The sequence below is a fragment of the Anolis carolinensis genome, chromosome 2 (assembly GCF_035594765.1).
Source record: "Anolis carolinensis isolate JA03-04 chromosome 2, rAnoCar3.1.pri, whole genome shotgun sequence".
Classification (NCBI taxonomy): Eukaryota; Metazoa; Chordata; class Lepidosauria; order Squamata; family Dactyloidae; genus Anolis; species Anolis carolinensis.
The window spans coordinates 77379011-77523189 of record NC_085842.1 but is presented as its reverse complement, the minus strand read 5'-3'; the positions used below and the strand labels follow the sequence as shown (position 1 = coordinate 77523189).

General features: G+C 39.6%; 1 protein-coding gene across 1 annotated transcript; it reads left to right on the top strand.

The window, feature by feature from the left end:
• Positions 1-66608: 66608 nt before the first annotated feature.
• prkcd (protein kinase C delta) lies at positions 66609-140680 on the top strand. The gene is made up of 18 exons (XM_003217655.4): positions 66609-66750; positions 100789-100925; positions 102717-102916; positions 104524-104584; positions 119992-120142; positions 122127-122158; positions 122703-122788; positions 123803-123932; positions 124316-124416; positions 125522-125618; positions 126517-126635; positions 128307-128480; positions 130691-130782; positions 131790-131852; positions 132833-132971; positions 136073-136261; positions 137844-137972; positions 139915-140680. Exons 2-18 carry the CDS (start codon positions 100811-100813, stop codon positions 140071-140073), a joined length of 2037 nt encoding a protein of 678 aa, XP_003217703.1. The 5' UTR covers positions 66609-66750; positions 100789-100810; the 3' UTR covers positions 140074-140680.
• Positions 140681-144179: the final 3499 nt, after the last annotated feature.

Sequence of the window (144179 nt, the reverse complement as noted above, 5' to 3'; positions counted from 1 at the left end):
TGTTCAGTGCTGGAGATGCTCTATTGGGATCTCACTGGGCTTCCACTGAACATCATAATCATATTTGTATTATTACTGACAACTAAGATTTCATGTTGGCTAAAATTCCCAAATTTTTACTTAGCTGTTTCCCACCTGCTACCATGAATTAAAGACTTGGATTTTATGGTGTTAAAGAGATGATTTTAAAAATTGTAAGCATGTTTAAGTTTCTCAATAATACTATTTATATAACAGTTGAAAAGGAGCCTGAAGTCCCCCAAGTTTAAGATTATTTTATTTGGTGATTGACGATCCAATCCAGTCCTGAAATCTAGATTCATATCTAGAGTTTCATATCTGTACCATTATCTAAGCTTTTTTTCTATTGTTAACGCATGATCCAGCTGTCAAGCAACTCTTAAACAGCTCATACAACTACTATTCTGGTGTTTCTATATACATTGAGCACACCGTATCTGAAATTATTGGAATTAGAAGTATAATGATAATGATATTTCTTGGAGACGGGAGCCAAGTCTAAACACAGAATTTATTTATGTTCCATATATAGCTTATAAACATAGCCCCAAAGTAATTTTTACACAATATTTTAAATAATTTTGTGCATAAAACAAAATGTGTGTGCACTGAACTATTAAAAAGCAAAGATGTCACTATCTCAACAACCCATCTGGACTGTTTTGGATTTTGAAGGATTACAGATTTTTGGAATTCTGGATAAGGGATACGCAACCTGTTCTCAAGTTCTACATAGAGAAGAACAAAGCACTGGATCTAAAGTGCTTGTCTTTAATCGTCTCATGATTAAATTAGGTCTCAGTGTGAACACGGGTTAGTCTTGTGTGTTACTCCGGAACATCTCTATGAGTGGCAAATATGGATTACCAAGACCTCTGATCCTATGACAAATCAAATAATGGATAGAGAAAATCTCTTTTTCTTTCAAGGATATACAATGGAACTTTATAATACAAGTTTATCCAGTCTTATTTCATGAGTGCTTCATGTGAACTATACACACTCAATGAACATTTTAGTGCTCAAGGAAAGAGATGCCTGGTATTGTTGTAATCATTGAACTACTGCACCAAACTCCCATGCAAGAAAAATGGGACTCAAGTTTTACAACCAAGATGTTTACCAGTTATGGCTTGAGAACTGCTAGATATCCAAGCTGGGTTCAGAAAAAGAAGCGCCATATGTGCTCACACTGCAAATGTATATTAGTTAATGAAATGCATCAAAAAATTCAGAAGAAAATCATTCTGTGCTTTATCAATTATAACAAAACATCTAATTGTGTACAGCAGTGGTTCCCAACCTGTGGGCCAACCTAAAATAAGATCTGCGAGACACATGCAGGGAAAATTGGCACCAGGGCCTGTACCTGGGGTTATTTGGGGTGCTGATTCAGAAAATTGCATTGGATAGACCACATCAGCACTAGTTTCTGATACAGATCATATGTCATCCAGTAGTTGTCATCTGCTCACCCACAGAAAACCATATTTAATAATCAAAAACTAATTTGTAACCTTTTTGGTACTAATGTTGAAGAGTGGTCCCTGGTCAAATAGTCCCTGGTCAAAAAAAAAAAGGTTGGGAATCACTGGTGTAGAGCATGGGAAATTCTTATTCACTGTAAAATAAATGGGGATGCCACTATGTCTGATTGTGACCTCATGTGTGATTCTCTTGGCAAAAGCTACTCTCAGGACACAATACTGAGAAAAAGGATAGTTTCCAGTTGGCAAGGGGGATCAGGCCTCACTTTTTTATCAACCTATCTGCTTAATTCATACACATAACATATACAGATTGGACTCAGAGGCATAAAAAACTTAAGACATACTTACTTGCAGAAAATAGAAAAGAGTAGGAACAACTACTGATGTAAATTAAGAAAGTGCAAAATCAGGATTACAGCTGAATAATAAGAAAACAATAATAATGAGATAACTGTAGTTGATAAAGACATAGCTATTAAACATTTTCTGTATCTTAGCTGAGTCAATTGAAATGGAATGGAGGCTTTTATCGAGAAATAAAAAGAAGACTGGGCCTTGGAAAGGCAGCTCTGAAGGAACTAGACAAAATCCTAAAGGGTAAGCATAAAGAATTAAATATCAGGTATCAGAATCAAAGCCATATTATTGTTCATATTATTTCTTTATATAGTTGTAAAAGTTAGATAGTGAAGAAAGATGATGGGAAGAGAATCAACTCATTTGAAATATAGTTCTGGAGAAGTGTTTTGAGGATACTATGGACTGTCAGAAAAAACAACTACAGTAGAGTCTCACTTATCCAACATAAACAGGCTGGCAGAATGCTGGATAAGCGAATACATTGGATAACAAGGAGAGATTAAGGAGAAGCCTATTAAACATCAAATTAGGTTATTATTTTACAAATTAAGCACCAAAACATCATGTTATACAACAAATTTGACAGAAAAAGTAGTTCAATACGCAGTAATGCTATGTTGTAATTCCTGTATTTACGAATTTAGCACCAAAATATCACGATATATGGAAAACATTGACTACAAAAATGCGTTGGATAATCCAGAACATTGGATAAGTGAGTGTTGAATAAGTGACTCTACTGTATATGCAAATCAGTCTGCATTTCCCCTAGAAGCCAAATGACTGGACCAATGCTATCATGAAATGAAATGACACAATAAAAATGCTTGATAAAGCAGAAGAAGCAGGAGAAGTGGAATGCCAGAGTATAGGTCAAGGAAACCACAAGCCTTAGTTTGCCAGACCTGAATGAGCAGGGCTCTTGTAATTTTGATTTCTGGTAATGAAGGGAAAACAAATTACTATAACTTTTTATTGGTCATATAACCATATATTTCATTCTGATCATTTGATATGAGGGTGTTAGAAGCATAATCTGAAAATAACCCTTATTTTTCAATCTCTGCAATTTGAATAAAATGTACTTTTGAGAAAATTATTTTTAGCAGTAAAATAAGCCATATGCATTTCCCCTTTTCTGGCAAATTCCCCTAGTTCTCAACAGGAATTGCATCCTCTTTGGCATTTAACATACAGGCTACTTCCCACATGGAACAGTTCATTTGAGCCACGCGATGCTTATCTAACCGAAGAAAGACTCAGTACTGACTTATCTTCTTTATTTGGTCATGTTTTGCCAAAGGAAGTATTCATTGTGCAAGGGCATCATGAGTGCTGCTGATGAAATGCGCTGAGAATAACTGCTTGAGACAGAAAGCAAAATGTTTTGATACTCACCACCTCTATGGCTGTGAAAGACTGTGCCATAGTTAAAAGTAAGTCACAGAACCTAATCAATTGTTTGTTTAACTAAATCCAAGGAGACAGAAGTGGCCCTGTTTCAGCTCTCACTGTGTATTTTTCTAAGGAAATAGACATTCTACATCAAGACAAGGAAAAAATAGGTGAAGTTGTAAGAAAAGCTGAAATACTCCTGTCCTTGCATGATATCATCAGCATTTTCCTGCTTCTTGGCAGGGGGTTGAACTGGATGGCCCACAAAGTTGCTTCCAATTCTATGATTCTATGAAAATAGCGTGGAAGATTGTTTATGGGAACATGCATCAAAAACAGCACTATAATGCTATTGGAGATTAGAATAAAATTGATTGTTACAATACCAGCATGTTTGCAAGACAATAGGTTGATATGATAAAGCCCTGGTTAATTTTGAAATGTTTGTTAATTTAAACTGTATTTTATTTCTATTGCTTCCACCCCAAGAAAAGGGAAAATAATTCCTCCCCTGACGCAAAGGAGTACAATCACCCAGTCTTTGTATAGTTTTCTATCCAGGTCTCATAGCTAAATAATGGGGGAAGTTGCTCAAAGAAGCAAAGAAACCCTGGTAATGGAAAATGTATTAAAGATCTGAAATCTAGGAAATTACTAGAACAAAACTAAAGTCCATGCCTCAGAATTATCATGAGTTTAAATACATTCTCAGCACAATGCCCTGATTAGAATGTTTTCTAATTAAATATGTTCCCATTAACTGACTGGACTAATGTGCCATTGTGTTCATTGCTTTGTACTGTGAATGGATAAAGGCCTTTCTGTGTTTGTAATCCAATAATGCACTTGGATTTACTGCGTACAAAAGCAAAAGATGAATGGATTACAGAAGTGAAAAGCAGAATTATGTGGCACTTGCTACAATTTGCCTCACTGATAACCTTCTTTTAGTAGACAGTTCACAAAAGGAATTTTATTTTCATATATTAGGTATGCCAAGTCGGGTTTTAAAACATTCAGATATATTTTCTGAGTACCTTGATAATGTGTTAAAATAAAATGTGACTTTTAAATAGGTTTATAATGAGCCCATTAAAAAAAAACAACCTTCAACCAGTGATATTGCTGGGAATGACAATTATGATAGCATTTTCCTGAATGATGTTTTGCATTTGTATTTTTCAGAAAACAGCAGTTTGAAAACTTAACATAGTTTTGTGGTCTTAGGAAGCTGTTTTACAGTGACTCGGGTCATTGTTCTGTTTAGCCCAATTCTATTGATTTCAGCAGAGATTTCAGATAGGAATATTTCCCACCCTTTCCTGGAGATGTCAGTGGCTGAACATAATTTGGGCTAAAAGTCCAGTACAGCAGTTAGTGGCTGAATAAACCAACTTCTCATCATCTGATCCATATCAGAAAAAAATGTCTTTTAAGTAGGCAACCCGTGGTTTAAGAAGACTCGATCACTTGATACATACTGGATACATGCTCACCCTTTCGCACCTGGATCTCTCATTTCCATATCTAATAAAATAATGTACTTTTGACTTATCACATGACAGAAAGATGACTCCTCCCTATCTGTGGAATGTTCCACCCAGTGCTCTAAAAAAACCCTAAGACACTAAGAACATTTTTTTTGTTTGGGTTGCGGTGAGTTTTTTGGACTGTATGGCCACATTCCAGAAGCATTCTCTCCTGGAGGGAATGCTTCTGGAACATGGCCATACAGCCCAGAAAACTCACAGCAACCCAGTGATTCCAGCAATTAAAGCCTTTGACAAAATATGTTTTTGTCTGTTGGGCTGTAAATCATTCCATGCCTGCCTCTTTTTGGCTGTGTCTGCAAGATCAGTTAGTAGGTCCTTCTCATGGTATTTGACACCATTGTGCTCAAAACACTGACTCTCATTTATTTTCTCTCTCTCTCTCTCTCTCTCTCTCTTGCACATGCACATGCAGAGGAGAAAGCAATTCAAGGCAGACTGTACCACAACCTCAAGGAAGGAGGCTTAACCCCCTTTTACTTGACATGGAAGAGCGTCAGCCTGGATTCTGCCCAGATTTAACAAGGAGGCTGGACGTCCTTCATTTCTGCTACAAAAAGCTACTGGTTGGAATTTCAATTGTATTTAAAACTATTTCCACCCATTTTCATATATGAAATGTCAAGTCACCATCATTATTCCTTCCTTATGGCCTTAAGGTTGCTACAAGTCAGAAACAACTTGAAGGCACACAACAGCAATAAATCTATATTGCTAAGCCATCTAAGGGCAGAACCTCATAGATATGATACAGGCTTTTGTAGATGATAATCAATGAATTTGCATCCACAATAGCTTGTGCACATGTTAGTTTTTAACGTGCCACACAGTCCTTTACCATCATTAAATCAGCATCTCTGGAAATGATTTGTTACAAAGATAACTTCTTCTGCACTTAGATCAATATAGCACAGAAAATAAAGTAAACCCTGCCTACCCCAGCAATTAGGCTTCCCATGTGTGATTGTTTGGCGAACATGGTGCCTTCCTTTGCTGAAGCAATGAAGTCGGCCATGAGCACACTCCTCTGTAATCATCCTTCTGACTGACGGAGGATGTGGAGGATGTAATTGCACATCTGAGGCTTTTTGATGGGTGGATGTATTTTAGTTACCTACCTCTTTTATTCTGAAAAGTCAGCTTCCACCTAGCTTGGCTTTAAAAATAAACAAGGCATTTAGAACCAGGATCTTCTTTTGGCTGCGGGTGTAATTGCAAGAACCTGTACAACATTCCATGCTGGTTGCCTGTGTTATGTGTGTTGTGATGCCTTAAGGGGTACATTATTTGTTCCATGCCATGTTGCATGGAAGTATAATAGTAAGGCCAGGAGATATGGAAGAAAAATTGTCACTTGGGGCCAGCATAGTACTTTGATACCTAAGCATATAACAAGAAACCAGCAGTACAATCCCAATAAGTCAACATGAAAAAATAGCTCTTCAGCCCAGGAAATGTATTTAGAATGCAATCAGTGTAGCAACAGGTACAATAGATAGGCAAGCTACATATCACCAGCACATCTCTACAGTTAAAGATAGCAAAAGATAGCTTTTGTTGGAAACCTGACCCACTTTCTCTGGATTATGGCCAGGCTTTCATTTTATGTTGTCTTTTTCTGTTGCTCCTCCTCTGCCATCACACATTTTTCCTGTCTCACTACCATTCTGGCCTACCAGAGTCTTCAGAAGACTGTGGCACATGATGTAATCTTGAGGTGGTGCAGAATGGGGAAAGTGGAAAAGGAAACCAGAATGACCTGGTAACTCATGAGGTGGTGGAAGCTGAGAGAATTTTGATCTCAGGAATCCCCATGGCTCATACTAAGACATTGTGACTAAGCACAGGAAACAGATGCTCTGCTCTGCATTCAGTCTTTCCCATAGATGTAGACCCCCAGTTGTCTTAGTTCTGAGCTTCGCCATCTCCCAAGACTTTTGTTCATTTTCCTGAAAATAACGCCTCCATTTTGTGTACTTCTAAGTGTGTGTCCTCTATGTATGAAGGCTCTCTGTCACATTCCTACAAATTGTGGTTGTAACAGGGGTGGGAATTGAGAGAAGTCTTTCCTGATGATCTCAGGATCTGGACTGGTTCATATAGGAAGAGATAGTCTGGATCTGAGATATATTCATTTTTCCATTGTATTTAACTCATACCATTGTATTTAACTCATACCTGACTGTGAAAGAGGCGGACTCACCTGTAGCACTACTTTGGCTATTCCCAGCTCCCTGGTTTCAGGAGGAGGAGAGATCCAGCTGATGTGCTAAATTAAACATAATCTCTCATGGAACCCTTATTTAACTAAATAAGGAACCCTTGAGTCCCAGGAAACTTTAGTTGAGAAATTTTGATCTTGGGTTAGTATGAATAAGGTCAGCACAGTATTTTGGCCTTGTTAATACTTCCTTGATGTTTTCCAGTTTCAGAATGTGGATTAACTGCACTGGTCTGGATTAGAGGGCATTGTAACTGATATAATCCAGTTCAATGCAATTAATCCACACTATGAAACTGGATTAGAGGGCAGTGTAGATCCAGCCTAAATTTTCCTTGACTAAGAAAACCCTATGAAATTCATGGCTTCCCATGAAGCAGCATGAATCACATACTTTACTAAACTTCTCAGTACAGTACTTCCCTATTCTAATACCACAATTGGTTATACCAACATGTGTACAATACTTCAAGATTATACCATATTGGGAAGCCCTACAATATTGGGGGGGGGGGGGAGAGAATTATGTTGTGCAGTTATTCTCCTCTCCCCCCCCCCCGGCCCCAATATTGTAGGACTTCCCAATATGGCTCCATTTTCTAGGTATTTGATCAAGTGCAGGATGTGCCTGGCATATTTCAGATGCCCTCAAGCACCTGGTGAAGAACACTTGAGGACATGTTCCCTGATCAGGACTAATGCAGTTTTTATTTATTTTCTATTTTCCAGAGTGATTTAATTCTTCACTGCTTTCTGCAGATTCATTCATATCCTACATTTCAACAAGAAGAAATATAGATTACTACACTTGGGCAGGAAAAAAAAGCACAGATACAGGCTGAGTAACTCCTGGTTTGACAACAAGACAGATAAAGAGATCTTGGAGTTTTAGTAGACATCAAACTGAGCATATACCAACAATGTGATGCAGCACCTAAAAAGCCAATAGGGTTTGAGGCTGCATCAAAAGAAATGTAGTATCTAGATCAGGAGGAGGGGGGCTAGGCAGATGCTCAGTGGGAGAGGGCCAGGAAAGGGCAAGGTAGGGGTAATCATCAGGTTGTTCTCCCAGCATAAGGACGGGGCTGCTCACCCCACCCTTATGCTGGGAGAAAGGCAAGACTGCCCTGATCCGCCTCCCCGCAATCCTCGGGCTATCTTCTTTGCAGGAGAAGGGCAAGACAGGTGGTAGCTGAGAGTGCTCCCTCTCTCATCTTTTTGGCATAAGGATGCAGGGGGGCACCATGTCCTTATGCTAAGTGGACAAGGAAAATAAGGAGGGCCTTAGTTTACCCATGCCTGATCTAGATTAAGGGAAGTGATGGTGCCCCTCTATTCTGCTTTGGTCAGACCTCACCTGGAATACTATGTCCAAATCTGGGCACCACATTTCAAGAGAGATATTGTTGTGGCTCAGCCTGTTCTTCAGCGTTTGAATCAGATTTCGGGCCCATCCAAGACTTTGACCGAAGCCCTGTAAATGTGCAGGTGCTTGAAGTAGTTGTTACAGAGGATCCTGTAATTGGGGAATATTCCAATGGTCAGTCAAGGCTGATTCAGCCAGATGGGGTTGTCAGCTCAGAAGAGTGTGTTGATTTTGATTGAAGAGGGATGTTTACAAGAGAGAGGAGCAGAAGGAAGGGTTTGAGAAGAAGTCAGCATTTGGCTCTCAGACGCACTAATGAGGAACTTTCACATGAGAAGACTAGTTCTCATTGCGCTGTAGCCTTGAAATCTCTTTAAAGGTGCCTTTTCCCTGTGCGGTGTCAACTTTGCTATCCTTGTGAGAGGAATCTTTGTTTCCGTGCTCCTGATCTGTGACTTCCCTGCCGAGACTTTGCCTTGTGGATTCTGAGTATCTCTTGCCTTGTTTTACCTTGTCTTCAGTGGAACCTTGTTGCTTCCTGACCCTGTGGATTACAGTTCTTGGACTACCTGGGTTTTGGGTTCTTGTTCCTTGTGACTCCTGGCTGTTCCTGTTTGGACGGTGATTTCTTTGTGAACTATTCCTGGAACTTTGTGGGGCTAGCATAGCTCCAGTTGTGGATTACAATATTGAGAGACTTTATTGGACTATCATTTAAGACAGTTGAGTACTCTGCTCTGTGGATCTTCCACTTCATTGACTTTGAACTTTATTTGCTTGCACTTATATATATATTCTTCAATAAACTGCTTGATTGCTTGTAATCCGGGCTCCAGTGTGGTTTTCAAGGTGCTCAGGCAGTCTTGAGGTGCAACAGATATTGAGAAACTAGAAGGTGTCCAAAGGAGAGCGACTAAAATGATCAAAGGTCTGGAGACCATGCCCCATGAGGAGTGTCTTAAAGAGCTGGGTATGTTTAGCCTACAGAAGAGAAGTTTGAGAGGAGACATGATTGCCATATGTAAATATGTGAAAGGATGCCATAAGGAAGAGAGAGCAGACTTGTTTTCCGCTGCCCTGGAGACTAAGACTCGGAGCAAAGGGCTCAAATTACAGGAAAGGAGATTCCATTTGAACATTAGGAAGAACTTCCTGAGTTGTTCAGCAGTAGAACTCTCTGCCTCAGAGTGTGGTGGAAGCTCCTTCCTTGGAGGCTTTTAAAGAGAGGCTGGACGGCCATCTGTCAGGGGTGCTTTGATTGTGCTTCTCCTGCATGGCAGGGGTTTGGACTGGATGGCCTGTGTGATTCTATAATTCTTCCACTTCAAAAGACTTCTGGCAGGGAATCTGTTATTAACCACCCTCTTTCATTAAATAGTGATGGTCAACATCACAACAAAGACTGCCATGGCATCCAGACTAGAAAATCTATTAGATAAGTAACTGTTCTATATACATTTTGCACTAGAGATTTTGAAAAGAACTGGACAATATGAAAGTGGCTGATGAAGCCAATTGTTGTTGTTTTTTTGTTTGTTTTTTGTTTTTGCAGGATCAGCCTACAGCCCACAAAAGCTTTTTTATTTTCTAATATACTTTGGTCCAAAGGGCAAGGATATCTGCAGAAGGATTACAAGAATAAACAGGAAAAACCCTGTTTGTATTATCTGAGTTGTCTTGCAGGCCAGAAAAGAAATGCTTCAAAAGAGAGAATTGCTTTCTGTGTAAGAAACCATGACCCTTCTGAAACAATTGATGAGTGAGATAACCCAGATATGGTTATTAGTAAAGGATTAGGGGTTTGCAGAGAATTATAATCAGCAAGGATTGTATTCATATGGAATCTTATTCAAAAATAAATTATGGGTGGTGGATTAACTTTATCTAAAAATATCAAGGCAATTGCACCTCATGAATTATCCAAAGAGTCTATTAAAATGCTTCTTTAATGTTTTATTTCAGAGCTGTCCAATAATAAAGGAGGGTTGAACAATAGACATTTAAGCATGTGAACCAAGAATGATTAACCATAACAACAAAACAAGACTATAGAATGTTAAAATCACGAAACAAAAAGGAAACACTTAAAGAGCCCTAAAAAAGAGATAAATTTACAGATTTTGTATGTTGAACCTGATATTGAGGGTGCATATCCATTTCATAACATGAAATAAACAGTGCCTATATGTTCCTCCACTTTTTGTGACAACAAATATAACATAAGTGAATAGGTTCAAAATGTGTGTGTGTTTTTGCTCTTCCTCCTAGCTGCCAGAAAGGCTTAAGGGGAAGCTTAATAGAAAGATCAGAGAAAATGAAGGATGCCAGCCATCCAGGCTTCAGCACAATCCTTATCAAAGTCCAACAATCTGACATTTCTTTCCAAAGAAAATCCACCAATCATAGTGGCTATGAGGAGTTGTGGAAGTATAAAATGTGGAGGGTAAGAGCTGCTCTTGTCCTAGGTTGAGTTTTCACTGTTTGGAGACATAACACATGCAAGTTTTCTTCTGTGGTTTCCCTCTATAGATTACAAAGTTCCTAATCATCTTTGCAATTTGTTTAAGCATCTTGACTCCACTTCATACTGCAGTTCCTCCTACCAGTCCATTTTTGGGGTTTTATTTTGTTTGGGTCTGTGTCAAGAGTTTTCTTTTCGCACTCCCATAAAACATAAAATGTCATTAGATTGTATGTTGCTGCCAGAGGTGTGTTTTTATTGCTTTATTATGTGCAATGCCATTCTCATTGATGATGTTTTATATACATTATATCCCAGGGAGATCAGTACCAAGACATTGCATGGATCCATTAAACCACAGATAATAGTGACCCCTAGCTAAATATAAAACTTCTAGCCCAAAGGTACCATAAATTCATGATGGAGGGCCTAGAAAATACCTAGAGAGATCATATTTTGTCAAATGTAGATAAACAAAACTGCGGGTAGTAGTCCTGAAGATACAGGAGTGACGCTGTATATCTTCCTGTATCAGCTTCTTTGTAGACCCCAGATCATGTGTGTGTGTGTGTGTGTGTGTGTGTGACCCCCTGGTAGAATAATGATCTGGACACAGATCGAGAAGCTGAAGAACTAGTAATGCCAACACAAGAGGCAGTGGATTCCAACACCAGTGGAGAACTAGAAACCATGAAGTCTAACAAGCTAGAGTCCCTCTAGCTAGAAGTCATAGCACACTCTCACATCTGGGTCATCCAAATCAAGGAGCAAAAGTGCCCCAGCCCATTCTTTCCCAAGGACTCCATGGTCTGAGAACCAATATACCAAAGTCAGTGATATCTCTGGCGTGATCTCTTGAAGAGACAAATGAGTAATACACCTAGGTCAGTGACCTGTCTCTTTAAGGCTTTCCACTTTGTAGATAAGAGTGGATCGGCAGTGGGAAGTGCCTTCTAGACTCTTATGACAAAAGGCTTCAGTTTGCTTTCAGAACCTGTAGAAACAAATTGCTCATGGAGAACTCTCCCAGACACTGCAACATATGACTTGTTTTGGTATCTGAAGCCCAATTGGCTCATTGGTCAGATTAGAAAACAACAATACATAAACTGGGAACCATTTCCTCCTGCTAAGGAGCCTCCAATGGCGCAAGTATAGACATTTTATAATTACATGTAAACATGTTTATATTTTACTTTATATTTTCATATTAAAGTGCATTTTTATTTTAGATTAATGCTATATACATTTAAAATAAAAATATTTTAATATTTTTAATATATGAAAAATAGTGTATTCAAATTAGTAATGTGAATGTTCCACAGTTTTGCATGGACTCACAACAAACTATCAATATGTTTAACAGGGAAAATGGTGAGGCAAAAATGTCACTCCATATTCACAAATACTGCATCCACAGATTCAACTCTTTACAGGTTGATTTTTTTTTTAACTCCAGAAAGCAAACCTTGATCTTGCCATTTTATATAAGGAGCACTATTTTACTATGGCGCTGTATATACTCATAATGCAACGTGAGGATCCATGGATTTTGTTATCCACAGGTGGTCCTGAATCAACCCCCGGTTGATACCAAGGACTCACTGTATACAATGTGTGTGCCTGAGTATTCATCCACACCATAGCTGGAAATGTATCCCTTTGGGTATGGGCTCATACTGTATATAATCAGTGTAAATAGCACTGCATAGAATAAAAGAGAGAGAGACAGAAAAACAAATATATCTATATGAACAAGGAGCACTTCTACAAAGTTTCTTCTGAGTCCCAGAAGTTAATATTCTTAGAATCAGTTCACTTTTGTTTGTGAAGAAGAAGAGGAGGAGGAGGAGGAGGAAGCAGCAGCAGTAGCAGCAGCAGCAGCAGCAGCATAAATGTTTTGTGAATTCATTTATAAAGTTCCGTTGTTAATCACTTTATGAAATTCACACACAAGAGAGTCTAGGCCAAGAAGGGCAATTTCTCAAAAAAGAAGTAGAAAGCATGAATGAGAACATGGTTTGTGTTTGGGTTTTGTGCTTTTTTAAAAGGGTCTTACTTCAAAGGGGATCAGAAAGACTTTATTCAAGATAACTGGTTTAAGTCCGGCTACTCTGTCCTTGGACTGTTGGATGCAGTTCTTTCTTTTCTTCAAACTACCCCACTCCCACCCACCCCGCCGCCCGCATCCCCAACTGCAGCAGCTGGATAGAAAATGAGCCAAGTTAATTTCTGCAATCAATAGGTAGTCATGTTGCCAAGCCTAAAGTGTGGAAACCATTAGTCATTCCCATTTTCCTAGAAGATTATGAATCTGTCAGAGAACATTGGGAAAGGTCATTTTATCTTTACTTGAAGAATATTCTGAAAAACTATAATTAATGTAAAACTTGATATTTTACAACAAACTGAATAATGGTCATTCATAATGCACATTGCACAAACCATGAAATCACTTGTTTTTGTCTTCAATCCATGCTGAGCTGATGTACTGCATGAATTGTATGACCACTCCAATACGTAATATGATTTTTGCTTTATATTTGTTTATGTTTGATTATGATTTGTCTCACACACTTTTAAATACAATTAGGAGGAGAATGTGACTAATAAATACCTAGAATGGATGAACTAGCAATGGCCTGTAGCTTGCATGAACATTATTTTGTTCCAGGTTTTAGTTGAAACTTTAATGTAGATCTCCATTGTTTTGTAACCAAAACAGCTTCAGCACTTTGGACAGTAGTTCCAATGTTCAGCACCGTGGAAAACCACCACTGAGCCATTGGCCCACTGACATGGAAGTCACCAGCCACACCTGAAAAGAGCCTTGCAATCCTTTACAAACGTTTGCAAATCGGTTGCATTCAGTTCAATGGAACTTATGTCTGTAGGATTTCACTCTTATCCATGCTGCGCTAACATCCCATTAGGATTACTGTACATGGTGTGTCTGTTAAAATGGTCCAAAAGCCTCCACTAGTTCTGAATGTCTCTACCAGGATTTCATAAACTGTTCAGATAATATATCACACCAATTTTGAAACAAATTTCTCATCTTCCTATTGCCTTCCAGTTCTACTTTAAAGTGCCAGTCCCAAAATGGCATTTTGTATTGGTGCTTCTAGCTCTGAGATACTGTTTGCATGAAGCATACCTTGGAATAAATGTGCCTATCCTTTGCAAAAAACATTTTTAAAAAATATAAGTAAACATTTAGAAATGTTTTAGAATTTTCTGTATTTTAAACCAACTTGTTTGTTTCTATATTTCTTATTGTTTTACTTTTTAGAGACCACCTAGAAATCTTGAATCATATCAACATTTCAAAGAAATAGAAAAGCAAATAAATGTTCAGTATATTGTACATGAAGTGAAGTAAATTAGCCATCCATCTGAGTAAAAAAGAAAACAAACTGTCTTACTGGTATCTGGGGGTTAGGCGGGTTGTGTATGTGGAGAAAGCATTCCTTGCAATCCACAACAGACTCACAGTCTCAGCACCACTGACTTAGCATATCTGTCAAGTGGTGGGAATTCATTGATCCCTGCAAGCTGGGTGTCAGGCTGATGGAGGGAAGAAAGACAGCTCTTTTCCAAAAAAGGCCTTCAGGGTTGTTGGTCCTGAGAGGAAGAAGGAATATTTGGGTGGCTGCCAGCTGCCCTTCCTCTCAGATGCTCTCCTGCTCCTTTGGTGAACTGCTGGACAGAATTCCATTCTGGGAGTTATTTTTGTAACTTTAGTTATTCACATGGCTTTTGTTGTTTAATGCTAAATTCATCTGCATACCAGTAATATTGTGATGTCATATGTTTACCCTTTGGAGTCCCCATCCAACTCCTTCCAAGGTGACTTATAAACTCATAATTCACTATAGTGGGGTCTTGATGTTTTACAATATTTTGGTAACCTCGGACTTCACTGTAATAAGATCCTGATTGTGTCCTTGATTTCTTTTTAAAAAAATGTTAGAAAAATGTCTATATTCACTGGCTCTTGTAGTTCTCAATTTAGTGAGTCAGCTATATTTATATCTTGTCCTTCCTACAGTGAGCTCACATAGGGCTTTTCTCCCCTCATATTTTATTTCCAAAACAAGCAGAATAATATAGGACAGGTAACTGAAGGGAGGGGAGGAGAGGCCTGCAAGCAAAGAGAAAGAAAATTGGTACACTGAATAATGAATGTAGTTTGACATCACTTTAATAGCCACAGTTTAATGCTATGGAATCATGGAAGCTGTAATTTTACATGATTTTTGGTCTTCTCTACCAAAGTGTGCTGCTTCATCTTCAAACTACAGATCCCTAGATTCCACAGCATTTAGCCATTGCATTTAAATTGTATTAATTATATAGTGTACCCAATGACAGTTCCACAATCACCCAGTGAACATCCATCACAATGATTGTTAGGACCCAGATGCCCCAATTCCCAATCTAACATTATTGACTACAATACATACTGGTTCAGTGAAGGCAAAGATTCTATCTCAAGTGAAAGCTTTCTTCTAGTGAAAGGAAAATTCATATACAAACTGAGAATCTTAAAGAAAAGCAAGGAGCACATCAGATCATTTGAATCTCAACAATTGATACACTGAATCTGAGTCCTAGTTTTATTTGTGTGTATCCAGGTGCAAAGTTTTATGTGAGAGATAAGCAAGCACAAGCTTTTCTTGCAAACTAACATACACATTTATGGATTGTGAACGGACCATGAGTGTTCAATTTTGTTATAAAAACAACAAAATCCACAGAACAGTTTGTTCCTTTTTTGGCACATGTTTGGGTGGGAAACAGTCTGTGCCTCTCTCAAGTAAAATTAAACACTATTCAACAAGCTTTTGATGCTTGCCATCTTGTTTTTCATGCTAATACTCTGCATTACTTCTCCAGATTTACTCTTCCTACAATGGCAATTTGTTTGGAGCATGTTGGAGAATTTTGCAGTTGAGCAAGCTGAGAAATGATGAAGTTCCAGCCTGCATCCTGGTTAAAACCATATGCGGCAGCCCCGTTGACCTGAATGTATTCTAGCATGTATGAGCTCTGAGCTGCAGCTTAAAATCTGCTTCTTCTAATTCCAGAGGAAAAGTCCAAAAATAGCTTTTGAATAAAGAAAGCACATTATCTCAATGTATCTGCAAATTACTGCAGTTGTCCTTCCGAATAAGGCATTTTCTCTGCCCCAGTCTTGATGTCTGCCTTTTGTAAGTATTTCATCTCCGAAGGGACATTTTATTTTGAGAAAACCTGCGTAGTTATTTTTTGTTTCAAAACACTGGCCAATGTGTGTATTTTTACTGCTTTGCATAAAATGTCCTTCCATAGGCTATCATTTAAAATGAATGTTTAAAATACATACTTAGATATTCAAAACCTTTGACAGGTTGGAATTTGATTTTTTTTTCTGAATCGTGTTGCCCCATGCCATGATTAGGTCTTCACATCCTATTTTGGGCTTCCCATAAGCCTCTGCTTGATGGCACAAACAGAATGTTAGACTGGATTCAAAATTAAACAGACTCAGTGTTGAATTCAATGCAGTTCAAAACAAACAAAAATGGCTTGATGTTAGGACAGAAACAAAGTTCTGATGGTTTGATGTTAGGACAGAAACAAGTTATGCAGAAACAAAGTTCTATCATTATGTTTGCTATTTACTGGGAAAGAGACCTGGCTAGATATGGAACAATTAGTATTCTATTAGCTGTAAATTGTACAAATGAGTGTACAAATGAGTTGTGCTGCACCCTACCTTTACTCCAATTCCTCTGACAGGCTGCAGGGACATTTTGTTCCAAATGTCCTGTACGTGTTGTGATACTTCTTACAGGATTTGTGGAAAAATAGGATTATCAAGGTAATGTGAAGTAAATCTAATTGAATTGTCATGTGTTTTCAGCCAATTACTTTCAATGTTAATATGTGGGTTTTTGGGGGTCTTGGGCACTGCAAAGTAGTGAGTGCAGGCTGAAGTTCTCCACTCCTCCCATAACCACTTCCTTGTGCGCCTTCAGGTTATTCCAAAAGCTAATGAAGATATTTTCCCCCCGGTGATAAATTCTGATTTGCCTTCCTTCATTTCTTCCATAGTCAGATAATATCACTAAACCATGTTTGTTTTGAGCAGACTTCACCCGGAGATTTTGTGTGGTTGCTGTTGTTACTGTTGTTGTGTGCCTTCGAGTCATTTCCAACTTATGGCAACCCTAAGACTAGCCTAAAAACTAGACAGGTTTTGTGCTCTAGGCAGCAATCTTGCCTTCAGGATGCCATAAGGTTGTCATCCAGTATGATAAAAAGTATTGGGGGGAAATAGCCTTCTGCAGTATTTCTCCTGAAATGTGAGGTGCGATGTCACATACTTGGACATACACTAATCAGATTTTTCTCTCTCCATGTTGATTTCAACAAAGACTGCATACACATATTTTGCATCTACAGAACTCCTACTGAATCACTAGAACAGAGGTGGGATGTTGTTGAACCATAAACTCCCAGCATTCTTCCATTGGCTGTGTTGGTTCAAGCTGCTAGAATTTGCAGGCTTGGAGGGCTGCATGAACCCTACCCCTGAACTATAAGGAAGACTAAGGAAGTCTAAGCTTAAGAGTTCATGTTACAAAAAGCAATTTGAACAACAAGGATCCTTTGTTATTGCCAGTATTGCATTATTAATTTAAAGCAGCCAGGCTTCTTTGAAAGATAAAGGTACTCTCCAGGATGAGTGCCAGGTCTTGCTGACGTGAGAAATGCTCCACAGCTTTCGAATAGGTTCTTGATTTCTTCAGTTGTACCCTTTTGTTGGGCAGAACATTCTTCCTGAGTGAATCAGATCATCTGAGTCTTTTAGGCTTTCACTGGCAATCAATTATTTATAAATTGCTCAATTACATTGTCTTTGTTGACTGTGCTAAGACTGTTTGAGATAGATTTTTGACTGTGTCCTTGTTCCTACATGAATTATCCCCAGAGTTTTCCTTTCAGTTATCCTGGCTTGCTTCATATTAAGCTGTCATTGTCGTTCTGCCTATTCATTATAGCCATAGAGAAACTTGAGCATTAGAACCTCTACTCTGTGTCTCGATAAATGCTAGCCACTCCAATGGCCTGCCTATTTTCTCCCATTACTAGTGTTGTGATTTTCAATGACAGTCACCTGACAGTAGCCATCCAATGAAGCCACAGGAGAGAGAGTTGACCATAGCATCATTTAGCTAAATGCTTACTCCACTGGGTTTTTTGGCCCCCTTTTATCTACCACATCAGAAAATTAGTGTTAAAATCCTATAGACTTTGCATATAAACAAAACAATATTTCATTAATAAAATGTTTCAAAATATACTTCATCACAAACTCACACAAAGCAAAAAGAGAGTAAAGGCAGCACTTCAATGTACATGGAAACACATCCACATAAATACTTGCTGTTATTCTTGAGTATGTTCCTCACACACACTATTATATTTTCCTACTAAAGATTATAAACTACAGTTAAAGTGGCAAGTTTCCAAAAGGAAATAATTGGTGGTTGAGGGAAATATTGGTGGTATATTTCTGACAATTTCCAGCTCTTATTCATTGATAAAAGTGTGAAACTAAAATGCAGGCTAGAGGGGGAAAATACTAGGCTTCCATAGGCATAAATGCAATGAGAAATATATTTAGCATGCTCTCTCTCACTCACTCACTCACTCTCACACACAAGAAATGATAGTGAATTAGGTTGACAAATCATTGGGTGTGAATTGCCCCCACATCTGTTAATTTCTTCAGCATGGACCTGCAAATCATATGAGACTTGGCCATTTCAAAACCCTTCAAATGTCATAGTTCAATTGTACTTCGACATAGCAGTTTTTTAGCCTTAGACCTTTTTAGGTGGAAGGATCAACATAAGCATGACTGACAACTTAAGCTGACCTTCCCCACCAGTTTAATTCAAAGTGGGAGAAGAGAGACAAGATAGAGATAGCACTGTGCCCATTTGGGGCAGAGTCTGGAAAGTTGTTATCTTATTCTGGTATAGTACCAGGATTCTCCAAGGCTTATTTTGGTGTCAGTCACACATGTGTATTGCTAAAGCAAAGTGATGCACACAGCAGAGAAGCATGCCAGTCCTTTAGCTGTTCAGACCTAGCATCCTCACAGCCAATAATAGAACTGAGCTAGCCCCAATAAATCCTACCCTCATTATCCCTGATCGGTGATCAAATTCCCAATTGCTAGAATATATGGGGTGTTTTAAGGAGTGCACATTCTTAAGGCAAGGTCCATGACACATGGATTCCCAATCATTATATAGAGCAGAAGCAAAGATAGAAAATCAGGCATAATCCATCTCCACCCACTAGCAGGTTAGCAACAGAGAACATTTCACTCACCCAGTTTGTTCCCAGTCTTCATATCTTTTCACCTCATCAAAAACTATGAAGCGTATGCAAAAGTGTTCAACAAAATCACGAACACATGTTGAATCTATCACTCTTTCATGTTAACATTTGGCCATAATGTGAACAAGAACCCCAAAACTCACCTGCTTGGCAGCATGTGCCTAACTCATTACGACTATACATGTATTAGAATTTCTCTGGTGCAGGGGAATAGGAATTATTGTTCAATAAGGAACCTTTTGGAGCCCATCCAAGGTATTGAGAAGACAATAAGGGATCTTGGTACTTTACTTTCTTCTGTCATATGGTCTGGACATTTTAGGAATAGGCTGGGAGAGGGGGCAATATTCAGCAACTGAAGAGAGAAGGGTCTTCATCATGATTGTCATGGTTGCACTTATTAACCACCTGCTTAATGACTGAAGCAGTCTTTAGCCAATATCATTATAAAGATTCATTAAGCAGAAAGGAACAAAATATGGAAGATCAATTTTACCCAACATCACACTTCCTGCTAAGTTCAAGTCAGACCCTTCTTAGAAAATGTTCTGCAGGACATGTCCAGACATATTTCAGAACTTCAAGGTCTCATATTGCAATTGTACAGTCCATGAATGCTTGACAACTTTTTAAAAGCTTATGAGCTAGTGACCATCACAACATTAGGTTTTGAATTTCCCATGAGTCACATTTCCTTCATATGGTGGAGAGAATGGAGGAAAAAACTATCTCCATTCAATGTATTGTCAAATGCTTTTACGGCCAGAATGACTGGGGTATTGTGTGATTTCTGGGCTGTATGGCCAGATGCAGGTGAAACATCAGGAGAAAATGCTGCTAGAACACAGCCATACAGCCCGTAAACCGCACAACACCCCATTATCTCAATTCACTTTCCCATACTACAGGTCATTTTAGAAATCACTGTGATATATCTGGTGGTGACTGTTTGCTTCAGAGCAGTGGGATGGTGACTTTACTCTGGATTTTGGCTGGAACTTAAAAAGAACTATCCAAGGCTCTGAAATAGGAGCTATCAGCTCTACCTGCATCTAGTCATCTCTACAGTAGTTCTAAACTGTAGTCCTAAAACAGGGGTAGTGAAGGGACCATAAGCCAGAAAATAGTAAATTTTTGCCTATGTGGCTTTGCCTTTGCATATGCCCTTCCCTTCCTGTGAGCTGGTGCCTTTCTCCAGAAAGTTCCAAGACCAAAAGTTAGCTTGAAATCAACAAGTGAGGTCACAGGTATCACTTATGCCAAGTGGGTGTGGAAGGTGAAGAAGACCCTCAGCCATTGGTCAATTTTGGAGAAGCCAAAGGTATATATTCTTTGTTTGCTGCGACATGCGGGGCGGTGGCCATTTCCATGATACAGCCCTTTGGGCTATGTACGGCTGTTTGTCTTATCATAGCTGTGATAACAATAAAAGGCTTGCTTTATTGCTATCTTGGAATTCTCTCCTTTACTTCCCCTCTGAATGCGCTGGACGAACAAGGTCAGTCTCATACAGTAGAACTGTGCAGAGCCCAGTTTTCATTTCCATGAACTCCCTGTAATAGTGATGTTGCATTACTTTCAGTAGTCATTTTGGCTAATTTTCAGCTTGTTTCTCCCTCCATTTTCAGGGATTAAGCAGAGTTGAGGGTGTTTGTTATAATGGGATACTTTAAATACCCCAATCTGCAGGCAGTTTGTGGTCCATATCCATTTTTCAGGCCAAAAAAAATCATTCTGAAGTCAGTCTAATTTTTAAAAATAGGGGTTTAGAAGGCATTGGAAGTTCTTTCAAGACTCCCGGGGTTGCAAAAGTGGAGTTTGAATTCAATGGTTACCCTTTTCCAACCCTGTTTAGACCATGGGAGTTTTTCTCATAATGAATATGTTCATCTCAAAGGTCTGTTGTTTTCCTTACAGCAGACTGCCATGAAGAGATCAATCTTGAGGTGCTTCTTTATTATTTCTAGCAGCGATTTCCTATTTTCTATATGAATACCATAGCACACGTTGCTTCTTGAGATGGCAAGGAAAACAAACTGGTTTGTGTATTTCAGACTCAAATTCAAAAGACTTCAAGACGGGAACATGTGATGTCAGTGCTATACCTGTGCCTTGGTTTCCACATTCTCTCTAGGAACACAGTTGCTGTTGTGTTTGGCTAAAACATTTATCATTCAGCTGGGCCAGAAAAACACACGAAAACGCAAAGTATGTGTGCTTTGGCTGTCAATCCAACAAAATATGTCATAATAATTTATTCATACACAATTTAGCATGAAGCCTGTTGTTTGTGATGAACTCATTTGAGGACAAAGTTGAACCAACGTGCAAATTAAAATTCAAGAGGAAATAAACTTCAGACAGGTGTTCATAGCATGAAATCTGTGGATTCCAAATTTTTTGTCCTACGCCTACAGGCAGCAAGGCAGCATGTTTATTGTAGGGGAAATAGCAACAGTAAGTCATTTAATTCCTGGTTGTCCATGAAGGCCATGGAAGGTGAAAAGGGCAAAGTATGTCCAGAAGTTGTTGCCAGTAGTTCAGGCAGCCAAAGCCAAAAGGGATAAAACAAGAAGTTTTTAAATATGGCTGGTTTTGAGATCAAGAATCCCAATACATAAGCACTAGGAGAAGGAGGTTTTTTGAGCAATAGAGACTCCAAACAGCTGCTGGGAGATTTATAGGAAGTGGAATATGGATGCCAGATGCTAGATTAGTCAGTTTTTCCTATTTGACAGACATTTAGTCCCACAAAAATTCTCCTTCACTCCCCTTCACTTCAAAGGACAGAGGGAACTTTTAAGTGTCTATCAAATCCTGCTGAGGAGGGAGCCACTCAGCTTCTTTAGCTAACAACTTCAGGGAGGTAGCCATCATCTGGAATTAGTACCACCTCCCACTCCCATCTTTTAATGTCAGATTCCAAAGATTGACTTTTTTAAGCTTAATGAGCTACTTATGGTACAATCCTACAAAGGTCTAGTCATATAAATTGATCTACGCTTAAGTTTGCTCCACAGAAATGTCATGAATAATGTCAGCTCTCCCAGATTCTTCTCCTTGTACATTTACCTTGAAATTCCATGATTTCATCAAGTTTAGAGGAATTTTCTGATGTTTCAATTTATTCCAAACATTTTGAGACATTTTCCAGTTCATTTATATGGCAAAAATAAATGCCTTTTGTAATCAGACTATTGCTGTTTTTAACACCAACAAGTCAACTTCAACTTATAGTGATCCTATGGAGAGATCTCCAAGTCACTCTATTACCAGCACCCTTGCTCAGGTCCTACAGACAGAGGCTTTCTTGAATGAGTCTGTTCATCTATGTGGTATTCCCCTAATCCAACTGCTTTCTGCCTTTCCAAGCCTTACTGGCTTTTCTATAAGTATTTTCTGATGATATGCCCAAAGTATGACAGTTTCTGTTAGTCTCTTGGCTTCCAGGGAGAGTTCAGACTTGATTTGCTCTAAGGCTTATTCATTTGTCTTTTTGCAATACATTTCATTTTTCCATATTCTAGCAGTAGCCTCTTTTCCCACATACATCAAGACAATGCTCATCCTTTCTTGAACACAGATCAGACATCTGGCATTTGCCAATCCATATATGGTAAAATTCTTTATTGCAGAATTTTGAACTTTACATTGCTGGCATGGGAAATTAATGCAATGGTCTCTGGTGTCTCCTTTTTTGAGTATTGGAATGGATATTGAGTCTTTCCAATCTGTGGACTATTCTTTTGTTTTCCAGATTTGTTGAGTAGATTCTTTCTCTTTAATTTGAAACAGCAATATTGGTATGCCATGTGTACCTGGTGATTTACAGTTTTTACTTCACTTCCTAAAATTGCGTGTTCGTCTTTCAGTGGTTCTTCCTTGAATGAATCTATTATCCTTTCATTTCACCAAGTGGCTTTCAACTGTTTCATCTTCTGGCACTATCTCTCTTGTTTCATTTCATCTCTTCATAGGGTTTTCATGATAAAAAACATTCCAAAGGGCTGTACTGTGCCTTCATCTGCACAATGCCAATAAGTATTAACTGTGGTGCTACCTCCACCTGTACCACACACACTGCCCAGTAGCTGTTTGTCACATTTAATCTGGCCGCTCAGCAAAAGTCTATCTGACATGGGAAACCCTAACAGCAGCACTGTTGTCACCAGCATAGTCCCTTGCCTCATAAGAACATGCAATCCCACCGCCATGGAAAGGTGGGGTCAAACCTTGCTATGTGTTATGTGCACATTTGTCTCTGTTATTATTTTTCATTTGGGAATAGAACGAGCTGAAGCTCTATTCTTTTGGGTAAAGAGACTTTTGAGTTATATGGGACTAGACTGAGTTAGCTATTATTTCTGTCAATAATATAAACATTGCTGGCAATCAGGTAGCTAGAACATAATTTGTAAGAGGTGGCTTATTTTTTACTTAACTTTGAGTTAAAAGTCTTTGACGTTTCTGATGCTTTATTAATGATAGCCTTACTATTTCTAAACCATTTGCCAACACCTTTATTCTAAAATAAATTCATAGGAAATAATGTGAGAAGAGTTTATCGCTGCTGAAAAAAAAGTTACTTTAACCTCCCACCAGTGTTGTTTCCATAGGGATATCCCATGCTTTCAATGCTGTCTCATGCTAGACCTAATATTGCCACATCATGTTGTCATCTTGTGGGCGTCAAAGTGACAAAGTGGAGGAAAATGTTTCTTGTACTAAAGGATCACACTTTGTAGCTTGCTGATTCTATTTAAGTTGCTAAAAATAACCATTTAGTTACCTTTTAGAAATAGAAAAGTAAGACATTAAAATTATAATTTAAGAATAACTGGATACCTTTTAGGCCATGGAATTAGAGCTGAACACATAAAAATGAACTTTCCAAGCCCTGGACAAGCTACAGCAATCTGTGCAATCTCACACTTCCCCTCCTTCCCTTTCATTTTCTGGCAGAGCCCCAAAGTTTGCTCTCCATTTCCAAGTTAGCCAAAGCTTCACGTGGCATCCAGATGCTTGGTCTAAACCCAATTTAGAACAGACAGTGAAAATCCCCACTAGTAGTTTTGTGCTGGGTCAATCCTTGTGCCAGTGATATCAGTGACTATCTCACTTCACTTGCAAAATCATTTTTAAAATTTGTAAATTAATCAGGATTCTTTGATGTTCCCATAAAGTCAATCTAACAGAGAGCCATTCTACACAGCCATATAACCCAGAATATCAAAGCAGAAAATCCCACAATATCTGCTTTGAACTGGGTTATTGAGTCCACACTGCCATATATTCCAGTTCAAAGCAGATGTGTGATTTTATTAGCTGTGTGGAAGGGGCCTGAGTGTAGTTATAAGTGGAAGTCCAAGCCATCATTTTCTCGCAGTGCCATTACATTAATTCCCTACTGTTATATGACTCCAGCTGGAAGGCCAACCATGCCCCATAGCAGGGAGAGGCAAGTAGCTCCAGAGCATACCTTGTGTTGGGCTGCATCTACAAGAACTAATGCAGGTTGACAACACTTTTGCTGCCATGGCTTGTAGTTTGCTGAGGCACTAATAGTCTTTGGTGGAGAAGGCTGAAGGCCTTTTAAAACTACAACTCCCATGATTCTGTAGCATTGAGCCATGGCCGTTAAAGTCACCTCAAACTGCATTAATTCTGCAATGTAGCTTTACCCTCAGCGGCCCGGCAAATCTTTGCTTGTCCTGGTAAAGTGCCAGTTCTTGCAAGGGTATGTGTGTGCCATCCAGCACCAGTATAACATAAACTCTGAAGCAAAAGTACCATAAGGAATCCTTCATGTAACAAATCCAGAAGTTGGCCAACCTGATTTGTCTGGTGAAGGGTCAGTGTTTTCCACTGTATCTATGAGGAACATGGTAACTTTTGGGGGGAAAGAAGGCACATTAGCACATACACTTCTGTTCTTTACCCCCTTGCTACTTGTTTCATTCCCTTCGGCACCTAGGACCTCTCATTGTTACCTCACACTACCTCAGATGTGGGGCTCAAGCATCATGATATATGTACTCATTCGCTCTTGCACTATGTTTACACTTTCACTGCCATGGCAAAATGCCATGAACTCCTAGAATTTGGGGTTTAGAAAGGGGAACATAGATTTCTCAGCCAGGAAGCTCTTTTAGTACATCCCCAAATGTCAAACTAAAGGATACAGTCATGACAAAGTGGGATCATAGTACTATAGTATATGAAAGTGTCAGTGTTGAAGCTATCTGTATCTGAGCAATAATAGGATAATGCTCTGGCTCCTAGAGTATCATTCTACTACTGCTCACTTATGGAAGACTTCAACAAATCATTACTGTATGTATTCTCCTTAAAAATAATATTCCATTCTTGTTTTGTTGTTAATTAGTTGCTAGGGTTTTCAATCTATATACTCCCTGAACCCAGGGAGACTGGCTCTTGGTATACAGGGCAACTCTAACTGCCCACTGTAAAGATCTGAAAGACCTGTTATCAAAGCCCTTTGTAAAGTTAAGGCGAGGAACATGATTTACATCTTCTGGATCCTGTTATATTATATCCTACAGCTGTATTTTCACTCCCATAACTGTATAAATATGTTTTATAATTGAGACCTTAATATCGCCTAGTATTGCCTCCGAATAAGTGGGGCTGTTTCCACCAAAGCTTATGCCAGAATAAAAAACAGCTTATCTTCAAGGTGCTATTATGGTTTCTCTTCTACTCCCTTCTTCCTTTTTATGCTAGTACTAGTAGCAAGATATCTTTGGTAGCTGGAGTGGAAAGAAAGTAAAGGAAGAAAGGCAGCTTATGCAAAAGAGTCATCAAAACATTACTTTTTGGAACAGATAAAGAGATAGGAGAGATTTGCAGAAGTGAGGGGAAATGAGCCCTTAAAATTGATCTGAACTAAGCTTTTTGTATAATATGATAATAAAATTCTAAAGCAAGTTAATCTAATCATGTGTGCTTACCACATTAATGAAAATGTAGCAGAAGCAATTAGGAACACAATAGAAAGAATACACAGAAATGCAGAGCAGATTCTTCCAATGCCTTTTCTCTAAAGTTTGCAAAATTTCCAAGCATACTTGGACAATGTCCCCATTTCTAATGACCTACTTTCTGCACCAACCATGCACAGTAAAGAGTAAGCATGTGATTTGGGCATGCAATGGCAGCCGACAAAGTGAGATTTTCTCTTCCTTAAAAATGCTGAAGAATCAAGTAATATTTCTAGATTTAGGTAACAGCCTGGAAGCCAAAGTACAAAACCTATACAACAGATTTAGTCAAGGCTATGTAAAACTCTTAACCAAATTATTCTCTGTGCAAAGAACTCTGCTGTGGTGGCAATTCTGAATCTCACATACAATCATTGTGTTATGTGATTGTAGCTCTGCTAAAACCTTGTGTTTGGGGCTCAGAGTGCTAAGCTGCCAAAGGATCAGATAAAACACAGATGGGTTGAAGGCAAAATCAGAGATATTTATTCTCAATGGCCAAAGAGGATGTCAGTGGAGTATGACTCCAAAGATCGACAAACTCCAATGCAAACATACAGAAATATTTATAAGACCTTCTGTTGCCCTGAAGGTCGATTGGTCCAGATCTTAGCAGGCTAGGATCTGCAGGCTGGTTGTCTGGGATGCGCTATCTGTTGTTGCTGCCCATTGGTTTCTGGGTTTGGAGGGAAATATAATAAACTGTCATGAGTATATTTGAAAGCTAGGGTATGTTTATTGATGCACCCAGGAGGAGATTGCAAGCAGAAAGGAATGCGCGATGGCAAGAGATAATGAGCTGGAATGGGTTCTGATGTCTCTGTTTTGGTCAATAAAATGGGTGCCATCCAGGTTGTTCAGGATGCTGGCATAGACAATGGAGACCTCACGGAAGGGGGTCTGGCACAACACTAGAAGTGAAAATATTCCCAGAATAAAATCAGAAAATATTATGACAGCCTTTTTGGCTCTTCCGAGAGACCCATTATATGGTTGCTGTAACTTTTTTAGGATATTATAAAGTGATTGTGCTAAATGTGTGACTGTCCTGAGGTCTGGGGTGTGGGGAAAGGTTAGACAACATTTCAGGGAGAAATTCATTTGAGGTTTTATGTTTAGGTTTTATGTTATTACATAATTTTGTTTGATTATGTTTTATTTTATTTAATGATGTTAGGTTCTAATGTTGTTTTCATATGTGGGGTAATTCTGGATTATTTTGTCGGTACATGTTTGTTTTAGTAAGGCCTTTTTGTATGTTCAAATCTGCCCTGAGTCCCCCTGGCGAGGTAGGGTGGAATATAGATAAAGTTTTATTTATTTATTATTAAGTTATCTTAGAATTAAGGGAGAGGTCAACATGTTCTCACTGTCTGTCCCAATGGAGCCACAGATCCTGGGATTCATATTTTTGGGGTCTAGTTTTCAATAACAATTGAATGATCAAATGCTCCCTCTGTTAAAAAGCATTTTTATAACTACCACCAAACAAACTCAACATACAGTTGTGAGCCTGAGATCAAGAAATGAATATGAATATGCCACCAGAGAATCTATAGCCCTCCATTCTCTTATGTGCATGCATTCTAGGAATATATATCACATGAAAACGGTTGAAATACACTATCAAACTGCAGAAATACTGAAAATGTACAGAGGATTTCAAAATCATACACCTATGTGTGGCCACAAGATAAAAAGTTCTGCTGGCAGGTTGTGTGTATGTTGCCAAACATTTCTCTAATGGCTGTTGTAAAATCAAGGATTAACCCATGCCATGTAGGAATACATAAACAAAGCACTACTGATAGATGGTCATCCAGTCTCTTTTTAGAAACCTCCACATTCCAAAATATTCTACTGTCAAAAAATCCTCACAATCAGGGAGTTTTTCCTACTGACATTTTGTCAAGGTATAGTTTTTGTTGTTGTCAGTCAATATAGTCTGGAGAGATCGCCATGTAGGCAAGGGTCTGTCCCTTGTTTGGTCACATGAATGCTGGGAGGCAAAGAATCATCAAATCCAAGCAGTAAAATGTAAACTCCATTAACAGCCTAAAAAGCAACTGCCTTTGATATCCAAGCTATTTCAAATTGAGATGAGGCTACTTGCCTTTTTCTTAGGCAGAGATCATTCAACTTCTAAGAAAAAAGCCTCTGTACAGTTGCATTTGGAAACAATTTTAAGTATTCTAATAGATAAAACCTGCCAAATACAATTCCAATAAAAAGGCTTTACTTTTGGGGGTACAAATGTCAAAGGGCGGTTTACACAGCCATGTAAATTAAGTCAGGAGTTGATTAAAGAGACCCAGTTCCCTCCAGAGTGTCTACACAGCCACCCTTGGAACCAGTTGGAGACTGGGATGGTGGCCACAAGGATCTGCTGATTCTGAATCAATCTGAAAGCAATAGTGTTTTTTCCTTACCTCATCCAGCAGGCTGTGCTGATGGGCAACTGCCTGTCCAATAAGGATCAGTACTAGAGCAAAACAGGGCACAGCAACCAAGGGAAAGAGGGCATTCCCATAGGAACACTGTGGTATCCTCCCCAGTGGGGAGGTGTTTGTTTGCCTTCTGGTAAATTGTGTTTCTGGTTTCCTCCCCAAATGCTTCAGGACTAGCCCTGTTTACACAAGCACTTCATATTTTGTTTCAGGTTCCAGCTCTGCATTGGCTATACAGTAATAAGCTGCAACTGATTTTATGAGTTATTCTGGCGTTTCTTGTTTTTTAAAGACAGTGTTTATGGCCAGATACATGTTACATCATGCATTGGAGGGTTATGTTTTGTAGACACCCTCTCCTTGAGACAACTTCAAACCGTATTTTATTGCCTGTGTAGAACCACCTAAAGCCTCAACCCCTTGGCTCCTCTTCCTTTAGGATTTTCCTATTGCAGCTAAAATGCACTATCATCAAGTTCAGGTAACGCCGCTCCATGCAGCCATGCCGGCCACATGACCTTGGAGGTGGCTATGGACAATGCCGGCTCTTCAGCTTAGAAATGGAGATGAGCACAACCCCCAGAGTCGGACACGACTAGACTTCGTCAGCGGAAAACCTTCACCTTCACCTTACCAAGTTCAGGAGACATATCTAGGGGTAGCTGTGTTAGTTATAAAACAGTAACATCCCACCCTATAGTAAGTATGCTTTGTTTCATGGGAAAGAGAAGCTGTACGGTTATTAATTCTTGGTTTGTTGTTGATAATGGTCATCATCATACAACTGTCAGCCAGCCTGCCCTACAGACGCACAGAAACCTTGCAGCCAGATCTAAAATTAAACTTAGAGCTTTTGGAGAGAACTAAACAAAAACTGAACACCGGACACAAAAGTCAGCAAAATATCCAAACAGATGTGATCTGGATTGTGACAGATATGTGAGAAAGTTTTAGGTTTACATTAAATAGAATGGAGTTCTTGCTGTTTACACCAATTCTTAATTTCTTCAGCAGCTGTTTGAATTCATCTACGATATATAATCACATATAAGTTGACATCATATATGTTGAAGGCAAAAATGGGGAAGTACTATTTCTCCACCCTGACATTCAAAAAGGCCAGAAGCTGTGTCACAATGGAGAGGGTAGAGGAGGTTGTTGCTTCTTTTAGATTCTCCAAGGATGGACTACGTTCTTACTTATTCACTACGCTACTCAGAGAAGGGGATGGTTCCTTTTTTGATAAGAAGTAAGGTACACCAGTCACATTGACCTATAGATAGGTCAACTCAGGGGGTTTGGGATTGAATTTTTGTTTACAATTTCTATATATTAAGTGGCATATACAGAGAGGAAGTAGAAAGTGCTGAAAAAATCCAGCAAAGTGTCTAAGTGGTAAACTTGAGAGAAAAACATACAACAGGTTATTTGTTTGGTAAAGCAACATAGGGTGATTGCAGAAAAAATAAACTCTATTTCTCAGTTGATCAAGGTAATCTCTGAGTAAGGAAGTTTTATTAGTTTTCTGGTGTTTGATTAAATTTCTTTTTGGTTCGCATATATCTTAAATGCATAAAAAGCCAAAATACTAGCTTGTTTTGAAGTTAAACACAGCATGCTTCAGAAATGTATAGAAACGAACACTTTTTTCATATGCCCGACTGAAGTAATTCTCTAGTTAACCTTCTTTCTTGCTCTCTTTCCCTCTCTCTTCAGGTAATACCATTATTACTGAAATAGAGCCTTCTGTATTTATAGCTCCACTGAAAGTTTCCTAAACTTTACTCATCGTTGCATGACTGTGGACACACCCTCTTCTCAAAGCTAAAAATAACTCCCTGTAGTTTGCTGAATCCAGAATTACTTAATGACGCAGAGCAACTGATATTGCGGAGTGAAAGAAAAGCCATTCTGAGTTTCTTCTGCTTCTATTTATTTAATCATTAGCCATTGTCTCAGTATTTCTGTGAATGGCTGTTTGTAGTTTTTTGCTTAACTGGTTTGCTTGAATTTAGCTGAATTTTGACTAATTCATCACTTCTGATTTTGCACTGAATCACCCTGGAGGACTGCACAAAATAATAGATAGACGTTTTGGTGTGATCTTTCTCATAGTGTCACCTAGTGTGGTTCATACCACTCACACCCCTACAAATGTTACAAATGACAATTAAGGTGGTTTCAAACCACTGTAAACGCATAGTGCTATCAACTTCCATTGGTAATCATGCCATATTTTCTCACCATTTCTTTTTTCTTACCAAACAGAATGTATGAGCCTTTAAGGAAGGAAGGAAGGAAGGAAGGAAGGAAGGAAGGAAGGAAGGAAGGAAGGAAGGAAGGAAGGAAGGAAGGAAGGACACAATATCTTTATTTATTTATTATTTTATTTACTATATTTTTACTCTGCTCTATCTCACCTCGAAAGGGACTCAGAGTGGCTTCCAAACTGGCAATCATTCAATGCCATACAAACATAAACATACGAATATAATAGACTCATACATTAAAATCATCAGAAATTTAAAATCATAGCAGGTCAATACATTAAAAACAACTATTAAAAACCACAAAAGATCCAAAGTCATAATCCAGGAGCCATTTCCATCATGTTGCAATTACTTCAGATCTGCCTATTGCACTGACTACTCTCTCAAGGCTTGGTCTCACAGTTTTTAGCTTCTTTCTAAAGGTCAGAAGGGAAGGAGCTGATCTGATTTCACTAGAAATGGAGTTTCCCTGGGAAGGGAGTTCTACATCTTCTTATTGATCGTGCTAAGAGACTGCAGTTTGCAAATACATTGAGAGAGAAAAGCATTTCTAGAAATGTTGTTGTTGTTGTTATTGCCAGTTTCTTGGATAAAAGGGCAAAAAGCAGGAAACCACAAGGTGTGTCTGTTCCAAGGCTGTGGCAGGACAGAATTGGCACAAATATCTTTTGCATATAGAGAAGAACAATCTTAGGGTCAAGTTGCCAGCAGCAGCTCGCAGAGATAACAGGAGAGCGGACTCAATATTAATCTTCATCAATAGCCCTTAGTTTTTTGTAATGATGACCACCATCTCTGTATTTCAGCCACAGAAATTGGAGACAACACAAAAATAGTAATGTACAGTAACTGCAAATCTGCCTGTATGTTGAGGAGGCCACATTTATCTTAAAATAAGAGTTGTGTTCTATTTGCAGCACGCTTCCTGATGTTGCTGAAAATCTGGGTAAGGTTTCAGCTGAGAAACATTTGGGCAGATCCCAGTTTTAGCACTTAAATTATAAGCTATAAGTGGTTTCTTTGACACAGTTCCAATAAACAAGTGGAAGGCTGAATTTATGCACAAAGGACACTTGTCCACTTACCAAGTTCCAGGGATAAATCAGGATGCGTATTGAGGCCATGGCAGAAGTTGTAGGAAATATGTCCTTAAATCTACACATACTTTGATTTGCAGCAAGTGTATAGACAAACCAATTTGGCTCCATGGTTCAGTACTCCTGTTTCCTTTTGGTATTATTCCACATCATCTAAAAATGAAATTGAAGGGGAAAAGCTGTATCTGAGTTCAGAGAGGCTTCTAGTACAGTGAAGTCCTAGAAAGCCTTCTTTTCCCTTTCACAACCAAACTATGAGCAAAAATGAAAGGTTATACAAGAGGCACATAAAGCTTTCTGGACTAGTCTCAGCACCTATCTATCATCTATCTATCTGTCATTTATCTCTGTTTATCTACCATATGTCTGATATCTAACTATTTGAAATCCCAACTTTCTCCCTGCAAGGGATTCAATCAGGTATGGCCATAAACTTTAACATGCTCATATCTCTATGCTTAGGGCTGTTTTCATTTATTTATTTTATTTACTATATTTCTACCCCGCTCTTCTCACCTCGAAGGAGACTCAGAGCGGCTTACAGATATGACAAAATTCAATGCTGCATTACAATATAAATAAACAAATAGACATATAGAGTAATAAGAACAGGTAAAAGCATATAAATACAATTAAAACAATTAAAAAGAGATTACAAACATAGATCCTAGACCAATAGTTGTCATTAGTGCTGCAATCCATATTGCACTATTCCCCAAATGGCTGGTGCCATAGCCAGGTCTTCAACTTTTTCCTGAATATGAGGAGGGACGGGGCCAGTCTAATGTCATTCCATAGCCAAGGGGCCACCACTGAGAAGGCCCGGTCTTTCATCCCCACCAATTGTGCCTGCGAGGGGGGGTGGGATTGAGAGCAGGGCCTCTCTGGCAGGGCCTCATAATGCTCTAACCGGTTCATAGGGAGAGATACATTTGGACAGGTAAGTTGGGCCAGAACTGTTTAGGGCTTTATAGGCCAAAGCCAGCACTTTGAATTGTGCTCAGTAGCAGACTGGCAGCCATTGGAGCTGATGTAACAGGGTTTTGTTCCAAACTGTTCTAAACTGATCTAAAGCATTACTCCTTATACTTTTTCCACTCGCAACCCCTTTTCATCCGAGAAATTTTTATGTGGCCGGGGATATATAAGTACATGCAACAGGTATACCAATCAAACGTTTACTGATAATAAATCATAAAGATCACATACCTGCATGCAATCTATACCCCCCCCCCAAAAAAAGGGAATGACAACAATCTTTCCCTTCCTGCAAAGGTTGCAAGCAGAGGCGGTTCAACCACCAGGCCAACTAGGCAGTTGCCTGTGGCGCCATCTTGTTGGGGGCGCCATCAAGGCAACTCCTGTCTCCTGCGGCCTGCCTCCGCAAGATATTGAACTGCTTTTTCTGTTGATTTGTTGTAAAACATGATGTTTTAGTGCTTAATTTGTAAAATCTTAATGTAATTTGATGCTTAATAGGCTTTTCCTTAATCCCTCTTTATTATCAAACGTTTTCGCTTATCCAACGCTTTTAATTTTCAGTGATTGGTTGGGGGGGGGCAAAATTCTGTTCGCCTACACTTGAAAAATACCTAGGGCCAGCTCTGGTTGCAGGCAAATTCTTCCTAAACTTTTAATGGCAGATAACTGACTTTTTATTTCAGTTATTGTTTATGAAACCAACTGTGATGACCCATGGGCCTTGTAGTCCTGCTCAGGACATTGTAATTCCTGATGAAGATGAAAACTTGGGGTTTTTACCTTCCCAGTCTGAACTGGATTCCTCTCAGCCAGATCTTTCCCAGGCAGATCTGGGAACCTTGCACCTGCAAGAAAGTTGTCTCCCAGAAGTATGTCAAACAAGCCCAGAGCCTACTTCTCCCGTGTTCTTGCGCCGGGAGTTTTGTAAACAACAGAGAAGTTTGGATTCAGCTTCGCGCAGGAGTGCGAGGATTGCAGCTAAGAATGTAGCCAATTAAGACTGCTTCTCGTGAGAATCTTTAAGGAGTTTAACATCTGGTCTCAGAGTTTAGCTTTCGTTTCTGATTCCCAGAGAACTGCTTCGGTGGGAAAGTTAGACTCTATATAGGTGTTTTACCGGCGTAGTAACTTCGCGGAGTCAATTCGTCAGCCTACGGAGCGAGTTGTGTCTGGACAGCGCGCTCCGATTCAAGCCTCGCTCCTGCTCAAGCCTTGCCTTGCTATTCAGCCTTCGCCTTGCTTCCCAGCCTTTGTTTATCTACGGACTTTGCCTTGTTTCCCAGGACCAATCCTTGCCTTGTTCCACGGATTTCACCAAGTTATTCCACGGACCTTGTTCTTGTTCCTAGTTACCTTGTTCCACGTTTTAAGCCTTGTTTCAAGTATCAAGTTATTTCCTAGCCTTGCTCAAGTTTATGGACTAAAGGACATTGTCATCTCCCCTCACTTTGCCTGGCAAAGTGAGTGTTTCGGTTATTGGAATACAACTTTGGAACATAATATTTCATATTGGACATTGCTTTTTTGGACTAATTTTGACCTTTCCTGAAAGGTCTGCTTCTGAACTAACTTTTACATTTATTTTTATTAATCTTATATATTTCCTTAATAAAGATATTAGATAGAATCTGGCCTCTGCGTATGGTTATTGGTGCTCTGTAGCCTGGGTCGTGACAGTTTGACTCCGCCACCCTAAGCACCAATTAACCTCGGCCAGAATGTCTACCGGAACCGTGCCCGGTGGGCAGCCACCGAGCTACACCATCAGCAAGGACGAAGTGGATCGCATCCGCGACAGACTCAACGCCCAGGATGGAGAAATAAAGGGCTTGCGGGAGCGCGGAATCCGCCTCTCGGCCATGGCGTTGCCTACCAAGTTTACTGGAGAAGCTTCTAAGGTTCATGTTTTCCGTCGCCAATGTCAAGCTTATCTAGAGGCCCGTGATGCCGAGTTTCCCCAAGAAGACATCAAAGTGGCGTGGGTTTACAGTCTTCTAGACGGGCCAGCGGCCAATTGGGCGACGGCACTGTTCGACCAAGCCTCTCCACACCTAAGATCAGCGCAACACTTCTTGGACCACCTCAAGGAGACTTGGGGAATCGAGGACAATTTGGAGGCAGCCGGTCACAAACTCCGTCGCCTTTTCCAAGGAGACAGACCTATGTCTCAGTATATAGCCGAGTTCCGAGTGCTGGCCCACAACACCGGCTGGAACGATGTAGCCCTCAGAGGACAATTCCGGGAGGGTCTCAACATTGAAATGCTGGAAGAAATCTCCAAGGTGGATCCTCCCCAGACCCTCGAGGCACTCATTGATCAATGTTTACGGGCTGAAGTCATGATTGCCAACAGGAAACAGTGGGTTCGAGGCCAGGGCAGTAGAGCCGGGGCAAAACCCCCCGCTCCCGCCAGCGTTCAGCCACGTCCAGTGTGGAGACCCCCACCGCCAACCCCATACCCCAGAGGAGGCGAGGAGGTGCCGATGCAGTTGGGCAATGTGCGTCCCAGACTAGATGCCGCCGAGAAGGCCCGTCGTCAACGCTTAAACCTCTGCTGGTACTGCGGGAACGGGGGCCACTTCGCCAGAGAGTGCCCAGCCAAAGGGAAGCCTGCCGCCCGTCTTGCGGCGGCGTCCTCCACGGAGACGAAGGCGTCTGAGCCGACTGGCACACAGCCGGCGGGGGAAGCCAACGACCGGGTGTAGAGAGGCTCGCCAACCCGGTCAAAAAATCCATTCAAGAGCCGCCAACCGGGGTCCTGTTCCTTCTCGTGGTCACATTATGGTCAGCTAAAAGGGGACCCGTCATGATCCACGCCATGATAGACTCTGGAGCTACCAACAATTTCATTGATAGAGAGTATGCCGACTCTCTGGGATTACAATATCATGATTTCAAGAATGCCCGTGTGGTGCAAGCCATAGACGGCCGCCCCCTCAAGACGGGCCCCGTAAGTCAGTGGTCGGAACCCACCAGGATGTGGATAAGGGAACATATGGAAGAGATTTCCTTCTTTGTTACCGAGGTCCCCCATTTCCCTGTGATTTTGGGAATTCCATGGCTGACTCTCCACGACCCTAACATCTCCTGGTCCAACAGAGAACTGCAGTTTGCTTCACCGTACTGCCAAAACCATTGCCTCGTAGCCAAGGTCTGCCATGCCACAGACACCGAGCCCATCATCACCTTGCCCAAGAAGTACTCCGAGTATTGGGATGTGTTCAATGAGAAAGAAGCCGAAAAATTACCCCCACATAGACCTTATGACTGTGCCATTGACTTGGTGGAGGGGGCCCCGATCCCGCGAGGGCATCTCTACTCCCTGACTGAACCAGAGCAAGAAGCTCTCAGGGAATTCATAGAGACAAACCTTCGCAAGGGATTCATCAGACCCTCTCAATCCCCAGCCGCCTCCCCAGTGATGTTTGTGAAGAAGAAGTCAGGGGAACTACGCTTGGTGGTGGACTACAGAGCATTGAACAATATCACCAAGCGGAACAGCTATCCCCTGCCCTTAATCTCGGATCTACTGGATCGGCTTCGAGGAGCCAAGGTTTACACCAAGCTGGATCTTCGGGGGGCTTACAACTTAGTTCGCATCAGGGAAGGGGACGAGTGGAAGACCGCCTTCCAGACCAAATTCGGATTATTCGAGTCCCGAGTTATGAATTTCGGTTTATGCGGAGCTCCCGCAACGTTCCAGCATTTTGTCAATGACATTTTTCAGGACTATCTAGACAGGTTCTTGATAATCTACCTGGACGATTTTTTGGTGTTTTCTAGATCACAATCAGAACATGAGAACCACGTCAAAATGGTGTTACAACGACTGCGGGAACATGGACTTTATGCCAAGCTGGAAAAATGCGCCTTTGATCTACAAGAGGTAGATTTCCTTGGTTACCGCATCTCGCCTCTAGGGCTTTCCATGGATCCAGCCAAGGTTTCAGCAGTATTGGAATGGCGGGCGCCAACTAACAAGAAAGAGGTGCAGCGTTTCTTGGGGTTCGCGAACTATTACCGCAAGTTCATTCCAGATTTTGCCCGCTGGTCCGACCCCATCACTAGCTGCATCCGTGGAAAGCAGCCTTTCCGCTGGACTGATCAAGCAGAGAAAGGGTTCCAGCAACTAAAGAAACTATTCACCTCCCAGCCAATTCTACAGCATCCAAATCCTGGAACCCCTTTTGTTGTGCAAGCGGACGCCTCTGATGTGGCAATTGGGGCTGTACTCTTACAACCGGTGGGAGATCACCTCCATCCCTGTGCCTTTTACTCTCGTCAACTAACCACACCAGAGAGGAATTACACCATTTGGGAAAAAGAACTACTGGCCATAAAGGCAGCCTTTGAAACTTGGAGACATTGGCTAGAAGGGGCCAAGTTTCCCATTGAAGTCCACACTGATCATCGTAATCTAGAACATCTAAGAACTGCCCGCAAACTAAATCAGAGGCAGCAACGTTGGGCTTTATTCTTCGAACGTTTCGACTTCCAGATTCATTATGTGACCCCAGCCCAGACCAAGCAAGCAGACGCCCTGTCACGTAAACCGGAATACGCTGCAGGACGCAAGGAGACCTTTGAATCCCAACTATTACAACCCGGGAACTTTGCCACGCTCACAGTGGGGAACACCAAATCCATTCCCATTGGTTCAACTTCCTCTACTCCAGGACCCCTCTGTGCTCAAGAAATCAGGGCTAGTCAGCAAGCAGATGCCTGGGCGCAGGACCAACTTCGCCAAGGTCTGCATTTTCCCTTTTCGCTTAATGATGGACTGCTTTGCTATAGAAATCATGTTTATATCCCACCCGGACCGGGCAGGGAAAAAACGCTTCGTCTGTGTCATGACTGCAAACCAGCAGGACACTTCGGACTATTTAAAACCATGCATCTGATCCTAAGGGATTTTTGGTGGCCCAAGATCCGCAAGGATGTGGAAAAATATGTCAACACCTGCCCAGTATGCCAGCGCTCCAAGATAAGAAGGGAGAAGCCCTCAGGGCTTTTACACCCCCTTCCTACCCCATCTCGCCCATGGGAAATAATTTCTGCGGATTTCATCACTGACCTACCACCTTCCTGTGGATTCACCACGATCTTAGTGGTGGTGGACCTTTTCACCAAGTTAGCCCATTTCATTCCCTGCGAAGGCCTCCCCACGGCCAAAGAGACTGCGGATCTATTCCTTCAACATGTTTTCAGACTACATGGATTGCCCAAGAGTTTAGTCACAGACCGTGGATCTCAATTCACCTCTCGTTTTTGGAAGGCGCTACAAAAACTATTGGGCATAGACTCTCGCTTATCTTCAGCTCATCATCCCCAAACAGATGGGCAAACGGAGCGCACCAATGCCACTTTAGAGCAGTATCTTCGCTGTTATGTAAACTACCAACAGGACAATTGGGCTTCTCTGTTACCACTGTCTGAGTTTGCCTACAACAATGGAGTTCAAGCTTCTACAAAAGAAACGCCGTTCTTTGCAAACTACGGCTTCCATCCACGTTTCTTTCCCCCTGTCATTGAAACTTCAGAAGTTCCCGCAGCAGAGGATTGGCTGCAGGAACTCACAGCGGTGCAACAACTTTTGCTCCAACAACTGGACCAAGCCAAGGAGGACTATAAACACCACGCTGACAAACACCGCCAGCCGGGCCCCGAAATCAAGGTAGGAGATCGGGTTTTTCTGTCCACTCGCTTTCTGCCCTCCCACCGCCCTTGCCGGAAGTTAGATGCCCGTTTCATTGGCCCCTATCCAGTGGTGGCGCAATTAAACCCCGTGACTTTCAAACTCCAACTTCCGCGTTCAATGCGCATTCACCCAGTGTTTCACCGTTCCCTGCTCCTTCCGGCGGATGGTGTGCGTCCTGATACAGACCAACCGGCCCCCCCTCCTGTTTTGATGAATGGGGAGGAGGAGTTCGAGGTTGAGGACATTTTGGATTCTCGCTTTCACCGCCGCCGCCTACAATATCTCATTGACTGGGTGGGTTTTGGCCCTGAGGAACGCTCTTGGGAAGACGCCTCCACAGTCCATGCTCCTGAGCTAACCCGTCGCTTTCATCAGACCTATCCCGCCAAGCCGCGACCTCGCGCCTCGGGGAGAGGGCCCCAGTTTGGGAGGGGCCTTGAGGAGGGGGATAGTGTGATGACCCATGGGCCTTGTAGTCCTGCTCAGGACATTGTAATTCCTGATGAAGATGAAAACTTGGGGTTTTTACCTTCCCAGTCTGAACTGGATTCCTCTCAGCCAGATCTTTCCCAGGCAGATCTGGGAACCTTGCACCTGCAAGAAAGTTGTCTCCCAGAAGTATGTCAAACAAGCCCAGAGCCTACTTCTCCCGTGTTCTTGCGCCGGGAGTTTTGTAAACAACAGAGAAGTTTGGATTCAGCTTCGCGCAGGAGTGCGAGGATTGCAGCTAAGAATGTAGCCAATTAAGACTGCTTCTCGTGAGAATCTTTAAGGAGTTTAACATCTGGTCTCAGAGTTTAGCTTTCGTTTCTGATTCCCAGAGAACTGCTTCGGTGGGAAAGTTAGACTCTATATAGGTGTTTTACCGGCGTAGTAACTTCGCGGAGTCAATTCGTCAGCCTACGGAGCGAGTTGTGTCTGGACAGCGCGCTCCGATTCAAGCCTCGCTCCTGCTCAAGCCTTGCCTTGCTATTCAGCCTTCGCCTTGCTTCCCAGCCTTTGTTTATCTACGGACTTTGCCTTGTTTCCCAGGACCAATCCTTGCCTTGTTCCACGGATTTCACCAAGTTATTCCACGGACCTTGTTCTTGTTCCTAGTTACCTTGTTCCACGTTTTAAGCCTTGTTTCAAGTATCAAGTTATTTCCTAGCCTTGCTCAAGTTTATGGACTAAAGGACATTGTCATCTCCCCTCACTTTGCCTGGCAAAGTGAGTGTTTCGGTTATTGGAATACAACTTTGGAACATAATATTTCATATTGGACATTGCTTTTTTGGACTAATTTTGACCTTTCCTGAAAGGTCTGCTTCTGAACTAACTTTTACATTTATTTTTATTAATCTTATATATTTCCTTAATAAAGATATTAGATAGAATCTGGCCTCTGCGTATGGTTATTGGTGCTCTGTAGCCTGGGTCGTGACACCAACATAGTTTTTTTTCCAATCAAAATTTGAAGGGGAGCATTTGCAAGGTTTGCTAAACAAAGGAGTCTGATTTTTATTTCTTATGAAGTACAGCTGAAGCATTTGGTGCATGTTGTTGCTAATAGATGCCTAAACCGGTCACTAGGTGGCAAGCTACACAATTTTTTTGTAACCCCCACATCCAGTTAGGGGATCCCAAATGGAATCATGACCCACAGTTGAAGAACCTTTGATCTTAGAAGTATGATTACTTGTCACATACCTTCTTGGGTTTTTTCAGTTGTTGTTGCCAGGAGCGAATTGAGGCAAGCTGCTTCTGGTGTGAGAGAATTGGCAGTCTTCAAAGACGTTACCCAGGAGATGCCCAAATGTGTTACCATCCTGCGGGGGGCCCAGTAGCACAGTGGGTTAAACCCTTGTGCCAGCAGGACTGATGACTTGAAGTTTGTATTGCTGACCTGAAAGTTGCCAGTTCAAATCCAAGCACGAATGAGCTCCTTCTATCAGCTCCAGCTCCATGCGGAGACATGACAGAAGCCTCCCACAAGGATGGTAAAAACATAAAAACATCTGGGCATTTCCTGGGTAATGTCCTGCAGACAGCGAATTCTTTTACACCAGAAGCAACTTGCAGTTTCTCAAGTCGCTCTTGTCGTGAAAAAAATCCTGCAGGGGCTTCTCTCATGTCCCTTCATGGGAAGCTAGGGCTGTCAGATGGGAGCTCAGTAGTTCAGATGGCACAAGGGTTTAACCCATTGAACCACCGTGGCTCTTAATCCATGCTTTGGAGAGTTGTTTAGATCTCCACTAGAATTCTTTGAAGTATGATTTTATGAGCTGCTCCTATGATTTGAAAGGGAAATTTTCTCTCTGAGTTTTCCAGAAGAAATATAATGCAAAAATGCCTTTTCACATAATATCACCGAATTAGAAAACAATTGAGGGCAGGAATAAAATGTTGCATCATTTGGACTTGCCAGAACAATAGTGCAGAATAACAGAAACATCATTTGGATTTAAAATAAACAAAAACAAGAAACTACAGGAACAAAAACAGCAATGCCCCAATATATTTGCCCCTGCTGAAGGAGACAAGGACTTATAATACAAACATTCATTAACTTTAGTGGAAAATGTATGTTTTCCTATCAATTTGGGGGTTTTTGTCACCTTCAAGTCATTTCTGATCTATAGTGACCCCAAGAGGAACCTATCATGAGGTTTTGTTGAACATTTGTTCAGATGTGGTTTGCTTTTACCTTCCTCTGAGGCTGAGAGAGTGTGACTTGCCCAAGGTCATCTAGTTGGTTTCAATGACTGAGCAGAGATTATAACTCTGGTCTCCAGAGTTATAATCCAATTTTCAAACCATTACACATATGTCTTTCTTCCCATAACTTTTAGATTTCTCTCATTCTAGAGCTCCTAATAATATACCATAAACGACACAGGAAAATAGTTGAAGGAGGAGTCAGTTTAAAACATACTGAAATCTCAATCAATTTTGGGTTTGTTGTATGTTTTCCGGGCTGTATGGCCATGTTCCGGAAGTATTCTCTCCTGACGCTTTGCCCACATCTATGGCAGACATCCTCGGAGGATACCTCACAACCTCTGAGGATGCCTCCTATAGATGTGGGCAAAACGTCAGGAGAGAATACTTCTGGAACATGGCCATACAGCCCGGAAAACATACAACAACCCTGTGATCCCGGCCATGAAAGCCTTCGACAACACACCAATCAATTTTCTTTACTTGGCTTCTTACTTGTAAAGCAATCTGAGGCCAAAATCCACAGCTGAGGCTGAGAACATTGTTCATTGCATGTTTCGAGAGACGAGTAACTGACTTTCGCACTGAACCTGTTTGTTTTCCTGTTATTCTGTGCTACTGATACCAACTGCTGACATCGCATACTCTAATCAGCAAAACTGATCAAAGCCACACATGAAATAAGAAAGCAAAACTATCAAGGACAAAGAAAATAAAAGTGAGCAAACAGAGAAACAAAAGTTAAAAGCTGAGTGAGCAGGTTTGCCTGCTGATTCATTGCCTACACAAACAAGGAAATTCTAGACAAACTGGTTTGGAATAATAAAAAAGATGGGAATTTCCTCATGTTACCAAGAACAAGGCTACCTGAAGACAGGTAAGCATAATAATCTGTGGCAAACCAGGAAAAGGAAAAAAGTATGGTACTTCTGACAACATTAACAAGTTTGTGATGGTATGTGCTCTTGTGGAATAGGGCTCATTGCTTCGGGGACATGAAGTGTTGTCCTGAGAGTAAAATGAGTAACACTGAACATGCATAAAATGACAGTCCATTAACTGAATAGGGGGGAAATCACCCCAAAATATGCACAGATACTTAGACCACAAATTGTCCATCCCTCCTCTTCAGAAGCAACTGGGATTGGGGTGTGTGGACTAAATGCCCTTCAACTCTCCCAATTTGGGACACTCCCAATTTGGAAGGGACAGCCCCAATTTGGAAAGACAGTCCCCTTTGCTGTCCTGTTGTATTTCTCCGCTTCCCACTTATCAATTACTTTATTTCACTTCATGCAAACTGAGTTCAAAGTGCAAAAGTAGCTTGCACTTTATTAACCCAGCAGGAGAGAATTGTGCAGACTCTTGCCTTTCCCGGAAGATGCAAGCAAAAAGGAACTGCTGTAGCTTCTCCTAGTTTTACTTTTTTATTAACATCTTGAACCATCTTGAACACAACCTGAGGTTACTTATTCGCACACGTCTCAATTTTTATCTGTGAAGTGTTGGAGGGTATGGGGTTAAGCTAATGAGATGTTAACTTCCCTTCCATTATACAAAATCCCAGAATACAGTAGAGTCTCACTTATCCAACATTCGCTTATCCAACATTCTGGATTATCCAACGCATTTTTGTAGTCAATGTTTTCAATATATCATGATATTTTGGTGCGAAATTAGTAAATACAGTAATTACTATGTAGCATTACTGCACATTGAACTACTTTTCTGCCAAATTTGTTGTATAACATGATGTTTTGGTGCTTAATTTGTAAAATCATAACCTAATTTGATGTTTAATAGGCTTCTCCTTAATCTCTCCTTATTATCCAACATATTCACTTATCCAACGTTCTGCCGGCCCGTTTATGTTGGATAAGTGAGACTCTACTGTACTTGTAAAGTATCTACATAAACACAAGATGGTCTGTGTACAAAGAAAATATGTCCAAATAGCATATAGTATTATTAAAGTTCCCCGTACAAAGCTTAGCTTGGTAGTACCAGACAAAATGAAAAGGAGCAACAGCTCTAACACAAAAGTTATCCAAGTCTGATATTGGTTCCAATGTATATAGGCTTCAGGGATACATAATCAATGAAAATATCTTCCAAACAAAGTAAACAGATGGTTGGTAATGTTGCTGTATACTGGAATGAAGAAAATAATGATGGAGCACCGCTCTCAAGAAAGTCTTCACAAGTAAAGTCCAAATAAAGTCCCTAGTCTATAGGGGTTCCCGGGTATTTTTGTACCCTGTTTCGGGGAGAAAATCCCCTTCTTCAGGAGTTGGTATACTCAGCAACAATGAACTTATATCTAAAACAAAACACAGAGTAACAAGTATTTTACCAGAAGTATTAACAGAAGTAAAGGTAACCCATAACTTCCCTTCCATATCAGTTTCCTAATGCAAACATACCCATATACTCCTGTATCAAACATTGTTGTCAAAATAACTGCTAACAGAAATAAATGGATACAAGTAAAACTAAGCTGTTTCTAAGGCATGAATTACAGGTAGTAATATCTTGAAAACAACTGTATATATCACAGTATATGTACAAAAAGTGTGCACCATAACATATACTCGTGTTAGGGGTGCAGGTGCCCATGAAATTGGAAAAACTGTGAAAAACAACAACAGGGGTTTTTTTTTACCTGAAAGACCGCCTCACTAGGAATTTCTTGGTTCTCTACTGCAGAGCTTCACCTTTTTTCACTCATGACCCCTTTCCACTCAATAAATGTTTACATGTATATGTATGAGTGTTTAGGTAAATAAAATAGGCATTAAAACCAAAAATTTCAGATAATAAATCAACATGAATTTCCTTTAACTCGAGAATCAGAGGCCACAGTGGCACAACTGGTTAAAGTGTTGAACTGTTGAATCTGATGACCAAAAGATTGACAGTTTGAAGCCACAAGCCGGGGTGAGCTCCCGCTGTTAGCCCTAGCTCCTGCCAACCTAGCAGTTCAAAAACCTGCAAATATTAGTAGATCAATAGGTACTGCTTCAGTGGGAAGGTAATAAAGTGCCCATGCAGATCTATGGACAACAGGCTCCTCAGCCTGGGAATGGAACAAGAGCACGTCCCCTCTGCGAGATTTGAGCACCACCTCCAGAAAGCCAGAGGTGAAAGGGGAAGCCTTTATCTTTGTTCTGTGTATTTGTAAGTCATTGTTATTCCACTGCATTAAAAGTATTGAATGTTTGCCTATCTGTGTATGTTGTAATCTACTCTGAGTCCCCTTGGGGAGATAGAACAGAATATAAATAAAATGTTTATTATTTTTTTATTTACAGCTGAAGCATTTTTTGCAGAGCTTCTGCTAACTGATTTATGTAAATAGATGGCATTCATAAACATTTTACTGTTGCCAATTTTTTGTGACCCCAACACAGAGCTAAGGCGATCCCATTTGGGGTTGGGACCCACAGTTTAAGTAGCAGTGCTCTAGTGGAACTCTATAATCAATGGCCACTGGATATTGATCATAGGGTGATGCTGGAGAATCTAATTTTCTACAGAAGTGATTTTTCTAGGAATCTTGTGGTCCTTCAGCATGATTCCATTGTCAATTTTTGGCAGCACTGGATGCCTAGAGATTCATAGAGTGACTATATTAATCAAATCTGTGAATCATCATGTCCACAAACGTTAACGTTTAAGCCTAAATAAAACTAGGTCTTCTAGTCATCAATGTGTTGTGCATAATAGTCCAGGAGATAGTGCAGAAAATCCACCTCTCCCCACTCTCAAATGTGCATTGTGCTTGCATGGTGTGTTCTCATTGATTTGTTATACAAGGTCTACACCCTGGTCTCAGGTTTGGCCTGATATGTGGACTAAGAGGACATTGGGTTTTGAATGTGTCAGTTTCCATTGACTGACACACATGGTTTGCAGATAGGTGGCAATCTGCAAGCAAAGGCAGGTCTACCAAGGTCTATGGGACTGAAATATTTCTAGGGCCTGAGTGATAGCCCATCATGCCCACTTTCCCATTCAACAGGAATGCTTTCTGTTTAGGACAGAAGTGGCTTCAGTTCATACAACTAAAGAGGCCAGGAAATCTTGGAATTTTCTTGTATTGGTGAGTTCTTAGATTGGCCTCATCAATCTGTTTCTTTACTTCATTGATTGTCTTTCAAATGTCTGATCTCCATTCTTCTGAGATTACTTAAGTTCATGTCACTGGAACTGGGTCAAATATGGTAGGGCTTGGATGGAGACAAAGAACGGTGTTGTTAAGTGTGGGTTGTAATTGTAGTTTCACCAGATGCTGCACAGGCAGAAGAATAAATAAGGAGCTGAATGTACTCAGTTTGATGATGGATTTAGGGCGAACAACACACCAATTGTTGAAGATTTACTGTTCTCCTTTCTTCTACATTATTCACTCTTGCCTAAGATTTTTTTCTTAAATGGCCATATTTTTATAACATTAACTATATGTATCAATGAAAGGGTTTGCAATGAGAATTTATAATTTAATCTGAAAATTAAATTAGTAAAAAAGAACATGCAAAATAGAAGGCTTATGCTTAGCATAAATGTAAAATATATATTTTTAAAAGTCAAATGATTAATGTCAACACTATAGATTGAAAATTAGCATATTCTCTGAGCATGGCCTTAATATTGTAATATTGGAGGGAATATAATAAAGGAAATTAGAACTATCAATACTGTAAACAATTTATATCCAGTCACTCTGCTAACACTGCAATTTTAATTGTTAAACAAAAAACTCATCATAAAGAAGAATGAGTCAAGTGGAAAAATAAATAAAAGATAGAAAATATTACTGCTATATTAAAAACCAATCTGCATGACTATTCTTGCATAATGTTTACACAGTAAGTCATTCCACTGGTTACTGTAAAATTATTTATCTAAATCATAAACATGTGAGTGCAAGGCATTCTTTCAAAGGCAGGTATTGCCAGAGGATAAGAAAGCACTGTGATCCATTTCAATTAGCCATTGCAACAGCACAGGACCTCGGAGGGAACATCCTGACCATAGAGCCAATGATGTTGACCAAAACACATGATGTTCTGATGGCAGAGACTAATCTGAGCAATGAAATGCTACGGACTCTTCTGAGGCCCTTTAATGCTAGGCAATGATAGCAGAGTAGGCTTTCTACTTTCATCGTTTTAGACCTCATCACATTAGGAAATAACCCGTTTCTATCAGTATGAATCCTGTAGGGTTTTTTTCTGACTAAATGTATACTAAATACAGATGGGATGCATACTGACCCCATCACACTCAAATACTACAATTTTTACCTTCAGAAAATGCTGTGCTTTGTCCCATCTGTGATGTCCCATAGGCCCTTGGGCCGTGAACCTGACTCCATTGTGGACAACAGTGATGAGGAGACAGGTTTAGTGCCAATTCAGCAAGACTCTGCCCTGTTCCAGATGTTCCCTATTGACAATTCTAGTTCAGTGCTCATTAAAAAGGGCCTTGAAATTGAGTCTTCTCTTCCCTGCTCTCCTCCCTTTGATAGGAGAATGTTTGTGCAAACGAACAGACAGGAGAAAGCTGGACAAAGACGAAGCGCGCGATTAGCAGCAAGGGAGTCTGCTGATTAACCTATTTTCCCCTGAGAACTCTAAGGGAGGATTGCATCTGGTCAAGATGTTGTTCTAGCTCTTTTCCCAGTGGAGACACCTGTTCCGAGGCAAGATTTGAAGTTCTTAAAAGTTCTGTGCTCTGGTTAGCCAGCACGGAGTCAACGTGTCAGTTTGGAGGATTAACTTCGCTTCCAGCCAAGTGTGGACTGCGTTTAAGTCCACTACTTTCCAGCCTTGCCGTGCCTTGCCTAGCCGTGTTTCTTGTCTTGTCTTGCTGTGAATCCAGCCTTGCCTTGCCGTGCTGTGTATCCAGCCTTGTCTTCAATTCCTTGCCTTGGACTTGCTTTGAACTCTAGAAAAAGACTTGGACATTTCCCCACTCAAACTGCTTGGAAGTTTGAGTGCGTTTCGGTTCTTGGATTACAAACTTTAAACTCTAATATAATATATCGGACAATATATTACTGGACTATATTTGACCTTTTCCGGAAGGTCTATTGATGAACTTTATCTTCTGCTCATTTTCGTTTTAATTTCTTAAATCCTTAATAAAGATATTAGATTGTTTATTGGCCTGGGTGTATTGGTTTCCAGTGCTCTCGCAGCCAGGGGCGTCACACCATCACACCAGAAAAGCCTGGTTGCTCCCAATCCATTTAGAAGACCCCCAATGTCACTCCATGACCTTTAAAAAAATCTAAATCTGTGCAGTAACGTAGCTTTGTGAGATTTGAAAACGTACTCGCGCCTGTGTAGTAAATGCACCCACCTGATCCATACCTTTTGGTACAATATACGGAGATCTATAATACAAAGTTTTGAGAAATCTAATCTTATCAGTTTTCTAAATGATAGATTATTGATTCATTAGATATGGGTCCTTGGCTGCATCTACTTACAATGATGATGCAGTTACAACTTCAGTTCTATAAGGCTGGACTCGAGATGATGCAGAGGCAACAGCAGCTTCTGACAACACTGCTTCTCCTTCTGAGGAGGCATAATGGTTAAAAGTAAAAGTCTGTTGCTTCAATACAAATACAACATAGGAAGAAATTACACAGATTTTGGTTTAAAATTACAAAAATATGTAATGAGGTAAAGTGGCAATTTCCAATTTCCTTAATCTTAGAGATCTTTCTCCTTCAACATCCCAAACAGAAGTGGCAGCTGCTTCCATCATGAACAGTTCAGAGTCATGAGACTCCGTCACCCAGACACACCCCTGGTAACAAGTTGCATTGTTGCTGACACTATGCATACTGATTTCCCAATCACATGCAAAAACTGTGCTTTAGCAATGGAAAATTTCAAATACTACGATTTGAATATTGCCTAGAAATACTCAATTTCCACAATATTTTGCAGATGGATTTTGACAGATTACTGACGGGTTGAGGTAAACTTCATGTGATGGGATCCATTGGAGTGTGTTGTCAAAGACTTTCATGGCCGGAATCACTGGGTTGTTGTACATTTTCCAGGCTGTATGGCAATGTTCCAGAAGCATCCTCTCCTGATGTTTCACCCACATCTATGGCAGGGATCCTCAGAGGTTGTGAGGTATGACCTCTGAGGATGCCTGCCATAGATGTGGGTGAAACGTTAGAAGAGAATGCTTCTGGAACATGGCCATACAGCCCGGAAAATGAACAAAAACCCTGTTTTTAATCAGTCTCAGAAACTGAGTATTTCCTAATGTGATGAGGTCCTTAGTCCAAACTGGATCTTTGCAAAGTGCTGAATTTAATGTAGAGGGTAGAATTCATTGCCCTTTTGATAGCTCTTTTAAAGATCAGACTATAAATTCAATGCAGATTTACTGATATCAGGGCCATTTTCCCTTTCACTTGCAACCTGGTGTGATGTGGCTGCTGCAAGGTGACACTTGAGGAAGATGCCTGATCAGGGCTGGCCCTAGGTAATTTTCAAGTGTAAGCAAACAGTATTTTGCCCCCCCCCCCAACCAATCACTGAAAAATAAAATGTAGAAGGTAGAGGTGAATAGAATAGATAAAAGAGTTACCTTACAAACCAGTAGTTTATTTACATCATTATGTTCATATAGCTACATTACATAGATTCAACACAAATTAACTTTTTTTTAGAATGTAAATATTTTATTAAACTTAGCAACAATTTTAAGTTTTTGTTGCTATTTTTGGTCTACAAGTCACAAAGGTTTCCTGGTCATGCTGTCTCTTCAGAAGATTTTTCAGACTTCAGATTTACTAATAACAGAGAACTCAATCCCATGCTTGTTGAGTCTGTCAATAATAATGATGCCCCTGGCTGTCTGTCATTCAGGCACCCCCTTCCCTCCCCGGCTGAGTGCTCTGAGCCCAGTGACAATGGCCAGGCCTCGGTGCTGAACCGGGATGCAGGGATGCGCCTTCACAGCCCTTCCTGGGTGCTCCAGGCCCCAGTGCCTCAATGGCGCCCCTAGCGGATTTTGCGCCACCCGCAGTTGCTTACCCGGCTTATAGCTTCAGCTGCCCCTTTGCGTGATGGAGCAGTTTCCTCTGTTATGTGTTCCCAAATCTTTGCCACCCTCAGCTTCAGCCCAGTTAGATTACTTTTATGGCAGGTTACACTGTCTAACCTCCCTTACGTAGATAAGTTTTCTACAAAACGTGGTAGAACAAAAAAAAAGAATCTCACTGAAAGTGCCAATTTTGTTTGTATTTGAAGCACAAAAATGGATGACTTCCTTTCAGTACATGGACAGTTATGATTGTATTGAAATATGCACACTAAGCATGTGTTTTGCCACAATGGTTTCACACTATATTTAGCATTTCATTATTTTCGCCTCTCTACTTTTGTTTAGAAACCCTTACTGTCCCTTAGTAATAGCACCAGCATCCATAGCAAAATTACAGCTGCATTCCCTCTAATCTCCAACTTGTTGGGAAGCACAAAAGACTGTCTGCACAGGTTTTTGCTGCAGGAAGATGTTCTAATGGCACACAAAATAGGTTCACCATCTGGTTTCACATCAAGAAAAAAACAGTTTCTATTATTTCCTTTGACTGGATTATGTAAAATATATTTCTTTGTACAAACAGCAAACTCAGCAGTGACCTGAATGCTGCTTTTGAATAAGAATCAGTCTTGTTATTCTGAAAATCCTGACTGCTTGCATTTGAAAACAAAATTAGTTCTGGCAGAGTATGCCTGCACATTAGTTAAGAGTATATCAGTTTGATACTTTTTTGACTGGCCTGGCTCCACCCTACAGAATCCTAAGATTCATACTGTACTTTGGAAAGTTATTTCCAATGCAGTTCAGACAAGAGTAGCCAAGCAGATATATTCTCTGGCATTTTAATTTGAACAGCTCTAATGAATTCTAATGAATAAGGAACCCCAGTGGCGAAGTGTGTTAAAGCACTGAGCTGCTGAACTACCAGACCGAAAGGTCCCAGGTTCAAATTCCAGGAGTGGAGTGAGCACCTGCTGTTAGCTCCAGCTTCTGCCAACCTAGCAGTTCAAAAACATGCCAATGTGAGTAGATCAATAGGAGCCGCTCCGGCAGGAAGGTAATGGCGCTCCATACAGTCATGCCGGCCACATAACCTTGGAGGTGTCTACAGACAACGCCGGCTCTTCGGCTTAGAAATGGAGATGAGCACCAACCCCCAGAGTCATATATGACTGGACTTAATGTCAGGGGAAACCTTTACCTTACTTAATGAATTCTGAAGAACTGCAAATATATTTTAGATGTTAATCTTGTGGACAGTTTCTAAAGAAAAATAGACCCAAGAAAAGAAATATAAGAAGGAAGTATGAAGGAAAGGCAGCTATTTTTTGAAGAAAATTCAAAACAGTGGCTGTCCTATGGAAACGTTTAGGATATGTTTAAAAAGTAAAGGCCTAACTGTTTAGAATATAGGGCAGCATGAAGACACTGTAGTTTGATGTGGTGCAATGATTTGAGTGATGCACTTGGTCCCTGGGAAGACAGGGTTCAAATCCTCACTTTGCTGTGGACATCCACTGGGGGACCTTGGGCAAAGCACATTTTTTCAGCCTCAGAGGAAAGTGATAGCAAACCCAGAGGCGGTTCAACCACCAGGCCAACTAGGCACTTGCCTGTGGCACCATCTTGTAGGGGGCGCCGTTGAGGACCGGCCCCATGGCTTCTCTTCTCTGCAAAAGCGCCCAGGAATGCCTTCCTGGCGAAAAGGAAGGCGTTCCTCAGCCCTTTGCAGAGAAGAGAAGTGGGTGCCGCTTCTCTCCTCTGCAAAGCACCCAGGAACGCCTTCCCGGCAAGAAGGAAGGCGTTTTCAGCGCTTTGCAGAGAAGAGAAGCGGTGTCCACTTCTCCCGCCACAGGAAAGCCTGGAAAGCCGCCCGCCCACCCGCGATCAGCTCCTCCAGTGCCAAGCACTGTGCCTCACTGTAAGTCTGCGGGGGTCACAGGTACCAGGAACGGAAGCCCCGGAAGGCCCTGATCCTCCCCTCCCTGCTGCTCATCCCCGCCCCAGTTTGGGGGGGTGCCAAAATTCGGGAGGAGGGGGCGCTAACATTCGGGGGGGGTGCCAAAATTCTTATTGCCTACTCATGAAAATTACCTAAGGACAGCTCTGAGCAAACCCTGTCTGAAAGGTGCTTCCTAAAATTTGTTATGATCATATTAGGCTTGGCATAAGTTGGAAATGACTTGAGGACACCTTGTAAGAAGTGTTGATGTGGCTGCTTGTATTTTCTCTTTCTTTCAGGAAGCCAATTTAATGCAAGATGTGTCTTTTCAACAGTTTTAATGATAAGTATCTCTGACTATGGCAGTTGTGGTTCACATTAACCTCAGTGGTTCAGCAAAAAAATTAAGGTCTGATTTGTTTACACTTTGGAAAGGAACAAGAACCATTTCTGTGTCCTTATATGAAGTTAAATATATTGTGTGAAGCACAAGTATTTGACAGCAAATCTGATTATGAAACCACTACACAAAGTGTGTGTCTTATGATAATAATATACAATATTGTCTGCAGAACCTACATTAATTTACTTTTTATTTATTTTTCCAAGGCAGACAAGATGTTTTTAATTTTAAATGCAAAGAACAAGTCATTACTTGTCTCAGGTTGTTTCAGGTCTTGTCAGGAGCTGCCTGCTTGAGATTCTTGGCCTGGATTTATCTTCATCTCTCTTCAATTGGTCTTTTTAAGGCACTTGGGAAAAATTAAGGAAGAAACTCAATTGACCTTAAGATTACTACTACTACTACTACTACTACTACTACTACTATTTCCTCTTTTATATACATAATCAACTTTTTCATCTTGCAATAATGGACAGGGCTGACCCAATAATTAGTGGGACTTGAAACAGTTGCCTCTAGCGGCCTACGATGTGTTTCAGATGTTGAAGGTGAGAACACTCTTAAACTGCTACCTTCAGGTGAAGGATGCCATCCCATTGCTTACCTGAAGAAAACATGAGCTGCGAGTCCAGCTGGTTTTTGTACATGGGAGAGCACCTAAAGCAGGAACTCATCATAGGTCATCCTTAAGTACTAAATCAGAATGCCATTAACAATGAGTGCTACAATACATACTGTAAAACTGTGTGTTAAAATCCTGCATAAAATCCTCAGTGTTGGCCTGATTGACAGTTTTTTTTCATGCAACATACCCATTTCGTTTGTGTTTTCACAAAGATACAGAATATTCTTTTATCTGACTGGAACAATAATGTTCAATTAAAATCAGAAAGCTCATAATGATACACAGTCTTACCACCTGCAAACATGATGGGAACCGCTCAATTATTAATTTCAGAGTATGCCTTGGAGGCTAGCATGGCAATATTATCCTGTCGTACCCACTAGAATCTGACATTCATCCAGGCCCAAGGCATTAATTTTGTGAAGAAGTGTAAATAGCTAGAACTAAATACAGTAGCATTAAATCCCAGGCAGATTAATCCACCAATGCCTAAGGAATTGATACTGGAAAGAAAAGGGGAAGGCACATGAATACACAAGACAAGCCAGTAGCTCTTCTACCCTTGGCTCATGATTATTTTCTGTTCTGCATCTTCTCATTGGAATATACAACGTGGAAGACTCTCCTTTGGAGGAAGACCTGGTGCTCCTCCAACCACATGCCACTTTGAGAGCAATGCAGGATCAGCACCTGCCTTCCTGTGCCTCTCATTCTGTACAAAAAGTGCCCTTGTTTTCCTCCCGGCCAATTTGTCCCCAATATTTGAACTCACTGCTATTCATACCCTTCGTAATTTAAACCTGCTGTGGACTGGAACTTTTTCCAAAACAAGTATGGACAGGACAGTTGGGATTCTGGTATGAAAGAGTTTCCAAACATTTGAGCACGAAAGCAACACAGGACATAGTCTCTGAAAAAACACACTTCTAGGTAATAGAATTTTAATGTTTTATTAGGGCATAAATGTTTTATTGCAGAGAGCTGGAAAACACAATGTGAGGAACTGAAGAGGAACATATTATAGAATTCTGGACCAGGCTTATCTTTCTATCTCTTTTGTTTCTTCAAATTTAAAAGAACTGCCCAGGATTGAAAAAGATGAAATTGTTTTTACAATCTCAATGAAAGACATCTTTCAGATCACCTATATTGTTTGTCCCATGCACACATAATTAGTTTACTTTGCTGGGTTTGTTGTAGCAGCTAGACCAAATACATATCTAATCCCTTCTGCTAGTCGATGGGAAGGAACCAGAACAAAATATATATTTACTATTAACTTTTAGGGAATGACCTCTGAATGAGAGGTACCGGTAATCCTTGAACAAATTATCCAGCTCAAGAAACTGAAAAAAGGACAGGGTACTCCCTTCCCTTAATCTTGATAGGAAACTTCACTATCTTGGTTTCTCAGCCACAGAACAGGTTTGCAAAGCAATGCTACATTGTGGGTGATTATACCAGCAGGAGTTTGAGCTGTAGAACTGATACATGCTGCTAGTATGGTCCAAAGCAATTGCCAGCACTTTAGCCTAAACAGTTACCTGTTAAAATCAAGTATGGAACCAAACAACATATTCAGAAATATCACAAAGCTGCTCTTCATGATCCACAAGAAGATTATAACCACATGTGGTCACTGCTCTTTGACCCATAATTTGTCCTATTATTGTCTGTACTATAGTACTGTTAGTGCACTGGCACTTGGAGGAAATGCATTAGGAACTGATTTTTATGAAACACTTCCTCACCTTCTTCGCATTACACTTTTTCTCCAAAGCACTTGAGGCATGAAGAGTAGTCTCATTTCTAATCTTGTAACTATCCTGTACAATGAGATTGGAAAAAAGTCAGCATCTACTACAGTGGTTCTCTACCTGTGGGTCCAAGAAAACCGAGCCAGTTTACCATCTGTTAGGATTTCTGTGAGTTGTAAGCCAAAACACCTGGGGACCCACAGGTTGAGAACTACCTATCTGTTAATACTGTTAACACTACTTTGAGCCCCTCTTACACTGAACAGATGTGCCAGTATCAACCACAAAAAAAATGCTTTAAAGACAGCTGTGGTCTTCAAAACAAACCAAAAAATGAATTTTAACAGCCACTCTAGATAACTGTTCATGTTAAGGTAAGGAACAACTTTCTGAGTGAATTGCCTCACTTTACTTTACGGCAGCACACTTAGATACTTTTCCAACTTAGTTTTGTTTCTATTTTCTTTTTTGGAGTTTCAGAAAATACAATTTAGGATGCAATCCTATATGCACTTAATTAGGACTAAATTCCATTGAGCACAATGGTATTTACTTCTGGGTTTAAGGATTGCACTGTTAATCACTTAGAACAGTGGTTCTCAACCTTTGGGTCCCCAGGCGTTTTGGCCTACAACTCCCAGAAATCTCAGCCAGTTTACCAGATGTTAGGATTTCTGGGAGCTGAAGGCCAAAACATCTGGGGACCCACAGGTTGAGAACCACTGACTTAGCACCTTATCAGACATGGTCTTCTCTGTGTCTTCACCATTTCTTTATGTTACTGAAACGGAATCCCATGGAGCCCATCACATGATGCAGGGTGACTTTCAGCAAGACTTTGGCAGTGTGCCTTTGGAGGAGTCAGGTGTTGCCCAACTCCTAAGTGGATAATAGGAAGTGGAGAAAGGATGGGAAACCATGTGGGATGGACAGCTATCCCAGAAGACAGGGAAAGGCGGTTGAGAACGAAGAAGTATGGTTCCCTCTGCTTTCCCCCTGCCCATCTGATGGGGTCCCTAGTGAAACAGCATACTTCGTTATATCTGAAGTTACATCTACACAAATAAAATTAAGTTCTTAGATGTTAACACAGGGTCCAAAAAAGACTGAATGGATTTCACCAAAATTGGAAAATATGTTTGGGATCGTGTTACTTCATATATAATATATTAGCCTGGGGAAACCCAACTTATATTTTCATTCATACACACTTCTAATCCATTTTGAGGATGAAGTGCCATGGAGCCTATCACATGCCATTCCTTATCATCTGCAGCATTTCATCCTCGAAATGAGTTTGAAGTGTTGTGAAACACGAGAGAAGAGGAGATAGGGAGAAATCATCTTCTGAGCCCCAATGCACTCAAAAATGGGAGAAAGCACTTAAAAACACATGGGATGGTTTATAGTGGCAAAGAGGTTTAATTTGTGTATTAATAAAATATTTTGATTTACCAAAAAAAAAAAAACCACATAGGATGGGATCTGTCAGATTCACCAGTTTTGTTCCAGTGACGTGGGTGGTCTTCTGGCAAGCATGGATGCTCCAATTCTTGTTCCAAATCCCTGTGTTTGAGCGTGGTTCTTTTATTTTATTTTATTTTATTTTATTTTTAATGTCACTGACAGAAATTGCACAATGGAAAGATATCATCACTGTAATATCGCTGTATTTTCTCCATCTGCAATATGCTGTACTTTCACAATAATGCTATTTTAAACTTTTTTTTTTTACCCAATGCTGTCACTTCAAAGTTCAACAAGTCATGATTTACAACCTTATATTTCTTCCCTACATTTAATCATAGACCTTAGGAGTGCTCTTTTTGCTTATGTGCTTTGAACTATTATTTGAAAATACATAATTACATGTTTTCATGTATTATAAATTTCCAAGTTTTTAAACTGGGGATGTTTTATTTATGGAGTGGGCAGGGACAGAATATTCCCATGGGATGGTTCTGAATGTGGACACAACCAGGGAAGACTGGGGAACATATTCATGTGATAGGAAGTCTTAAAATGAAACGATCATTTTGGAATAGAATGTTACCATTTGCTGTGCTAGGGAGATGATTTCCCTCCACTTCCCACAGCTCATGTGATGAGGTCCTAAGTCAGCGTTTGGAAAAGCAAAGGCTTGCTAGCTATGGGATTCTGGGAGCTTTAGAACAGAATCCCTGCCTTCATTGCTATGAAGGACTTGGCTACATTTCCTCAATCCACCCTGACATTACCTTTAAAATTCACCTTTAGTATTAATACTTGCCTATGTCTCCTCCCATGATGAGAAAAATGCAGCTACCTTACTTCCCTCCCTCCCGCCTCCATTTTCTGATTTTCTTGTTTTCACCAGTCACAATCCAAAGCCATTCTTTTCAAGCTGTGGGAGGATATGCATATTGCAGATTCCAAAATAATGCAACAGAGATTGCTTTGTCTACATTTAGGGCAACTGCAGAGACTGGAACATAATTGTCAAACGGATCCTGCCCCTCACTCAGTTACTGCTCCTATCAGTAGAAATCATTTGTATAACAGGGCAAGTCTCTGTTTTTATTTTGTAGCCCCCCCCCCAAAAAAAAAAGATTTAATATGAAGCAGAAAATTACACAGCAGCCCAAAACTAGTTTTACAGAGAATTCATTCCTTTAGCACAGAGAGGGCAAGTTGGCCCAAGTTGTGCCACCCCCCAAACACACTGCAGGGGCCGTAGAAAGTTATCGGTCATGTTTCTGAATCTCTTCGGAGTGTTTAGGCCAAGAAGAGGCCTTTCTTCAACTAGGAAGGAAATCAGAAGTTGACTTCTAGTTTTCTATGAGGTGGAAAAAGTCCTCTTCTCAGCTTGAAACAGTCCATTCCCTTCCCTGAACAAAAGAAAATTGACCCCTAGGGGTTTTTATTCAAATAATTGATTTTGCAAACAAGGGGGAAATCTACTTCTCCCCCCAAAAATTAGTGACTAAGTGAGACACTTAAAAAACCTAGCACCTAAAAAAATAATTGGGAGCAGTACTATTTGTTCATATTAGCAATAAATATATTGGAATGTGTGCTAGGGAGCTAGGGAGTTCTATTATTTATAAAGTATAAATACAGTATATAAATAAATCAGCCAAACCAAGAATTAAACTTGCTTACATATGCTGACCATTAAAATTATCTTAACAAAGCTTTAATAGCTGCAGTTCTTTGCATGGGGCCCATCAACACTGACTACTTAAGGTAAGGTGAAGCTGGCAAAAAAGAAGTGATTTTAATGTGGATCTGATTACTCATAGAGCCCTGGACCTGTGTCAATGCTGATTCACACTGCAGAGGTTGGCTTTGACCCTGTTCCAGGATCTCCAATATCCGCGGCTTCACAGTAGTACAGAAATTGGGTTTCCTTTTCACTTCCCTCCACCATATTGTGCATGTGCCACTTGTGGAACACGCAGCCATTGATTGTTTTTGCCACGCAGTGTTGTTAATACGTAAGTGTACTGATGCACATTAGGTGGCTGTATTTCAGAGTATCCCCAGTTTTACTTATCAATTTAAAGAATTTAATTTGTGTTGCTATGTGCATTCATGATGTGTGATGTTTAAACGCATTTTAAACTGCCTCCAATCCACATTAAGTGGTCAATGTAGATATGCTCATGGAAAAATAGGCAACATCCAAGAGATCTATTTGGCTATCTCACTCAATAACACTCTTATTGCACCCGACACAAAGCTGTGAATAATCTGTCAAAATTGCAAGCTATTCCACTTTGGCAAGGACAGTCCTTATTAATCTTCTTTCATTCCAATTTTTCATCTACTTTTAAAATGTCCCAGTTTCACTCTCTCTTCCTACTTTCCATGCCTTAGTTACCTCTAGACTGGTCCATGCCTTAGTTACCTCTAGACTGGATTATTGCAATGCGCTCTACGTGAGGCTGCCTTTGAAGACGGCCCGGAAATTACAATTAGTACAACGTTCAGCAGCCAGGCTTCTAACCGATCCGAATTACAGGGCACATTCTACGCCTCTGTTCAAGGAGCTCCACTGGCTGCCGTTTACTTTCCGGGCCCAATTCAAGGTGCAGGTTATCACCTACAAAGCCCTAAACCGTTTGGGACCCACCTACCTTAGAGACCGCATCTCCCCCTATGAACCTGCTCGTTCTCTTCGCTCGTCGGGTGAGGCCCTCCTCTCGCTTCCACCACCTTCGCAGTCGCAGTTGGTGGGGACGAGAGAGAGGGCCTTCTCTGTCGTGGCCCCCCAACTTTGGAACTCGCTCCCCAGGGAGATCAGGCAGACCCCTACCCTCCTCTCCTTCCGGAAGAGCCTAAAAACCTGGCTCTTCAAAAAGGCCTTTGACGATTAATTATTAGGTTGAACTATCTGCCCATCCAACTACAGGTTTTTCTGCCACTACTATTTTGCACTTTACTGAGAAACTACCTCTCCCATTTTGATATATTTTGCACTTTGGCCCAGATCCTTGTTTTACTCTCCTGATTTTAATATTTATGCTATATGTTGATTACTATGATGGTTTTATTGATATTGATGTTTTACTGTTGGAATAATTGTTTTATCATTTTATTGTTGTATGTTTTCGGGCTTGGTCCCCATGTAAGCCGCTCTGAGTCCTCATTGGGGAGATGGGGCGGGGTATAAAAATAAAGTTATTATTATTATTATTATTATTATTATTATTATTATTATTATTATTTCCCCCCTTGTCTTCAGCTTATGTCATTTACTGCAAATGGATTTAAAGAACAGAATTAGATCATGATGATGATGATGATGATGATGATGATTTTAAACAGAGGCTGGATGGCCATCTGTCAGGGGTGCTTTGAATGCGATTTTCCTGTTTCTTGGCAGGGGGGTTGGACTGGATGGTCCACAAGGTCTCTTCCAACTCTAGGATTCTATGAGTCTAATAATAATAAACTTTATTTATATCCCGCTCCCTCTCCAAAAGGACTTGGTGTGGCTTAGAACACATAAATATAAAACCAAGCAAAAATAAAAACATAATACATAATGACAAAATCAAAAAACAACATGAACTAAACTAACAATATCATAATAAAATACACAGATTAAATTTAGCAGGATTTAAAACATATTGTGCACCCAGGCAAGACCAGTTCAAGCCAGTTGATGTTTGTACAATTATAAAAAGTCATCATCATAATAAATTATAGTTAGTCATTTCCGAACATCTGCTTCCATGTTCATGTTTCAATTCCTTCCTGAAGGTATCTAGAGAGGGGACCTGTCTGATTTCTTTGGGAAGTGCATTCCAGAGCCAGGCCACCACCACCAAGAAGGCCCTTTCCCGTGTTCCCACCAGCCACGCTTGTGAGGATGGTGGGACCATGAGAAAGGCCTCCCCGGAGGACCTTAAGGACCGAATAGGTTCATAGGGGGAGGGTCACGCAAATAGTAAAGGGCTTTATAGGCGATAACCTGTACTTTGAATTGGGCCCAGAAGCACACAGGCAGCCAGTGGAGCTGCTTTAACAAGGGACTGGTATGATCCCTGTAGTCTGCTCCTGTTAGAAATCTGGCTGCTGCTCTTTGCACTAATTGCAGTTTCTGAGGCATCTTCATAGGCAGCCCCACGTAGAGTGCCGACACCTGAACTTCAAGTGTCAGCGCTGAGTCCAGGAGGACCCCCAAACGTTGGACCTGAGTCTTCAGAGGGAGTGTAACCCTGTCAAGCACAAGTAGCCAACCTATACCCCAATCAACCCCATGACTTACCAAGAGGACCTCTGCCTTGTCAGGATTAAATTTCAGTTTGTTTGCCCACATCACAGCAGCCAGGCACTGGTTCAAGACCTGAGGGGTTTCCTTGGCTTTAGGTGGGAAAGTGTAATATAGGTGTGTGTCATCTGCATACAGATGACACTGAACTCCAAAACTCTGGATGACCTCACCTAGCGGTTTCATTTTGATATTAAATACCATAGAGGAATAGCATAGCTTATACTCAGTTAATTTGGTAAAGGAATGAAGACAAGAGAGAGTGGAGGCTTTCTGTAAACTGAAACAAAAACAAACTGTTTGTCTCTTCTTCCTCATTAATAACTTTTGCCATCTTGACCACAATATGATATTTATGGGGCACAACTTGTCCTAGTTGTCATCTTTGAAAAATTGGAGGGTATGAGATGCTTAACCCCGAACAAAGCCACAGATTTTTAACAACCCATTGGCTTTTTGATCAACAAAGGTGAGGACAAAGGTCAAGGGCCACAGTACTCTGTTCATTCGATGGATCTTTCCTTTTTTTCTCCTTCCCACAAATTCACCTTGTTCTTGCCCCCACATCATTTCTGCTATTTTGCTTGGACAGGGAATCCACTAAAAATAGAGAATTGTTTTTCAAATGGATGCAGCCTTTGGGTCCAGGCCATACAGACAGCTATTTTAACTGGTAGTAGCAAAAGAAAATTGTTATAACAAACTATTAGTAATATAAATATTTTATTTTAAATATTAAATAAAACTGGAATATTCTGTTAATATTAATTTCAAAATGATTTTAAACATTCAAAAGCTTATCTATAATGTAAATCTCAAAATCCATTACATCCCACTGAACACTCTTCTGCACAACCAATTAAAAGCCAAAAGCCTGTCGAAATGAAAAAGTCTCCTGGGGGAAAGAGAGATATTTCCTTTGTTATGGAACTGATGCAGCAAGCATATTTCCAGTGACACGCAACACATCTGCAGGGGAGAAAAGATAATTGGTTTCTTTAAAAAAAAAACAAGGGCAAGTACAGTCATAGGTCCTGCATTTAAGCTCACTAGCTCTGTGTAGCTTGGGAGGATTTAATGAAGATGAAACACTGTCATTTGAAATACTTTATAGAGAAGGAAAGCAGAAAAAGCAGAAGGCACATTGGGCCCACTGTGTTCCCCAGCCCCTCTGCTTACTCAGTTTGAGAAAGATCTACTACTTCTGGACTAGACACACATTCTTCTCTCTCACTTCTCTGTCAGGAAAGAGGAAGTGAAACTTTACATGACACAACTAGCATTTTAGTCTATTAGCACAACCCTTAGCCGCCGTTCACTTTGAATGAAGCCCAACTGTCTTAAATAGAGCCTTCCCTATTTGCACAAAAAAGACAACCTACAAGAAGTATAGCCAAGGATGCACCTACACTGCAGAATTCATGCAGGTTGAGCGATCCATGTGGCCATCAGAAGATCAATAGCACTGGTTATGGTGGGGAGAAATTCCCATTAGCCCTCTGTATCCATAGATTTGATATCCATGGATTCAACTATTCAGTGTTTGAATATACACTAGAGTTTCGCTTGTCCAACGTAAACAGGCCAGCAGAACGTTGGATAAGCAAAAATGTCGGATAATAAGGAGGGATAAAGGAAAAGCCTATTAAACATCAAATTACATTATACATTTACAAATTAAGCACCAAAACATCATGTTTTACAACAAATTGACAGAAAAAGCAGTTCAATACATGATAATGTTATATAGTAATTATTGTATTTATGAATTTAGCACCAAAATATCGCAATGTATTGAAAACATTGGATACAAAAACATTGACTACTAAAAGGCAGACTGCATTGGATAATACAGAACATTGGATAAGTGAAAGTTGGATAAGCGAGACTCTACTGTATTGCAAAATTTCCACAAAACCCAAACCTTGAATTTTGCCATGTTATATAAGGCACGCCATTTTACTATGCCATTGTCTATTTCAGCAACCACTGATTCTGATATCCTGGGACCCAACTCCACTGGATTATGAGTTTCAAATGATGATGGGCACATCTTCACTGTAAAACTGGTGCAGTTTGAATCCTCTTTAACTGCCATGACTAGTTTCTCTGGTACAGAACTGGAAAACTGTGCCATTGCATTGAGCCATGGTAGTTGTAGCTATTATTATCATTACTTACTTACTTATTTATTTATTTACTTAGGTGATCCCTCATAGCTCAAGGATGATGGTTCTCCAAGTGTAGTGGTGGTGGATGTGTAGGTGGCTGTGGAGACCTATTCTTGACCCGCATGTTCTTGCTTAGTGAAGACATTGGTTTCCAGACGGAAAGCAGTCCCAGTCAGGGTTAGCTTGATGCACCTTCCTCTTGGCACGTTTCTCCCTTAAGCCCTTCATTCATGCCTTTTCGAATTCTGCAGTACTGTTGGTAACAGCTGACCTCCGATTAGAGCACTCAAGTGCCAGGGCTTCCCAGTTCTCAGTGTCTATGCCACAGTTTTTAAGCTTGGCTTTGAGCCCATCTTTAAATCTCTTTTCCTGTCCAGCAACATTACATTTCTCACTCCTGAGTTGGGAGTATAGTAACTGCTTTGGGAGACGGTGGTCGGGCATTCGGACAACGTAGCCAGTCCAGGCGAGTTGATGGCGTAGGAGCATCGCTTCAATGCTGGTGGTCTTTGCTTCTTCCAGCACGCTGACATTTGTCCACCTGTCTTCCCAAGACATTTTCAGGATTTTTCAGAGGTAACGCTGATGGATATACCTTGCTTTATCATTCCCAAAGGGGACTCAAGGCGGCTTAACATAAAAGCATTAGCACACAATATAAAATATCCAAACATGCAAACATTAAAACAGAATTAAATATAAACAGTATTAAAAAGTCACAGTTAAAAACCATTCAAATTTATTCAATGCATATTCAAAGTTCAAAGTTAAAGCAGTGTCAAACTGTATGACTCATACAGTGCAGAAGCACCCATAATCAGTTCACCTTCATAACTACTTCAATCCCATAGCATTAATCCATGGCAGTTAAAGTGCTGTCAAACTGCATCAATTCTACAGTGTAGTAGGCACCCTATTTTGGCCAAGTGCAGAAGAAAGAAGGTACACAGAGGAAGCCGAAAGTGGAAGAAGAACAACCGAAGGAGGAAAGCAAAGTGGAAGCAACAGGAAGAGAAAGTGGGTTGCTGTGTGTTTTCCAGGCTGTAAACCCATGTTTCAGAAGTATTCTTTCCTGACGTTTTGCCCACATCTATGGCAGCCATCCTCAGAGGTTGTGAGGTCTCTTGGAAACTAGGCAAGTGGGGTTTATATATCTGTAGAATGTCCAGGGTGGGAGAAAGAACTCTTGTCTGCTTGATGCAAGTGTGAATGTTGCAATTGATCACCTTGATTAGCATTGAGAAGCCTTGTAGCTTCAAGTTCTGGCTACTTCCTGTCTTGTGGAATCTTTTGTTGTGAAGTATTAGCTGGCCCTGATTGTTTCCTGTCTGGATTTCCCCTGTTTTCAGAGTGTTGTTCTTTATTTACTGTCCTGACATTAGAGCTTTTTAACACTGGTAGCCAGATTTTGTTCATTTTCATGGGTTTCTCCTTTTTGTTGAAATTGTCCACATGCTTGTGAATTTCAGTGGCTTCTCTGTGTAGTCTGACATGGTGGTTGTTAGAATGGTTCAGCATTTCTGTGTCCGTAGATAGTTTGTAGGTTGTGTTGGATGTGGCTCTTAATGAGACATGCCGCATTACCACAAGATGTCTATGCCCCACACCACTGGAGAAATTATACTGTTTAGCCAGCATTGCACCACCTGATATCCAGCAGGAAGCAGCAGCCAGCAATAAAAGGACCAAGGCAGAGACATCCCGTTTGGGTATCGGCCAGCATGCCAATGCCTTAAATCAAGAAATGGTTTTCTAAGATCTACAGAGATGCTTGCAGGAACACCTCAGCAAGCGAGAGTTCAAAAGTAGCAGGCCAAAATCCAGAACTTTAATCAGTGGCTGACGCTGGATGAGAGACTCCCTCCTGGGCACACAGAAGACTGGGCGACTTGGAAAGTGCTGAACAGACTGTGCTCTGGCACCATGAGATGCAGAGCCAACCTTAAGAGATGGGGCTACAAAGTGGAGTCCACAGCATGCAAGTGTAGATAAGAGGAAACCGCAGACCACCTATTACAATGCAGTCTGAGTCCTGCCATGTGTACAATGGAGAACCTTCTTATGGCAACACCAGGGGCACTCCAAGTGGCCAGCTATTTAGTATAATGCCAAGTTTAAAAAAAGCTTTGTGTTTTCAAATAGATTGCAACTTGTACCCTTGGTTCCCTTCTGACAAGATACATAAATAAATATCAGTTTTCCTATGTGGTCAGTGGTTCCCTTTGATGTATGGCGAGAACACTGTTCTTGATCTTTGTCTTTATTCTCCTGACTTGTTCTTGGCCTTGCAACTCTTCTGATGTCTCTTCCTAACTGGGAGAATTGTTCGGCAATGGAACCCTCTGCCCTGGATGTGGTGGAGGCTTTTAAACAAAGGCTGGATGGCCCTGGAGGTTTCATCCAACTCTTCTAGGATTCTAAGGAAGAGAGAAAGTTGGAGAGGGAGAGGGAGAGAGAGAGAGAGAGAGAGAAAGAAGGAAGGAAGACGGAGAAAGTTGGAGAGGGAGGGAGAAAGAGTGAAAGAAAAAGAAAGAAAGAAAGAAAGAAAGAAAGATGGAAAGGAAGGAAGGAAGAGTGAAAGGAGAGAGAAAGAGACAGAGGTCCAACTTACCTGTCCGAACGTATCTCCTCCTATGAACCATCAAGAACACTATGATCGTTTGGAGAGGCCCTGCTCTCAGTCCCACCTGCCTCGCAAGTGCAGCTGGTGGGAACGAGGGACAGGGCCTTCTCAGTGGTGGCTCCTCAGCTGTGAAACGCCCTCCCCAGTAACATCCAGCAGGCCCCAACTCTTCTGGGCTTCAGGAAGAACGTTAAGATATGGCTTTGTGCGCAAGCATTTAATGAATAAGTAGTAGTACTATGGGGCCTCCGGTGGCACTGTGTGTTAAAGCACTGAGCTGCTGAACTTGCGGACCGAAAGGTGCCAGGTTCAAATTCCGAGAGTGGAATGAACGGCCACTGTTAGCTCCAGCTCCTGCCATCCTAGCAGTTCGAAAACATGCCAATGTGAGTAGATCAATAGGTACCACTCCGGCGGGAAGGTAACGGCGCTCCATGCAGTCATGCCGGCCACATGACCTTGGAGGTGTCTACGGACAACGCCGGCTCTTCGGCTTAGAAATGGAGATGAGCACCAACCCCCAGAATCAGTCACGACTAGACTTAATGTCAGGGGAAAACCTCTACCTTTTTTAGTAGTATTATATTGACATGGTCTGGACTTAGGTTTATGTGCAATGTTTCCTTGGAAGAATGGTATTAAGTAACTATATGTTTTAAGCTTGACTAATGTATTTTATGGATTATTGTTAATGGTTTTAAATGTGTTGCTGTTTTTACTGATCTGTTTGGCACTGACTTTTGCCGGTTGTTGTAAGCCGCCCTGAGTCCCCTCGGTGAGAAGGGCGGGGTAGAAATGTTGTAAATACAGTAGAGTCTCACTTATCCAACATTCGCTTATCCAACATTCTGGATTATCCAATGCAGTCTGCCTTTTAGTAGTCAGTGTTTTTGTAGTCAATGTTTTCAATACATTGTGATGTTTTGGTACTAAATTCATAAATAAAGTAATTACTACGTAGCATTACTGCGTATTGAACTACTTTTTCTGTCAAATTGTTGCTAAGCACGGTGTTTTGGGGCTTGATGTTTAAAATCATAACCTAATTTGATGTTTAATAGGCTTTTCCTTAATCTCTCCTTATTATCCAACATATTCGCTTATCCAACGTTCTGCCGGCCCATTTACCGTGTTTCCCCGAAAATAAGACAATGCCTTATATTAAATTTTGCTCCCAAAGATGTGCTAGCTCTTATTTTCAGGGGATGTCTTATTTTTCCATGAAGAAGAATTCACATTTATTGTTGAACAAAAAAATGAACATTTATTTTATACTGTACAGTAGCTGTCATCACAAACCAGCATAACCAGACAAACTGTGAATCCTATCAAGAATTTCTTGTTACTACCATTATTTCCATGGTACTCTATGGTAGGTACATTTACCAGTCCTGCATGCTCTGGTGTTCTGTTTGGCAGGCGCTGGGCATGCTTCCAAACAAAATCTTTGCTAGGTCTTACTTTCGGGGGAGGCCTTATATTTAGGAATTCAGCAAAGCTTCTACTAGGTCTTATTTTTCGGGGATGTCTTATTTTTGGGGAAACAGGGTATGTTGGATAAGTGAGACTCTACTGTAAGAGAAAGCAGGAGAGAGAGAAAAAGAGGGAGGGAGAGGAAGGAAGGGAGGGAGGAAGAGAAAATTGGAGAGAGAGAGAAAGAAGAGGGAGGAAGAAAGAAGGGAAAGAGGCAAAGAGGCGGGGGAAGAGAAAAAAGAAGAGAGGAAGGAAGGGAAGAAGGAAGGCAGGCAGAAAAGTCCTCCTGCTTCCCTCCTCCACAGGTGAGCGCGGGGGGGGGGCAGGGGGCGTGGCGAGGGCTGTGGGCGTGGCCTGGAGGGAGCGAGCCCTTCCTCCCTCCCTTCCTCTTCCCTCGACGGCACTCACTTCGGCGGAGCTTCGCCTCGGAGCGCCGCCTGCTCCTTGGAAGCCCAAAGGTAAGTGGATTGGTCTGCCTTACCTTCACTGCATTGATTCCACAGCGGAGAGGTTCCCATCCCCACAGCCGAGCGAGTTTGGAGGGAAATAGAGAGAGAGAAAGAGAGGCGGAGACTGGGCTGGGGAAGAAGGAGACGCTCCCAAGGGCCGCTCGCCGCCCGTCCCTCTCTCAGCCTCTCTGTGTGTCTCTTTCTTCCTGCTCGGCGGAGTTTCCCCGGCCTTGCACAACTCCGCTGGGTGCCTCGCTCTGGCTCCCAGGACTTCCTTCCTCGTTCGCAGAGCCTCCATGTTGCCTTTCGGGTCCTCTTCCAAACGCGAGGGGCTCTCTCGGGGGCTCCACTTTCCCCCCGTGGAAGCTCAAGGAAAGAGAGACATGGGCTTGTCCTTCAGCCCGCCAGCACCCTCCTCGCGGGAGGAATCAAACTGGTTTTTGGAAAGTTCCCTTGGGTGCCCTTACCCTGGCCAAGGAATGCAGTTTGACACAACTTGGGACTGCTTTTTGCTCCATGCTGGGGAACCCTGGGAGTTGTAGTTTTAGTGAGGCCACAGAAAAGGCTACAGACCTTGCAAATTGACCACTCACATGAATGCATATTCACTGATATTGGGCCCTCCAGGGGTTTTGGACTTCAACTCCCACCATTCCTCACAGCCTCAGGCCCTTTCCTTTTCCCCCTCGGCCGCTTAAGCGGCCGAGGGGGAAAAGGAAGGGGTCTGAGGCTGTGAGGAATGGTGGGAGTTGAAGTCCAAAACCCCTGGAGAGTCCAGGTTGGCCCATACCCATTCCACAAGGTAGCCATAGGAAACTCTGGTTCACCTTGCCAAAGCTTGTGTTGCTTTGCAGCACAACCTTCAGACCCCATTCTTCCAATCCATATTTTGCAGGAAGTCTGGCAGAAGAAAGTCAGCATACTTTCAACCACCAGATGTTCAAAACCGAAAGGCCGCACCTGTCACTGTGGGAAACACTCCGCATCTGCCTGTTTGCTTGCTTGCTCTGTAAACCTGGTTTTCCAAGAGGTCATTAGGATTATTATTGAGTTTTCCGATCTGTATGGCCATGTTCCAGAATCATAGAGTTGGAAGAGACCTCACAAGCCATCCAGCCCAACCCCCTGCCAAGAAGCAGGAAAATCGCATTCAAAGCACCCACAACAGATGGCCATCCATCCTCTGCTACAAAGCCTCCAAAGAAGGAGCCTCCACCACATTCTCTCCTGACATTTCAGCCACATCTGTGGCAGGCATCCTCAGAGGTTGTGAGGTTTGTTGGAAACTAGGCAATGTGGAATCTGTGGAATATCCCATGTGGGAGAAAGAACTCTTGTCTGTTTGAGGCAAGTGTGAATGTTGCAATTGATCACCTTGATTAGCATTGAGTAGCATTGCAGCCTCAAAGCTTGGTTGCTTCCTTCCTGGAGATTACTGCCCTAATCTCCAGCACTTTAATTCTATTCTTAATTTTATTACCTTGTGTTTTTTACACATGCTTGCCTCCCCTTGCAATTATTAATAGTTCTACCTATTATCCTGACACCCGCTGATGTATTTTATTAATGTTTTTATTGTTTTAACTACAGTAGAGTCTCACTTATCCAACATAAACGGGCCAGCAGAACGTTGGATAAGCCAATATGTTGGATAATGAGGGATTAAGGAAAAGCCTATTAAACTTCAAATTAGGTTATGATTTTACAAATTAAGCACCAAAACATCATGTTATACAACAAATTTGACAGAAAAATTAGTTCAATATGCAGTAATGCTATGTAGTAATTACTGTATTTATGAATTTAGCACCAAAATATCATGATGTATTGAAAACATTGACTACAAAAATGTGTTGGATATTCCAGAACGTTGGATAAGTGGGACTCTACTGTATATATGCTGTCATTGTGTTTTTTTTTTAATTTGTTGATTCTTGGGCTCAGTCCCCATGTGAACTGTTCTGAGCCCCCTTGGGGAGCTGGAGGCGGGTTACAAATAAAGTATTATTGCTATTACTGTATTATTATTATCCATTATTGGGAGGTGGTTAGCTAGACTTGATTGTTTATTGTCTGGAATTCCCCTGTTTTTGAGTGTTGTTCTTTATTTACTGGAAGCAGCCAAGCTTTGAAGCTGCAAGGCTACTCAATGCAAATCAAGGTGGCCAGTTGCAACATTCACACTTGGTTCCAACAGGCAAGAGTTCTTTCTCCCATGCTGGACATTCCACAGATATATAAACTCCACTTGACTAGTTTCCAACAGACCTCACAAACTCTGAAGATGCCTGCCATAGATGTGGGTGAAAGGTCAGGAGATAATGCTTCTGGAACATGGCAACCCAATTATTATGTTTATTTATTCCCTGCTTTCTCTCTACAAAAGAGACTCAAAGTGGCTTGCTGCTGCTGTAGCACAGTGCCCAGTGAGTTTGTAAAATATATCTTGTGATTTCTATCTGGGATCTGCCTCCCTGTGGTTCCCACCCATCTCATCCTAAAGCGTAGCTTACTGTTTAGTATTAGGTGAGGTTTTCTTCTTTCTCCCTAGGCCACCTTGTCTAGTGTTTGTAGGCATTTGTTTTAGTTTGGGGTGGATATGTGTTTGCTTTGTCACGCAATGTATGGCTGGGTTTGTATTAGTCATCTCTCCAGTTTTTTGACAAGTTAGGAATGTTTTGGTTGAGCACTTATTCTCATTTGTGACAACTTGGGGCCCTTTCACAGTCATATAACATGGAATATCAAGACAGAAAATTCCACGATATCTGCTTTGAACTGAGTTATTTGAGTCTACACTGCCATATAATCCAGTTCAAAGCACATAATGTGGGATTTTATTCAGCTGTGTGGAAGGGCCCTTAGTTTTCACTGGTGACATCTGGTGGGTGGGTCAATATTATATATTCCTCATTTTTGGAGTCTAACGTTTAAACCAGGAATTATATTAGATGTCTTTTTGGTTTGGTGTTGTGCCACCAAAGCCACCATTGCTTGGGAAAATGCATTCTGGTTTTGCAGGCACATAAAACCATGGTGGCCAGACATTTTGACACAGATGCCGGTTGTAAACTTCACAGTGTGTAGTAACACCACCACAGTGTATGTTGAATCCCGTAACTACGTTGCCTGACACAGAGGACTTCCTCTTCCTATGCAAACCTCAAAAGTATGCAAAGAAATCTTGTAACACTAATTGGAAGAGGTTGGTAATATAAGCATTTGTAGACTAAAGTAGGTTTAGTAGATTTAAGTTTACAAAAGCTCAAGCTACCAACTTCTTTCTCTCAGAGTGCATTGACACTGTATAATTAATTCAGTTTGACACCGCTTTAACTGCCATGACTTAGTGCTATGACTTAGTGCTATCCAACCCTGCTACTTGTAGTTTGACGAAGTACCTAAATTCTTTGACAGAGAAGTTTAAAACCTTGTAAAACTACAGCTTCCATGATTCCATAGCATAGAGCCAGGGCAGTGGTGTTGAACCAGATTAATTGTATATTATAGATGCACCTTTACTCTCTAAAGTTCTACAAGATCTCTACAAGATCTGTGTCCTGATCCAGACATAATACACCTATGGGGGCCATGTAGTATTACAACTTCTTTAGCCTTCTCTGCCAAAGAGGGCTGGTGTGTCACCAAAATACAACTCCCAGGATTCCTTAGTATTGATCCACAGCAGTTAAATGTGTCAAAGTACATTTCTTCTACAGTGTAGATGCACCCTATGTCTTTGAGGCTTCAAAAGCGACACTCATACAGCAGGTTGCACCCCACAGTATATTGCTGCTTTCTTTCGAGGTGGGATTGCTGTCTTTGAAAAGCATATTGGTAAATTGAGCAATATGCGGCTTCTTTCTGTTACAGTAGCAGTTGTGTTTCTAAATGCAATGGTTAGATATACAAATGACTGCCACTCTATGCAGGGGCCATAAAATAATTAGTTCCAGGAATCCTAGTGAGCTGTGCCTTGGAGAACAAATAGGGAGGAGTTTATTGTGGAGCTTGTAAAGATATAGGAATGCTATGGGCTGATGCAATTCGCTTATCCTTAAATCAGATTTAATGCTGATTGTGAAAACTGTGGAACCTGTTAATGGGAGGGTGAAGCAGTGTTAAACAAATCAACTCATTTACACTTTGGCTGGATTCCTGCACATGTATTGCTAAAAGCAGCTAGCTTTTTAACCAGTTGGAATTATAACTAATGAAACATAGAGGTTTCTCTATTTGTATATTCAAGTTTTTTGGAGCCCCCAATGGTGCTGTGGGTTAAACTGCTGAGCTGCTGAACTTGCTGACTGAAAGGGGGTTCGAATCTGGGGAGCAGAGTGAGTTCCCGCTATTAGCCCCAGCTTCTGCCAACCTAGCAGTTCGAAAACATGCAAATGTGAGTAGATCAGTAGGTACCGCTTCTGTGGGAAAGTAAGGGTGCTCCATGCAGTCATGCTGGCCACATGACCTAAGAGGTGTCTACGGACAATGCTGGCTCTTCGGCTTAGAAAGGGAGATGAGCACCAACTTCGAGAGTCAAATACGACTAGACTTAATGTCAGGGGAAAACCTTTACCTTTATCTTATATTCAGGTTTGATATGATAAGCACGTTTTCAGTCATGCTAGCCTTAAATGATGAGACATATCTGAAAATGCATGGTGCTGAGTGTACAGAACATTTAGTGGTCAGAATGTCAGGTTAGGATTCCTGAATTCAAGATTCAGTTCTCCCTTTCCTATCCATGATGTTTCCTAGATAACCTTGGAGAAGTTGCTGTGTTTTGGCCTCACCTACCCCAAAGGGTTTTCCTGAGATTAAGTTTCCAAGATAGAATATATATGCAGTACATGAAAGTCAATGCTTTCAAATGCATAAAGCTGTACATACTTACTTTTATAAGGATTTATAATCCATATATATATATATATATATATATATATATATATATATATTCACGTCAGGTGATACAGCAGTTTTGCTACACATTTGAAAATGCAGTATAAAGAGAAATATTACTGAGTGCAAATAATGTTAATCTTCAGGAATAGTTAAATTATCTTTGATGGGACTAATGCTAATCACTGAGGAAATCGTAAAAGAATGATGGTCCACCAACATGCCCTTATTTCAGGGCATGTGGTGGCCCACAGACCAATGCCAATCTGTGAGCCATTGGCTATTGGTCTACAGCAGGCTTCTAGGAGTCTGTGTGAATATAATGATAATGTGGTACAACTTTGGTAAAATTGGAAAAAATGAAAGTGTCAACCCACCACATTAGAGCATTTGAGAAACTTGCTTCATTTCATAAGCCCCTTTGTCTGATAATCTCAGCATTTAAGTGAGCCTAAGTGAGGCAGCTAAAAGGAGTATATGTTGTACCTGTTGAATATAGAATTTCCATTATTACAAGCAGAGGATGTTCCTGGTAGTTGGGCTTGGGAGTGATTGCATGTCAGGGTAAGAAACCATTGCCAATATGAAAAGGATTTCATTCATTTATTGAAAATGTGTGTGACTCTTTAGCCTGGTCTTCAGGATACTGGGGTAGTAGCATATAATCATTTAACTCCATGCAAAAAAAAAACAACCATTGAATATATTGGAGAATGACTTACAAAGACTTCGCCATAAGATTGTAGAACATTGCTAGATTATTTGAAGAAGATCCTAATTCATTTATAGCTTTAAAAGTAAGAAGTTTGAATTTAAACTTTTTTTGAATGTGAATAGGCAGCCTTTCAAAATATTATATGAGAGCAAAAGTAAATTTATGTTTAAAGTACATAGTTAATTATAGTTGATTCAACTGTCTTTAATTGGCTAGTACCCTATGACTATATGGCTCAGCTTCCTAATTATTTGATATTTACAATTGACATACTAGGCTAAAATGAGAATAGTAATATGTTCTTTACTGGGAAATCCCTGTAGAGGAGTGTTGGGACACAGAATGTTCCCAGAAGGGAGGGCAAAATCCCTTCGGATCGGCTGACTCCCACTAGCCACCAATTGCAAGAACAATGGTACACCTGCCATTTTTTATTTAATGAAAAATTGGCATACTTACACAAACTTCCTGTTAGTCTTCTAAATTTGTTTATTATCAGAATGCCAGAAAAATCTTCTTTAAAATGCTATTAGTATAGTATCATATAGCCCAAAATGGAATAGTAAACCTGAGCAAACAGGGTGACAATGATTGCAAGACCTCCATATGCTTAATTTTTTGTTTATAATATTCAAACTTAAAGCTCACAACATATGTTCTTTCTTACATAATGCTGTTACTAGTTTTGAAATCTGTTTTTCAATTAAATTTGAAGACAGCATGTGGTAAAAGGAGACTTGTGCATGTTCTGTCTGAAGAGCATTGATACATTATATATTTAACCTAAATGTGTCTCTGCTTGTGAATTGTTACTTAACCCTCATTGAGATGTGTTTTTAACAGTCCCTTTCATGAAGTGTCTCACACAGTATTTTTTGACCACATAAAATGCATTTTCCTATAATGAAAGCAATACATTGGTTCTCAACCTGGGGTCCCCAGATGTTTTTGGCCTTCAGCTCCCTGAAATCCTAACAGCTGGTAAACTGGCTGGGATTTCTGGAAGTTGTAGGCCAAAAACATGTGGGGACCCCAGGTTGAGAGCCACTGCTCTAATAGGACATAGGATGTGACACAGAGTGATAGATTGAATATCCCTTCCAGATTGTATACATGGATAACTGAGATAGTAGCATCTTTATTTCTGATGGTTTAATGTATATAATTTATTTTCATGCACATTAGTGGAAAAGAACTGAAATAGAGACATTTTAACCATCTACATGAATAAAACAACTCATTTTTCTGTCAATCTGGGGAGCTTTCTGACCACAGCATATTGTAGGAAATAAAAATCTCTCATGTTCAAAGGAGTGCTTGTGGGTGTAGCATGGATCTGAAATCTGTACCCAAACACAGGAACCAATGTGCTCTTGAATTACAGTATGTATTTAGAGTATCTGACCAACATCCTTTGCTGAAAAAGAATACTATCACTTTTATTTCCAACAACAAAAAGAGGGCGAAAACATTCATTGTTGTGAAGTAGAAAGACTCTGAGATAAGAAGGACATAAGAGATTGCTGAGCAAAAGAGGCTGGAAGAAGAAAGAATAACTCAATTGCAGTGCAATACATACAGACTTGTGCACTTTTTAGCAGCTGAGGTTTGGGTTACATGTTGGCAAAATGGTCCAGCACTCGCATGAGTTGTAGAGCAGCCTGCATTTTCTTTTGAAAGTGGGTTCTGGTTGTGCTATGTTCAGCTTTTTCCAGTGAGCTTTGACTGATAACCAGAAATGACCAGTTCGATTTATTCAGTAGTGAGTCATAAAAACACTGCTTCACCAGTGAGATATGAGAGCAATATATAAATGGGCAAGTTAATACATGTAATGATTGACCTGGAAAAGAGTGCTAAGATGTAAATGCGAAAACAATAGAAAAGTAAAGGCTAAGACAGAAAGCAGCAGTTTACACAAAAAGAAGGAATGTCTTTGCTTTAATTCTTTTTGTGTAAAAAGAATTAAAGCGCTCTATTTCAGCCCTTAACTTTTCTATTGTTTATGCATATATGTATATTCCTCCTAAAACATCAACCTGTTGAGACTACTTAAAATGTACTGGTCTCCCTAAAGTTTAAGGAAGATAGAAGAGGGAAAAATTGCAAATGTCTGTCCCAAACAGAGGTACATGCAGGTTTAGAGGAAAACCAAGAAAGGTTGCAGCAGAAAGAGGCTGAGGAATGTTTAAATGAAAAACAGTGAAGTCTGAGGAATACAAATACTAATATTCTTAGAAAGCAAATGCTGAACCCTTTCAGAATTGTTCACAATCCAAGCATCTAGAGTCAGCCTTCACATTTACAGGTGTTAAGGACACATCAAAGTGAAAAACCTGGAAGTTGACCACAGCATTGCATTGGAGGGCCTTTGGGATTCTTAGAGAGGCGTTCCCTCTAGAAATCTTTAGGACCTCCAACATGACTGTAGGAAGCTGACCATAGACAGATACTGGAGTTCCCTAGATATTTCTAGGGAGAAAATTTTTCATCGAATCCATGAAAGTCAAAACTGCAAATGTAGAAGGATGACTGTAGTTGCCTTACTAAAAAATTATTTTAGGGCAGAATAATCCAGAGGTCTTCAGAAACTGAAGGTGTGAAGTAGAAAAACTGAACCTGGGATCCAAAAGATACTAAACATTGGAACATATTTCTTTAAAAAGTAAAAATATACCAGAACTCCAGAAGTGAGGTTCTATATTGAGGTAAGATTTTGGGGGGTGGGGGGTTGGACTACTGGCATTCTTTCTACTTTTCCTGCATGGCCTTTTTGCCATATTCCAATTTATTTCACAAAGTAGTCATTTATATATTGGTGAATTGGTGGGGCAGAAGGCAGAAATGAAGTTAGTGTCATGAGTGGCTTGAATGTTGGACTAATATTCTGGGAGACTAGAATTTGAATCCCCTCTCAGCCATGGAAGGCCTCTAGGTGAACTTGGGCAAGTCACACTCAGAAGGAGGAAATGACAACTCGTCAACAAATCATACCAAGAAAACCCCATGATAGATCCATCTTAGAATCCCCATAGGTCAGAAATAACTTGAAGGTACCCAGCAATAAGACAGAAATCTCCATTGCTTTATGTCGTGAATTTAGAGAGTTGACATAACACTAGTATTGTTGCTGTTTTTAAAAATCAGAAAACGGTCTAGCACTTCAGGTTATGGGGCTACTATCTGCAGAAGATGTCACATGTTGAAACCTCTTTTCACTTTGTACTGTGTCATGGCTTCTCCAGGCTCTGTCAGCACATCCGTCAGCACATTCATATCCAGACCTCTGACAGCAATTATTTTCCACACTCCAGGAAGAAAAGGCTTAGTTGAGAAATGAAGTTTTCCTCCCATTTCATTGTCCCCTGTCATCAGTATCTGGATATCCAAAGTGGAATCTAAGTGACATCTTCAATTACATTTGCTAAAATAACTACACAATCTACTAGAGCAAGATTAAAATTCAACTCTTTACATATAAAGCTTTGAACAACTTGGGACCAGGGATCATTCTATCTCTGATTGCAATGCCGGTTCAACATAACTGATATTCGCCTTATTTTGAACACTAATAATAGAGTGTTTGGCATGGCAATTCCCAGCATCTTAAGGCAATCCTTCTGTACATCTTCTTAAGAACAGTCTCTTGACATAGGCTTTCCCTGGCTACCAATTTTTGTTTTTGCTTTTGAAGATTATCCAGTTGTTATTTGTATCCTACATTTTGTCAAGATTGAGACTTCAAAGTAACTTTGTTGCTGATCAGAAGTGTCTCTTGTGTTTTTTGTGTCCCCATGCCTTGGCAATTGTTTTTATATATATATATATATATATATATATATATATATATATATATATATATGTGTGTGTGTGTGTGTGTGTGTGTGTGTGTGTGTGTGTGTGTGTGTGGGTGTGTATAATTAACTAGATTTAACAGGTGGTTTCTTGTGGCAAGTAGGGCAAAAATTGGGAGTGTTAGAATTTGCTTTTATCTGTCTAGCTATTAACCTTATATTCTGTCTTTCTCTCATAATGGGATTCATGTAGAACCTTCCATTAAGATGCTTCTATGAAGTAAATGGAAACTTTCAGTTAAAGTGACTTTGCTTTTCTTGCAGCACAATCTTATACAGTTACTCAATTGTAATTTCTATTGGTTTGTGTGTGTGTGTGTGTGTGGGGGGGATTTCTGCTAAAAAAGGTTGGAGGCCCTGTTGGATTTTTTTACATACATACCATTTTATACACTGAGGGGCAAATATACAATAATCTTCATGCCAGAAAGTAAAGTAACTTATCAGAATAGCTCTCAACTATGTTTGCATACCACTCTTCATGTGATTTTTTTTCCAATGCACTACAAAGAATTTTCGGGCAGGTCAGCACAAATAAAAACTTGATTATAAATATTTTATTGCTGTGAGCTTAAACTATTGTGCACTCTCTATCCCACAATACTCAGTGATGTATTTTGAAATGGTTTATGACAGGGAATTTTCCTGGACATATTTTGTTTACTTTTATGCGGTGTGATATATTAATTATATTATATAATGTATTGTGTGTGCATAGATCTTCAGGTTGCCATGATAACCCTCTAATAGCGCTGTTAAAAATGGACATCAGTGGCTACATAAAAGTAAAACGTCTGCAGAATTGCATTTTCTGTTGCCATTCAAATGTTCCTCAAATATTTATTGTAATTTATACCTCAATTCAAGTGTGGTGCTGTCTTCACAAATATCTGCTGAGCAATAAAAACAGCAAATCGTGTCAATGAGTTTATGTTAAATATCAGTCAAAGAAGAGATGATAAACAATCTCATCTAGTTCAATCACCATATTTTTCTGTTGTAGTCTTGAGTCCTCATACAAACAAAACTTTTTTCATTCCCCTAACCATAGGCAGTTTGAGGAACATATGTCCTCCTTCCTCCTCTTTTCTCAGAGATGAATTCCACTTAATATATTTACACAGCTGTCGTTTGTCATTATATCTGCACCACCAGTTTTTGATTTTGCTAGCATTTAACAGAAATGACACAACTGAGAGTTTCATACCGTTATTAAAAGTGTCTTTGCAGACCAGTGGTGTATTAGTAAATGTGAAGTGCAGACCTTCAGTATGGTAGTCCATACTCCCCAAGAGGCTATCAAAAATACACTTGACTAGGCTGATCTCTCCCTCCCCTCTATGTATTAATCTCCAGCAGGAGCGGCTGTTGTATAAAGCTAAAAAAATTTGAATCCTTTGGACAACAACAAAAATAACTCGTAATAGTACATTGTTGCTGGGTAATTCATTTCCCCTCAAACTCCATCAGGGACTGAAAATTAAATCTGAGAGATCAGGCCAATGGCAGATCTTGCCTAATCAAATGTTCAGGGCCTTCTACCCTGGGTCCATAGACACTAGTGATCTAACTATGAGTACACCATAGAATTAATACAATTAACACCACTGTAACTAACAGCTTATTACCATGGAATCCTGAGACTTGTAGTTTTACAAGGCCTTTAGCCTTTTCTGCCAAAGAGTGCCGGGGTCTCACCAAATGACAAATCCTCCCATAACATTGAGCTATGCATTTAAAGTGCTGACAAACTGCATTAATTATTCACCCTATAACTAGCAACCATTGCTAATAAAGGGAAGAAGGAATTTAGGTGCCTGTTTATTGTAAACTTTCATCTCGTTTGCCCTGACCCATGGCAACCACTGCGAATAAAAGGAAGAAGGAATTAAGTGCCAGAAGAAGCCTTTTATTCTGAACTGCTATCAAGTTGACCTCGATTTTGCAGGCTCAGGGCCATGGCTTCCTTGATTGAGTCCATCTGGAATGCTGTCTTCCTTTTTTCTTACTACCTTTTGCCTTACCAAGCATTGCTTTATTTTCTAGAAAGTCATGTCTTCTTCTGATATGATCAAAATACTACAATCTTGGTTTAGTCATATTGGATTCTAGAAGTTCAGCTTCATTTGCTCCAGGACTCACTTATTTGTCTTTTTGGCATTCCACAATATCCATAAAACTCTTCTCCAGCACCACATTTTAAATGAGTTGGTTTTCTTCCTATCAGCTTTCTTCACTGTCACTTTCACAACAGTGTCTGGAAATTGAAAATACAATGGCATGAACAACCTTAATTTTGGGATTCAATTATACATCTGTACACTTGAGGATCTTGTCTAGTTTTTTTCCAAAAAATTCAAGTCACCTTGTGAGTTTTTGATTACAGGCAGACCGGCGAGCGAGCAAGGGGCAATTGAGTGGGAGGAGGGACGAGTGAGTGAGGGCAAGCAGTGGGCGGGAAAATTTGGGGGAAGGGACTGAACCCATCACACACACTCACCCTTGAAAACGGGCCTGTCTCCTAGGTAAGCATATATGAGACAGCATCCAAGATAGATAAAATTGTATACCTTGAAGTCAGTGTCATGCTGTAAACACATATAATATAAAACTTTATTTCTAGACTGCCCTCTCTCCCTGAAGGACTCAGGGCAGTTTACACACAAAAAAGGAAAACATTCAATGCCTCAAATGAGTACAAACACATCAAAAATAATACAGTAGAGTCTCACTTATCCAACGTTCTGCTTATCCAGCAGAATGTTGGATAAGCAAAAATGTTGTATAATAAGGAGGGATTAAGGAAAACCCTATTAAACATCAAATTACATTATGATTTTACAAATTAAGCACCAAAACATCATGTTTTACAACAAATCAACAGAAAGAGCAGTTCAATACTTGGTAACATTATACAGTAATTACTGTATTTACAAATTTAGCACCAAAACATCGCAGTGTATTGAAAACATTGACTACAAAAACATTGGGTACTAACAAATTGACTACAAATAAAGATAGAATTGCATTAAATGAACTTACAGTAACAACATTGTCATAAGTTCTGTAAAAAGTTCAGTCCTTGCTGCCTAGAGAAACAGCTGTGGATCCGGGTGGGAGGCAGATTATGTTGGATAAGCGATGGTTGGATAAGTGAGACTCTACTGTACAGAGTAATGAACAGTAACAACAGTAAACTTACAACAAATGAATTAAAGATTGAAATGAAAATAATCCAATAAGATATAATAAACTAAAACATGAGTAAACATTACAAGATATACCCTAAAAGCAATTAAGATAGAATTACATTAAAAATGGCTAACACTGGTGTCGTTATTTAAAATGTAATGTAGCAGCCATTCTGTTATAGTGTCAGCTCTTTCAGAAATGAAGCCAGCAGCCTTCTGTTTAAGTTTGGCTAATATTTAAATTTGTGAGATATTTGGTGTTAATGTGATGCGGCAGCTAAAAAGGCCAACGGGATTCTGGCCTGCATCAATAGGGGTATAGCATCTAGATCCAGGGAAGTCATGCTCCCCCTCTATTCTGCCTTGGTCTGACCACACCTGGAATACTGTGTCCAATTTTGGGCACCCCAGTTGGAGATGTTGACAAGCTGGAAAGCGTCCAGAGGAGGGCGACGAAAATGATTAAGGGTCTGGAGAACAAGCCCTATGAGAGCGGCTTAAAGAGCTGGGCATGTTTAGCCTGCAAAAGAGAAGGCTGAGAGGAGACATGATAGCCATGTACAAATATGTGAGGGGAAGTCACAGGGAGGAGGGAGCAAGTTTGTTTTCTGCTGCCCTGCAGACTAGGACACGGAACAATGGCTTCAAACTACAGGAAAGGAGATTCCACCTGAACATCAGGAAGAACTTCCTCACTGTGAGGGCTGTTCGGCCGTGGAACTCTCTCCCCTGGACTGTGGTGGAGGCTCCTTCTTTGGAGGCTTTTAAGCAGAGGCTGGATGGCCATCTGTCGGGGGTGCTTTGAATGCGATTTCCTGCTTCTTAGCGGGGGGTTGGACTGGATGGCCCATGAGGTCTCTTCCAACTCTACTATTCTATGATTCTATGAAAACAATGTAAAAGGAAACTTGTTGCAGAATCTTTAATCATAATTACCACAATGGTGTGCCTGAATACAGTACATAAAACTGTTGCTACATAATCTAGTAAAATTGAGGAGGGAAGGGGCGAAAGTAGGAAAAGCCGGGGAAAGCATCCTTAAGAGTGGGGACCCAGCCTACCCGGCAAAGTCCATCTTCAAGGATGGCCAGCCATCCCGCCACTGTCTTCAATAAGGAGTCGGGGAAATGGGGGGGGGGGGGGCAAGACTAGGTCATAAAACAAACATATACAGCGGTGAGATGTGACAAAGCTTTGTGCCCAAATCTACAGATTGTTGCTAGAAAATTCAGAGCAAATGTGAATTCAGTCGAGAAATTATTTTTGTTAACCTCGTGTGCCTCAGCTGTACATCACCTCGTGCTTTTATCAGTTAGTCATTTTATGGACCTGACCTTAGGTCCCTCCAGAAAGAGCAGGCACAGTTCATAATGATAACAGTGAGGGAAAATGATAGTTCACATTGTCCCTTTATTAATTTATTCATATTGAAATCGTATTTTTTTCTTTTGAAGAGTGTGTGTTAGAATTTATATTCCCCTTTTCCTCCAATGAACACGAGGCAGCATACATGGCTCTCCTCTCAACAGTTCTGTTAGCTAGATCTGGCTGGGAGAGACTGATGGGCCTAAAGTTGCCCAGTGAATTTCACAGCTCGGTGGAGGCTAGGATCTATGTCCCCAAAATTTTGGTTCTGGCCACTATACTATGCATTTGTTTTGGTATATGTTTTAAGATATAGAGATACCTTGTCAGAACACAAGTATCCTTGGCTTTAAGATATTAGATTGGTTTAGAAACTGTATAGGAGGATGAGATTATCTGCCAGCCCAGAATGACTTTTGAGGAAAATGAATATAATAATGTCTTGAAACCACCCAGTACACTGTAGCACATTATTGCTTTTGAAGGTATAGTGTTGTGAAATTGTAAACCTTTAAATGGTTACATAGGGCATCTTGTACTGATGGTATTTTCAAACAGTGATGTTAAAAATTAGGAATCATCCTTGCTTCAGTTAAATTTATTTGTTTAAAAGATGAAGATTAACAGGACACACTTGGATGGGGTATTAGCAGCTCTTATGTTAAGCTTCGCCATGAATAATCGGAACAGCTTGTTTTTGCAATTAACTGATGTTGTTGTTGATTCCTTGATCCTAATCTCATTGTTTGGAAATAAAACTGATTTGTTCTATATATGTATGTGTGTGTGTGTGTGTATGTATATGTGTGTGTGTGTGTGTGTGTGTGTGTGTGTATACATACAGTAGAGTCTCACTTATCCAACATAAATGGGCCGGCAGAACGTTGGATAAACAAACATGTTGGATAATAAGGAGGGATTAAGGAAAAGCCTATTAAACATCAAATTACAGTATGATTTTACAAATTAAGCACCAAAACATGTTTTACAACAAATTTGACAGAAAAAGCAGTTCAATACACAGCAATGTTATGTAGTAATTACTGTATTTACGAATTTAGCACCAATGTATTGAAAAGATTGACTACAAAAACATTGACTACTAAAAGGCCGACTATGTTGGATAATCCAGAATGTTGGATAAGTGAGACTCTACTGTATGTATATATAGTGATGTGTTTGTGCACGTATGCACAAATACATTCAGAGGTAGCTGTGCCTATGTACAAAAATATAATAAAATGTTTAAAAAGTATTGCAATGACACCTTAATTAGGTCAATCTTTTTTTTAAAGTATAACTTGCAGAAGATTATGTCCTAAACTTCATCAACAGTGAATAATATGCATAAATTGCCAAGGAAGGATGACTGCTTAAGTGGTGTCTGGTAGAGAATAGCATTGTATTTGGGAGGAAGGCATCCAAATACTTGCTCATTCTCTGTTGTCCAGAATTTTTGTTCAAGCTGAAGGCATTGACTTAATGTAATGGTTAATGGCCAGGTCTTTCTGTAACCATTTGATTGAGGGAGTCATACCTAATGCACTTGATAACTACATGTTAAGTTCATTTTAGGACTGTTAGATGCCATAAAGATCTGTGTTACAGTTGCCAGAACAAAGACTCTCAACAAAATTTGGAGAATCAGTAAAATATTATTTGCATGTAAATCATAGAATCAAATTTATTCCATTTATTTAGAGTTGTCCTAGTTGAGTAACATAGAAACATACTGAGCAAGTCACATACCCTCAACCCCAGAAAACCTTGTGGTAAGTTTATCTTATGGTCATTTTAAACCATAAACAATTTGAACAGTCACAAATAGGTAAAGCTAGTCTGGTGTAGTGGTTTGAATATCCAACCATGAAGCGGAAACATCTTGAAAGCATACAACAACAAAGGTATTTAGGATTGTACTGCACAAGCCACAATGACAAGAATGATGTAATTTAAAAGGTTAGTGTGTCACAACTACATTCATTTATTGCTGCTATGTACGTTGAGGTCGACTTTGACATACGGGAATCGCATCATAGGGGTTTTTTTTAGGTGGGCACATTTATTCTAGAGCCACTATGGTGTAGTGGTTTGAGTATTGAACTATTACTCTGGAGTCCAGGGCTTGATCCCTCATTTGGCCACTGACAAACCTTAGGCAAGTCACAAATTGTCAGCCCCAGAAATCCCCATGATAGGCTCATCAAGTCACAGATTCTCAGCCTCAGAAGGACACAATGGCAAGCCTCCTCTGAACAAGTCTTGCCAGTAAAGAACACCATAAGTCAGAAACAACTTGAAAGAGCACAGTAACAACAAAGTTCAGTCCATGGCTTGTTACAGATATCTGGCATCCAGAGCAAGAAAGGGAGCCACTAATGACTGCCAACTATTTTATGACCAGATGACCCTTTGAAGTTGAAATCAATCAAGTTCTGTAATGCTTAGAGACCTAGAGTGGTTCCTATCAGCACTCCCATTGTAAACTAACTAAAAGATTGTGGATCTTTCTCACAGTATTGTTCCCAGTACTGTACCCAGATTAGCGGTGGATTAGTAATAAGTACCCTTTCATTAATAAGTCTCTAGAAATGTGAAAAAAGAAAGCAAGTATATTGTCTTCCTTTTTTTTCTGCCCCACTTTGCTAGAAAAAAGAAATGATGACTTTGGAGAGTGGATTTTACTTTCCTACAACAGTAAATGCATTTTCTCTCTGTTTAGCCTTTAAGAAGCAGAAGATGGTTTCAGAGGAGACAAAACGTGAAAGCAGCCTGGTTCTCAACCTGTGAGTCCCCAGAGGTTTTGGCTTTCAACTCCCAGAAATCCTAACAGCTCGTAAACTGGCCAAAACACCTGGGGACCCACAGATTGAAAACCACTGAGATATAGTCTTCAGTGTCCTTAGAATAATGGGTGAGAAGAATACTGTAATTGCTATTAATAAGAAACTTGACACATTATATTGCATTCCATCTTTCCCTCAATAATATGATTTAATGCAGCCAACAGTATATTTGAAAACAATACAGATTAAAACCATACAAAATTGAAATAAAAGTTAAAAATGAAAAAAAAAACAATTTTACAATTGATAAGATATAAAACATCAAACATGCTAAAAATGCTTACTCAAGCATTAGTGTGACCATTTTCTAGATCTTAAATAATATATTTATACATTAGTCTGCCTCCCTTATGTTACCCATTTATTGTAAGTGTTTTAAACAAGCATCATAATACCTAACACTATCCTGAAAGACAACTTAAAACATGTTAGATACAGAAATAGTTGACAGATTGTAAATCTCATGCTTGAGTCAAAGTACTCCATGTTCTTTGATTTGATTTTATGGTTCTTTGTTGTACTGCTACACACAAAGAGAACTCATTTCATTCCAAAACTTTGTATAGGTTTAGGCCACTTTTACAACGTTTTTAAAAAATAGTATTACATGCTAATACTTTCTTCTTGTCCAGCAATTAAATTACTATTATTACCCACTGTTCCATCTTGATCAAGATCTGGTGTCTTATAACATTCAAAACAATACAATTGAAAACTCACAATATTAAAGTACTTATGATATTAAAATAATTCAAACCTCAAGTTAAGTGAATGAAATGCAGTTAATGATAAAAAGCTCTCAAAAATAGTTCATCTAAAACAATACCTCCCAGCCCAGTGATAGTGAAAATATGACACGCGTGCCAGAAGGAGCACACAGTTAAATATGCTGTTAAATATGAAGTGAATAATAATTCTCCGAAGAAGCTGTTTTGTTATTTCCTGCGTATGAGTTAAATTCTCTTTTCCTACAATGGGGAAAAACCCAGCCCAAGACAATTTCTACATTCTTCTCTTAGCCTTAGGTGAACCTCAGTCTCAGAGTTCACAGGAGCTTCTAACTCCATAGAAGATTGGTTTCCTGTAGAAATGCCCCAGTCATTTTTGCACAGCAGCACACCCACTCAGAGAGCCTCAGTCTGCCCTTTTTACTTAATTGAGGAGAAGGAAAGGAAAGAGCAAAACAGCACAAGTGGCACAGAGAGAGAAGGGAGAAAATCTATACACATAATAAAAGTGAAAATCTGTGTTGTGTGTATGTGGCACGGGTGTCGGTTCACACAAGACAGCTGCCGACCTCCACAAACAGGCAATAGTTCCCAATGTTGAGGAGCCACCAAGTCACTCCCTCCCAGGACATTGCAGATTACAGCGAGCACATCCCAGTGTTCCTTTCTTTCTCCATTTGCTTGACACTGCCTACTTCCTCTCCTTTAACCCTTTCCAGCCCTTTCCTGTGGCACACAGCAAACAGAGGTATTGATCAGCAACTGAACATACAAGAGAGGTTTAGGGAAAGTTCACCATGATTTATAGGACTGGGACTTATAGTTCACCTGCAATCTAAGATTGACCTTGACATCCAGGAGTTATAGTTCACTAGTATTCAAAGAATGCTGAACCCATCTGATGACGGATCTGGTCCAAACTTGGCACACAAATTCAACATGGCCAACTGGGAACACTGGTGGGCCTTGGGGATGATTGACCTTTAACTCTGGGAGTTATAGTTCACCTGTATTCCATGAGCCTTCTGAATCCCACCAATGATGGACCTGGACCAAACTTGACATACAGACCTAACACTGACAACTTAGGGTGATTGACCTTGACATCAGAGAGTTATAGTTCACCTGTATTCAGAGAACACTGAATCCAGCAAATTATGGATCTGGACCAAACTTGGCACACAGACCCAACATGGCCAACTGTGAATACTGGCAGGCTTCACAGACTTTGTGGGTTATTGACCATGGGCGTCAGAGTTATAGTTCATCCATATTCAGAGAATACTGAATCCAGCAGATAATGGATTTCGACCAAACTTGTCACACAACATGACCAACTGTGAATCCTGGCAGGTGTTTCAGGAAGATTGTCCTGGGAATCTGGGAGTTATAGTTCACCCTTACAGAGAACAGTGCATACTGGCGGGGTCGGGGTGATTAAATTTGGCAACTGGGAGTTACAGTTCACCTGTATTCAGAAAACACTGAACCCAGCCAACGTCAGTTCTGGACCAAACTTGGCACACAGATCCAACATGACCAACTGTGAATACTGGCACTGTTTCGGAGTGATTGTCCTGGGAATCTGGGAGTTATAGTTCACCCTTATCCAAAGAACACTGAACCCAGCAAATGATGGATCTGGATCAAATTTGACACACAGACCCAACATAGTCAACTCTGAATAATTGGGGGGGGGGGTGTTGGGAGGGTTGACCCAAGATTTTTGGGAATTGTAGTTCACCCACATCCTTATGCATTTTCTAATGGAAGCATTCATAAAAAAACAAAAGCAAAGACTCAGTTTTTTTCCCTAAGAAATAGTGTAACATATGACCAAATTGATATTACCTAACATCCAAAAACAAACAAGGCCCTTTTCAAATAACCCGGGCATCTCCGGGTACCCAAACTAGTCAAAAATAAAGTATGAATTGGTGTGTTTCTATTGCCCTATCATTTTTTTTGTCTTTCCTAAGTAATTCCTTTACGGTGTAAGATGGGTCAAAACTCCTTTCCAGTCCTCTATTTTGAACACATGATTAAATTGGCTGTGTCTGCTCTAGTCTTTTGGCAGATTTCACTTCCACTTCCCATTGACTGCCTGTCCACTGGGCACAAACTGTTACTGGTTGTTTAACAAACATCTTCTGTCATAAAGGTCAAGGAAAGAGCATTACGTTGCTATTAAATGATATAGTAGTTTTGTTGACCTGTTTTATTAACATCTAATATCTTGAGTGTTCTTTAAACCATGTTAAATATGCAGGGTGGAGACATTTGCTTTCCAAAGAAAAACAGCAGCTCAATAGAATTACTGTTGATTCTCCATATTTGCAGGTCTCATTTTCGCAGATTCAATTATTTGTGGATTTGATTAATAGGTCTACTCTAGGAATCACTAGGTCCTCTAGCACAACTCTATAGTCAACTTAGGAAGCCTGCACAGGGATGGTAAAAACGTCAAAACATCTGCTCGCACATTGGGCTAATTCTCTCATACCAGAAGCAACTTGCAGTTTCTCAAGTCACTCCTGACATGAAAGAAAGATTAAAAAAGCACTTCCAATTCCCTATTTTTTCCAGTTACTCTACTTTTTCTTTATGAGTTGTAGAACTGAGGATTTTTATATACAATTAACAGGTAATATATATGCAGAATGAGTAAGAATAGTTAGGTAAATTTAATTTGTAAGCAGATTGCTACTATGTCGTGGGGAAAGGGCAAACAAAATATTTATTTATTTATTTATTTATTTTATATGCCGCTCTTCTCCCCAGGGGGACCCAGAGCGTTTTACACAATGGCAGAATCCAATGCCACATACAATACAACACAACAAGCAGTAAAAACCAAACATAAAACACAAACAAATCAAATTAAAACAAAACCATGTGACCATTACAAAAGGGGAAGTTTCGAGCCAAAGTCAGAGCCAGTCCGCATTCAAATCAATATTAATTCATAGAATCCATCAGGTCATGTCAGTTTATGTCTTAGGATGGGCCAAATGCTTGATCCTATGTAGGATCTGGAGATTCATAGGGAAAAAACAGCATTTTTAATCCATTTTTTTTGGAAGGGGATCCTACATCCCTGAGGTCAGCAGATGTGGAGGGGTAGCTGTGCTTTGTTGTCATGACTGCTGCCACTACAATTTTCCTACTGAAAAATCATCCTTCTCACCACCCAAAGGTGTCATTTGCAGAAAGTAATGCATTTGGGTCACACAACCTTCCAGAGCTGATTTTCAGTAAATTTAACTATGAGACTGAGGAGAAATTGGACTCTCCAGCTGTTTTGCTAAAATGACAGTCATACTTCATTTGTTCCAGCTGTTTTGCTAATATGACAGTCATACTTCAGTCAGACTGTTGGTTGTATGTTTGGTTATATGATTCTATGCCTGTGGGGATATAGGAGAAATTTAAGTACTTTGGGCTACAGATATACTGTATTAAAAATGTAGATTTCTATAGCTTTATACATAACCTCCTGATGCATCACTATATTCTGATACAGTATTAGCTTTCTATATCAGCTTTCCTCAAAAGTACCTTTCATACAGAGCACAATTTCCCTGCCTTTGCTCACTAGTGGATTGAGCTTTACTTCAGTCATTCTCACTCACTGGTTGGTCATTCTGTGAGAAGGCAAAACTTTTTTGGTTCTCCTTTTGAAGGTTTTCTTTATAACTACTTACATTTTTGCAGAATAAAATCCTTGACTAATTTTTAAACTCCAAAATGTTTGTAAACTGCAAGGAAAGGAACAACGTTATTTAAGACATGTGGGGATGGAAGAGATGGTTGACAATTGGCTGAGATGCAAAACAAGCAAAGAATGCTTCAGCTCAAGAGGATAATTTGTATAGCTCTCTTTTGAATGTGCCTATGTAAACTTCTTGAAATATTAGGAGTAGGTTTTCAGCATGCTCAGGGGCTGCACTGAGGATGAGATGGAAGCAGGACTGCACTGTCACAAAGAGACACAAGCTTCTAAGTTGAGAGTGCAGGCAACTGTGGAGCTGCAAGTCACATTTGCATGTATTTTTTTTATTCCACTAGAAAATACAACATGAGAACTTTACTGCAGTGTTAGAACAGGAGGGGTTCTTCTGTGAATTCCAAGTATAATTGCTTTTCTTTATGAAACTAAAAACCGAATTTAACTTTCTAGAATTCTCAATTTATATCATTTCACGCTGCATTTTAAAGATGACATGCTTGACTGATGCAGCTGGGTTTTTTTCTTTTTCTTCTGAAACTCGTATGGCTGCTCAGTCCCCCACCTGCAGCTTTACACAGCACAGGAAGGGTTGTACCACAACTTTTAAGAAATGCAAACAACAAATACAAAAGTTTAAAAATTCCCTGTGCCAAGGATCTGGCTTAACTTCATTATTCGCTGAGTTTTTTCTTGACAGACCAGGCTTAGAACAAATGTAGCAAAACAACTGCTCCACAAACAATTTCTGCATGTTTTGAATCCACATTTGTTCTTTATCTTGGGTAGGAGTCAGTAAAACAACCCGAGAAACTGGTCCTTCTGCTTAGCGGTGCTGATTGGAGGCAATGAATTTGCTAACATTTCAATATGGGGCGTGTCTTGAATTCCTTGCACATCTAGATGCATTTGATCTATCGAGAATATTCACTTACATACATGTCCATTTTCCCAAAGCATAGCACCTTGAAGAAAAGATTGTGTTGCCACTGTTGAATACAGAGTGGAAATAGAATCTTATCTATACGCAAAGACACACAGCACAACATTTGAACATTTCTTTTGACAGTAACTTTGGAGGTCGCAGTTGTCAAAGGCTGGCAAACAATACAGTTGCCAAGGGAAAATTCTTTCAAAATAGTTTCCTTGCCCTTCAGAATAAAGAACAATAAATGTCATTGTTGGTTGCCCGCTGGTCAAAACAATTTCTAAAGTTATTAACATTCCAGCTTGCCACAGTGACCTAATTGCAATTAGTTAAAATGGTATGGTATCGCTCAATTCAAAAGACATCTGGAAAAGTGCTTTAGAATGCTTTTTCTTCACAGTGTCATAAAAAGTTGAATCTGTACAGCTCCACTTTCAGATGGCATGTGCAGGTGTTAGCTGACAACATTTCATTCCTCTTTCCTTTTATGTGGTAGAGATGGGTGAAGCAATATTCCTGGACAATGTATTGAATATAAAGTCATCCCCAGGTACTTTGATTAAGAATCCAGTGATTTTGATGCCAGGTGTGGCTATACTCCCCTGATGCTCTCCTTCACACCCATCCACCAGATCACAGTTCACCATCCAGTGGCCTATCTACTTCATCTTTTCTGTTTAGGCAATGGCAAATCAAGTGCTCATTGAAGCCCACAGCAGGATGTGAGTGGCATACCGCATGAATGCACATGTGTCCTAGTAATAGCTAATTGTCACAGAAATTCACCCAAAATGAATCAAGAGGATTATCATTCTAACACATTTTGATTTTTCTCAGACTGTCATGTATACTACCAGAGACATATAATATGAGCTGATACCCAATAACTTAATCTCTACAAGAAAAAGATGTGCAGCAAATGTAAAAAAAAAATCACATTTTTTTTGTTGGGAAACTACTGAATTCCTTGTGTGAATCCTGGTGGTAGTGCCCAAGGTCCACAAAAGCTTGTTCCAAATAAACCCTGTTAGTTGTTAAAAATGGAGACTGCATTTTGACACATTTTTGTTAAAAGAGCCACTGTTCAACATTTGCATTAAGAACTCACAAGTAGTATCAGAACTTGTGGTCATTCATCAGTAAAGGCTGGAACAGGAGTGGACAGAAGTAAGATGTGTACCTACTGGTTGTTGTTATTATCTGTTTATTTATTTATATACTGCTTTTTTCTGTCTTAAAGGAAAAAATATCTCTGTCATAGGATGTTGAGCCTCTTGTTTGATTTCCTGCCCTTTATTATGTTCCTGAAATAAAATTAACAGTGGATTATATAAACTTATAGAATCATAGAGTTGGAAGAGACCTCACAGGCCATCCAGTCCAACCCCCTGCCAAGAAGCAGGAAGATGACATTCAAAGCACCCCCCAACAGATGGCCATCCAGCCTCTGCTTAAAAGCCTCCAAAGAAGGAGCCTCCACCACACTCCGGGGCAGAGAGTTCCACTGCTGAACAGCTCTCACAGTAAGGAAGTTCTTTCTGATGTTCAGGTGGAATCTCCTTTCCTGTAGTTTGAAGCCATTGTTCCGCGTCCTAGTCTCCAGGGCAGCAAAAAACAAGCTTTCTTCCTCCTCCCTATGACTTCCCCTCACATATTTATACATGGGTATCATGTCTCCTCTCAGCCTTCTCTTCTGCAAAGGTGAACTCTATCTAGTTTTGGAACATAAAACATGTATCCGGAACCTTAATTCCTTAAAGCTAAGAGGTTTTGTCCCCAGCTCAGTTTGGTGGATCTTGGATCTACTGAAAAGCAGGGCATCATCCAGTCACCCTGATCTCCTAGTATAGCATTTCATCTCTTGCCACAGCTATTTGTGCCCCTTTTCCAAACTTCCTGAAAATGGCACAGATGCCTTCCTCCCTCTTGTCTAGTGGATACAAGTTGCAGAAAGACACGGGAATTCCTTCAGTCTTCTTGCCCATTTTGCTTGTCAATGCGACCAGTGAATTATGTGCTAATTGGGCTAATTTTCCTGACCTACAGTATGCATTCTAGCTGGGCTTCTATTATTATGATTTTGAGTAACTTTCATATCTTGAGAAATTTGACTGTTGTCTTTCCAACTTCCTTTTTAAACAGTCTCAACAATTTTTAGAAATTTCCTCTTTTGAAGTCAAATGTAACTGTGTTGGACTTCTTTGGCAATGTTTTATGTACATGTAAATTAAATATGATAGCTTATATCTCTTAGTAACTCTGAGCAGGATTCAGGATTACCTTTAGGCTTATCGTTGCTAAGCACAGCTGTTCTAGGTTTCTAGAAAGCTGATACCCACACTTTTTGCTGCTTTTGTTTTTCTGGCTTCCTTTGTGAATCTGTTTCTTTGATATAAGAGTTTCTTCCATATTTTACTGTAAGAATTGGATAGCACAACATTTAGTTTCTGTTAATGAAGGTTTTGGGGTTTTTTTTTGCTTTTAAAAGGTTTCAAAAAGATTGCTTACTGTGTTGTTGAAGGCTTTCATGGCCAGAATCACTGGATTGTTATGCATTTTCTGGGCTGAATGGCCATGTTCTAGAAGCATTCTCTCCTGACATTTCACCCACATCTATGGCAGACATCCTCAGAGGTTGTGAGGTCTGTTGGAAACTAGGCAAATGGGGTTTATATATCTGTGGAAGGTCAGGGTGGGAGAAAGAACTCTTTGTCTGTTGGAGGCCAGTGTGAATGTTGTAATTAATCACCTTGATTAGCATTAATGGCCTTGCAAACTTCATTCCTTTGTTATGAGGTGTTAGCTGTCCCTGATTGATTCATGTCTGTAATTTCTCTGTTTTCAGAGTGTTGTTCTTTATTTACTGTCCTATTTTAGAGTTTTTTTAATACTGGTAGCCAGATTTTGTTCATTTTCATGGTTTCCTCTGTTCTGTTGAAATTGTCCACATGTTTGTGGATTTCAATGGCTTCTCTCTGTAGTCTGACATCATAGTTGTTAGAATGGTCCATCATTTCTGTGTCCTCAGATAATATACTGTGTCCAGGTTGGTTCCTTAAGTGGTCTGCTATGGCTGACTTCTCTGGTTGGATTAGTCTGCAGTGCCTTTCATGTTCCTTGATTCGTGTTTGGGCACAGCGTTTGGTGGTCCCTATGTAGATTGCTTACTGTTTTTAAATTCTATTTTCTTATTGTTTCCTGATAAACATGCTGATTGGATTCACAGATTTGATTAATACAGTCTTTCTAAAAATCTCCAGGTCCTTTAGTGTGACTCCATGGTCAATGTCTACTAGAAGTTGACCAAGTGTCACACTGAAAACCTAGACATTCCTAGAGAGGTGTACTCTCCATTTTTATTCACAGTTTTTCACTTTCGCAGGGATGCTGCATCTCTATCAAGTTAACTGTATAGCTTTCAGATTGTGCATCATTTCTTTTAGAAATTTGTATTATTTTAATCTCATGCCCCTCCTAGGCAGACTCTTTCTGATTCTTCTTGCCCTCAAAGTAACCCAAAGTCAGTCTTCGAAATAACCTCTTTTTTACTTCTGTGTTTCTTACCCTTTAAAAAAGGTGATTGAAGATGTGTTTTGACTCATACCACAATTCTAGACTGCATATTTAGACATATTTGTGTGAGCACCCCCCTCCAAAAAAGCTTAAGGGGAATGTGATGTCAGGGGAAATATGAGGCCCCATCCATGTTTTAGCTGTATATGGTTTAACTCATATTTCTTTTATTCTGAAAGCTGCTATACAAAAGCCTGGTTGGCTAATGCAGAATAAACTTGAAATTCTGATAGTCCCACTGTTGTGAGGAACAGGCAGGATATAAATAAAGTGATTGATTAATCCATAGTTCTCTGTTTTAAGGCTCAATTATAGGCATATCCAGGTGACAGTCCAAAATACTTTCCAGACATTTCAGATATAATTCTTTGCTGATTTCATTCTTGAAGAAAGCAACAAGTAACTTCCATATTTTTCCCTTTTGTGATGTTATTTTAGAAAACTGTGCCATTATTAAAGATTTTTCACAGTTTGGGATTCATTCTGTACAAAATTCATCTATAGGGGGGTTTGTCTCTTTGCATCTTGTGCATAGAAATGTTGTTTCTGCACATACACACAACAATCCCGTGTATCAATTTTGCACCTAGAGATATTTCATTATATATATATTCAAGAATCCTGAAATTTGGAAAAATATGGAACACTTTGCCCCAAGCATTTTTGAAAAAAAGGTACTCACCTGTACAAGCATTTTTGCTATTTATATTGTATTTGTACTGTGATGGTGTGTTCCACATTGCCTTGAAATCTAAAAAAAATATTGAAGAGCAATATTCTAAAAGGTTGTTTTAAAAAATGTTTGTGGATTTTCTAAGGAGATGGATATCACAGCTTACCAGTACCCCTTAAGAATAACATAAGCATTTTTATCTACAGAGAAAAGAACATTTCTCATTCTAGTAAAGCATTGTGTTATCGGCTGTTCTGTTTCCTGGAGTTTTCTGAGAGCTGCTATAGAGACTTCTGGTCTTGCTCTGAAATGTGTGCAGAGGGGGAGGAGGTGCCCCCTCCAAGTCTGTTAGCCTTGCTTTAAAACAAACCAATGAAGAAACGCCAAAATACTAAAAAGGGGAATAGCTGTAAAAATTGAATTATGGTACGTTCTCTAAACAATCCATTATGTTTTTAAATGTATTATTTATTTGCCATATTGTCTCCCACTTCTCAGACAAAAAGGCTCTCAGAGTGGTGTACTGTGCTTTTTAAAAAAGAAAGTCAATCCTTGGCTGCAGGCTTTCAAAGATAGAAAATGGGAAAGTGGTTGGTAGGGAATGAAGATTTCCTTATACCCTAAAGGCACCAAATCCCTAAGCAACATCAAATATTTTTAAAAGGCCTACTATGTTGCACTTCTGAAGCACATTAAAAACAACTTTTTTGCATTGTAAGGTGTTCCTGATATGCCTTACTGATGCAGTTTAGAAACATTTGGTAAGGCATATGGAAAGGCATATGGCATTCTTTTTGACTCATATATAACAGCAAGAGAACATCTGTGTTGCCCCCCTTTAGCATCCATAACTCATTGGGACACTGTTGTAGACACCTCTGTTCTGGCTGTTGTCTAGGTTGCAGTGCTTAATATGAAGCTGGAGATCCAATTCTGTAGTTATTACAAGCAAATAGAGGGAGTCAGTTATAACTATTTGGGAAATGGTGGTCTATGCCTCAGAATTCAACAAGTGTCCTTTTGTTAACTTTTAGGCTGAATTAACATTGAAAAGTTGAAACTCCAAATGGGAGTTTCCTAAAAAAAAAAAAAAAACAAGAGGGGTTTCTTCATAGTAGACCAGGAACTATTTTAAAGAACGAGAAAAAAGTTTAGAGCTCTCTAAAGCACAGATTCCATAGCTAAAATTTATGGAACTAAAAAAGGGTAAAAATAGCTATCTTTTATAATTCTGAAGTAAAGAAGAGAATGAAGAAGAGAAGGTCTCATGATTTTTATTGTATTGAGAAGAGACATGGACAACAATGGATGCACATCAGTTTATTTAATAATAATTACTGCTTTAATGGTGTTTTAGAGGTAGAGATTATACCTAATATGTTTGACAGTTATATTGAAATTTTGAGTTGTGCTTTTGCATATAGTGGCATTTTGGATTTCTTTCAAAGATGTCAGTCAATGCAAACAGTTAATATATGAACAAAATTCACAAGGTTATTAAAATTATTTTTACGGGGAAAATGTTAAGCTGTTTTCTATAGATATTACAGTTTGTACTCCACTGTGGAAATTGTAAAACTTAGAAGCAGCATGTGTTTTACATAATATGTCCTACATGGTTCCCAGCTAGCTTTGATTTAGGCTTTGGGAATATGCAGACTGTGAAAGTCCTTCTGCCTCATGCTTTAATTACGCTTCTGTTTCCAGACCACAGCTTTGTCTTCTGCATGTGTTTTAAAAATTCAGGCTGTTAACTGTCCCTAGGATTTTGTAAAGATTCTGGAGTTTTTCCCTAATCTCTTTCCATTGCTTTCCACAACCTCTTTTTAAGAGTGGGGATTTTCTTCCAAAACACTTTTGGATCTTAGTGTACTGTAGATGGAAGTTAGTATTTTGAGATATCTGCCAAGTTGGCTAATACTTTGGAAACTGGATCAAGAAAGTACAACTTTATTTATGCTCTGTGGATATATTTTTGGAGGAAAGAAAGGAGAATGTTTAATCCACACCTGTAGCAAGACAATGTTTGTTTAAGGTGACATTTTAGAAATGGTGTTTGGGTCCCTGTCCATCCCAGTTCACCTGTATCTTTGGTGTCATGAATTCATAGGTGGGTTTAAAGAACAGGCACCTCCAGAAAGAAAGGGCCAACTGGATGGCAGGAGGAGAGCACTTGAATCCCCGCCCTTCATGAAAGACCAGCATTTCAGGCTGGTGTTTCCACCACTCGACAGAGGCGAGGGGCCTAAGGAACCTTCCTATAGGTAGCCCCTTCCCCTCTCCTTTCAGTCTACCTGCAGCGCAACCCACCCTCCCACTCTCAGTTCAATATGAGTTTAACTGGTTGCACTAGGGCTGGGTAGTAGGGTTTTTTTCGCCTACCCCATATTGAAGCTGTGGGGAATAAAGAGGGAGGAGGAGGTTCCCAGGAACGGCCTTCCAGTAAAGATCGGCTGGGATAGCAAACCATTAATGTGGTGCCCCCGGGATCAGGTGTTTCGCCCATTGGTTGGCTTGGCAGGTAGTCTGAGAATGAGACCTGGCCTCACACCATTACCCATGTCGCAGTGCCCCCTCCCACAACTAGTTACTTAGCTCTATTACCAGTTTTTCTAATTAGGTCAATAAATGGCCCATGTATTTCTCCACATCTTGTGTCTGGTCTCTTTATTTTGCGGTGACGATTCAAATGCTTCACAGAGCTACCCAATATCTTCTTTATGTCTTAGTGGTGAAGAATATTTTCTTCCATCAAGCTGTTAATTATAACATATAATCTCTCCTTGGAGGCACTTATCTTATTCTATAGCACTTCATAGCCAGTCTCATCATCCTGGGTTATACATTTGTTTCATGCATTTGTGCAGTTACATGTGTTACATACATTTTACGTGGCACATGAAAAAAAATGTGAAAGAGTGCTTAGTCATATGTGCTTGTTTCTGGTTCCTTTGTAGTGTGCTGAATGCTTGAAATGTGCTTTCTGTCAATAGTAAAAATGATAATGAACACATTCTTCTGGAATGTTTTAAATCATAACTGGACAATGTTTTAAATCATATCTGGACATTCCTTCATCGCAATTTTTTTCCAACGGCATATATTTCGATACACTAATATTGTAGAAAGGTTGTAGTTTGACACCACTTGAACTGCTGTGGCTGAGTGCTATGCAATCCTGGGAGTTGTAGTTTTATAAAGTATTTAGCCTCCTCTACCTAAGAGTCCTGATGCCTAACCAAACTATAATTCCCTGGATTCCATAGCATTGAGCCATGGCAATTAAAGTGGTATCAAATTGCACTCATTCTACAGTGTAGACATACCCTTAAATCCTGGAAAGCATACACATTACATTTTCTTACAAGCTGGAATAAATGAAAATGACTAGGTTCCTCATTAAGTGGTTACTAAATTAAGTTGCAAATGGAAGCCATACATGTACCTCTCACAAGTAGTAGAAAAATTGTTTCATGTAGAACAATATGAATTGTCAGAGGAATCAGGAGATAGCACAGGATAGATTTTGAAATAGATTTGCAGTCAAGAGATTGGAAGACATAGCGAGACATTGTGTAATGTTCTGGTAAAGCAATACAGAAAAATGATAAACCTTGGAAACTTGGAGAAAGGATCAGATAAAGTCATAAGGGTAAGACAGGATATGTAGAAAGGCTACCAAAAGTCATGGTGGGGAAAATGAAGAAATAAAAAATGTAGGATCACAGGTCTATGGGTTGCAGGTAGCAAAGAACTGAATGAATGATTGCAATATTTTGTTTGCCCTTTCCCCAAGATATAGTAGCAATCTGCTTACAAATTTACCTAACTATTTTTATTCTGCATATATATTATCTGTTCATTGTATATAAAAATCCTCAGTTCTACAACACATAAAGAAGTAGAGAAACTGGAAAAAACTAGATAATAGGAAGTGCATTGAAGAATATACATAATGAAAGTGTACTGCTTTGCAACAATAACATAATTTAAAAAAATACAGCTGTGCAAAAAATATATTTAATAGGTAAGAGCTAACTGTAGGAGGACTACAGTTTCTGCCCTATTAATTCATGATTCACCCTAGACTTTATAAGAGGAAAATCATTAACTCTTTTGCCATCATCATATGTCCCAATCACCTCGCACTTCTGTTAGAATGCATGAGCATGTAGTAAGCAAAGGGGCATATGGCTCTGTAAATTTACAATGGAATAAATGTATATGTATTTGAAATGACATATTTCTTTCAAATGTTTCACTATCAGTGTTCTTGATTGAGTTAAAGGCCATGACATTCAATGGAATGTCTCAACAATACAATGCAGGCACATTGCATCCCATGGCAAAATGTAAAACATTGAATGTTGCTTCAGGTAAAGACAACACTTGGCAAGGAATGATGTAGTGATTGGGCCTGAGACTGTAATCATGACAGAAACTGAAATTTCGTAGATGTTTAAAGGCAAATAAAAGGCACAATACATGTACCCTGTTTCCCCTAAAATAAGACATCCCCAGAAAATAAGACCTAGTAGAGGTTTTGCTGAATTGCTAAATATAAGGCCTCCCCCGAAAGAAAGACCTAGCAAAGTTTTTGTTTGGAAGCATGCCCGCTGAACAGAACACCAGAGCATGTAGGATTGGTAAATGTACCTACCATAGAGTACCATGGAAATAATGGTAGTAACAAGAAATTCTTGATAGGATTCACAGTTTGTCTGGTTATGCTGGTTTGTGATGACAACTACTGTACAGTATATAATGTTCATTTTTTTGTTTAACAAATGTGAATTCTTCTTCATGGAAAAATAAGACATCCCCTGAAAATAAGACCTAGAGCATCTTTGGGATCAAAAATTAATATAAGACACTGTCTTATTTTCGGGGAAACACGGTATTATTGTGACGTCTAGTGATTTGTTACTGATTCATTGGGAAGAGTGCCACCTGCTGACAGTTGCTCACAACAATTTAGCTTTTTTTCTTGCAGGTCTCCAACAAGAATATTGAAATATGTAGAATCAAATGTCCCCGTAATAATAACTTACTTGTGCTTGATGAGAAGCTATGTTTGTGTAGTTGCTAAAGCAGGCCAAATAAAGGCTGAAGATATTTACAGTGTAGATATAGGAAAACCTAAAAAAAAGTTGTTTTAGTATATGATAAAGGTTGCACTTCTGCATTAATTATTGTGTAATATTAACAAAACCGCAGTAAGAGTGCATCACATAACCACAACCAATGGCAGAAATTAGATATTCGATTCTTCATAATCTTCTTATGGGTTATGTCAACATATGTAATGGATGAAGTAAGGATGGGCAAAAGTGTATGAGGAAAAGATAATTCAGACAAGTAAGTCATACCATGTGCTGCAGGGAGCGAAAAAAGGAGGAAAGGAAAATAGGTCAGAGATTAAAAATCCTGACTTGGCTTGTTTTGATGAAGAGGCCTTCTTATTTTATGTTAATATGTGTCTGTTTTAAACAATGTGAAAGCTGCTAAGTTACTGAAGGAAATACTGAGTCCAGATGTTTTACAAAGTAATACATGTTTCATTAGAAAAATTATTTAGCTTTTATAGATTGTGCTTATTTATGTGAAAGGTTTCATATGGAGATGAATGAGTCAAACTAAAGTATTGTCTTTAGTTCCCAGCATGTATGCTGCAACATTGAGCCGCGGTGGTGCAATGGGTTAAACCCTTGTGCCAGCTGAACTGCTGACCTGAAGGTTGGGTTGCTGTCCTGAAGATTGCTGATTCGAATCTGTAAGACGGAGTGAGCTCCCGTCTGTCAGCTCTAGCTTGCGGAGACATGAGAGTAGCCTCCCCGCAGGATGGTAACACATCTGGGCGTCCCCTGGGTAATGTCTCTGTAGATGGCCAATTCTCTCACACCAGAAACGACTTGCAGTATGTTCTCAAGTCACTTTTGACGTAATAACAAAGGCCACAGCATTGGCTCAAATATCGTAGTTTGTATTCCTGTGAGCAGAGTGTAATGACACTATGTTAAATTTCCATTTAACATTTAATTTCTATTTGTAACCATTTTAAAAACTCATTTATAAATTAGTCCCCTCCGTCTTTATTGTCATATTGAACCACAACCTTGGCAAATATTAGGGAAGTCAGGTTGATTTTCTTTCTAGATCTGAAGTATGTTTAAATTGCTGTAGCTAATGATGTCTAAATTACTTTAGCTAACCAAAATTTCAGTTTTATTACATTAGAAGCATTTTAACGGATCCTTTTCTTATTCTTAAGCCTGCTCATTTCCTTGTCATTTTATATTGCATTCATTGCATTATGTGTTTTATCTAAGCTGGCTTGAATTCTCTTTTGAAAAAGATGGAATATAATTATATTAAAGATTTCACTACTTAGGAGCCACATTCAGGCTTTTTTCTGCTCATAGGGTGTAATGTAGTGTAAAAGCGAGAGTCTCAAGAGTTTTATCTAGATGGACAGTGAGTCAGAATAGAAGGAGGTGCTTAGAAAAAGTACTATGCACTGCGTGGGTGCATATTTCCTATCTCAAGATCTGGTCAGAGCCATTGACTTAGATATCTTTTAAGAAGTTGGCTAATGAATGACAAGTCTAGCTAATAGTCATGATAACTATATACTCCATGCGTATGTTTCTAAATAGTGTGTTCCTAACTCAGTTGCTGTGGAATATGGGCAGGAAAGGAGTATTCTTACACTCATGTCCTGCTTCTTTCAGAGATTGCTGGTGTTTTATGTCTTCAAGTCTTTCTGACTTATGGTGACCCTATCATGGAGCTTTCCTGGCAAGATTTGTTCAGAGGGAGTTTGCCATTGCCTTCCTGCAGGATTAACTACTAGACTTTATGGTCTGATCCAGCAAAATTCTTTAACATATTTAAAGATTCAGTAGCAGAATAATGTTGAACATGATAATACAACTGGATTGTGACTAAAATGGTTATTTTGGTGTCAGTTGTAAAACTTATACAAAAGACATAATATAATGGCTTTGATCTGATAATGGCTAGTCACGCAGTAGTTCTCAACCTGGGGTCCCCAGATGTTTTTGGCCTTCAACTCTCAGAAATCCTAACAGCTGGTAAACTGGCTGGGATTTCTGGGAGTTGTGGACCAAAAACATCTGGGGACCCCAGGTTGAGAACCACTGAACTAGTGGAAAGAAGTGATATTTATCATTTTGCACTGTCATCCATCTGGAGCTACCATGCTATATCTCATACCATTCTTGGAAATCCCCAATATGATTCAAAATCATCCTTCGACAGAATAAAGGTGCAGGAAATCTGCATTCCATGAACGTATTCCCTAACGTTTGAGGTAGTATGTCCAAAATAACACATGCAGCTGGAGATATTATTTTCTTTCCACTCAACGCAACTCCCTAATGAATGAAACAACTAGCTCAACAGAGAGCTGAGATCTTTTATCTTAATGTTCATAAATTCAGTCAAATTTGTTGATAAGATAGGGCTGGCGATAGTTTTAACTTCAAATTAACTCTCAATTTCTCTTTCCTGCTCTTTCATTTACAGGTTCCCAGTAGCACTGTAAGCTATGGCTCCCTTTTTAAGAATATCGTTCAACTCTTTTGAGCTGGGACCAGTGCAGAATCAAGGGGAGCAATTGCAGCCCTTCTGTGCAATAAAAATGAAAGAGGCCTTGACTACAGGTAAAACAATTGGTTTAATTTACATTATTGGTATTCCTTCTTTTAATTATTATGTCTCTCTCCTCAGAGTCTAATCTGATTTACGTATGTGTTCAACATACAAGTTCAACAAATAAAGTGTTAAATGTAACTGTCCAGCCCCCTTACCCATTGAAAACTATTCCATCTCTGTATATTTTGTTCAGATTATAGTGCCTGGTCAACATTTCATTCTCTTGATGTACAACCTGTACTCAAGAGAATGAAATGTTATGACACGCCCATTTCTTTAAGAGTGATCCATAGTTTTAAATAAATTACACAATCCAAGGCATCCCTGTTCTTGGTTTAAATTTTCCCTTTGACTTCTCAGATCTTGTGAAAGAGACCTGTCTTTCTTTTCTCTCTCTCTCTCTCTCTCTCTCTCTCTCTCTCTCTATGCCTGCCATAGATGTGGGCAAAACATCAGGAGAGAATACTTCTGGAACATGGCCATACAGCCTGGAAAACACACAACAACCCTATTTGGCTACTAATAGCTGCTTCTTGTATTTCTCCCTAACAGTGTCCCTCACACCAAGGATTGCAATGTTTCAAAGTTCCATTTCTTTTACTATGTCTAGTTTCCCTCAATTAATGTTTCTCACACACCCCTGTTCCTACGCTATACGTTGTATAGCTTCAAATTTTCCTTTCACTTCTGAGCATGCCAATCACTCAATATCTTTACAATTTTCTTATACAAGGAATACTCGGAGGTGGTTTTTCTAGTTCCTTCCTCTGAACTAGAAAAACTGCAGCACTTGATATTCATTGGTGGTTTGCTATCCAAGTACTGGCACTTGGATATTTAAGGTATTTAGGTCTCTCTAACACAGCTCTTTAATGGACTTACATAAATATTGTAATACCTACAGCACCCCTAACGTTTTCAAAGGCAGGCCCATGTATTGCTGTGATTCAAAGGATGGTTGCCAGTGCAATTGTTCCTGTCCAGGAATGGTTGAAGTACCTACTTATTGAGTATTGTGTATTACAATTTATCTTAATCTCTAGATTAAATAGAATTACAGGGGAGGAAGGAAGACTGGAATGTACTTTTTATTAATGGAAACATCTGAACTGAGCAGCTATTAGTACAAAGGGCCCCTGTATCCAGGTAAAAGCCTTTTGACAGAAGTAGAGGAGATAAAACAGAGCCCTGCAGAATATCCTCAGGTGGCTATTTGTGAACATTTGAGGAATTCATTTGGCAAACTGACATCAGCCTGCTTGTCAAATGTCTAATTTATAATGTTGGTTTTGGCAGGCCTTACCTAATAAAGACAAAATGAGGTACTGCTCTTTACTACTGTTTGGACAGTTCATGCCGAGAGCTGTGCACTAACAAAACTACATCAATCTGAAGTTTGACTGTGAACTAAAATCTCATGTCAGAAGTGTCACTGAATATTAAGGGATTGGTTTTCGACTCCATTATGGTGCTACTCTTTGGTCTGGCAATGGGAAGATTTTTACCTAAACTAGACCTGTACATTTTTCCAAGAAGAAGCAGTCTTAGTCATGATTGTGATCTTCCCAAAGAGTATAGACTATTATCACATTGGACAGTTCATTACTAAAAATACGTTAATATGTTTGCGGAATTACTACTCTGAGCTTTACCATTCTTTCAACATGGGTGGGTTACTATTCCTTGGCTTTAATTTAATTAAGTGAAGATCATCGCTTTGTTATTATAGTTCTCTCTGTAGTGAATATTAGTGATTGTTGTGGTAATTTCTCAATCATATCTTTCTGTGGTGTTTCCAGAGAGAGGCAAAACACTCATTCAGAAGAAACCTACCATGTACCCAGACTGGAAATCATCTTTTGATGCCCACATCTATGAAGGGCGTGTGATTCAGATTGTTTTAATGAAGGCAGCAGAAGAGCCATTATCCGAGGTGACTGTAGGTGTCTCTGTTTTGGCTGAAAGGTGTAAGAAAGGCAATGGGAAGGCAGAATTCTGGGTGAGTATGATGGTGCCATGAAATTAATTATTATTTTGCCTGGCCCCATATAACTTAGAACCAGGATATCTAAACAAGCTTATGAACCTGCTCAGTGCTCAGGATTGTCTTCAAGAGTTATTCCTCAATATTTTAGGATGGGCAGGGATTGGGTCTTCTCTCTTGCTGATGCCTTGTTTATGGATTTCACTCGCTCGTGATATCTCTCGGAGTCCTGTATTGTTAAACCTCAGACTCCAGAGTTTACAGATATATACCTATATGGCTGAGATTTTCAGTGCGCAGCTATGGTAGTTTATTGCAGTTTTGTGCATTGTGTTCCTTTTTACATATGATAATTTTGGTTTTTGATTGAATTGCTTAGTTTATTCTCTTTATATATTCCTGGAAATTCAAAAATCAGAACATAAATGCTTTTTAATAAATAAGTTAAAATGGAATGAAATCCTGTTGTTTACATTCATTTAGCTTTCAGGAATAGTCCTGTCATTTACACTAATGTTGTATAACTTTTAATAGTGCAACCTTGCCGTTAAGATGGATACTATTATCTAAGTCTGCATTTTTCAGATCACAAGATATTGAGATTTTTTAAATCTTGTACAGAAACTAAAATAGCATTTAAATAGCAGAGTCCTGAAGTTGGCTTTTTTAAAAATACTGTTAGAAACACCTGTTTACGTGATAGTTTACACATACAATAGAGTCTCACTTATCCAGGCCTCCCTTATCCAAGTTTCTGGATTATCCAAGCCATTTTTGTAGTCAATGTTTTCAATATATTGTGATATTTTGGTGCTAAATTCGTAAATACAGTAATTACAACATAACATTACTGCGTATTGAACTGCTTTTTCTGTTGATTTGTTGTAAAACATGATGTTTTGGTGCTTAATTTGTAAAATCATAACCTAATTTGATGTTTAATAGGCTTTTCCTTAATCCCTCCTTAATATCCAAGATATTCGCTTATCCAAGCTTCTGCCGGCCCGTTTAGCTTGGATAAGTGAGACTCTACTGTAATTGTTTTTCTCAGCTCTGATGGGTAGTTAAACGTAGCATAGTTTATGAGTGTAATTTCATTACATGAAATGTAATGTAACATTTGGTCTGAAATGGAGTAACCTTGGCTTTTATAAGCTTCAGCATTTACTGTAAGGGTAGTTGTGTAAAATATATGGCAGTGTTCACGGGCCAGTGGATTAGACTGCATTTTGCCAACAGTGAGCTTCATTTCTAATTTATCACAGATATTTTAGAGGTGCTTCGAATCATGTTTGGATAATTTGAAGAAGCTCCCTGTGGCAAAGAATGGGAAATAATTACGTTTAGGTTTGTACAAAAGCTATATAAATCTCTGTAACAGTATAGTTTTTGAAGATCTTATGTATTCTTAGTCACCAAATGATGTATAAATTGTCATGTCAGTTCTTCTTAGGAACCCCAAGGTATCATCAATGTTGTCTCTGTGAAATACTTTGGAGGAAGGAGCATGTTATCTGTGACTTTGACTTCTGTGTCATATTTAATTCTGTGTTTAGAGTGCAGCAGAGCTGATAGTAGTGATTTAGCATAATCGGCATGTAATCTATGTCTTTCTTTCTTAGCTTGATTTACAACCGCAAGGGAAAGTATTAATGGCTGTACAATATTTCCTTGAAGATGGAGGTAAGGAAAAGATTTTTTTTCCATTAATATAAAATATATTACTGTAAAAAGATGACTCCTACTCTTCCTTCCATTTAACTCTATTTATATCCCACTTTGTTACATGCACAAAATTATTAGAAATATTGTATTAAAATTTCCTGTAGGCTGTGTGTATGAGACCTATGGGAAATATAAATGAATTTTGTGTTTAGATTTGGGTTCCATCTCCAAGGTAGTCCAAAAATATTCAAAACACCTCTAGTCCCAAGCACTTTAGATAAGGAATACTCAACATGTAGTTTGTCGCCCTGGGAAATATAGACAGCCCATGGCTTGCACCTTTCCCTATCATGCATTAAGTCAGTCATAACTTTTAAAATAAATGCTTATGTAAGTACAAAGGATGGATTCTGGCCAGTCACATGACCCTCCATGTATTGTTGGACTGTAAGTCGCAGTAGCCCAAGCCAGTGTAACCAATGATGAGGAATGCTAAGAGTTGCCATTTAACTTCACCTAAGGGCCACATGATTGTCACCCCACACTTCGGGTTAGGTATTATGCTATATACTCATAAGTATATAAATGTTAGTTGAATAATCAGCCCAAAAAGCTGGGTCGACTTATTCATGAGTCGATGGGAATATTGTACTTTAACTGTGTATTTTTTTTTCAGTGAATAGAGGGGCCATAGAAGTACCAACCTCCTCTACTCCCCCATAGTGCTACTTTTGGCCATTTTGGTCTACACAGGGACATTCAAAATAACCCCCCTGAGACAGCATTGGTACCTTCCCCTCATTGTAGAATTACCCTCGACTTATCCATGGATCATATCAAAATCCCTATTTTTTGTCCCAAATCCTGCGCTAACTTATACATGAGATTGACTTATACATGAGTACTGTATATAGGATTACTTACTTGTTTTGTACAAGTACAGGATAACTTGACAAGTGTGGCTCCAGTTGCTTGTATATGTCTTTATCTATATAACAAAGCATTAACTATTAGTCTCATTCTGAATTTTTACCCCAGTGGTTCATGTTGATAGGATCCATGGGAAAGAACTGAAGCAGAGCAGAATTGGATTTGGAGATGATTGTGAAGAAACCATTTTAAATTGATCAGGGCTGGAACTGTTTGAATATGAACCCTAAGGGAGTGATGATATTGACAGTAACTTTCTATGGGAATGTTTCAAGAGATGACAACGTGCAGTTCTATCCTTGCCTTCCCATTGCTCCATAAGCGCAATTGAAATCATCTCCAAGAGTATCAAGGATTTATTCTCCTCCATACTACACATTTTCTCAGTATCTTAGCAAAATGTTTTTTATTATCAACAAGTTGCAAGGCCACACACTGGCAGCCACTTTTTTCAGCAAGGGCAGCACCTTTGACATACAATCACATTCTCTGTTTTCCTCGGAGATTGCACAGGGTTTGGATCTTTTCACTGCTATCATTTTTTTTGCATACTACTTGGGCTGTACTAGGTCTTGCTGAATACCTTAAACTAGCATATCTGGATCAACATTAGCATAATAATAATAATAATAATAATAATAATAATAATAATAATAATAATAATAATAATAATAGATAACCCCCCTTTATCCACACTGCAATCCAATATCCTCAGTATCCATTGTTTCACATTTGCCCCTGGAAGTGTTTGTAGACCTCTCTATGTCCTGCAGTGCTATTATATAGCATGCTACCATAGAATCATAAAGTTGGAAGAGACCACAGTGGCCATCTAGTCCAACTCCCTGACATGCAAGAAAATACAATCTATTTGCATTTACCATTATCTGCTTTAAAACCTCAAGAGAAAGAGACCCCACCATGCTGCAAGGCAGCAGCCTATTCTACCGGTGAACAGCTTTATTGCCGATGTTTAGGTGGAATTTCTTTTCCTGCAATTTGAATCCATTCCTCTGTATCCTAGTCTTCAGAGCTGCAGAAAACAAGCTTGCCCACTCATCACTGTGATAACATTTCAAATATTTAAACATAGCTCTCAAATCCCCAGCTCTATTATAGTCAAAATATGGTTTCATATATCCACTAGGATGTGTGTGTGTCTTGGACAGGGTCAGATATGGGACAGATGTGGGGTCATACCACATTCAAATATTGTATGCCAAACTCACCAATTCGATGTTCGCCTAACCCATAAAAAAGAGGGACATTTCACCATTGAATTACCTTTTATGGTTTGGTAAAATTTCCACTACATCAATTAGCCATCATAATGTTCTTTTAAATACCTTTACGGTTATTTGGGGCCACTTTTAGTTTAATTAAAAGTTTTCAATCTGTTAATTCAATGGAAGAAATTGATTAAATGCTATAACCAAAAAAGAGAGGCTAAGAGCTGGAAAATGTAGCTAGAAGAATAAAAAAATTATAATGTTCTTAATTTAGTTTGCTATGCACCTCAAGTTTAGGACTCTAGTCTTCTCCATTCCTAGCTCCGGGTATATACAACCTTTGGAAAAGAGAGAGCTTATTCTGTTTCAGAAAATTATTTGTTGCACACATTTCATAATATACTATTGGCTCTTTTTTCATTGTTGTGCATGGACACACTTCTAACCATGGGCAGTAGCCATCCTATTTGAAGTTTCCTTTAAATAAATATTTGAAAGAGTCAAACGGGGATTCTTTGGTGAGCATATAAAACTTTCTCTTACTGCCTTGTTATTACATTTCTCTTTGTAGCACTCTATGGTGATTCAAAGATAATGACTTAAGGTAATAGGTATGTGGTTCTGTATACAAGTATTATTAGGTGTTGTGATTTTTTTAAAAAAAACAGCAACATTTTGATGAGTGTATTTTCATTGTAAATATGTCATGGTTTAGTGAGAACGATGACAGAATTAAATATTTGCTTTGCCAGTGGCATTTAATGTGATGCTTTGTTTTGTGTTGTTTTTACTGCCCGAGGTTTACAACAGACACCTAAATTACTAATGTGTTTTATGAAAAAGCAGAGGTTTTCAACAGTGTTTTCCTGCCCATGTCTGTCAAATTTTGAAGAGACAATGACGGTTGTGAGTCACTATCATTTATGTAAATATGAATTACTGTGTTGAGAGTAAAATAATACAGGCAGTTTGTATAAAGTGACAAAGCTAGTTTTTCATATTGTACAATGAAATAAGGAAAATAGTGTTGGTGTTTAGATCCCTGAAAAAAGTTTTGGGCTACATCTGACCTAAAAGGCTTAGGATACAGAGTGTTCTGTGTAATCAAATTATGAAATGTAATAGTAAGATGCAACATGTTATTCCAGGCTAGTATCTTAATGTTATCTTATCAAGGCCTGGTGCCTAACTTACTCTCCATCAAAAATGCTCTCTGCAGAAACTGGATAAAGCCCATTTGATTGCTTTGCTCATTGAACTTTGGGTTGTGATAACTTCTGCTAGAACCAAAGCCTTCAAGATGGTCTGCAATAACACACTCATTTATCTTCCCCCTTATTATTATCTTTGCTTTTTGTTGAAAGGCAGTAGCACACAAGGACTGCCATCCCCATGAATTGATCTTCAATTTTTCTGTGCTGTATGAACAATGCTTATGAGCAGCACACAGATCTAGTTGCCAATGCCTTTGTTTATTTGAGTCAAGATATTTACCTTATCCAGTCACAGACCTTAGCACCTAGTAGTGCATGGTTTATATTAGCACTGAGAGTCTCCCTCTCTGTGTGTCTTCAGCCACTTTGGAGGCAGCTGAACTAGTTTTCTTCTTCTGGAATTACCATGCCGCTGACTTCAGCTTCAAAAAGAAAGGGTTAGTTAACCACCGTAAAATGTATCCTTTTTGGTATTTGAAATTTGCCCCATGCAATTTAATATTTAACAAGCAATTTATTAGCAAGTGGGGAAGATTATATACATAGTCAGGCACTTGTTACCAGAATGTTTCTATGTTTATTTTGTGAAGAATGTTTAGCCAAAATTTATTTTGATATCTGTGGAGTCTTGAGTATGTCTATCTAGCTGGTTTATTTTATTCCATGTTAAGGAATGTGCTTATTTCTATTTCTAAATTAATTTGTGATGTTGTTATGTACCTTCAAGTCATTTCTGACTTAAGGAGACCCTGTCACAGTTTTCCTGGCCAGATCTTTTCATAAGATTTTGCTGCTGCCTTCCTCTGAGGCTGAGAGAGTGTGATTTGCCAAAAATAACAGACTGGATTTCTGTGGCTAGGCAGAAATTTCAACCCTCATCTCTTAGATTCAAATCCTCTGTTCCACACTGGCTCTTAGCTAAATTAACAAAAAAAAAACCACTATCGTTTATGAGCATGCAAATAGTAATTGTTTCCATTATCAGCTGCTAACAGTGTTGTCTGTTAGCCTCTGATGAAGATAAATGTGAATGCTAATATTCCTACACAGCTCATTCACAGCATTGATTCATTCCAGTGGGAGCAGTTCAAAATTACGGCCCTTGTTTTTAAAGACTATGATTGCGTGTGTTAATGGTTCTATTCTTAGTGAGTTGTGGTTAGTTTTTCCATGCTGTTTGTTGCGCTTTTCTCTGGAAATGTTGTGAGTGACAGAATTTACAGAATAGTGTATAATAGTTGTGAGCCTGAATGCAAACACACACACATACACCACCAATGATTGTGTAAAGTAGACCTTTCCAATTTTTTGCCAGGTTAGAAATAACAAGTATTGTATATAACATATTCAGATAGATACTTCTTTGAAAACAATGCAGTGGAGAGACTGTCTCTGGAATTAGATGCACATTTGGAGAAATATCTGTTACCCAGTTACTGTACCAGAAAGTAATTCATATGCAAATGTCTAATTCTGTGTATGGGTTTCCTTTCTTACCTGACTTTGAGGGCAGATACTGCATTTTACTTGATTTTAAAGACCTGTTTGCAGGTTATGTAAATTACAGCATTTGTCTTCATGGAGTATATTTCAAATGTTATACTACATAGACCATACCCCCAACAGCAATTACAAATTAATACTACAGATTATCACTTCCACATTTTAAATGAACATTTTGCCTGTGGACAAGCTGGGAACCAAAAATGTTTGTCTGAAGCACAAGAATAGGTTGCTGTATCTAGCAAAGCAAATTCTTACAGTATGCCAAACATATCCATAACCTTTTTATTCAGACAGACTTTTAAAGAAGAAGATTTTTAAAATCAGCTCAATTTCAGGGAGATGTTGACAAGCTGGAATGTGTCCAGAGGAGGGTGAACTAAAATGATCAAGGGCCTGGAGAACAAGCCCTATGAAGAGCGGCTTAAAGAATTGAGCATGTTTAGCCTGCAGAAGAGAAGGCTGAGAGGAGACATTATGGCCATGTATAAATATGTGAGGGGAAGTAGTAGGGAGGAGGGAGAAAACTTGTTTTCTGCTGCCCTGCAGACTAGGACGCGAAACAACAGCTTCAAACTACAGGAAAGGGGATTCCACCTGAACATTAGGAAGAACTTCCTCGCTGTGAGAGCTGTTCAGCAGTGGAACTCTCTGCCCCGGAGTGTGGTGGAGACTCCTGATTTGTGGGCTTTTATGCAGAGGTTGGATGGCCATCTGTTGGGGGTGCTTTCAATGCAATTTTCCTGCTTCTTGGCAGGGGGTTGGACTGGATGGCCCATGAGGTCTCTTCCAACTCTAGGATTCTAGGTCAGGAGGTGCTATGGTTTTTAGTGTTGAATATGTTTTTATAGATTTTAACTGTGAATTTTTAATACCATTGATATTTAATTCTGTTTTAATGTTTGTGGATTTTAAATTGTATTGAAATACAGTCCATTTAATGTAAGCTGCTTTGAATCTCCTTGTGGAGAGAATAAGCAGGGGTATAAAGAAACATGATATATAAAGCGATATAGATAATATATACACAAAATACCACACCCTTAGAATTTAAGGGCTCATTTGGAGGTGCATAATATTTATATTTCAGATGTGTAGTTTATGTAATGTTACCTTTGAGCCCCGGTAGCGAAGTGCGTTAAAGCACTGAGCTGGAGACCAAAAGGTCCCAGGTTCAAACCCCGGGAGCGGCATGAGCGGCCGCTATTAGCTCCAGCTCCTGCCAACCTAGCAGTTCGAAAACATGCAAATGTGAGTAAATCAATAGGTACCGCTCCTGCGGGAAGGTAACGGTACTCCATGCAGTCATGCCAGCCACATGACCTTGGAGGTGTCTACGGACAACACCGGCTCTTCGTCTTAGAAATGGAGATGAGCACCAACCCCCAGAGTCAGACATGACTGGACTTAACGTCAGGGGAAACCTTTACCTTACCTTTGAAATATAAAAACATGTAGTATAGCATTTCAAATGCACCAAAATAGTACTTGTTGTATAAAATAGTGAAAAACAACTTTGAAGTGCTCTATAGAGTCCAGAATAGTCCAGATTGGTGGAACCTCAGTGTTATTTCCTCTTTGAATTTTACTTCTTTGTATGCAGCAACCTTTGTAACAATTTCCTTGAGTGTTAACATTTGTTCCATTAGTGGTGGTGGCTCTTAAATTAAACAGTTTATTTTGAAATCATTCATAATTTCCATGAAGATTGTTACTTCAAAGAGTCCTGACCTTTTAGTATTTTATAAACCAGTAAAGTTCTGGTTTCAATAATGATGTGCCATATCCAAAAATGAGAGCAGTTGCTACTGTTCAAGAGAGAGATGGCACTGTTCTGTCCACATTCAGTCCTAATAGTTGTCTTCTTTCAAGGGTAATCTGGGTTGGTTTGCCTGCCACCAAACACTGCTTTTGTTCTTCCTGTACAGTATATACAGTAGAGTCTCGGCCAGCAGACGCTTGGATAAGCAAATATCTTGAATAATAAGGAGGGATTAAGGAAAAGCCTGTTAAACATCAAATTAGGTTATGATTTTACAAATTAAGCACCAAAACATCATGTTATACAACAAATTTGACAGAAAACATAGTTCAATATGCAACAATGTTATGTTGTAATTACTGTATTTACAAATTTAGCACCAAAATATGATATATTGAAAACATTGACTACAAAAATGGCTTGGATAATCGTGAGGCTTGGATAAGTGAGACTCTACTGTAAGTTTAAGATTTGTGGTGCCAGCAAGCAGTTACTTCGGGGAAACGTAACTAGAAGTACAGTTGGCCTGATACTGTTGCCAAAAATATGGAGATGTAACAACTGGAGATAGTACATTCAGTCTACTGACTACTGAAATATTACCTTCCCATCCATTTATAAGAGGAAAGGCAAGAAAATTGGTTATTTATGTTTGAAGTGGTGGAATTATGATGGGAACTTTTGAAGAATTCTGCAAGGCATCCAGAAATATTTTTATTTCACTGTTAAAATAAAAAGTAAGACATTGTGGTATAGTTATGATCCTGCTATTTTACATTTGAGTCTCTTGTTGAGAACGCTAAAATAATGCCATATGATGAGTAGGGACCACAAGTACCTGCTGGTCAGAGTGAACATTGAATGAACTGAGTGAGTCATGGCTGTTTCTGTCATTTGTTGTTGTTTGCGTATGAGTCTTGGAGTGTGTGTGCTGTTCTAGGCTTGAATAAGGTCATGTTTCTTAGCATTTTGTGACATTACATTACCTTAAGCTGGTTCTCCTTTTGACACCACATACAACTGAAGTTCCAATCCTTGATTTGAGGAAGCCATAAACTAATGAAAGGTTAGATAAGAAAATGGCTTATTTTCCATTTATAATTTGCTCTTTTAATATTTTAGAAACCAGTGTTATTGCTAGTACAGTATGGGTTTCTTTTTTTAAAAAAAATCCCTGATACCTCTCCTGGTCCCATTTCTATTCTTGACTATTTTTAAAGAGAAGTCTAATGCAAAGTCTAACAAATCTTGATGAACATTAGAAGACAGTTCTTGACAGTGAGGACAGTTCAGCCATTGAACCCATTGCCTAGAGGAATGCTGAATCTTCTTTTTCTGGAGATATTCAGATAGAGGCTGGACAGCAACCTGCTGGGGAGGCTCTAGTTCAGGCAAGGGCAAACCTCAGCCCTCCAGGTGTTTTGGACTTCAACTCCCACAATTCCTGGTCTCAGGCCCCTTCCTTTTCCAGCTTAAGCGGCTGAGGGGGGAAAGGAAAGGGCCTGAGGTCAAGAATTGTGAGAGTTGAAATCCAAAACACCTGGAGGTCTGGCTTGCCCATGCCTGCTTTAGTTGGAGATTCTGCGCTAAGCAGGGAGTTGGATTTTATTATTATTATTATTATTATTATTATTATTATTATTATTATTATTATTTCTTACCCGCCTCTCCTCGTGGTTCGAGGAGGGTTAATATCACTAAAACACACACAATCATCTTATAACGTTCTATAATATACACATATTAAAACATATTTCTACAAAATACACCAAACAAAGATTAGACACAAGACACAATAATGTTCCTTCCAGCCCTATGATTCTGCATTATTAAGCAAACCACCAACCCCTATTTTTAACATGTGGAGGAGATCTGTAAGCATGAAGATTTCCCCTACAAGCCCATGAAATATTTCAAGTCTTTCATTGGAAAACCACGGTGAGATCAGGAATGGACCACAACAGTATTGCAGGAAGATTAACAGGAATTGCCTTCGTTATTGCAGTAAATTAAGCACATCCTCAAAGACCGCAAACTAAGATTCTTCCCAAAATTGCCACTTAAGCATATTTTATGCCCTCAGGGCCATAATGTAAAACCTAGCTGGCTTTGACCCCGGGTCTAAATACATTTATTGACTACAGAAAAGCATTTATTTTGAGGAATAAATGGAAAGATCAGCATTCCTGGGGAAAGTAGAGAGTTCATTTTCGACTCCAAGATTGGACTGGTTAATATCCTGCCTAATTCCTCCAGGGATAAAGGCTCAGCAAAAAGCAGATGTTGTTCCATTCACTTATCAAAGTGAGCAATCACTAAATATGAGTAATGCATAGGAAGAATGGGTTTGAAATATTGATATTTTGCAAACAAGATTACTCAAATATATTGTTTCCAATTTTTCACTTTGCTTGAAGAATACATAAGAGAAAATAAAGAATGTGCAGGATATGTGAATGGGAGTCAGAAAGGAACTGGTCCTTACAGTTGAAATTCATCTACTGTTTCAAACAGTTTTTGTGTTGTTGCTTAAAAGAACACATTAAGCATGACAAAACCAGATTAATTAGGCATTGTAATTGTGGAGCCCCAGTGGCAAACTGTGTTAAAGCACTGAGCTGCTGAACTTGCAGTCCGAAAGGTCCCAGGTTCAAATCCCGGGAGTGGAGTGAGCGCCCACTGTTAGCTCCAGCTTCTGCCAACCTAGCAGTTCGAAAACATGCAAATGTGAGTAGATCAATAGGTACCACTCCGGCAGGAAGGTAACGGGGCTCCATGCAGTCATGCCAGCCACATGACCTTGGAGGTGTCTACTGACAACGCCGGCTCTTCGGTTTAGAAATGGAGACGAGCACCAACCCCCAGAGTCAGACATGACTGGACTTAACGTCAGGGGAAACCTTTACCTTTTTAATTGTGGAACTACATGCTCTAAGAAGAAAAGGTTGAGGGTATGGGGTTCTCTTTTTCAGGGCTAAAACCCTATAATTCAATTGTAATACAGCAGTTGTTGGTATTATTAAATATTGCCAAGTAAGCCATCAAAATTGTTTAAATACACTGAACGTTCAAAATACTTCTAATAGCAATTATCTCAGTTTGTAGACTAGGGATATTTAAAGTGAGCAATCTGTGTAAGAAGCAATCAGTTGGTAAATGTTTGATCTTTTTTGCTTTTCAAAATAAAATAGCCCCAGCAGAAGGCAAAACCAAAGAACAGCTGTGTGCTTTGGAGGTGTTTTGGTCCAACTCCTTTCCCTCTCTTCAAGTTTTAACATGGAAGCATTGCTTACAATAAAGTCACAATGATACTTTTTAAAAACCTTCCTATTCTTAGCTTATAGAGACATTCTCCCTGCTAGCTCCAACCTGAACGAATACTACTTGAAGTAGAGTGACTATGCTCATTAATGAAATACAACCTTCTTTTCATATCATTATATTTGGCGCTATGTTGCTGTTGCCCTCCTAAATTAGATGTTTAGAATTCAAACTTTAATCATCTCACTAAGCTACAAACACATTATAAATGGCAACAGACATTGTGCCCAAAATAGAGCATCAGACTTCTGGGGTGCTCTGTAACTGACAGTAATTGTGAAAAAAAAAATTGACCAGAAGCTTTATTTTACTTCTGATTTTAAAGGATTTGAATGTGTAGTCATAAAGACATGTACTAGAGAAGTAGTGTTCAGTCTTGTGGCTTCCCTGGGCCACATTGGAAGAAGGATTATCTTGGACCACACATAAAATTTGCTAACACTAATGATAGCTGATGAATGACATTGCAACGGAGTCCTCTTACTCTTTATTTTATTAGTTAATTTTAATAGTTTTAAATTTCTTCTGGCCAGACTGCTTGCAATTATAATGCAAATTATGGATAATTTAAATAATATTTGTGGATGTAACATACTCTGATTTTTTCACTCCAGTCCCTTGTTGTTTACAAAGTTTGCTCTTGAGAAACATGCAGTTGAGTTACAAAAAATGTTAAAGAATCTCAATGTTTCTTTCATAGCCGTCTTTCATAGCCGTCCTGGGCTGTATGTGGACAAGCCTGTAATTGAGTGAGGTTTGGAACCAGCTACAGATGCACTGGATTATGCTATAAAACTGCATAGTTGCTAAGAGAATAAAACCCACTTAAACCAATATAACTTTCATCTAATTTAGAATATAGAATTTACATACATGTGTGACAAAAAAAACTGCATTTGTATCCAGGTGTAAAGGCAAGCAGCTTTTTTAAAAGGGGGGATTCTTTGTTTAAGCCTATGAATACCTGTAAAAGAAACTTTAGAATCTTTTACAACACTAGGTTTTATATAATTCATAGGATCATTAATCTTAATTAAAAAAACAATTCCCCCAGCTAATTTATTTATTTATTTATTTATTTTTCAAACTTATATGCCGCCACTCCCCTAGGGCTCGGAGCGGCTTACAAGAACCGGCTAAAATCAACAATTTAAAAAACATTTTAAAAAACATCTTTAAAAAAACATCTTAAAAACATCCTAAAAGCACCTTTTAAAACATCAGCAATAGAACTCAAAAGCCTGCCGAAACAAGTGTGTCTTACATGCCCTGCGGAAGGCCAACAAGTCCCGCAAGGCACGAACTTCAGGTGGCAAGGTGTTCCACAGAGATGGCGCCACTACTGAAAAGGCTCTGCGTCTAGTTGCAGTTAGACGCAAGGTCTTAAAACTGGGGACTTCCAGCAGGTCTTGGTCCTCAGAACGGAGGGATCTCTGGGGTTTGTAGGGGGTGAGGCGGTCCCTCAGGTACATCGGCCCTGGACCATGTAAGGCCTTGAAGGTAAGCACCATCACTTTGAAAGTGATCCGGTGCTCAATTGGTAACCAGTGCAGCTGCCGTAAGATTGGTGTTATGTGGCATCTTATCGGGACTCCCGCAAGGAGCCGGGCAGCTGCATTTTGCACCAATTTGAGCTTCCGGATCACCGACACAGGAAGGCCAATGTAAAGGGCATTACAGTAATCCAGTCTCAAGATGACTGTAGCCTGGATCACTGTAGCCAGATTGTCGATAGATAGGGGGCTAGCCGTCTAGCCTGCCGAAGATGAAAAAAGGCAGTTTTGGTAACGGCGGAGACCTGGGCCTCCATCGTCAATGAAGGGTCCAAGAGGACTCCCAGACTCTTTACTAGTGAAGACAGGCGTAGCACTTCGCCATCCAGGGTTGGCAACTGGATATCCCCACTGCCCGGTCGGCCCAGCCATAGGATCTCCGTCTTTGCTGGATTCACCCTCAACCTACTGGAACGCAACCATCCAATAATGGCCTCGAGGCACTGGTGAAAACTGTCGGGTACAGACTCCGGTTGGCCTTCCATCTTTAACACAAACTGAGTGTCATCAGCATATTGATAACACTCGAGCCCGAAATCTCGGACCAGCTGAGCAAGTGGTTGCATATAGATGTTAAACAACAGAGGGGAGAGAATGGCCCCCTGAGGAACCCCACAATGTAGAGGGGACCTCTCAGAGACCAGGCCTCCCCTCTCCACTCGCTGTCCATGGTTGTGAAGAAAGGAGGCCAGCCAATTTAAAGCTGTCCCCCTAACTCCAGCAACGGCAAGGCGGTGGGTCAGAAGATTGTGATCGACTGTGTCAAATGCTGCTGTGAGATCCAATAACACAAGCAACACCGACCCGCCCCGGTCAAGCTGGCGTCGGAGATGATCTGTGATGGAAACCAATACAGTCTCTGTCCCATGCCCCGCATGGAAGCCAGACTGGAAAGGATCCAGTCCGGCTGTGTCGTCTAGGAACTGCTGCAGCTGCACCGCTACTGCCCTCTCAATCCCAGCAACTGGCCACGGAGTCTCAAGTTCTCTCATTGTATCAGTTGTGGCGGGGAGGTCCCGGCGTAGTAGTGAGATCTTGTCAGCAAAATAGCTTTGAAAAGCCTCGGCTGAAGGGGCCTGATCATCACTTTTTGGGTTGGTAGGAACCGTCGTTAGAGATCTAATTATTTTGAACAATTTTGCCGGGCGTGAACTGGCGGACTCTATCAAAGAGGCATAGTATACTCGCTTTGCTTCAATGGTAGCATGCTCATAGGACTCCATAAATGCCCTGTAAGCTGATCTCGAAGCTCTGTCATGAAGTTCTCGCCACACGCCCTCTAGCCGTCTCTTTTCCCGCTTCATCGATCGAAGTTCCTCGGTGAACCAAGGAGACCGATTTCGGCGGGGTTGGAGAGGGCGTCTAGGAGCGATCTCGCCGAGTGCATTGGACAGCCTGATGTTCCACGTGTCCACCTGCACATCGATTGAGTCGCTGACAGGCTCCAGATCCTTCAGAGCATTCTGGAACCTACTAGGTTTCATAAGTCTTCTTGGGCGAGCCCAAATCGGCTCGTCGCCCTTGCCAGGTGGGTAGGCATGCTCCAGCCTGACTCTCAGGGCACAGTGATCCGACCATGGAACCTCTAAAATAGAGGCTTGGGTCACTTGAATTCCTGCGCTGAAGATCAAGTCTAGCGTGTGTCCTGCTTGATGCGTGGGCCCAGTACTGCAGAGCAAGAGTCCTAGTGTCTCCATGGTAGACACTAGGTCCATAGCCGCTGCTGAGCAAGAGTCCGTATCAGCGTGGACATTGAAGTCCCCCAGGACAACAAGTCTGGGGAACCTCAAGGACCACTCCGACACAGTCTCGAGCAGCTGGGATAGGCTGTCTGCTGGTGCACTAGGCGCACGGTACACCAGCAGAAAGGCCATGCTCTCAGGGGAATCCCACACCAGACCAACACATTCAGTGCCAGAGATGTCCACAACAGGAACTGCCCTAAGAGAAAAGCTTTCTCGGGAGAGCATAGCCACCCCACCCCCCCGCCTCCCACTCCGCATCTGGTGGGTGATTACATAACCTGGAGATGTTATTTCCTGGAGTAGGATCTCGTCCCCCTCTTGGAACCAGGTTTCAGTGATACACACTAGGTCAGCTCCCTGGTCAGTAAGAAAATCTCTGATAGTAGCAGTTTTATTCCTTATGGACCTAGCATTCACCAACACCAGGGTAGGAGGGGAGGAAACTGGTCGCCTGTCATAGGTGCACTTGGGGATAGGCCGCAGGTCAGAGGGGGGCCGAGTCTTCCGTCGACTCAGCCTCCCTCTAATATTCGGCCTGAGCCTACCGTCATATCTCCCCCTCCCAGAGATCGTAGGAATTCCCATACACAGACCTACTTCTCTTGGGGGCTCTACAGCAGAAGCTAAGTGCCCAATGTTCGACTGGCCCCCTGAAAAGGAGATGGGGCATGGCCAATTACCAAGTGGTCATAAATAGAGCCCTCGGAGTAATGAGGGGCAGGTGTAAAGGCCAGAACACCCGGCCAGCATTGTGGGTGGGGGGGGGGGGGGTGATCTAGGGGATGTCAAGTCTAGGTTCCCTCGAGAGTGTTGGGATAAGTTCTTAACTCCACCACACTGGGAGGTCACTCTCTCTTTTATGTCCACAGTTCTGATACTCGAATCCCAGGTACTAATGTTTTGGGGGAGTGCTCCCTTCTCCATATTAACAGATCTAGAACCACTTGGCGGAACATTGGCCAATTTGTGGGAGAAGGTAGTAGTTGCAGGTCTTGTCCGGTTACCAAATCCTACTCCCCAGAAGATTCTAGTCTTAAACTTCTTTTGATGACAACCACGTCTCTGAAACCTACGATTTGGAGGTTTACCGGTTCCCATCATTGTATATTTGTCCATGTCTGGGGCTTCAGGTTCTCCAGAGTCTGTTGTCAGACCATCTTGGCCCGCTGCCAATCCAGCACTCTGCAAAGTGCCAGGAACTCCCTCTGCTAGAAAAATAATTTGTTCTGGCGTCTCACCAGAAGTCCGGCGCATATCATGGCAGCGTTTCTGTCTCCAGTCGGGGTGACCCGCACGCCTGTGCCGAAGCTTTTTGGGGTTTGGAGAAGAAGGCATGAGCTCACCGATGGCGTCCCCAAGGTCAGCCGCCATCTTTGGTGCTTGCCTCTTTGACAGGGAGAGGCAGCGACGTCGTTGGGGGCTTCCACAAAACGGGGGCACTGAAAGAGAGACAGGCACCCGTCCAAGGATCTCTGTCACATCCAATGCCTCCACTTCAGGCAGAGAGGGCCAGTCCTTTTCCTGTCTGGTGGTCCCAGGGGGTCCCTGCCCAGACCAGGGACATGGGTTGGTCGGCCCAAGATCGAGAGGGCATAGACCACTTGCTTTTGCTTTTCAAAATCTACTTTTCCACGTATTCTAGATGTTAAGCTTCTTAAAACTCCCATATTCATATTATGTGTTTAAAATAACCTCATTCAATGTCAACAAATAGTTGGTGTTTTTACTCTGAAATATGAGATTACATGGTAGCCACATAATATGACCATGATATTTTAAAAAGAATTGTGTGTGTATGTGTACATGTGTATGCCTTCAAGTTTCCTGTTGACTTCTGGTTTTCCTATATTGTGAATTTCTTACGTTTGTGGAAATTAGAATTTGGAACTCTTCCTCCAGAACTGATTTTCAAATATTCTTGTCTCCATCCTAGCCTGTGCTATATCAGTGTAAAGCACATGGTGCTTGGGTTTGTTTGACCAATCTGGTTCTTTTAAAACTTAAAATTACTTCAGCAGCAAATGAAGAGAAAATATGAACTATTACCCAGTTATTTTTAATACATTCTTAACATTTTATTCAAAAGTTAGAAATTGGCTGTTAAAATATAAATGTGTGTGACAAAATGAAATGTTTCCTTCAACACTTTCATTTCTGTTTTATTTTAGATTCCAAGTCAATGCAAGATGAGGGAACAGTGACTATAAACAGAAGAGGTGCAATCAAACAGGCAAAGATCCACTACATCAAAAACCATGAATTTATTGCCACCTTCTTTGGGCAACCTACATTTTGCTCAGTCTGTAAAGAATTTGTTTGGTGAGGAGAATAGCTATGTTCTAGCAATATGTTTACATACATGTTTGTTATAGGTCTAATGCTAAAGGATTTCAGTATTTCTACTGTAAGCTTGAGTAAACATACACTATCACAACCTTGATTTAGGAATGGATAAAAAAAATTAATGCAGCTGAGATTCTCAATGAAGGTGTTCATTCCATACCTTCTTAGACCTGTTGCAAGACAGACTTCATCTTGCTTTGGAAAAAATAAAATAAAGACAAGTTATACTTTTAAAAATACAGTGGTACAAAAAACACATGCAAAAATGCTTTGGTCCAGGGATGGGCAAAGTAAAGACCATGGGCCACATGTGGCCTTCCAGCCCCCACTTCAACCTACAGCCCTCCTCCCAAAAATGACCTCAACATGATACTCCCTCCATTCCTGTTTATTCTTCCAATTCCAAACCTGTTTTATTTTTGAAAGGCTGTTTTAGACTTAAAATTTGTATAGGAAGAGATAGCCTTTAAATGGCTGATCATAACACCATACACACACATTAAGGAGACACAATTAGCTATTTTTACATTAAAAACATTTCTGGCTCAGGTATGTTGTTGAAGTTATGTAAAATAAGCAGATAGAGGGCACATTTGCACTGACCACTTAGCATTAATCGTAAGCCTCTCAAAATGACGCACAATGTCATTTTCAGTGTTCAGATGACACCCAATGCAAACATGCATAGAAGTATCCTTTAGAGAAACAGTGATAAACAAAATTATGGGATAGTCCAAAATGATCAAGTAATGCACATCAGCATGCATAGATGTAACCACATCACATGGTGAAACGAGTGTTGGAGCTTAACTCCATGGTGCTCATAAGCACCGTTCATGCCTAACCTGTTCTTGTCCTTAATGTGTGATCAGCTCCATGTTCACTCTCTTCTGCCACTTTCTACCTGCCTTATGTAGTCATTTAGATGTGCTTAAAGTTTGGGAATTAGGAAAATATCCCCTAGTCACCCCATCCCACCCTGTGTCAAGAGTGAAAAACATCAATTTTTGCTTTAGTCAAGCAGGGAATATGACAAGGGAATATGACAAGAACTTGTGCTAAGGAAAATACATATTAATTACTGTGCAGGAAGGGAGGATGGAAATGCAGATGGGACTGACACATTCAGCCTGTCAGTTTTGCCTCAAGGACCCAGTACTGCAAGACCATGTTTATTTCTGGTGATATCTGCCCATGACACCTGGCAAGCTTGCAGCCTCACCTCCACCCAGGTTTTGTTATTTTATTTATGTTCATTTAGTGCTTTGTTGAGACAAAGGATTCCTAGCCTGTGCTCACCTCAAAGTTGTTGCTGAGCTGGATAGTTGTCAATTCCTTCTCTTCCACATAATCAGTGTATCAAATGGCACCTCCATTAATACAACATTAGTTCCTTCTTAGTACTGATATCTATTAGTTATTAGTGAACTGAAAAACCCATACGATCTGAAATTATTATTTCTATACCTGGAGTTCACTATAGTGTGTTCTCTGTAAAGTTGAGCCAAAATATCATCCCTCCCCATTTCATCATCCCACTATCAATGAAATTGAGGGGTTTTTTTTGGAATCTTTAAGGAAAGGATGGTAATATTCATCTGAATGTATGAAAGGCAACACTCCTCCCAACATCAATAGACATCATTTTTTGCTTCAGAAGACCACAACATAAGCATTTTCTTGACTCAAGTGTTTCTCTCTCTCATCCTTTTGACTACATCTTCTATTTCCTAAGACATTTGCTCCTGACTAGGACCACTTAGAATTGTAGAACTAGGTATTCATGTTACTTCACTTACAAACCGAATTGTGTCATCTGTAGCAAGGCATAGGTACAAATATTTCACTAAAGTCAGAGGAGTTATGTAGAATCTCAGGTAATAAAATGGTCTTTGTATTTGAGGTCTGGGAACTTTTGTTCTGTACAGTGTGCTTATAACCTTCCCTGTTTCTTTTACAGGGGTCTAAACAAGCAAGGATACAAATGTAGACGTAAGTTGGCTGTATCATCTTATTTTTGGGTTTCTATAATGATTGAGCAACCAGTTGATACATTATTTATTTGTTTGTTTATTTTTAGTAAGAACTGTTTTCTTATTAGTACAAAAGCTTATAAATTTCATCTAAGTCTAACATTTTCCAAGGTAATATGTTATTTTGTAACAGCAAATAATGAAAGATTTTGTAGCACCTTAACAAGTCCATTATGATATGTTAGCACAACTTAAACTTGAACTATTATTGTTATGAATATAATTATAATTATGTTTATGTATACCCTGCTTTTTCTCTCCACAAAGGGGACTCAAAGCGGCTGGTAAAATTTTTCTAAATCCTATCACTGAAATAAATCAAATTATAATTGTAGAAATACCAAGTGAAAATTAAGGGAAACCAGCTTATTGTGTTTGCTGAAATGCGTATGTTCATTTAAAGTGGGAATTGGCAATTTCTGGGTAAAGTACTTCAGAGATCTGCCACTTGTCTGCCACATTTTAACTGTTTGTATCTTTCCTTTATTGTTGCTCTTCTGAAGAATGTAATGCTGCTATTCACAAAAAATGCATTGATAAAATCATTGGGAGATGTACTGGTACTGCAGCAAACAGTAGAGATACAATGGTAAGTAATACAGTGTTACATAATCCTGTCAATGAGTTATTTATTCTGTATTTAAAAAATGAAATTCGTGTCAAAAGAAAACCAAAGGCTGCATTTTTTTATTGATTACTCAAATAAATACAATATCTGAATGTGCTAAGATTTCAGCTGGTTCATCTTAGAAATGTCCCTCTCAGTAATAACATTTCAAGAGCAGCTAAATTAATATTAATTTTAAATCCATCTTAAGTCAAATCAAACACAAAACATCAGAATTTAAACATATTGAATAGATTTATTTATTGTTTCAGGAGCGAATTGAGGATACAGTTATCATGTATTTAAAAACACAAAAATTTAAATTTGACATTGTACTAGATTTACTTTGACCAGAAACTGGCCACTTGGAGTGCCTCTGGTGTCGCTGTGAGAAGGTCCTCCATTGTGCATGTGGCAGGGCTCAGGCTGCATTGTAGTAAGTGGTCTGTGGTTTGCTCTTCTCCACACTCACATGTTGTGGACTCCACGTTGTAGCCCCATTTCTTAAGGTTGGCTCTGCATCTCGTGGTGCCAGAGCGCAGTCTGTTCAGCACCTTCCAAGTTGCCCAGTCTTCTGTGTGTCCAGGAGAGAGTTTCCCATCTGGTATCAGTCATGGATTGAGGTTCTGTGTTTGAACCTGTCACTTTCGGACACTCGCTTGCTGAGGTGTTCCTGAGAGTATCTCTGTAGATCTTAGGAAGATGTTTTTTGATTTAAGGTGTTGGCATGCTGGCTGATACCCGAACGGAGATGTCAATGCCTAACAATGTCAATGTCGGTGCATAATTGAATAGGTTAAAAAAACCCAGTAAATAATGATTTTAAAAGACTTGGTAAATTAAAATATCTTCATGTGTGATTTGAAAAAATCTAAAGTAGCCATCTTCAGATAGCAAGAGAAGAAATTGAGAACCAGGATATAGAAGTTTATTTGTACAAGACAGAAGGAGATTTTGACATATTCTAACTTTTTTCTGACACAAATATGCTTTCAGTTTCAGAAAGAGCGCTTCCACATTGATATGCCCCATAGATTCAAAGTTTACAATTACATGAGTCCTACCTTCTGCGATCACTGTGGGAGTCTTCTTTGGGGACTAGTTAAACAAGGACTTAAGTGTGAAGGTATGGTCCATTTCATGCACTCATTTCAGGCTCTGGGCAAATAGAGCCACACTGGACTATTTTGGAATGGAGTATATTTCATGTCTATGTTTTTATGTGCATTTTTTAAAAAGAAAAGAATCAATACACTTCTTCTTTTAAGGAAAGTAGTTGCTGACCTTCAGCCATATTCACAGCTGGAAAAACGATGATTTCCAAACTAAATGCTTTTCTCCTTTCTTTTTCACTGAGTAATATTTTTTTCTCTTTCAATATTGAAAAATAAAAATGGGAAATGTAAACTTTAAATTCCCATTAAAGTGCTCAATGACCAGACAGACAGCAAGAAAAAATAGTGGGTTAAATTATAATCCTCACTAATTACACTATTTTCATTTTTGTAGAATGTGGAATGAATGTTCATCACAAATGTCAAAGGAAAGTGGCAAATCTATGTGGGATCAATCAGAAACTACTGGCAGAAGCTTTAACTCAAGTTAGTCAGGTACGTCCTGTTAATATTTATTCTGTGTATCGTCTTTCCTCATTCGTTTCTTAAACTGGAATTTCAAAGTGCTTGCTACAGTAGTGTATACACTCTACCAGGCATGGGCAAACTTAGGCCCTCCAGGTGTTTTGGACTTCAACTCCCACCATTCCTAACAGCCTCAGGCCCTTTCCTTTTCCCCATCAGCCACTTAAGTGTCTCCTTCGCCTTTTCCTCGCTTAAGCAGCTGAGGAGGAAAAGGAAGGGGCCTGAGGCTGTTAGGAATGGTGGGAGTTGAATCCAAAACACCTGGAGGGCCCAAGTTTGCCCATGCCTGCACTATACTGTGTGTATAACATCTGCTAATCTTGACATCTGTATTATCCTACCATTGCAATATTTACTTTCTTTGTTTTACTGAATGTCAATTGAAGTACAAATTGAGAGATACAGAGAAATAATGTAAGTGGCGATGTCCAATCAATAGATAACTCCCATGATAGCAAAAAAATTGCAATTTCTCTTGAGAAGAAGGTCAGTGGGAAGCAGCCCAAATCACCCTCCTAAAAGCATTATTTAGTTCAATAAGTGTTGGCTTCCTAAATTCATATTGATTCAGCGTCCCTACACTGTTTGGGACTAGCAATATGATTTTAGGCTTCGGTTTCATGATTTTTAAAAGAAGAGACATCCATTTTCGACCTTCATAACTGTGAAGAGGATAATTGTGGAGAATTTGAGAAAAGCTCAACAACTTTGCATAGAGCTTTTTCTCAGCAATGCTAATCTTGCTGTAAAAAAATAATGTAATATGCACATTTGTAGCATTTGTAGACATGATCATTTATCAATTGCCCAGCCATTTTATTAGTACAACTGTAGAAAGCAGTTCTTCTGTCAAGAAAGATGATACATACTAGGTATTAAAATAACCCATTATTTATTTCCAAAAGCAAACGTGTATGTGTATTCCTCATATTATATAGCAAAATATATCCCATCAGGTCAAAGAGTATCCTAATACTAATTTTAAAGCATAACATAACTATATTAATCTTTTTAATAATTTTTGATAATTTAAATGCTGGATTAAAATTGAGGGTGTTTTTTATTTTATTTTCAGAGATCTTCAAGAAAATCTGATTCTGGGTCAGTAGAAAGTGTTGGCATTTACCAGGATTTTGATAAGCAACCTAAAGCCTTAGGTGGTGATACAACAGGTGAAAAATTAAGTCAAATTGTTTTTATTATGGGTTGGATTTGAACACAAACATATTCACATACCTCACTATTATAATGCAAATAATTGCTCAGTAAGAATAAAAATATAAAGTGAATTGCAAAAACATATGCAGCAAAGCACATTATAAGCGCAAAAGGTAGTTCAACTTTCAGTACATGAATCAAAATTGTAGGTATGGTTAGATCCACTGTGCTGATGGTTTCAAGGCTTGAAGGCATTTTACAGAACATAATTGCAAATTAGAGTATTCTTCTCTACACCATCATATTTGTGTCCATTGATGTATATTATTTGTTGAACCTTTAATACTTTGTGGTAACCAAACTTCTCGGGTTGTATACAAATAAACTCTGTCAAAACCATGACAGAGTTAAGCAATAATAAAACTGCAGAGTAAGATTAGGAGCAATCCTGAGGTTGTAACTCTTATGAACTATTGGTTTGGCCTGGTGCATTCTGTATTGTTGTGTCCACTCACGTTAGTGACATGAACAGCTTCACAAAAACGTCCATGGTATGTTAGTTCTTTGCACTTAAAAATCACAAGGAGCCGCAGTGCTGCAATGGGTTAAACCCTTGTGCCTGCTGATCTGAAAGTCGGCAGTTCGAATTCATGTGATGGGGTGAGCTCCCGTCTGTCAGCCCCAGCTTCCCATGCGGAACATGAGAGAAGCCTCCCACAGGATGATAACACATCTATGCACGTTTGCACAGGATGATAACACATTCTCTCACAACAAAAGTGACTTGCAATATATTCTCAATTCGCTTCTGACACGATTAAAAAATATATATAAATCACAGTAGCAGGCCACTGCAGGGCACACGGGGGAAGTTGTCTTGTCATAATTGCATTTTTGTTTTTGTTTTTACAGATAATAGTGAGTATGATAAGCTCTGGGAAGGAAGATCATTGTCTCGGCCATCCAGGAGAAATTTCAACATAGACAGTTTTGTCTTCCATAAAGTTCTTGGGAAAGGAAGTTTTGGAAAGGTAATTAACTTTGCTTTAGATTTTTAAATGAATGCTCCAGCTCCAAGTTAAAGCAGAAAGGAGTGAAGGGAAATGAAAGGCAGAAGCCTAGCAGATTAAAAGGTGTTAGTCAGAATGAACATATCAGATGCTTCAGAGAGAAAGAAAATAATGGGCTAGAACATTATTGTCATTCCCATTTGGAACATATCACTCTACTAATTTTAAACTGTATGAAAACATCAAGCAGTGGATAAAATACTGATTTCTTTAAAAAAAATCAGAAACCAGTGAAAGCGCATTAGGAACATGGATTTCTTTCCTTCAGTGCATGTTTGTTTGACCATGACATTTTTAGGAAGGTATTATGATATCTTTCAGCTTTTTCTTATCTGAGATACATTTGTGCTTTGCATAGAAATGCTACAAAACTGTTCGCCTTGTAAGAGTTCATTGCCTTGAATTGTGGATAGTGCTTCATGCATTTGATGATAACGATGATTTTTGCATATCTCTTTTCTAAAAAGAAAATAGATTCAAGATCGCTTACAAATTACAATTATAATATAGTTAAAACATTAATGTCAACATTAAAACTGCGCTAAAATGAAATAAAAATAATAAAAATAGCTCAAGACTATATTGAATCTTATGAAAGCTCCCCACCCCCAGCTTAGCATTGAGGTCCTTTTGCTAATCTCAGGTGGAGAGAGGCCAGAATAAGCTGTGTATTGGAATCTCATGCCAGGATCCTTAGTTTAGGGAGCAGAACTGAGCCATCCTTTATCTCCCTCTTTTACACTACCACCCTCACCCCCTTTCACAATATATGTTTAGTTGTTTTGATGGTTGTTTTGGGACTGGCCAGGAATATTTTCCTCCTCCTTAAAGGGTTTTTTTCACTGGTACCATTGATGTCTTAAATAGGTTTCACTGGCAGGTCTTACAAAGAGATATGACGAGTTTGGTGAACATCTGTGGCAAAGGATGGTAATCTGAGACTTCCTCTGAGTATCATGCTATTTGAGGTTGGGCAAATTTATTGCCCTTGGGGCTGGTCTCAGGGGTTTTGCCCACTTCAGGGGCCATGTAGCTTGAGGGATGATCCCTTGAGTCAACTTTCCATATTGACAGCTGGCCTGGGAGTAACCCACATTTAAGTTGGGTTTTTCTTGGGTGCTACAGTGTTCTCACCCAGGGGAAACTGAGGAAGAGGTCTAGGAGAGACCTACTGCCCCAGTTGTTCCCACACCAGGTAGCTGCCCTTATTAGTTTTTGAATATCACTGAGAAACATTTCAAGAGGTGATAGTTTATAAAGCTGACCATATTTTAACCCATATCTTGTCGTGTGGTCTCATTATTCCATTGATTGGTTAGTTAGCAAAGCCTACTGGAATACTGAAAAATCTTTTCTGTTGACAGAAGGACAACATGAGAGGAGTCATTCTAAATTTCCTATGGGAAGAGATTATATCTGATATAAACCATAAAAGTTTAGGTTGTTTGTAATCTTCAAGATGTCACAGCACCCTTTGATGTTTCACATGGCTACAGAGTGAATATTTATATGCTTCTCAGAAATCAGATATCATGTTGTAGCTGTCAGATCACAAAAAAGCAATTTTTTCAACTGGAAAATTCCTAATTCAAACTAATTATTTGTATCTCAAAGTAATATTCTATTTTATAGGTACTACTTGCTGAACTGAAAGGGAAGAATGAATTTTTTGCAGTAAAGGCTTTGAAAAAGGATGTGGTGCTAATTGATGATGATGTGGAATGTACCATGGTGGAAAAGCGGGTCTTAGCACTTGCATGGGAAAATCCATTTCTTACCCATTTATACTGCACTTTTCAAACGAAGGTACAATGTAGTCCTTAATTTTACTTCCAGTATTAACTAACCAAGCAAAAATAATGTTGAGTTTTTTTGAGGTGAAGTACTCTAGCAGTAGATAACCAGAGGCAGGAAAAAGGAAATGATCATAAGAGAATCTCAAGTGAGCAAAGATACAACTCAGCAGATTATAACCAAAGTGAGCTATTTAAGAAGGCAATGTCTAAATATGTTTAAAAGTGGCTCACTTCTCTGGGGCAGTAGTTGCTGTATATGCAGGAAGGGTGCATTATATGTTTCATATAACAAACTCAGGGTGACCATATTGACCATGCAGAAAAATACAAGCTCTAAAACCCACAAATTAACAGTAGCTTTATTGCAACAACTCCAAAATGTAAAATATATTATGCAAGCCTCCAAAGCATTCCAGGCTTCTTCATCAAGCAAGATGTTTAAACCATACAAGAGATGTCACAGGATGACTTTTTGTATGCATGTTGATGTTACTCTGTTGTCAAGATGGTATTGAGGGATCTCAGTGTAGACTGAGGCCTCGTTCCTTCTTAATCACAAGAGAAGCATAGTCATGAGGCAATAAAAGACAAGTAATAGCATTTCATCTCATTAACTACAGAAAAAGTATCTTCCCTTGAGACCCAGCTGTCTTTGTCCAGTGTGGTCTAAGAAAGAGGCAGTTTTTAATATCTTTGCCTGATGAAGAAGCCAGTGAAGTTTCACAAACTTGCATAATGTATGTTGTTATTTGGTTTTGGCCCAGTAATGTTATTGCTTTTATTTGGTTTTATTTGGCCCAGTAAAGGTATTGCTGGAAGCCCCCGGTGGTGTAGCGGGTAAACCACTGAGCTGCTGAACTTGTTGACTGAAAGGTCAGTGGTTTGAATCCAGGGAGCGGGGTAAGCTCCCACTGTTAGCCCAGTTTCTGCCAACCTAGCAGTTTGAAAACATGGAAATTTGAATAGATCAATAGGTACTGCTCTGGCAGGAAGGTAATGGCACTCCATACAGTCATGCTGGCCACATGACCTTGGATGTGTCTACGGACAACGCCGGCTCTTTCACTTAGAAAAAGAGATGGGCACCAACCCCCAAAATCAGACACAACTAGACTTCGTGTAAGGGCAAAATCTTTACCTTTACCTATAAAGGTATTGCTACTTTTTGGATTTTGAATTTTGTTGTATTACATTTCATATAATTTCATTTGCCACATCTTCTGCTTCTACCATATTGCCTGTTGCTTATACCACTATGTCTCCCATGTCCACTGCATTAGTATTTTGTAGGAAAACAATATCCTTATTCTTACAAATTAATCAATTGTTGTAGTGAATGCTCAAAATGACAGAAAAAGCAAATTGATAACTACTAATTGTACTAGTTAGCATAATTACATTGTTCTAACAGTGTTCATGAGTAGTCATAAAACATGAAAATGAAATTTTCCCTGCTAAAATATACTCAGCACAACTGTCTTACTAAATAAACTAAAATGGTAATCACCATTTTATGTGGTTTGAGCTCACACGACCTAAGAGACAGGTAGTTTGCCTTGGGCAAACTGCGCTTCAACTTCCATCACAAGATGTCGAAATATCCCTAAATTTCTTTGCTTGGGAAATCAAAATTTGCTTCTTTGCAGATTATGACAGAGCTGACTACTGATGCCCATCCATACTGCCATCAGCCTTGCTCTGTATCAGCTTGCCAGGAGCCCTTTCACAGTATACAATTATAACCCCTAAGTACTTATTCCCCTAAGTGAAAAACAGATCTTTTCCATTGTAGCATCCAAATGGTGGAATACATTACCCTGTAAAATCCATGGCTCCATCTCCTTTTGTTTTTCACTGAGCGGTTAAAACTTTCCTATTCTGGCAAGCATTTATCTTGCTGTGATGAACCCTCACTTTAGAATATTTTTATTTGTTGATGCTCTTTCCATTTTTTTCATTGCTATTCATGTTGTCTATAGAATTGTTTCATTTCTAATTTCTAAGGAATCCCAAGTGAGGTGGGTGGCGTGTTTGTAGTTGAAAGAAGTAAATATATGTAAAGTAATAAATAAAAGTAAACAAATAAATGCCTGACAGCATTTGTCAAATTTTCCATTCAGAGGGTAAAATTTTGCAGCTGGACTCATTCAAAGCGCATGTTAATGTTGAAGACAGTTACATCAGTTGGTTAATGTTATGTTCTCTCCTGTTTGTAAATAGGACCATCTGTTCTTTGTTATGGAGTTTCTTAATGGTGGAGACCTAATGTTCCATATACAGGATAAAGGCCGTTTTGATCTCTACAGAGCTACGTAAGTGTCAGCAATGTTCTGAGTTGGTAATAATCCTTTTCAAATCCAAAAATTTGTTTAAGCTCAAGTGTTTTGCAAAGGAAGTACTATGCATTGTACTTCTACAATATGGCAGAAGGTGTTGTCATACAACAAACAACTACAACTCCATATTTGACCACTATGGTGCTGTTCACTTTTGCATAGGGATTAAAGGGAACAATCAAACTTTCAGGTCATGTTTTAGAGTTGAAAACTATTTCTAAAAACCCATTTGCATTAACTTTGGAAACAAAAAAATGATGCAAATCAATGCAAGTCTTGATATCTGATGGAGTGTCTCACCTGGTACATAAAAAGTAGAGTTCCACTTTTGCTTCCCCAAGGTAAAACCCTGCATGCTTGAAATGCCTTAGTAGGACCTTGGGCTTCTACTCAACTCCAGTGTCAAGAATAATTTTCAGAAGCAGCACTTATGTTGGGTTGCAAACAAAATAGGTGTGATAGATCCCAATTCTTATCCAGTCCATCAGCAGAATTTTAACGTGACCTTGAAATATCTTTCTTCACACAAGACAATATAACACCTAGAGCTTATAAATGGTTTGAGAAAGTGTCCTCTCTTTGATAAAATGAAATCAGATTTGAATAGCAGAGGAAAATATTTGCATTTTCATCTCGACAATGCAAAGGAGCTAGGGAAGGATGGGCTTGGGATGAGTGAAAGTAGGAAAGTGTGTAGAATGAAGGGAAGGGTTTCCAGGAACTAGAATGTGTGTAAGGACTTCCTGCCTTTTTTTTTTTGAAAGGGCAGAGAGATTTGGAAGGAAACAGACTGATCATAAGTTCTTTCTAACTCAGTTTATGTCTTGAACACCTCCTACTTATACTGCTTCTAAAGATTTGTATGAAAAGAGAAAGATTTCTGAATGCAATTGGAGGTCAGAGAGGTCAGTGACTGTAATAGCATTGGGCTTACTACTTTTAAGTTTTCATTTCTGTTTTAAAGTGCTTTTACTCTATTTCAGGTTTTATGGAGCTGAAATAGTTTGCGGCTTGCAGTTTCTTCATAGCAAAGGCATTATTTATAGGTGAGTGTTGATTGACCTTGGTAAGAATCTTGTAAAACATTGCATCACTTGTGTCATGGTGATGAATTGGTGGGTTCTGTGAATAACCTACAAGCAGAGGATTTTAAAAGGAGCAGTTCCCTATTACATTTTGATTTTACTCCAGAGGTACTTGGGACGAACCCCTAATGGTTTTCTTTTCTCCCCGGCAACAAGAAAAAAGAAGTGTTATTTACATTACACAAAAGGATCTTTGTTTCACATTGCTCATTGCCAAGCATTTGGCCTCAAAACTGAGACATGTCTGTCTTCATTCTAGTGGCAAAGCAGATTGATAGTATTTGGGCCAGCATTTGGTAAAAGTACCGAACTGTGTGCTTTGCTTTCAATAACAAATGTTGGAAGGGTTAGAAATTAAAAGGAATACATCTTGCACTGCAATAAAATGGGTTCTGTGCTGTGGGCCAGATTTGACCATTCTCTGGAGAAACTCAGCTCGCTGGTAGATTTAAAGGTATATTGGCTTTCAGGTTTCTTTTCCCACTGAGTAAGCTTTTGGCTTTCATTTCAGAAACACAATTATGTAGCAATGAGAGTGGTGTCCTAGCTAAGGCAACCAGTTTTTTCCATTGATCTCTGACATCTTAGCTTGGCAAGTCTCAATTGTAATAGATATCGTAATCTTTTGAATGCTTGAGCATTTAATGTACCACTGGGTGATAATTCATGAATAACCTGATCTACGTGATGATCTGATTTTGCTTGATCGCCTAGGGAAGGGACCTCAGACCCTCCTAGCATAAGAGTTCGCCTGCCCTTTCCTGAGTCCGCATACTCTTCCTGCCCATGAACTCGTATGTAGTTTTGTGTTTATACTAGAAGTGTCCTGTGAGGCTGAAAATGAGGTTTCAGTGGATACAGTTAGTACTACTGCAGCATGGGGCTTGTATGTACTCCTGCTTTAAGTGATCTTTTGGTTTATTTCTTAATTTTTTACACAGAGACCTCAAACTAGACAATGTGATGCTTGATAAAGAAGGCCACATCAAAATAGCTGATTTTGGGATGTGCAAAGAGAATGTATTTGGAGATAACAAGGCAACAACGTTCTGTGGTACCCCTGATTACATAGCACCTGAAGTAAGGAATTTGCATAGCATAAGCATACAGCTAAATAAAAATTTTAAAAATTGATCTATATTTCTAAGGCAGCTTTGTCCAACCTAGTTTCTCTTGGTGTGTTGCACTACAATTCCCTGCCCTTTCTAGATAAAAAGTAATTATCCAAATCCTGGAATCATTTGTTCCAATAATGCTTATGAACTCATGTTGTGTACCAGAGGCTTAAAAAAGTAAAATACATGTTGGATTCAGGTCAAGAGGTTTCTGGTACAGGTAAGCCTATTATTAAACAAAATTAAATGTTACTCTCCGCCAGAAATATGTACACAAAAACACTTTTCATCCCACAGTTGAGTTTTTTTCTTGGAATTCAACAAAAAAGAAATTTTAAATGTTATATGGAGGTGTAATGGTATCAACAGCTTTCTTTTAAGTGTCATTCATTGATTAAAATCTATGTGGTTCTTAAGTTTCATTCATAAAATGTGGTGTGAGTCATTTGGAGTCGACGCCCATAAACTGTAGAAAAGTGATGTTCAGTTTTCAATATAATAATGGTATAAAGGTCATTTCACACATTACTGGAGAAGTGGGTGTTTTAAAAATGAATATACAATGTATCTAGTTCTAAGCTACAATCCATACCTTTTCCCCCTTTTAGCCACATGCACATCATGCACTTCACATCCACCTATTTCTAATATAGTGTGCCATATACAGTAGAGTCTCACTTATCCAACACTCGCTTATCCAACATTCTGGATTATCCAACGCATTTTTGTAGTCAATGTTTTCAATATATCGTAATATTTTGGTGCTAAATTCATAAATACAGTAATTACTACATAGCATTACTGTGTATTGAACTACTTTTTCTGCCAAATTTGTTGTCTAACATGATGTTTTGGTGCTTCATTTGTAAAATCATTACCTAATTTGATGTTTAATAAGCTTTTCCTTAATGCCTCCTTATTATCCAACATATTCGCTTATCCAACATTCTGCCGGCCCGTTTATGTTGGATAAGCGAGACTCTACTGTGGTTATCAATTCATATAGTAAGTGTTTGCCCAATGGCAATTAGAAATTATTATCTGAATAAATAATAAAATGAAAACAACTTTATATATAACTAGCTGTGCCCAGCCACGTGTTGCTGTGGCGAAGTATGGTGGTATGGGAAATAAAGTATTGAGGAATTGGTGGTAGTTAAGGTAAAGGATAAAGGTTTTACCTTACATTAAGTCCATTATAAATGGGTTATATAGCTGTGTGGAAGGGCCTTGAGTCTGCACTGTCATATAATCCAGTTAAAATCAGATAATCTGTATTTTATAGGCAGTGTGGAAGAGGCCTAAAAGGCCTAACTCTGCCTGTCCCCTGGGCTGAGTGGGTTGCTAGGAGACCAAGTGGGCGGAGCTTAGCCTTCTAACTGGCAGCAATTGGATAAAAACAATTATTCCTCTCCCTCTAATTAGGACTTTATTTTTCTTTTCTTTTTGTTGTATGAACGTAGAGGCATGGATGAGGGGTTGTGCTGCCAAGTTTAGTGTTTCTGGGAAGTGTAGTTTTGTTGTTTTATCCTAGGCCGAAATTTCATTACCCTTTTATATACAGTAGAGTCTCACTTATCCAAGCCTCGCTTATCCAAGCCTCTGGATAATCCAAGCCATTTTTGTAGTCAATGTTTTCAATATATCGTGATATTTTGGTGCTAAATTCATAAATACAGTAATTACAACATAACATTACTGCGTATTGAACTACTTTTTCTGTCAAATTTGTTGTATAACATGAAGTTTTGGTGCTTAATTTATAAAATCATAACCTAATTTGATGTTTAATAGGCTTTTCCTTAATCCCTCCTTATTATCCAAGATATTCGCTTATCCAAGCTTCTGCCGTCCCGTTTAGCTTGGATAAGTGAGACTCTACTGTATATAGATTGCAGTTGGCTCTATGTTTTTTTTATATTGGTGTGTTTTATCTATGTATTTTATTGTAAGTATTCTATGTTCCTGTGTTTTGAATTTGCTGTACCCCACCTCGAGCCACTAAGGGAAGTGGGTAATAAATAAAATGGATGATGATGATGATGATGATGATGATGATGATGATGATGATGTATCCAATCCATGGGTTCTGCATTCATGGTCTGAACCAACCATAGCTTGAAAATATTTGGGGGGAGAAAATGGAAAGGGGTAAAACATGAATTTTGGCACATACTGCACTAAAGCAGCCTCCAATCATTTCACAGATCCTCAGTCTCTCTCCAGTACTTATTTGAATTCATTACTATTTTATATAAGGGACACCATTTTACTATGCTGTTGCATATAATGGAAATTGAACCTCCATGGACCCGAATGGGGACTTGAACCAAAACCCAGCGGCTACTGAGGGCCTATTGTAATCTGTTTATATAGAGCATATATTACCAATACAGCATTTAATTATGTGATGTCTTAACATCACAATTTGATTACCATAAATCATAAATAAATAATGTTTAATGGCAGCTGCTTTGAAACATATTTTTGGACACAGTCGTACATTTATTTTTACCTACATGAGCTGCAGAAAGCTTTACTCCCTCATCTTCTCTCTTCCATTGCAGCGGCAAAATTAAAACTTTTGGCTATACTGCAGTTCGGCAGAATAATGCTAGCTCAGCATAAAGTACGAAGCTAGCCAATCATAACCTTTGTTCAATAATTTATTAAATATATATTTTGCCTTTCTCTCAAAGTAAGATCCAAGTGATGTTTTGAACCATGTCAACTGCCACAAAACCAAATGAAGGAGTAGGTTGAGTTCAGATATAGATCTCTGCTGCAGTTTGTTGTAAGTTAAAGCAAAAGGTTCCTAACAATTAACTACATACAATTGATTGCTATCTCGGAATGCAGCCAGAGAAACCAAGGGGATAAAATACAGTCACATAAACTCTGAAAATAAAGATTTTGTAGCAAATAAAAATACTGTATCTGAATTATCTATGATGCCTTAACTGGTAAAAAAAAAAACAAAGCTCTGGTTTTTATACTTCTTGAAGATAAGTAATTAGTAGGAAAGCTTCCTGTTTCTCTTTACATTTTTTCTCTTGTTGGCAACAGATTGTGCAAGGGCTGAAATACACATTTTCTGTGGACTGGTGGTCATTTGGGGTCTTGTTGTATGAGATGCTTATTGGACAGTCGCCTTATCACGGTGATGATGAAGACGAGTTGTTTGAGTCAATCCGGGTAGACACTCCACATTACCCACGCTGGATTACCAAGGAATCGAAGGATCTTCTCGAGAAGGTAATACCAACAAAGACTGTTTCATTTTTTGTTTTATCGATAAAGAAATGGAAAGGAGTAAGACATTATTTCACTCTTCTGATGTATTATGCTGATGTGCCTCTTAAAAGAGATTGCATGTTGTCTTTCGTAGGCAAATATTATTGTAAAATGCAGCCTATAAAATAGAGTATTCAAAGAAATGAAGGATACATCTACACTGTAGAATTAATGTAGTTTGCCATCACTTTAACTGCCATGGTTCAATGCTATGGAATCCTGAGAGCTTTTAGTTTGATGGGCACCAGCTTTCTTGGGCAGAGAAAACCAAAGAATTTGTAAAACTGCAACTCCCGTGATTCCATAGCATTGAGCCATGTCAGTTAAAGTGATACCAGACTGCATTAATTCTAAAGTGTCGATCAGAGGTGTCAAACCCATTTTCACTGAGAGGGTCACATCAGCCTTAAGGTTGCCTTCAAAGGGTCGTTTGTAATTGTAAGACTGTGTAAATGTAACTATGTTTCCCTGGCATTGAAAGCCTCGCAGACCACATAAAATGATGTGGCGGGTTGGATCTGGCCCATGGGCCTTGTGTTTGACATATGTGGTGTACATGCATCCTAAGTCTCCATCCTCAGTAAAATTGAGATTAGTATTGATCTATCCATTGCTATTACAATGGTGGTCCCCTGGCTCTGGAACTCCCTCCCCAAAGAGGTGCACTTGGCCCCTTCGTTATTGGCCTTTTGCTCCAGATTACAACCAGCTGGCCTTCCCCAACATCCCATAATGGCAAGCTATCTCAGTCAGGCAAGACTCATGTGGCTAAAGCTGTGGAGCTTTGAGTCTTGTTATTACAATGTTTCTAGGACAACTCCAGTGGCCTGAGGCCTAGGGATTTTAATGATTTTGATAATTGTAATGATAATGATATGTGTTGTTTATTTTTATGCTTATTTATATGCTATGTAATTTGTTTATGTATTGTGCCTGGTTTATTGTTATATGTTGTTTTGGGGAAATATGCTGTGTTATTATATTATGTAGTTTTGTTTTTACCATTTGTTCCCTGCTTTGAGTCCCACCCGTGGGAGGAAAAATGAGATAAAAATAAACAACAATAATAATACAGTGTCATATGTTGCCTTGGGACAGTGAGCCATGTTGGGACAGTGGGATATATCTGGCATTACTTTCTCCCCAGCCAAAGCACTACCCTGGACTGAAAACCATGAACCTAAACCCTCTGTACTCCCAAATTGCAGCTACAGGGATTCCTCCAAAGGAAGAGGATAGTGGTGGGAAACTGTTACATGTCATCTTCTGGCTGGAATCTTGTTGGTTCTTGATCTTCGTGGTTCCACTTTTTCCAAGATTTTACAGTGCACAAGGGGAAGCACATACACAGCCTGTTTCTCCAGCGCCTGTGACAGTGGCTTTTTAAAATTCCTGCCAGCACAGACAGAGCACAAAGTGCTTACAGGAGAAGCCAAGATGACTAAAGCTCTGTAGATTCCACCACATAAATCAATTCCGGCCTCTTACCAACCCAGACAAGTCATGCTGTCATTTAAATATGTTATTTTGTCATCTTTTGTAGTTGTTTGAAAGGGATCCAACAAAGCGACTGGGAATAACTGGAAACATCAGGGACCACAATTTCTTCAAAGCCATAAATTGGACAGCGCTAGAGAAGAGGGAGATGGATCCCCCTTTCAAACCTAAAGTGGTATGTAGCCCATGAGCCTGTATGACACTCAGCTGCATTTCTCCATAGCATTTTTATTCCAGTATTGTATCTAGAAACTATGAGTAGCATATGTGGTATCACTTTAGGAATCTTAAGTCTTATGTCTGTTTTATATATACACCTCCAGTGTAATTCTGCCATTCATGCACCTCAAGACAGACAGAAAGAAAAGACACACTTCGTTGTACATTCAGTTTTAAAGATACACATAGCTTAAGCAGTTATCTCTTAAAATACGCATTTTAGAATATTGCTGGCCCTCCACATTAGCAGGTTTAAATTTTTGCAGATTTGATTATTTGTGGATTTGATTAATATCTTCTCTCTAGGATTATCTCGCTCCTCAAGATCATGAACCTTGAACATTTTTTAATTGATGTTTTTTCCACTTTCACAGGAGCCTTGCGTTCATAACCCTGTAAAAGCAGAGGGGGTTAGTGTATTGTCAGATATTTTTCAAATAAAGGACTGCAACACTTAAGTTCTGAATTATTAATTGGAGAGCTGGGAGTGGCTCTCTATCAGTTTGCACCCCTACCTCATTTCATTTTAAAAACGTATTACTGCCATCCTGTGAAATAAATAGAACTTATGGCCACTCCATAAACTCAATGACTAGATGTTGATTTGCTGGAGGAAAATTCCTGTTTTTCCTGAAGTTATTTCCCAACATTTCTATATTCTTTGTTTGGAACAGTTTCTATATGCTTTTAATATGACTCAACCTAAAAACACAATTTCCTGCAGAGTTTTGATTATTGAAATTTCTTGTATTTAACACTTTGTTTCCACACCTCTAGGAAGTCTGAAATATATCAAGAATTGCACCAAATCTTTTGCAAACTAGCATGTGTTCGGCTTATGAGCAGTGATTGCTTAAGTTTGGAATGGTAGCAACTATAGCTAGAAAATGTGGAATAATGTCTTCTCCCACCACCACCCCCAAAAGGGATTGTTCTGTTAACTAGTTTTTAAAAGCCAAGCATTGTGACATGTAAAAGATAAATGCATTTATTGCAGCATGATATTTCATGAACTTGAGGCCACATCATCCAAGTATCTGGCCTACAGATATGATGGAATTACAACTCCCTACCCAGCATAGTTATGTCATGCTTGGAGTTAAGATTGAGATTGATATTTCAAATGTAACTTCTGTAGTTTGCTGTATAAATTGTATGAACAAGGAGGGGAGGGTGGGAGTGGGATAAAACAACAAATAAAAAATGTCATGCTTGGAGTTATGCTTGGAGTTATCCTATTCAGGGAAGACTTGAACAGACCCCAGCATTACATAGGATGTTGCCATGCTAGTTAAAATAGATTCCTAGTAGTATAATGACCAACAGTTATAGATTTGGGGTAGGCAGCTATGGAAGATTAAGGGGCTGTACTCCACACACACACACCCCTTGGAAGGCCACATTTGTCCATTGCAATTGCTCCCACACACAAGCAAGTAAATAATGGTCTCCATAGAATCATAGAGCTGGAAGAGACCCCGTGAGCCATCCAGTCCAGCCCCCTGCCAAGAAGCAGGAAATTGCATTCAAAGCACCCCCGACAGATGGCCATCCAGCCTCTGCTTAAAAGCCTCCAAATGCACTAGGTGGCATTTGAGACATTTTCACACATTTTGTCCTTTCTCCTGTCGTTTTAGACCCAGAAGAGGCCTTTTTCAGAAGAATGAGCTCACTTCCTTTTCCAAAAAGGTCATCTCCTTGAGCTTAAACTGGCCCTGCATTTCCACCACACTAAATGCAGCCCATGCCCCATAGAGGACATATTGTGGCAAAATATTTTTTTAATAGCAAACATATTTTTTTTTTACTCATAGGAGTTCCTGGCCTATGAATCACATTTCCTCCATATTGATTAAGCTGCTTTAACGAATTATTACTGTTGTCTTTCTACTTTGCAGAAGTCAGCGAACGACTACAGCAACTTTGACCGAGAGTTTTTGAGTGAGAAGCCTCGTCTATCGTACAGCGACAAAAACTTAATAGACTCTATGGACCAGTCTGCATTTGCTGGGTTCTCCTTTGTCAACCCGAAGTTTGAAAGGATCCTGGAGAAATAGTTCTCCCAAATAGCAGAACTATTGAGGTCCAGTTGTAAATGAAAACATTCCAGCACTCCATGTGAAAAGCAAGGATATCTAAGGATACGGTCATCTCTTCAACTTCATTTCGAAAAACACTGAAGAGTAACAAATTGTTAAACTGTTAATTCTTTAGAAATTGGCGGTATCCTTCACCTTGCATGATTAAGTATCCTTGTGAATCATGTGTACATGGTTTTCTCTTCAGTGGGAAAATGTAAATTGTTTGTGTGTGTTTGTGTGTGGGGGGCAGGGGGTGTATTTGAGTGTAGCTAAGCATCAGAAGGAAATATATATGTATATGCTGTATATTGTGCTCATGAGGTGAAAGATAGGTTTCTTTTAAATAAAACAAAATGACTAGCCAGTTCTTTTACATCAAATGAAATAACTTGAATTTTTATTCAGTTGATTTTGGGTTTCAAACATTGCTGTTTTTATTTCCTAAGTGCCATCAATTGCTGCAGTGCTGTGCAGGGCCTTATTCTAACAAGTTTACAATCTTTTTCAGCAGTTCTTGTTATTCATCAGTGTTCATGAAAGAATGCACATTAAAGGATCATGAAAGCTATTGCAATTCTTAAAACGTGTCCCATTTCCTTGTTGGACTGTCATGGTCACACAACCCAAATTTGACCCATAGCCTAAAGAACACATAGTGAGATTCAGGTCTGAAGCACACTTAGGCTGAGATCCCGTAAGCTAACAGAGCTTAAATGTCCTGCACCTCTGCCCTCCTGGCTATTGACTATCTGCATGGTTTACTCTAGCTAGCATCATGCACCTAGGAAAAGCAAAACAGCTCCCATCCCAAATGTAAGGGCACATGAGGGCTGTTGCAATGCACCCTACAGCCAGACTTTGGCCAAGGCAGTGTAGCTGCACCTAATAGCCTTCCCCACCTCTTGGCATTGAAAAAAGAGGTACTGGATACCTCCTCCTGCAAGATCTCACAGTATATGAAGTTATGTAACTATGTCACCTACAGAATTCTAGGCATAGGGAGATACAAATTCCATCACTTTGTGGTGCTGCTTAGTAAGCATCAATAGAGAACAGATTGCCTGTTCACTGCAATAACTGGCATGTACCTAAGAACACTTCTAGCTATGTACAACCCCTGTATCTGCAGACAATATGCTCCTGAACTTACAATGGAATTGGGAAACTGGATTCTTCCACCAGTAGTTACCATAGAACTATAAAATACATAGAGGTATCCTTTCTATAAATTTGCTAGGTCCTCCTGACTATGGTAAATTCCGACAAAAGCATAGAATAGAATCATCTGGACTTAGAAATGATAGCAGGCATAAAAGCCGGCACAATACAAATATGTAAAATCTTTGTTGGACCTATACATGGGGAGCTAGCACAGTGTAGTGGTTTGAACGTTGAACTGTGACTCTTAAAAACTTGGATACAAATCTCTACTAAGCTATGGAAACCCATTGGGTGACTTTAGACAAGTCACACACTCTCAGCCTCAGAGGAAGGCAAAGGCAAACTCCTCTGAATAAATCTTATTAAGAAACCCAGTGATATGCCCGCCTTAAGGTTGCCATAACTCAGAAACAATTTAAAGGCACATAACAAGATCATGTGCAGGACTTTTCTGTTTAAGATCACTGAATGTACTATTCCATTCATTTTAGTAAGGTCCCCTTCTGAACCAATTACATATTTCTATTACATTAAAGTATTGAATGATGTCTCAAATCATGTGAAGAATAAGTGGTTTCGGCATTTCCCTTGGCTAAATGGTTCCCTTGGTATGGCTCCTACATGTTTAAATCTGAGCATCCTTGACTACTGAAGCTGATTGAAATGCCCAGACTCTCACTTAAGCTCTAGCTGCCATGGCTGAAACACAGCCACATGGTTTTTCGCATAGTTAAGTTACAGCTCACTGGAAAACATCCTTTCCATGTGCCAAGTTTCATAGGTTACTAAAAATATTTATTCTCTAGCCATCAACAGCAGACACCTTGGCTGGGAAAGCAGGCAACACAATACTTCCTAGGAATTATTCCTTTATACGCTGCAGTGTAATTTTCCATTTCTACACATATGATATATTTGTAAATGTTTTAAAAAGAGGAAAAATAATATAGTAAGAATTTAACAGGCTTTACGAATTTAACTTCTTGTTTAACAAAACTTTTATAAGATGGTTGACCACACAAATACTTCACACAATTGGGAAGTTAATGGGATTCTAGCAATGACTGATCTGCATAGCTGGCCTGATGTAAAACAGAAGCTTTCTAGGGAATTATTTCTAGGAAAGAGCTATATGTGAATTTTCCAGTTCACAAAATACCATTGGGCATTAGGTAATGTCAAGCATTACAACATCATCATCAAATTCATCCCATGTTGAAATGTAAGCTTTATTGCAAAGTCTATCCCATTTTTCTAACTGAGCATCATAAATTGTATTGCAGAAAATTGTTGATCCTTTTCTGTGGCCTCTATACAGATGAATAAAAGTTTGGGCTCTTTATTTTTTCTATATGACCAGTTTATTGTTTAAATGAGGCCTCCTTGCAAATATTTAGGGAGTAGGACAAATTTCTTGAGCAACTGAACAATGCTGAGTTCTAAAGCAGCAAATAATAACACTCCTGCATAATAAGGTTACAAAAAGCATGCTGTATTTACAGTGGATTCTGCAGAACATGTTTCAGCTGTACTTCATAGAATGGAAAGTCAGCCTGTTTAGCAAGCATTGCAAATAAAATTTATCAGGCAGAAAGGGGTCATGAGTTGAAAAGATTTAGGAAGCCCTGTCCTAGGCCAACACTCAAACCACTACGCCACACTGGCCTTTACAAAAGCGTTACTGTATAAACTCGTAGACACATTAATAAAAAAAATGGACCCAAACCTAAAAGAAGTGCCAACCCCCTCTGCTTTCTCTGACACAGTGCATTTGCAGGCCTTTTTGTATGCCTGGGTGGGAAAAGGGCAGTGTTGGCTTTATGGCACTCCCCCTCAAAGGAGTGCCAAGGGAGTAGAGAAAGTCATTGCTTCTTTTTTGTTAAGAATTAGTACTATACCTTAACTTCTATTTTTTTAAAAGCCACCCACTTCCCTAAATAGAGTATCAAACAATTTTTCTGAATGCCTGGATAAGAAAATGGCATCAGCTAGAGCACCTGGCTCATGTGATGGATTTCCACTGAAATAACCCTTAACTTATTCACGAGTCATATAAAAATCCACAATTTTGACCCCAAAACTATCATTGACTTTCACAACACATCGACATATACATAAGCAAATATGATATTTCAAACTTAGGAATGTTCAAATACCTTGGAACAACTCCTTAACAGCATCAAAATCAATTAACGGTTAAGTGCACTTGTTTGTAGGAGCAGGTTACAGATTATTCACAAATGCTTCTTTAAACAAAAAACAATCATTTTATATTAATGCAAAGCCATAAGGTTAAGATTAAAGTATGATTTAATAAAGTAAAAAATCATTCGGAAAATATGCTGATTATTTGAAGGCATTGATTTCTTGGAAAATCGTCTTTAAAAATAAGCTTATGTCTGTTAGTGACATTTATCTTAATTATGACCTCACTAAAAAACATTCAAGAAATAAATACTTGGACTGTGTAAGGATTGTCTGAGGATGGTGTGCCATTTCCTTCTCTCTGCCTCAAGTACACTTGCAGTCATATTGAATATTTATAAACAATTACTTACAAGCTACCAGCCCATACAAGATAGAGGCTAAGAGTCAGCTGAATTGCTGAAGGAGTGTTCATCTACATCATCATACTTATGGTGGTGATAGTAAAACAGATACTACTCTTTTCTTCCCTGCATATTTAGGGACAGCCCCCTTGTGCACATCTTCACTCACAGCCTGGAACTATCTAGCAGCCTTTGCCCAGTGCCCAGGCTGGGGGAGAGGACATAGCTATATAATGGTGAATAGTTTTGTCAAAAGCCTACTATATTTACTCATGTCTAAGTCTAGAAATTTTAATCAAGAAATCAGTCCAAAAAACCTAAGTCAATGTATCCACGGGTCAAGGTAACTACTGTACCTCAACTCCAAAATGG

Bases quoted from the DNA above. Each gene is read 5' to 3' on its own strand.
- prkcd (XM_003217655.4), top strand. From the start codon at position 100,811: ATGGCTCCCTTTTTAAGAATATCGTTCAACTCTTTTGAGCTGGGACCA. The intron at 102,917-104,523 runs GTGAGTATGATG...TTTCTTTCTTAG, and splicing joins ATGGGAAGGCAGAATTCTGG to CTTGATTTACAACCGCAAGG. The intron at 131,853-132,832 runs GTGAGTGTTGAT...TTTTTTACACAG, and splicing joins AGCAAAGGCATTATTTATAG to AGACCTCAAACTAGACAATG.